Source organism: Mustela putorius, unplaced genomic scaffold (genome assembly GCF_011764305.1).
Source record: "Mustela putorius furo isolate JIRA1106 unplaced genomic scaffold, ASM1176430v1.1 tig00003909_pilon_pilon_pilon, whole genome shotgun sequence".
NCBI lineage: Eukaryota > Metazoa > Chordata > Mammalia > Carnivora > Mustelidae > Mustela > Mustela putorius.
The window spans coordinates 7,247,974-7,386,663 of NW_025422057.1; the positions used below are offsets into that span (position 1 = coordinate 7,247,974).

The 138,690-nt window shown below is 54.1% G+C and overlaps 2 protein-coding genes and 1 pseudogene across 3 annotated transcripts; 1 reads left to right on the forward strand and 2 right to left on the reverse strand.

Moving 5' to 3' along the window:
- Nucleotides 1-912: 912 nt before the first annotated feature.
- On the reverse strand, nt 913-115,584 carry LOC101694300 (phospholysine phosphohistidine inorganic pyrophosphate phosphatase). 2 transcript variants are annotated; one of them, XM_045068448.1, is made up of 8 exons: nt 115,384-115,497; nt 112,073-112,207; nt 98,579-98,766; nt 94,170-94,323; nt 87,445-87,508; nt 86,502-86,594; nt 68,247-68,338; nt 913-1,664 (listed from the first exon to the last, which is right to left on the reverse strand). In XM_045068448.1, exons 2-8 carry the CDS (start codon nt 112,141-112,143, stop codon nt 1,568-1,570), a joined length of 759 nt encoding a protein of 252 aa, XP_044924383.1. In that variant the 5' UTR covers nt 112,144-112,207; nt 115,384-115,497; the 3' UTR covers nt 913-1,567. The 2 variants fall into 2 exon arrangements, with proteins under 2 accessions (XP_044924383.1, XP_004751810.2); XM_004751753.3 differs by lacking the exon at nt 112,073-112,207 and having other exon boundaries at nt 115,384-115,584.
- On the reverse strand, nt 104,789-104,884 carry LOC123388778 (annotated as a pseudogene).
- Nucleotides 115,585-129,343: 13,759 nt separating the features above from the next.
- Nucleotides 129,344-134,263, forward strand: NKX1-2 (NK1 homeobox 2). Its single transcript, XM_045068791.1, has 2 exons — nt 129,344-129,660; nt 131,280-134,263. Exons 1-2 carry the CDS (start codon nt 129,447-129,449, stop codon nt 132,014-132,016), a joined length of 951 nt encoding a protein of 316 aa, XP_044924726.1. The 5' UTR covers nt 129,344-129,446; the 3' UTR covers nt 132,017-134,263.
- The last annotated feature ends 4,427 nt before the right edge of the window (nt 134,264-138,690 follow it).

Sequence of the window (138,690 nt, forward strand, 5' to 3'; positions counted from 1 at the left end):
CGCCTCCTGGGCAGCAGCCGGTCCATGGACCAAGAACAGCAGCGTCCTGCCTCCAGAGGGGACACTGCCCTGGCCACAAGCCCCAGCCAGGACAGCAGGCAAGGGCACCCCATGAAAGAAAACCAAGACAAACTGGCCGGAACATGGCAAGTCCGTCTCCTTGACGCTGCCCTCTAAGCCCTGGTGCGCTTTGCCCACCGCGGGCCCGCCGGTCCCCAACAAGCTAGAATTAGCGGACTCGTCCAGGAGCAGGCGATTTGCATACTTCCCAGCTAATGGGCCCCACGGCCCTCCTCCCTCACCACCATGGACACCAGCCCCGCCGGTGGCCTCCCTTCTTGATGAAAAGACTTGGCCACTGGTTCCTCTTAATCCTGATTTAATGGTGGCCAGCCCGCCTGGGGACAGCACAGCCCCCTGCGGGCCTGAGGCTCCCTTGCCAGGGCGACTCAGAGCTTGGGGTCCAGCCTTTCATCTCGTGCTCCGCAGAGTGGAAACCCCGTTACGGACCCACGACCTCTTTCACGCGCAGTCGTTGCCCAAGACTCATCAGGGACTTCTGGATTGATTTGAGGAGAAACAGCCATCAAGTGATCTGTTCAGCTGACTGATTCTGAAACCTGAAACCCGGCTCTGAGTGAATTCTGGAAGCCTGTGGCTCACCACCCCCCTCCGCAGGACGGCCCGTGAGAGCTGGCCAACATGCGCCCTGCTCTGCTTGTCCCCCGTGGGGCCGCCTGCTGTCCCTTCTGGGCCTCCGTCCTCCTGAAGGGGACGGGGTGGCACGGGTGTCTGGGGCCCTGGGCCTCTGGCTGCTCGAGCTCAAGCATGTGGCAGCACCAGGCCAGGGCCGGGCACCCCCCACCACCCCTCCTCGGGCCCTCTGGGTGTCAAACTGAGTCAGAGACCCAGTCGGGTCAGGACAGTTGATTTATTTAACCAGTAGCTGCCCCGGCAGACGCTGGGCAAGACACATTCACGTCTACCGAGTTAGGGCCCTGGACCACCCTCTGGGCCCACAGCCTTGACCCACAGGTTAGTTCTTGATTATAGGACGGCAGTCTTCAGGGTCCCCGGGGAGCTGCCCCAGCCTTGGGCTCCAAGGTGCCTCTTGGGGTAGGAGGGGGAAGGGGTGCCAAGGGGCCACTGGGACTCAGGGTGGGGGCAAGGAAGCCGGCGGGGGACGCTGGGCCGTCCCAGGGAGGCTGCTTCAGCCGCAGGCTGCATGGACGGTGCAGGAAGCCCCCGCCTTCTCCAGGCCCCTCCGTCAAATGCACAGAACGTGTGACAGAGGGCCGGGGAGTCAAGGTCCCTCAGGCCAGTCAGCTGGGACACTCCTACGACTGGGTGCGGCTAGAGAGCGTTCCTAGAGACAAGGGTTCTCCTCGTCTGGAGACACCCAGACGGGTCTGTCCCACTGTCTGACTTCACCGGGTTGGGGGTGGCTGGGGCAGCAGGCCATCCCCGGAGGAACAGCTCCACGGGAGGCTGGGGGAAGCAAGCCTGGCCTGCACCCTGGGGCCCAGGGGAGGGGTGGCGCCAGGCGGGGGTCGCCCTACGAGGCTCGTCACTTGTCCGCGTGCTGCAGAAGCAGGTCCACGGCCTCGGCCAGGTTGTCCACGTATCCATCAGCCTTCACGTCCGGATGCCGCTCATCACTGGGCCTGGGGAGCAGAGCCGCAGGTTAGACCATCCGTGACCCCTTCGGAGCCTCTTTCTCCCTGCGTCTAGCACGGGCCCTCAGGAGGCCTCCAGGTCCTTCTGTACTGGGTTACCGATGCCCCTCCTCCCACTCCCTGTCTCAGCCACCCATCAGGGTGCACACACCCCCTCCTGTTCTCGCCACAGGTCACCTCTCCGAACCCCTTCTAGCCGAAGCCTGCTCAGAGTGGCCGCTGGCTCTGCTCCATCCCCACCACCAGCAGAAATGTCCGACTCCTAACAGCAGGGCCGTGATTTTGACCCTGCTCTGAGTGCCTCCCCGTCCAAACCCTAGAGGTGCACTTGCCAACCAGTCCCTGTCCTCTGAGGTCACTCCCACACCACAGAGGGGGGTGCTCCTGGCAAAGCAGCTCTCTGGCTGGGTGGGATTTGGCGGGGTAGAACTGTCCAAAGCCCCAGATACGTCCTGAGATCTGCCTGGAGGATAAGCACAAGAGAAGAGAGACCACGCCATGGATGCAAATGCCTATGGGCCCAGGTGGCACCCCAGGACGCCAATGTGGGGGCTCCTGGAGGAGAGGCTGTGGACGGAGTCCTGAGGTAGAGCAGGGGTCCCAGTGGGCATGTGGGTGGGGAACTGTAAGAGGGCTGGAGCCCTGGCCACAGGAGCGACCTGGGGTGGGCTCCTAGGGACATCCCAAAAGTCTCTAACACTTGGGGGAAGGGCTGGGACCTCGTCCCTTGGGCTGCGTGCAGCCTGGTGCTGTGAGCTAAGACTCAAGTCCTGGTGACCAGACGACCCTCCTGCACTGCTCATGAGCTGGAGTTTGTGGGGCGGGGTACCCCCGTGCAACTTCATACCACTGAGGACCTGCTACTCAGATCACCCCATGGCCTGACCCCAGCTCCCTGAGAAAGCAGGAAATCATGGCTTCCCAGCAGCCAGGCCACCACCTCGGAAGCCCCCACCCTGGTTTGGAAGGAAGTGGTTGACACTGGCTCTGATAACATCCTAAAAGCCAAGTTGTCCCTTTTGAAGGGTTTGTTTTTCACAAAGCTCTTTACCCTACAGTGGCTGTCCTTTCAGGGCAAGGGAACCACCTTTTGTTTTAAAGAGTCAGCCTGGTGGCCTGGAGGCCACCTCCCCAGGGGCAGCCGTGGGAGTGGAGAGGGCAGCGCACACAACCCTGATGACTGAGGCCCCAAACCAGGAGCCCTGGAGACAACACAGGTGCTGAGCGCATGGGGACCCTCACCGCCACCACTGGGTCTGCAACTGGAGCAAGAACAACCCTCACATCTGTGCAGGGTTCTACGGGCTCGTTTCACTCTTGCCATCACAGACACAGCTGGCGATGGCGGGAACTTAAGATCCATCATCCCCAGCAGCGCTGAAATACATACTTGTCGCTGTCAAAAGGTTGTATGTGGCGTGGCCTTTAGTTCACCAAATTGTGTGCCGGCACCTGCTTCGGACCCATCCATTTCACTCCCAGGTACGCACATGACAAAAATGCGTCGATATGTTCACCAAAACACGTGTACTAGAACATTCCACGCAGCTTTATGGTAAGAGCACAAAGGAGGAAACTGCACAAGTGTCCGTCAGCAGGGGCCAGAGAAACACGGTGGCAAGCGCAGGCGGTTGAATGCGGCGATGGTCCTACTCCCAGGAAATGACCCTCTGCGCTGCTGCATGGGGGTCCCACCAACCTTATGACAGGCCGCAGGAGCCAGGCTCAAGGAACCCCAGCTAGAGGACCCATTTACGCCAAGTTCAGGAGCGACACAACCAGTCCCTATGGTGCAGGGGCCAGAAGACGGTTACTTTTCGGGGGAACAGGATTGGGGGTGCTGGCAATGTTCTAGATCTTCACCTGGGTGGCAGTTACGGGGTGGGGCACACAGGGGAAAACGCATCACGCTGTTTGTTTTTAGAGTGCTCTCTATGCATCTGCAGATACAGGCATGTGACGACGTCACACATGATTGACAAGCACAAGGTATCTATGTGCTGTCACCTTGGCCAGTCTCTGTGGCCCCCCAGGCCAAATCCTCCCTGCAACCGGCTTTGTACAACCCTCAAGCTGCTGGAAAAAGAATATGCAACGTTTGGCTCACAAAGCCTTGGCCAGCTACACCCCGCGCCTCTACCACACAGCCTTGCAGACCTCTGGTTCCGGCCCCTGCCACCCACCGGCCTCTCCATTTTCGTCCACCCGGACGGCGCTCACGCCTGCCGACTGCCCAGGGCTTCTGCGGGCAGCCCCTCCTGCAGGACGTCCTTCGTCCCTGGAAAGCCTGCGCTCCCCACTCGGGCCCTCCTGGTGGGCAGGAGCCTCCCGTGGGCGCTGCTGGCCCTGCCTGGCTCGGGAGTGTGCGGCTGCCCCACCCCCGTAGGGCCGCCCCGCCCCCATCACTCGGCCCCGCCCCGGATGGGGGGGGTGATTCTCAGCAAGGTGGGCGGGAGGGGCCCTCTAAGAGAGACAGAGACGGAGTACCGGAACAGGCAGTAAACCTAATCCAGGAGAACCGTCTGCCTCAGTTTCTCCACCTGTGCCTTGAGGCTAAGCGTGGTTCCCTACTCATCACGTGACCTGACACCTCAGTGCCTTGGTGTCCCTGACTCTCAACAAAGGTAGTAAGAGGATGCATGCGCAGGCTCTGGCAAGGGGCAGGTGCGGGGGTGGGGGGGCAGTTCCTTTCTCTCAATCACTGAGAACCTGGATGCCGCAGGGGAGCGCAGGGGAGCGCGCTATGTGCCGGGATGGCAGGGAGAGGGAGTGGCGGCCTGGCCTTGGGCCCTGCCTCGGCACACAGGCTGGTGGGAGGACAGACCTCAGTATATGGGATCCAGGGAAGTCAAAGAAGGGGCCTGTGTGTGAAACCACGGGCACTGGATGGTAGGGTGGGCAGGCTGGGACCAGGACCCCGGGGGACGGCCCGATGGCCCCGAGTCCCAGCAGTCCCTGCACCTGAGACCACAGCTCCAGGTGCCCGCAGGGAGGGGCCGGTGGGAGGACAGGCACCTGCCCAGGCATCACTGCTCCCCGGCTGCCAGCCCCCTGGTCTCCCCTCTTGCTCGGCCTGTGCACGGGGGCTTGAGTCTTGCGCCATCCTGGAGGTGCTCTTCGGGGCTCCCTCGGCTATCCCTGGGGCAGGAGCGGCTCCAAAGCCCCACTTGCCAGCGAGGTGGGAGCGCCCCGCCCTTTGCCTAGGAGGGGGCTGTTGAGCCAGGGGGGACAGCCAGGCAGGCTTCAGGTGACGCCTGGGCAGGTGTGGAGCCCCCCGGCCCCTGCTCCGGGGCCCACCCCCAGCTCCCCCGGCATTCCCAGCTTTCGCCCCAAACAGGTCAGCATGATGGCTCAAAGGAACCAAACTTCTCCTAGCAAACCCCACCCGGCTCATCGTCCAAGTCCCCCGGGTGGCTGGCCCGGGGCTCCCCTCCTCAGACCCCTGCCCCGGGCCCCTGGGCCAGGCGCCGTTCAGTGCCGGGAGCTCAGCCCCGGGAGGGAGCAAGAGAGCTGCCTGTGGAGGAAGCCGCTCTGCAGCGAGCTGCTCGTAAGCCTCACTCGGCGCTCGGCACCTAGCCAACGGCGGACCCAGCTGATCACGTCTAATTACATATCATTTAAATCCAAGAATCCATTAAAAGAAAGGACTGCATTAGCAGCAGGCCGGTGTTTGCCAACACACAGAGGAAATCACGGATTTTTATGTCTTAATTACGGGATGCTGCCATGAGCTATGGCTCGGGAGCCGGGGTACCAGGAGGGGATGGTCCGGGGCCCAGCCCGAAGCCCCGAAGCAGCCACACTCGGTCCAATGGCAGACCAGCGGGCAGTGCCCCTGTCCATGCCGGCTGGTGACCCAAGCCCTGCAGGGCCTCAGAGACACGGCACCACGGAGGCCAAATCATGAGACCCAGCAAGGATGTGCCCGTGGCAGTGGGAACAGAGCAGAGCGTGATGGAGAAAGGGACCAAGAGACCCCTGGGCCTTGAGCAGGATGTGGAGGGACAGACGGGGCAAGAGCACAGCCAGGCAGGGACGGCAGCAGGGGGCTGCGCGAGAGACGGACAGAGGGACCCAGACAGATGCACACACACAAAGCGAGAGAGAGGAGGGAGAAGAAACTGAGTCAGAGACAGACAGAGACAGAGGGAGGAAAGAGCAAAACAAAGGTGTGTGTGTGGGGGGGTGGACAGCAACTCGGGAGAGGGCGACAGAGAGGGATGGAGGGAAAGAGGCCAGAGAGATGGGCAGACGGGGCAGGGGAAGCGCGAGCTGCACAGAGAGATGGGCAGGGCAGACGGGGCAGGGGAAGCGCGAGCTGCACAAAGCTGGGGCAGGGTCAGGAAGGCAGACACACACCAGAGTCTCCCGGGCCAGAGTGGGCAGCCTCGGTGCCTTGCTCTAGGACACATGTGTCCTGGTCACCCACTTGTCCCTCTGTGACTTTGGGAGGCCCCCTTTCCCTGTACCTCATGGGGTCTGTAGGAGTCGCAGCACTGCCCCTCCCCAGGGCCCACTGGTCTGCCCAGCGTGAGTGTCTCTTTACCTCCTGACCCTCAGCTTGCTCATCTGTATGGTGGGCGCACGGCCGACTCTCAAGGCTGCTCTGAGAACGGAGCATGGCTACAACAGAACCACCTGACGCCCACCCCTCATCCTGCCCTCTGCCCTCCAGGCTCAGGAAGAGAGCTCTGAGGGCATTTAGAGGGAGCTGTGGGGCCAGGGATGCTTCCAGAAAAAGGGACATGAAGTCCGGACGCCCATCCCCCCAACATCACCCTCACCACCCTCCAGAGGTTGGCGTGAAAACACGGGTCCCTGTGGACGTCCCCCGAACTAGGCAGGAGCACCAGGCCTCCGATCTTGGCCTGAAGATGGAGGCGGAGGCAGACGCCCCGGGGGCTGCCCTGCAGAGGGCCAACGCATCCCTCTCTGCTCTCCTGGGCTCCGGGGGTGGCGTTCGGGTGTCTCTGGCTGCGCCCAGATCCGGTGGGCGGGTCAGAGCAGCTTCCCAGACACCCATCTGCTCCCGCCTCTGTGTGGGTCAATGCTGGCGGTGACCCCGCTGGCCCATGCCACTGGCTCGTGGGCAGAGGAGATAGTCCATCCCCACAGGGCCTCCATCCCCGGGGCCAGCCGGCATCCAGGGCCCGCCGCTCTTCAGGCCTTCCCCGCCCTCCCACACCTCTGTCTGCACCGTGTCCAGGGGCGCGCTTCAAACCTCCGACTGCAAACTCCTATTCATCCTTCAAGACCTCACTCACTCGTTCCCACCTCTAGCTCGACCCCACGGGGCCCACTACTCTTTTCTGAGCATGTGGCACGTCCTCCAACACTCCCCGCCCCCGCAAGCCCCCAAGCCATTCTGGCAGGTGCTCTGCTGACCTGGGCTGCCCAGAGGGAGGAGCCCGGATTCCTGCCGGTGCCGGCCGCCCCCGCAGGCCGAGCCCAGAGCAGGCACCCAGGAAGTGTCCGCCATCAAGTGAATGAACAAAGGCCCCCACTCGGGCAGGGCGCCGCCTGTCATTAGCTAGTCCTCCCCCTCGTGCCTCGTGAGCAGAGGGAAGAAGGAAAGACAGAGGCCGAGAACAAGGCCAGTGTGTGCGCCGGCCAGAGCGGCCTCACAGTGATGCTCTTTGTACCAGTTGAGGAGAAATGGCGGCCAGACCCCCCACCTCCATGCCCGCCCGCTTCCCCGGGGCTGCCCGAGGGGCCAGCACCTCTTCCCTGGCTCTAGCGACCGTGGGGACATGGGCAGCCTCCCCTCGGGGAACGCTGGAGGGTCAGCGCCACCGTGGCAGGCCCGCCTCCCCACCCTGGTCGGCCCCGGGGCACGACAGAGGCTCCCCAGCCTGGAGGCCACTGCTCACGTGAGGAGGGGCATATGTCCTTGTCCCCGATTGTTCTGGAAGAGCCAGGCACTCGGGGCAGGCCAGCCAAGTGAATTCAGGGAACTGGGCACTGGCCTCCAAGAGTGATGCCAAGCAGGCTGTGCTGACAACCGTCAGAGGAAAGGACAGAGGGTGTCGGCTCACGGGGCCAGAGGTGACACGCCTGGGCCAAGGGCAATCTTTCCATCTGAGCCCCAGCAGTCCAAGACCCAGGACCAGAGAGCTTGGCCTCCTGCAAATGCTTCCCACCGCCCCCCGGCTGGCCCAGGATGGCGCCTGGCAAAACGGCAGCTGGCTGGGAACCCGAGGGGCCACAGTGTCCCCCTGACCTGGGCTGGCTGCTGGCAGGTGCCACAGGATCAGTGACCTGGCAGTGGGGTGACCCGGAGGAAAGTCAGCCACAGATCTCAGATGGGTGCTTCTACCCCACGGTCCCCGGGGCCAGCCCAGGACCTGGGCTCCAGAGGTGGGGTGGATGGGCCTTAGGACCCCTCTGGGAAAACGCTGGGACTTGTGCTAAGACTTCACGAGGGGCTCTGACCTGGTCCTTGCTGACAAGGAGATCACCATGGACACAAGAGCCAGGGCCGCGACAGTCAGGGGCTACAGCCTTAGGTCTCTGTCCTCACCCAGCTTGTCCTGGGACAAGACAGCCTGAAGTCCCCGGGCCCTGCCCTGTCGAGCCAGCTCACACGGACAGGGGTTTCCTAACTTCCTTGAAAATCACGTGGGGGAAACACACTGAGAGAAAAACCCAGGCCTGAGAGAGGACTTGCCCCAGGCCCTTCTGAGGCCCACGACAACCGGGCCAGGAAAGGAAATGGCGACACCTCTCTGCTGGCTGGGACCTCTGTGGGGGGAGGTGGCCGCACCCCCTAGCTCCCATCCCCAGTGGGCACCTGGGCCTCCCCTCGTCTGCTCGTAATGGGGAGGGCTGGGGGAGGGGCAACAGGTAACCCTCCCTCGCGGTGGCCCCCGTGATGAGCACAGACGTGTGCCCGGGGGTGACACGCAGGTCTGAGCCCCTTCAGGCTGTCTTCCTCCCACCCACTGCCTGGTGCCCTGGGACCAGGCCCCGCAGGAAACTGACAGTGGAGCCAGGGGCCTGACACCAATGGGGGATGGGGCAGGGGACCGCAGGCTGGCCGCCTCCCCCACCCCCACCTCTGCTTGTCAAGGTAGGGCTGGGTCCCTACTCATGCCCACCCACTGGGAGACATACCCTTCCTGCATAGGCACTGTAGACTGTGGTGGGCTGGGAGTGCCCCCCAGAGAGGAGGGAGGTCACACCAGGTCAGGCCCTGTGGTCTCCCGGGGGTCCAACTCTCGTCCTGATATGGAAGCGAGCTGGGCCAAGGGTGGGCTGGGCTAACTCAACACCCCTCTTGTTCGGGCCGGGGGCAGCCCAGGGCCCAGAACTCCAGACTGCGTGACCCAACCTGCAGCTGGGAAGGGCCAGGAGTCTCTCCACGCTGAAGGAGGCACCTGCTGGGCCAATCTCAGGGGTTCTGAGCCCTGGAGGGTAAACTGAGGCAGGGTAAGGCACTTGCCACAGACCAGAGCTCCCACAGGCCGGCAGGCAGGCCCCGGAACGCTAAGCAAAGCTAGGGCCCCCGGCTGGGGCGATGGGTGAGCTGCAGATGTCACTCCCCAAGGATGAGGGCACAAACGTGCGCCAACCCCGCCTCTGTTGTAGGTGACTTTGAGGACAGTCTCCCATGTCCCCAGCACAAGGATGTGGGCACCATGACTCAGCGTTCTAGAGATGACAACGTGGGTATATGAGCCAACGACACGCACCCAGCGCCACAAGCAGGAAAGGCAGAGCTGGGCCTCCCACCTCATGTGTCTGGCTTTCTGGAAAACCTGGGCTCATTTTTGAGATTCTTCCCTTACCACGCAGGATATATCCCGCATCTGGGGGTTACTGATGTACCGTTGACCTCCGGCCAGACTGCGAGGCGTCTGGGTCAGCTCCCGGTCAGCGGTGGGCCCTGGGAGGCATCCGCCGGCTCCAGCAACCGCAGGGGGGACAGCACAGGGGGACAGATGACGAGGAAACGAAAGAAAAGGCGTAACTCACGCTGTGTGCGGCCTCCCCCACGGCTGAGCACGCTTGCCCCGCAGAGCTGAGAAGCCACTGTAACACCTTCTCCTCTGGGCCTCGCGGTCACCAGCAGGGGGGTTGGGGGGTGTCACCAGTGGGGGTCCAAGCCCCGCTGAGGGAGGGGAGGTCACTGTGGACCCTGACACCCCGCCTCAGGGCCACTCGTCCACACGGAGGAACTGGGCCTCTTTATGGTCTGTCTCGGCTGGTGGCACCTTGCCGAACAGAACCCAACCCTGGCACCAGCTGTTTCCTGGGCGGCTGTCACCGCCCGGCACCAGGAGGCACGGGGGTGGGGGTGAGAGGTGCCCTCACACGGACCAGAGAGGTCCCCAGAACCCCCGGGTGTGGCTGGAGACCCCACACCTGCCTTTGCTCAGTTCCCATCCACAGTGAGGCCAGAGTCACACACCGGTGGCCTTCGGACATGTCAGGCTGGGCCCAGAGTGTTTGTCAGAAACAGAAGCTGGAAGTCGGGCTTCTTTCGAACATCGGGAGGAACCAGTAACAACGCCCCAGCATTCCACAGGCAGAAACGAGCTGATGCAGCCCTTGAATGGGGGGAGCAGCTTGGAGCCTATCGTGCTCCCCACTCTCCAGCATCTCCCGGCTCTCAGGCCAGGCCTTGTTCACTCTGCTGCATTTCCTGCCTGCCTGCATGGGTATCTGAATTTGCCGCCCTACCCTAGAGCATTGGCTATCTGGGACTCATTTCCCAAAGAAAAAGTAACCTCCTCCAGGAAGCCTTCCCTGAAGCCTCCTCCCTAGCCCTCACCTCAGGGGCCTGCTCTTGCTCCAAGGTCCCTGTGTTGACCCCACTGGAGCACCCATCCCTCTACTGCAAGTGCCTGGGTACCTGTGGGTGCCCCTCCAGACTGTGGACTCCCTGAGGTCAGGCGCAACCCCATGGTGGTCTCATACTCCCGGGATAAGGCCTTGGGCACAGGCAGCCGACTGAGCAGACAAGCAGGGGGCCTCCTTCCTCTTGACCATCCAGGGGCTGTGTGTCATGACCAAGGCATCTAGCTCCTTCCGGGTCTGAGCCGTCCTAGAGGTCTAGGCACAAGGGCCAGTCCACCTTGGAACTGAGGGATGAAGAGCAGAAAGGCAGGAGTCTAGGCCCTAGGGCCCGGGGAGCCCTGGCCTGGTCTCCCCTTCCTGGCCCTCCCTAGAGGAAGTCCCCTGCTCACCCCCGCAGGCATCTGAACTCCCCCCAGTCTGGATGGCAGTGCTGGGCCACAGAGAATTTTGTTCTTGGAAACCACTCACCCACAACCCAGACAGTCAGAAGTACGAAAATGCCACCCCACGGCCCCTGTACGGGGCAGGCTGACTCGGCCCCGAGAAGCAGGCTCCCTGTGCCACAGACAAAGCAGGCTCCTGAGCCCGAGGATAGTGTCCCGGGCTGAGCCACAGGTGCAAGTGCTGGCAGCAGGAGCATACGGAAGCCAAGGTCAGCCCCGAAGCGGAGGGATGGGTCCAAGGGGCTCTCCCTACCCCCACCACCACTTAGACGGACGGGATCCACCCTCCCTGACATGGCTCAGGAGATGGCCCCGGCGCCCGCCAAACACCCCCACTTCTCCTCTCGTCTGTAACTCCCCGGTTCCCCGAACTGCCCATGCCACTGCCTAGAACACCCTCTCATGCCTGCTCCCCTGCAAGGCCCAGCTCAAGGGACCCTCCCCTCCCCTTGGTCTCCAGGACCCATCCTGCCCCCTGAAGGGACACCTGTAAGGCCTCTGGGACACAGGCCCAAGGAATCCAGTTGGGACAGACGGAGGCCTGGCACTGTCGTGGTTAGAGTACCCGCGGGCGGGAGCTCTGTCACAGAGCAGCAGGGCACCCCCGGGGCACCCCCGCCGGGCACGAGCAGGAAACCATCCCACAACCCCACGCCTCCCCCAGGTCATCCAAACAGCAAGGCCCGTTTCTCTGGTCTTCCCCCATTTTGCTCCCAGAGAACATGGGAGACCGGACCCCAGAGGCCCCTAATGACGACCGCATGGACTCAGGCGGGGACTGGGCAGGGATGGGGCGAGAGGGCCGGGGCTGCCAGCCGGAGTGTGTGTGGTCCTCCCATTGTTGGACAAACACCTTAACACTCAGAGCCCCTCATCTGCGGGGTAGGGGGGCTAAGGGGACCCGCCGGGGGCTGCGGTGGAGCGTGTGAGACAAGCAGCTGGCACAGGGTGTGGCCGATGCGATGTGTGATCCGGGTGGTTAAGAGCCCTCGAGGGCCCCCTCTGCCCGGGGTGAGGGGTGGGCAGGGTCCACAGCTGTTCCTGGGAAGCTCACCTTGGTCTCCACATCTGGAGAACAGATGCCATCTTTGGAGAAGGCGGTAGGTCCTTTTAGGGCCAAATATCTCAGGGGCCTCGTGACAGAGCCCGACCAAGCTGCCGGGACAAGTGCCATATTCCTGCTTGGCAGGGGTGGAGCATGACTGGTGGTGGCCGATGTCCCTCGGATGTCCTGGGGACAGGTGGCAAGGGGACCCTCTGGACTCCTTTGGCAGGGTGGGCGGGGGGGGGGCAACCACAGCAGAGTTGCTGGCCCAGCCCCTGGGGGCCACTTCTCCAAGCCAACGGGATGTACTATTCATAACAGTGATGGCCACGGGGAGCCCTCTCCCTCCGGGGACCTGGTGAGGGGCCTTGCACACTTTAGTGGCCCAAAGGTCTAGGTGCGACTGCCCCCTTCTTAGGGCGGGCAAAATGGAGGCTCGGAGAGAGTGAGTGGCCTGCCCGGGGTCAGCGGCCCAGTGCCTTTGCCTGTCTGCCTCCCCGGCGTGGCTGGAAGCTTCTGCAGTACGGTCTAGAGCTCCCCAAGAGCCAGGCGGGCTGCACTAGCAAGCAGCAGGCAGGGCCCGACCTAGAAGGCTCGCTCCGGCAGGGGGACAGGCCCTCCGGCTCCCCGTAGAGGAACTCCCGACAGCTGTTCAGAATATTTTGATAAAAACATGTTGAACACCTGGGGTGTGTTTAGTTTAGAAGCAGCCAGCCGGGCCCCTTGCAATATGCTCTCCAACGGTCAAATCCCCCGAGAGGCCTATGTGTGCTCCCACCCAGGCCCTCGGGAGCACCGGGCAGGGCGCTCCTCCCGGCCTCCCCCCGAAAGCCGCTGCACTCCCTCTCTCTTCCTGAGGCCGGACTGCAGGAGGTCAGGGAGATCCCCTGCTAGCCCGGCGAACCTGGGCTTGCACACCTGAGCCCTTGGTTCTCGTGAGGTGGCCCAGGAGAGCGGGAGGGCACACGGTGGTGGTGCTGCCCCATCCTGGGGGCAGAAGGGGTCACGGAATCCCACTCACTGAAGGCCTGGCGTCATTTCCACCACCACGTAAAGACCCAGGTGGCTGGGTCGGGCACCTCACTACTGACAGAGGCTTGCTGGGGGGATGCCCTGCGGGCACTTCCTCAAGCTGGTCTGGGATATGCCCCCGGATACACGAAGAGAGATGCTCAGGATGGGTCTGGAAGTTGCCCAGTGCTCAAGTGGCAGAGCAAGGCTTGCCCCCAAACACTGTCCTGTTCTGTTGGCCTGGGAGCAGAGTCTCCTAAGTCAGGGTGCCCCTCACTGGTGCTGCTCAGGGTCCAACATGTGGGGAAGTCCCACCTGACCTCAGAGATGCGGTTCCATGAACCCCACGGTCTTCCAGGGACACGTGTGGGACCTCCAGCCCACCAGCCTCCACGTACTCCACACATGTTCCTCTCACACAGGGTTAAAATCTGCACTTCACAAGCCAGGTCTACGCTGGCCATGGCGCACGCGGAGCTGGGCTCAGCATCACGAACCAGTTTGAGCAGTCCACGCCACACACACCCCCAAATGGCCAGAGGGAAGGATGCTGAGGCGGGCAGGACATGAGCAACAGGAACTCTCCCCCTGTGGCCGGCGGGAGGGGCCCGCAGCGCAGCCTCTGGAAAAAACCCGCTTGGCAGATATGTCCAAACTAGAAACCTGTGAATACCACGTGACCCGGCGAGCCTATCCTGGGCACCTGCCACAGGGCCATGAGATTCTGTTACCCGAGGGACGGAGACAGGGAGGTCCCACCAGCTCTGTGTACAATGACCCCAAACTGGGAACCAGCCCAGGAAATCTGCAGTGGGCCAGTCGTACAACAAATCCCATGACAGACTCCTGCTACACAGAACGTGGATGAAATAGAGCTGGCTTTTCTTTAAGTGTCTCAGCTCAGAAAGGTTTCTCTAGGACATCAGATGAAGTTGGAGAGATGGTTCAGAAGCTGCAATGAAGAAAGGGGGAAATAACTGCACCACAGGCCTGTGACCTGGAACCAAAAACTGAAGCTTTGAGCTCCCCGGCAGCCAGAGCAAAGAGGGAAGCCCTGTAGGTTAGATGGCAGCAGGCAATGGTTCAGGAGGGACGCCCTTCTTTGCAGCACAGACCAGGAAGGTATTCTCCCGGCCCTATATGGGGGCAGTGAGGCTCCAGCAGACCGTCCCCAGAAACTCAAAGGTCACCCTTCCAAATGAACAGACTCCTGTTACGCAGCTCTAAGGGCGAGAGGAAGGCTTGGGGCTCCGGGCTGGCCTAGCCCGCTCCCCTGACTTCTCAGCACCTGGCAGGTCCCTGAACTGGATTGTTCAGTCTAGGTTTTTCGAAACCAGCTCCCACTTGCTCCGGAGTCCCCCCACCCCAGCTGCCCCTTATTCGGGGAAGTCCCTTCTGCTCTCCGGACTTTGGCGTCTCCGCTCGCAAGACTAGCTGAGCCCCCAGCCCTCTTACCCCTCACCCCCATTTGTGGATGGGCGGCTGATCTCAGGGGCCAACAGGGGACAGGCGGACGCTGGCCTGGGACAGGTGGGATGGGGGCGGCAGGCGTGGGGCAGCAGACAAGCCAGCAGAGGTCCCGGGAACCACGCAGAGTGTCGGAGCCTGTGTTTGAGGAGACCCATGCTGGGATATTATTGTTTAGTTCCAGTCCTGTGCAGAACAGGTCTCTGAAGATGTCCCCGGCTTGGGGGGGGGGGTGCCAGTCACTCCTCTCCCTGGCAGCCTGCCGTGTGCCCATTCTCACGCAGCCTGGCCCAGGCCCTGCCCAGAGGGAATGGGCTGAGTGGACCCACCTCCACTGCCCAGGCCCCAGCGTGCTCAAGAAATCCCTCCAACGGCCACCCCGAGCGCATCACACGGAGAGGACCAGCTCTGTCATAAAGAGGCAGCCAGCTGCATTCAATGCGAGTGTAGATGAAACACTGCGGTGCTGAGCACCAAGCATGGGAACACGCTCCGTCTGTCATGGGTCCTGCGTTCACTGCCTGTGCCCGACTAACCACAGTCAGAAGCCGCCAGCACTACAGTGGGGCGGAGGCAGAAACTGCAGCCCGCTCCCTCACCACCGCTCCCCATGCCGGCCCCTGTCTGGAGCTGGGAAAGGACACGCCGTGCCAGACGGGGAGCAGGGCGCTGTGGGCCTGGCTCCCACCAGCCACCGAGCTCAGAGTGGGAGCTCGTCACGTGAAGAGGGAGGGAACGGTAGCCTCCCAGTCCTCACGAAGGTCGGCGGGGGACCCAGTGGCAGGGCCTGGCTGCAGGCCTGCACACAGGCTCTGGACTTGGGTGCCAGGGCCCACATCCCGCCCAAGCAGGTGACCTCCCCCACTGTGAGGACTGAATACAACAGTGGACAGTGTGCACGAGGCACACAGGGGAGCGTTGGGCTCTGGGACAGCAGCGGTCGGGCTGACTGGGGGTACTTAGGGCGAGCACTGCAGGGGAGAAAGGCCCGAGGCAGCGGTGCTGACAGCCCTCCCAGACGGGAAGCCAGGGAGCAGGGAAAGGACCAGAACATCCCGAGGGGACATTAAGGAACACTCCAGAGGAGCTGTTCGTTCGTTTCAAACTGACACGCTGACTCACGAGGACTGTCCCCTGCGGGGTGGGGCTCACTGGCAGTGCCCCGGCCTCTGGGACGGCCCCCTATCCTGCACGGGATCCTGCCACGGCCCTGGAGCTCTTCCCTCCACCCGCACACACTGCACCCGGGCGCGGACGCATTCTCCTTCGCCGCCCTCCTCCCCACGATGCTAAGCCGAAAGGGCTTCTGCTGGGCTCGTCTCCTGTAGAGAGCGGATCTCTAAAAGGAATTCTGTTCTTTAACCCTATTCCTGGACATCTTTCCTGAAGATTTAATTCTAAAGAGGACTCAAGCGTATGGACAAGTCTTCAATAAAAGTTTGCTGAATCGAGGGAAAAAGCACTTTTAGAAACATCTGTGACAATGCTACTTACAACAGAAAAGGAGCCAACCGTGGGGGAGTACTGAAGCCTCGTCCGCTTTATCTGCTCTGTGAAACACGCCAGAGCCGTGAGCCACGGCAGGAGGACGAGGGAGGCGGAAGACCAGGGGTTTCTGCACGCCTGTGCCCAGGGATGCAGGAGGGAACTGGCTGCAAACCTGAGATATACAGCTGTCTGAGCAGGGAAGGATCAGAGACAGAACCTTTTGTCTTTCAAATTCGCCTGGAGATTGCACTGACGCTATCTCAGCAGTACGTGTTGTAGTAGTAAAGACAGTTTCTCCATCCGTCTCGCCACTGCTTCACCAGAGGTATTAACAAGGCCGGAAAGTGGAGATGATGTTCCAGCCCGGACAGACACTAGGGGCACAGCGACCCATCCTGGGCCCGGGGCTTGCCAGCCAGGGGGCAGCAGTCTAGACTAGCCCTGTCCCTGGGGCCAAGCACCTGGCTGGGCAGGGCCAATGCCGCCTGCTCTGTGAAGCATATCACTTCATTACGGAGCAGGGCTGTCCAGGTGTGCTAAGGTAATCCTGTGGGAACCCCAAATGCCGCCAGCGATCACCCCAGGCTGGTCCTCCCCTGGCCCCTCTGTCCAGCTGCCAGCCATCGGGTGGGTATGCATAGGTCCAAACCCAGCCCAGGACGGACAGCACCTCATTCATATCCCGACTTCCTATCTCACCTCCCAGCAAGAAGGACATGGGAACAAGGGGTTGGCTTCGGCTCACACGGCCAGCACATGGCAGGGCTGGGACATGGATCCCCGTTCTGACTCCAGTACCAGCACCTTCCCTGAACTTGCTGGATGGAACAACCAGAGGGAAAAGCAATGAGCCCCAAACCCCAAAACTGGAGGCACTTTAGGGCACAACCCCTCCTTTCTCTGGGGACGAAATCGAGGCCCAGGAAGGAACAGCTGCTGGCCTGAGATGGCCCGGCCAGACTGCACCGAAGATGAGGAGGGTGACCTTCTAGAGAGTGGAGCCTGGCTCTGGGGATGACGGGGGGACTGGGGCTGGGGTCAGGGCCTCTTCATCCGTTCCTCCATACAGAGGGGGAAACCGAGGCACAGAACAGGAGGGCCTAGAGTGACCCAGCAAGGAGGCCAGTGCTCCTCCCCCATTCACTGAGCACCTTCCATCCTGGCCAGGTTCCCCGAAAAGTTGATGAACGCCACCTCATTCATCATAGTCCAGACGGCACCTCGTAAATGGTCAAAGCCTCCCGGTGAGGGGCCATTCATTCCGGGCCTGGGGGACGCCAGCCGGCCGGGGCGGCAGGCCCCACAGTGGGCTGATTGTGTGTGCAGGGACCCCGTCCAAGCTGCCCTGGCTCCTGGCAGGCCGCCGTGCGCTGGACGATTCCTAGACGGAATCTTGTTTTCGCCAGCTCCGTCTCTAGGCAGGCAGACGAGCTGCTCCTCCTAAACATTTACTCAACACTTTTTCTTCAGACCCTAGTCCTGCCCCGTGATTTACGGGGAAGCCATAAACCAGCCCCAAACAAGCCTGCCCTTTGGCCTCCAGAAAGCTCTGGAAGCAGCTCCAGCAGGGTCCCATCGGCCATCTGGGCTGTGGGTGGGGATGACCGTCACCTTCTGCTGCATTTACTCAGTGACCCTCAGGGGGACACTGTCCTCTCTGCAGATGGGGAAACTGAGGCCCAAAGGGAGGAACTGGGACGTGGGCAGCCATATAGGTCGGGATTCTGGGCCAGAATTTTCCCCAAGTTTTGGGAATTGCCCCTAACAGCCTCGCCGCCTCAGTTCTCCACCAGAGGCTTTCGGGGCTCGAGCCCGAGGTTCAGTGTATGGGAAGGGCCTGGACATGCCAGGACTCCAGAACGGGCAAGGGTCCTGTGGTTGGTGACAGGTGAGAGGAGAGAACCAGGACCGACTTCCTCCGGGTGCTGTGTGGGCTGAAGATCCTGTGGGAAGCAGGGCCCTGCATGCCATCGGTGATGCCATTTCTTCCTGGGCACCAGACGCCAGGGACATGGTCCCTCACCAGTCCCCCGGCCCAGGCGCACGCCAGGACCCTCCTTTCCGCACTGTCCCGGCTTCACATCACTTAACACCAGGTAAGGCCCATCTGGTTCTCTCCCTGCCCCCAGCCCCAAAGGCTTCCTGTTCACTTGTTTTCCATATATACTTGAGAATTAACTTCTCCGGTGTGTGTGACGAGGTAGGGAAGGAGAGAGCAGCACAGGTGGCCCGGCCAGTGTCATGTTGTCCCAAAACAAAAGTTCTTCAGCAGGTCACACCTGGTGTCCTCCTCACAGGCCTGGAGAGGGGACCGGGACGTGCTCTCAGCTCCAGGTCAGGAGGCCCGAGAGCCACAGGAGATGAGGACACTGGTTCTCAAACCCACTGCCCAGTGGGATGACATGGCAGCTCCGAACAACCACCGGGTGTCAAAGCTGGGTGGGGGTGGGGCGCTAGAGCAGGCCCCGGGGGGACACACGTAGCCCTGCAGCAAGGCTCGCATTAATTAGAGAGAAAGTCTCTAGTCCCCCATCGATGCTCCCACCTGAAGAAACTGGAAAGAGAAGAGAGCAAGATAAACCCACGGCAAACGGGGGTGATTCCTAAGAGAGCAGAGCATAGAGCCATGAACTGAAAACAGAAAAACAACAGAGAATATCATGGAAACAAACAGCCAGCTGGTTCTTGGGAAAGAGCGACTAGAAAATACTGACACCCGAACCCTCCTTGGAAGGTTTTTTTCCATTTGGTTGGTCCTGGTGTGGCCTGGGGGCCGGGTGGTCTAACCTCCCCAGATGCTTCTAATGGGCAGCTGGGCGGGACCTTCCCCTCCTCCCAGGGGCAGACCCTCGAGGGCGGGCCCGCAGGCAGAGAGCCGGCAGCCACAGCTCCTGCCCCAGTGTTCCGTCTGCGACACCTGACTGTGCGGTCTGGGCCAAGTCCTTTCCCCTCTCTGGGCCTCAGTTTCCACACCGGACTTTGTCCTAGAGCTGACACTGCCCACCTGTGCTGCTTTGAGCCCTGGCTTCCCGGAAGAGCCTGGGGGGCGGCAGGGGTGGGCAGCGGGCTGCTAGTGCGGGAGCCCTGCCTCCCCATCTCCTCCCCTGGGATGGCCTGGTCTCCCCCCTCTGGGGCGCAGGGTGTTGTCTTTTCTCCCTGTGAGCTCCCTCCCCAAGCAGACACTCAGGACGCACTAGCATGCTAGGATGCCACGAGGACGCCCCCTGATGTCAGGCCTGGGGGCCGTCCCCCCCCCCCCCCGTCCTACCTCCTCTCTAGTGAACAAGCCTGGGCCCCCAAACAGCACCAAAGGTAACACCCAGCTCAGCCTCCCCTCCGCTGCGCCCTGCCAACTCCGCTCCCTCCACAGCTGGAGGCTGCTCTGGACTCCCCGTGCAGGCAGCCGTGGAGACAGGACGCCTCAAGCTTTCTGGCAGAAAGTTCACGAAAGCATGGCGATGGGTGAGATCTTTTCCACCTGGGACAGGAATCCTGCTTACTTCAAAGAGGTGGACAACAGCGTGTGCTACAACCACACTCCCCTCCCTGACGTTATGGGGCACAGCCCATGCTAGGAACCCCTTCTTCCCTCCCGCTGCATCATATTATGATCTAGCCTTTGTTTTATGCATGAGGAAGCAGGCTCAGAAAGGGGGTCATAACCTCCCTTGGCCACAGAGCTCGTAAGTGGCAGCACTGGGCTTCAGACCCCCTCTGTCTCCAGGTCCACCATCTCCCTCCCGTCCCTCATCTGTGTACCACTGGGTGTCTCTGCTGGGACGGGCTGACTCTGCCACTCCAGGCGGATGGGATAACCTCAGAACTGGGAGCCAGGAAAAAAGTTCTTTTGGCTCTGATGGAGCCTTTGGAGCTCAAGACCCCTGACAGTGTGCCCTTCATGCCCTCACACCAGGAAAGACAAGGAGAAGCCAAGTCCAGAGCTGGCACGGCGCTGCCCCTCCCACCTTGGGGAAGAGGTGGGCGAACACATACAGAGACGGGTTATTAATTAAGCCAGGCCTTTGAAACATCACAGCAGAGAGAGGAGTGCCAACAGGGATGTCCAGCTGCAGCAAACCCTGTATGGAAGGTTCCAGCATCTCCCCGTGGGCACCATCATTCTCTGGCAGCCTGTGGCACTTTTCTCTGCACAGACGTCAGCCAGTGCTTACTCTGTACCCCAGCCTCAAAGTGCTGCTGTCCCACACTGTCCCACTGCTGTGCCGCGTGCACTTGGAAGCAGAGAGGGAGAATGTGACGTGAACCGAGGAGCTGCTCATGCCCTTCTCTGCAGAGAACAATGAAAACCCTGCGCAGCCAATCAATTGCACGTCTATTTCTCTAAAGGGGCAGTGGGGGTGGAGAGAGCTTTCCTGAAAGGACTTGGCCTTGAAACATTAAGCCAAACAACTGGATTTGGCAGCGGCCAGCTTCCAAGCACCGCCAGCCGGAAGAACCCAGAGGCCAGGCATGCCGAGACTGCGTCGGGAAGAATGAACTCATTCAAAGCCAAGCCCGGTGCTGGAGAGTCCGCACACCGCAGACCCGCACATCAAGGGGCTTCAGCCCCAGGGGTCCTGGGGTGGGGGAACCGAGAGCCCGACCTCAGCTCTGCTGCGGGGGCCAGGTCTGCCCACGGGGATGCATGGCGGAACGGCCAGCGGGTCTGTCGGGGGCGGACAGGGAAAGGCCTCGCTCCATGTTGTCAGCGCAGCATCAAAGTGCCCGCACCTGGGAATCGCGGGGGGCCAGTCCCCAGTAGGCATCAATGTTGCTTGGGGGTGAGCCCTGCGCCATCGTGGCCTCCAGAGCGGGGTTCTCACATCAGCGGGTGCCTGGCTCCCCCCTGCTCATCAGGCCCTGGAGGGAGCGGTCGTGCTGAGCCGGCGGGCGCTGCCCCCACCTTCTCTGGTTTGCAGTCCTGCCGCAGCCACGCGGGTTGTGAACCAGGCCAAGCCCGTGCCACCTTTTGAAAGTCAAGTTTTTATCTTTGCCAAATGGCCTTCGACTTTGGGGGCAGCTTTGAAGCCAGAGTGGTGGGCACAGCTCAACCCAGCAGCAGGAGCTTTTGTGAAGGAAACAGATAAGCAGGGCCCAGGATGCCCGCCGGATGCCCATGGGCCCCGGGATGTTCCTCTCCCAGCCCTGAGAGGCTTAGGCAGGAAAAGGCACCCACCACACACCACCCAGTCTCTGTTCTGCCCTCCGGGCTGCTTTGAGTAGCCCCTGGTAACCCCGACAGACACCCCTCCTGCACACAATGCCCCAGAGGCTGGTCATAAAGCCTGCAGCCCAGGGTCTACACACGCTCGGTGGAAGCCACAGCTCTTGTAGACTACGGGCCGTTTTCTCCCAGATGGTTTAGAGAAGGGACATCAAGCGAAAACTTCAGAGTCATCGTCAGCTGCACTGCTGTGGGGGCACCGTGACTTACGGACCCTCCACCATGGTTGTGAATAACACCATTTTGCCAGCAACACAGCCAGTCGAGAAAATGAGCATCTGGTTTTCCCGAGCCTTGGCTCTTCCTTCCTTGGCTCCTACAGCACAATGCAACATGCGGGCCAGTCCCTGTGCTCCCCAGTGCCCCCTGAGGGGACAAGGTAGGCTCTGGGAATGTTCTGATCCTCCCACCTCGGAGAGCAGACCTGCCCCTCGCAAGCTGTGACAGCAGGTCCCGAAGAGCCAGAACCCACAAATATGAATATTTTTTTGCAAACATTTGCAAAAAAAATTTTTTTTAATTAAAAAGCATACCTTTCTGCTTTAGAGAGCAATGCTTCAGGTGGGGCGGACCCCACGTTCACCGTGAAGGCAAGGCCCAGGCTGACACGGCCATGCCCACAGCTCCGCATGGACTGAGAAGGCGCGGAGTCCCACACCTCAACAAATGGCCATTCCATGGGTCGTGTCCTCTCAGACGTTTCCTCTCTGAACACAGAGCACCTGAGAGCCTGGTTTGCTGGGAAAGGAGCAGTAGGCAGCAAGACCTACTCCTGTGGCTGGCAGGCCAGAGCGGTGGCATTGCCGGTGTGGCCTGCGGTCTGGGATGCCCCTGGTGACGGAGGCCTGGAGCCAGCCCTGCCTGGCCAGCCCTCAGCCAGGGCATCTGTGCCCTTGAGGTGCAGACGGTTGTGAGGTCATGGCCAGCCCCCAATATCCCAGCAAATGGTTCTTGGCTTTTCTTATTTTCAATTCAGGGTGTGTTCCAGCCACCCTGCAGAAGAAAGAGGTAGGGCAAAGGGCATGGAGCCCAGTGGAGGGACCGCAGTGACCAGGAGAAGTCAGGGCATAGTAGGGCTCGGGGGTCGGGACACGCCTGATCACGTCACTGTCAAGGGCCTCCTGGCCTCAGAGTGGATGGGGGCAGATGGGGAAAGGAATAAGCCGGATGGGGAAAGAAGCATTCAGAGAATGGAGACCAGATGGTGAGGTCACAGGAGTGGAGGGGAGAAGGAAGGCGACCTTGACCCAAATGACAGGACAGGGCTGCTTGCTGAGCCCCTGCCCTGGCATACTGAGTTGGGGGCCAGCCTCATTTTTCTGTGGGGACCCCTCCCCTGCACCCAGGGCCCCCCACCCGGCCAGGCTCCCACCACACTCTGGACCCACCTCCCCACCCTGAGTCCCAAGTGGCCAGCACAACGGGAGGGCTGTGGCGAGGGTGGTCTGGGAGCCCTGGCTTAGCCCTTGCTAAGTCTCCAATGTGCTGGTGGGGGCACTCCCAGGCCCTCTGTGCCCAGAGCAAGGAACGACGGCTGGAACAGGCATGCGACACGGGGCTCAATTGCATGACCCTGAGACCATGACCTGAGCTGAAATCCAGCTGGAGGCTTAAACGACTGCACCACCTGCCCCCCGAACCCCCAAATCTGGAGATTTCTGACCTCCTTGGGCTGTTCTCCAGATACCTGGCTTCCCCCCAGGGGACCTGGATGTCCCCTCTAAGTGGATATGACATGGGCAGTGCAGGGGTCAGAGGCTGGAGAGTGCTCCTGCCGGTGGCATGTCCGATGGGATTGGGACTTCTTTGCTCTTTGCGTCTTCTTGGCCCTTCCCTACATCCCACCTGGAAACCACTTCGCTTCTCAGTTCCCTGCGTCGATCAGACTCCCAAGCCTCTTCTTCCCTCCCAGGGCCGGGCAGGACAACCACAGACAAGCACGGGGGACGAAAGCAGCTGACAGAGACCAGTTTTGCCCCAGAAAAAGCTGTGGGACCACAGTTTCTTTTTCGTATCAAAAACGCAGTGGGGTGTACACGGCGGTGTGCGGGAGCCAGTGTGTGCGGACTGCGCATCTTCCCCCAGCTCCACACTCTGAGAGCTCGCTCTGGTGGCTCGAAACCAGCCATGCTGGGAATATTCATGCCACGGAAAGTGGCACGCACTTCCCATCAGGGCTTCCCCGGCCTCGCAAATAACTAGTTGTTACAGTTAAAGCAGACCACTTGAACTTGATAATCCTCCAAGTTCCTCTTATGTGAAAACAATTCCCTGAGACAGTGATTTATGTGCTCACATATAAATAAGCCCATGTTCAGAGATGCATGCAGGGCAATTTCCAAGATAATGACAATAAAACCTAATTACTGTTAATCCAGTGACGGTCTGCTGAAATGAGCAAACCTTTAATTTATAAAATTTTTTGAGTCATTAAAATCAGTATTAGCAAGGTGGAGGTCCACAGGAGGGCTGTGGCTCTTTCCTGCCTACGCTGTGACAATGGCACAGCCACATGCAAAAGAATAAAACTGGACCCTTACATCACACCATGGTCAGACATATACACAAAACGACCCAAAGACCTGGCCAACAGACACATGAAAAAGTGCTCCACATCACTCGGCATCAGGGAAATACAAATCAAAACCACAGTGAGATACCACCTCACGCCAGTCAGAATGGCTAAAATTAACAAGTCAGGAAATGACAGGAAACAAACTGAGGGCTGCTGGAGGGGAGGGGGAGAGGAAGGGGGTGACTGGGTGATGGACACTGGGGAGGGTGTGTGTTGTAAGGAGCGCTGGATATTATATGAAACTGATGAATCAGGACCTGTACCCCTGAAACAAATAATACATTATATGTTAATGTTTTAAAAAGAAAGAAACTTAAGAGCACCAAGGGCTTTTGGCACCAGAAAGACCTGAATTTGAAACTGAACTTTTCCACCTGTGATGTTCTGTGATCATGGTTAGTTAAGTTCGATATGTCTAAACCTTGGTTTCCCATTTGTAAAAATGTACTGCCATGGAAATGACTTTTTAGGACCATGTTAAGCAACAAATAAAGTCATCTGTACATGCTTAACAGCCAGTGGAACAAAATATATGCTCAATAAAATACACTTATCAGTTTTAAAAATGGCCCAAAGATCTGAATGGAAGAGCTAAAAACATCAAATTCTTAGAAAAAAACACAGAGGTAAGTCTTCATGGTCTCAGGTTTGTCAAAGGGAGGGGAACTGCAAACCCAAACCATGACGATATCACTTCCTCACCCACCGAGAGAGCTGGAATCAAGAAGTCCGATACGCACAAGGGCAGGTGAAGATATGGAGAAATCAGGACCTTCATACACTGCTGGTGGGAATGTAAAATGATGTGGCTGCTTTGGAAAATGGTCTGGCAGGTCCTCCAATGATTAAAATTAATTACCATATGACCCACCAGTCCCACTCCGAGGTATATACCCAAGTGAAAGAAGCCAGTAAAAAAAGACCACTTTTCACATTGTTCCACTCATACGAAATGTCCACAACAGGTAAACCTACAGGGATGGAGAGTACGTTAGTGGTTGCTTTGGGCAGGGGAGATGGGGAGGGTAGCTACATGGGGAGGATGGTACACACCATTCTTTTAGAGGTGATGCAAATGTTCTAAAATTGGCCAATGGTGATGGTGATTGTACATACTAAAAACTCTGGAATTATACATTTTACATGGGTAAACTATGTGGTTCTAGATTCTACCTCAATAAAGCTTTTTACTTAAAAAAAAAAAAAACACACATTTAAAGGGACTGATAAGAGCAAAGATGGAAAGCTGACACGCAACACAGGCGGCATTCCAAGTCAGTGGGGGGAAAGGGTGGCGACTGAAGCGGGTGTTTGAAGAGCTGCTGGCTACCATATAGACAATACAATCAGGTCCCTACCTCACGCCATGTGTACCAGTCACATTCAAGTAGAGTCAGAACCTGAATGTGCCAAGCAAAACTTTTAAACTCCTGGAGGAGAATGCAGAAGAGTATCTTTCCAATGACGGGGAGGGGAAGATGTGCTGGAGAAGACACAAAATGCATATTTCAATTTAAACCTTTCATTAAGTAAGACACCATAAACTAAAAATACAAACCACAGGGGAGCCTGGGTGGCTCCATTGGTAAAAAGTCTACCTTCAGCTCGGGTTGTGATCTTGGGGTCCTGGGATCAAGCCCCACACTGGGCTCCCTGCTCAGTGGAGAGTCTGCTTCTCTTTCTCTCTTTCTGCCCCTCCCCCAGCTCACACTCATTCTCATTCTCTCTCTCTCTCAAATAAATAAATCTTTCAAAAAATACAAGCCACAGATGGAGAGTAAATATTTACAACACAAATAACTGACAAAAGAGCAGGAGGAGACTGTATTCAGAATTTTAACAAACTACACTTGACTCTTGAACATGGGGATTAGGAGCCCCCCCCAGCAGTCAGAAATCCATGCCTAAGTTCCGACTCCCCCCAAATAGCCCACTGTTGGCTGATAAACTTACCAGTAACATAAACCATAGATTAACGCATTCTGTATGTGTCATACATATATATACTATATCTGTGTGATAAAGTAAGCTAGAGAGTAGAAAATATGAGGAAAATCATCAGAGAAAATACATTTACAGTACCATACTATAAAAAAATTCATGCACCTAAGTGGACCCACGCAGTTCAAACCTGTGTTGTTCAAGGGTCAACTGTACTTTTCTTTCTTTCTTTTTTTTTTTAAAGATTTTTATTTATTCATTTGACAGAGAGAGAGATCACAAGCAGGCAGAGAGGCAGGCAGAGAGAGAGGAGGAAGCAGGCTCCCTGCTGAGCAGAGAGCCCGATGTGAGGCTCCATCCCAGGACCCCAGGATTATGACCTGAGCCGAAGGCAGAGGCTTAACCCACTGAGCCACCCAGGCGCCCCTCAACTGTACTTTTCTTTAAAGATTTATTGACTGATTTGAGAGTGGGGGTGGGGAGAGGGAGAGAGAACCCTGTGCAGACTCCACGTGGAGGTAGACGCCGAGGCAGGGCTCAATCTCACAACCCCAAGATCATGACTTGAGCCGAAACCAAGATTCAGAAGCTTAATTGACTGTGCCACCCAGGGCCCTGAGTCACCTGTAATTTTATTTTATTTTAAAGAAGATTTTATTTATTTATTTGACTGACAGAGATCACAAGTAGGCAGAGAGGCAGGCAGAGGGGGTGGGGTAAGCAGGCTCCCTGCTGAGCAGAGAGCCCGATGCGGCTCCATCCCAGGACCTTGAGATCATGACCTGAGCTGAAGGCAGAAGCTTCACCGACTGAACCACCCAGGCGCCCTGGTCACCTGTAATTTTAAAAGTGACGAGTACTCCACAGTAAAGTGTACGAAGGACATGAGTAGATCATCCACAAAGGGAAACCGGAACAGTCATTAAACGTTTGAACACGAGCTCAACCATGCCGAAAGCACGGGGTGTGCTGCTTATATTAAAGAGATATTACTACACATCCTCCAGATTTGGAAAAGCTTTTGAAAAACTTAACAGTACTGAGAGCTGGCAAGGAAGTGGGAAAATCGGGTTCTCTTCCACTGCTCGAGGGGACAAAAACAGCACATGCCCCGTGGAGCCACCAGCAGTATCTGAGCCCGTTCGCTCCCGGCCAGCCACCCTGCTTCTGAGTCAGGACGCGCTAACCTTCCCCGATAACAGGAGTCACTGAACTTTGCTGAAAGAAATCAAAGATTCCTGGCTCCAAAGTCAGACTTGCCAGGACAGGCCTGGTGAGACATACGTTTAATCAACTCTCCATGGTGATGCTTACTGCCTGGCAAGTGGGGGAAACCATCCCAAGGAAAACCTAGCACATTTGCACAAGAAGCCATGCCAACACCGTTCACTACAGCATGATTTATAATCGTGCAAAAATTGGAAACCATCTACACGTCCATCAGCGGGAGACTGGAGTGCAAACAGTAGGACAGCCGCACATGGAGACTCCGTAACGTAACTCTGGCCGCCTTCCTGGCCAAGCCTGAAAGGCTCTTTCCCTGAGGCTGGCGGGGCCTCTAAATAAATAGGTTCTATGTGCAATTTTCCCCGTTGCTGCCATGCTGCATGAAGGCAGCTGCGGGAAACTGGAAGGCGTTCGTGCTGTTACCAGTAGCTGTTTCCATCCAGGGGCAGCAGTGACTCACACTCACCGGTCCCATGGCGGTGGCAGGGCTGCTCTGAGCAGGAGGTCCTTCTGTGAAAGGGAGGCCAAACCGTGGTGCCATGAGATGCTTCTAGAAAGGGGATTCTGGGGTATGCTCAGTTAGGACACGTGTGTACTCAGGATAAGCACTGGGCAGACCCAGCGACAGCCTTGGGAAGGCCTTTGGGAGGACGTGTTTCAGCATTCCGGGCCGTCCGCGAGCTAGGCGAAAGCAGCCAGCTTTCCCCAAAGCCCTTTTCCATGGAATCTCCTTTCCTAGAAACCTCTCTGGGCCTCGAAGGGGCCCTCCAAGCAGCCTGGCACGGGTGTGGCCCAAGATAAATGATGCAAAAGACTCTTTCTCCAACCGTCCAAACCCACAGTGTGCAAGCCAAGAGTGTGTTGCCACTGGAGGCTGGGCGCCGCAGAAGACTCAAGCAGCCTCTGGAAAGCACAGCAGGGGCAAAAGACGGACGGTCTAACCCACGGAGTCCTGGTGGTATCAGCGTTCCCTCGGCCGGCTTCCCTGGCTGGGCTGGTGTGGGGATGTCGGTGGCCATGACGGTATGGTCTCACCTCAGGGGAGGGAGAGGGGGACACAGACAGGCACGAACCACCACGCAGGAGTCAGAACAGCTACTCACAGCATGAAAGGGGCTTTGAGGGAGGCCGAGCTGTCTGCGGAGGAGGAAGGAAGGAGGTGTGCGCAGGCACACGCAGGTGTGGGTGAGGAGGGGCCTGTCGCCAGGGAGGGAGCGACGCAGCCTCGCTCATGCTGCGGGAGGGGTGGGGGAAGGGCAGTGCCAGGCTGGGCCTCGAAGGCCACCTGGCCTCGTCCGAAGAGGGAGGAATGCGGGGGCAGACGCAGGCAAGCTTGCCCACCACCTACCTCAGGGCCCTGCCTCCCTGGGGGCCCTGGAAGCCGGAGGCAGGCCCTCTGGACAGAGTCAAGAGTGACAGTTTATGAACCTAATTAACGTTTTTCTTTGGATCAATAAAATCGCAGGGGGGGCTCATTCCAGGGCACGTCTTGCCTCAGAGAAGAGGTGACATGGGAGTGAGGCCGCATGGGTGGGCTCAGGATGGGCGTGTCCCCTGTGCCCAGGAGGCTGGCATGGGTCCCGGGGACAGCCCATCTCCGGCTGGCTGGAGCCTGGGGAGCCACCCTAGGTCTGGTCCTCAGCACCCAGAACCTGGCGGCCAGGACCCCCTTGTTCATCTCCTGGTCAAGCACAGATCTGGGCTGGGGGGCGCACCTCCCGGGGCCTTATTCTTCCAGCTCTAAAGTGGGGAAGATAATGGCACCTACTCCTACTAGTGATCACACGAGCTGGCACCAGGCCTAACTCAGTGGGCTTGGTGGGCACTGGTATGAAATTCCCCATCCTCAGAACGCAAGGAATGGCTCTTGCTCGGAATCTGTTAGCGGCGCTGCATGGATGGCGCCACGTACCCGGCAGCTCCAGGACCATCAGCCAAGTCACCCGGACACCGGCCCGTGTTCAGCAGCTCACGCAGCGACGGGCCGGGGCGGTGGGAAGGAGGCAGAGGCTGGGGAAGGAGGGAGCGGGGATGGCAGGTCTCCCCGGGCACATGGACACTGACCACGGGCACCCCGTGGGGGACACCACCCTGGAGCTCTCCCCGGTCCTCCCGCCATCCCTTGTTCAGGGATGTGTGTCCTGACGCAGAAGACCCCTGCACCCTGCGTTTCCGGCAGGCCTGGGGGACGGGCCGTGGAGGGGAACCTTGGGGGCAGGATACGGAGGGGGTCTGGGCCAACCGCCACGGCCCAAGCGTGCCCCCGAGTTCCCTCGCTACCTCACACTTCATACTAGCACTCTATGTTCTTCTGAGTTCTTATTGGGTTTTTTTCTTTAAATATATTTCTGGGAAAGCTATATTTTTACTCCTGTCCTGCCAGGTTTTTGTTTTTGTTTTTTTTCTTTTTTAAATAAGTGTGTACTCCATTAGGCAGTAAAATCTCCACATGAAGTCATTCTCGACAGCTAATAATCAAAACCCTGGGTGTTCAGAGAACAAAGCGATTAAGAAAACCAGGCCCGAGCGCTCCAGACCACAGAGCAGTGACCGGTGTGGCTGAGACCCACGCTTGCCTTCGGCTTGTGTCCCCGTTGTATGAGCTACTGATGGCCAATGTCACTGCAGCACCCAACGGGCGCGAGCCTCTCCGTGGGCCAGCCGGCCACCCAGAGTCCTCGCCGGGCCACACCTCTCCCTGCCCCGGCTATCCTGCTCGGCCACCACTCCCGCTCACGCACCCACCATGCCACACGGTGGAAGCCAGACTCATTCGTCCACACAAACAAGGCCTTCTGCAGCCAGGCTGCAGAGGGACAGGTCATGGCCCCGCGCCCTGGGGCAGGTGACACGGGAGGGGTCAGGGACGCATGGAGGAGGTGGACATAGGAGCTAGCCACCTCCCACCCCCCATTTTCATCATTTACCCACAGAGGTTGAAACCGTGACCTTGGAAGTCCAGCCTCCAGAACAGTGAGAAAAGAAGCGTCTGGTGGGTCAGCCCTGGTCTGTAGTGTTTTGTCTCGGCAGCATCCCCCGCCCCCCAGCCCCGCTGCTGCCTTTCTGCTTTCTGTCTGCACGACTGTGCCCCTCCTGGCTGGCTCACATAGAATACGACGGTGTCTCGTCCTTGGGCATCAGCCTGTTTCGCCCAGCACAAAGCCCTTTGGGAACACCCGTGTCGTAGCCTGTGTCAGAACTTCGTGCCGAATGATCCGTCACCATAAGGACAGACCACACTGTGCCTATCCCATCACCCGCTGATGGACACGTGGGTCATCACCACCTCTCGGCGACTGGGAGGCAGCATGCTGCGAACACACGTGTACGAGGACAGGGTCAAGGCCCTGCCTGTGCTTCCTTCCTCAGCGTGGCGAGTCTGAGAGCTCCCCATGAAGCACGGGGAAGGACACACGGGGCCGAGGTGCCCTTCTCAGCATGTCGTCAGGAGCACGTATGTGCCGCTAACCTTGATCGCCAGGCTACGGTCCAACCCACCAGCTCCTCCACTATAAACTTCCTAGTTTTCCCTTTGTGACCGCTGAGTATCTGGCATGTTAAGGTCATGCAAATACCCTGTTTCTGCTTACACTTCCAGAAAGTTCTGTTTGGAACCTGCCAGGCTGGAGATGTCTAATGATGGGTGAGAACAGAGATCAGGAGGCCACCAGAGGCAGAGGTCGGGAAGCTGGGTTTAAGGCCTGCAGGGTCACCTGGGGGGAGAATGGAAGCGGAGAGCCTCGGTGGGCCTGGCCAAGTCCTGATGCCTGTGGCATCTGGAGACCAGCAACAGAAGGGGACAGGAGGGAGACCAAAGAAGCCCCGTGAGTGACGTCACACATCGAGGCCGTGAGAAGACACATGGCCTCAGCCGGTGAAACATGGGAACCTATTCCTAGTTCTTCAAGATAACAGACACGGTCCCCACCGCCGCAACCCTGCCCTCACCCTTGTCTCTCCTGCCTTCCATGCTCTCCTGCTCCTGTCTCCACACATCCTCCCTCTCAACCTCCGGGGTCCACCTCACATGCTGCACCCCTGTGGCCCTTCCAGGGGCTCAGTGGGACGAGACTGCTCCCCTCCCTTAGCCCAGGCTCTTCAGGACTCTGGTTGTGCCTCTGGGACAGCACCCATGCTCAGGTCAGCCCCTGTGAACTTGGAGCTTCAGGAGCAGCTCCCTGCCTCTGACGTTCCACAGTCCAGATGTCCCCACCCCTCTGCACACAGGACACCCCATGGGTTTAAAGCCGAGCAACCCCTGTCACGTCAGTCCTTGGAGCCAGGCTCTCTGTGTGTGAAGTTCTGGGGACTCACAAAGGTGTGAGGAAGAGTCCGTTGCCAGTCACCTGCACTACACCAGGCACAACCACAGACACAGCTCCCAAGGCACTGGGCACCGGGGTGGCCCAGCCTGAGCCTGGTGGGCTCACGGACAGGTACACGCAGTGGCCACAGGTTAGCTGTGCTGTGCTGCAGGCCTGGGGCCCGTGGGTCTGGAGGCCTTGAGGGTAGCTGTTCATGTCCCAGGCCTCCGACATCAACTCACACCTGTCCCGTCTCGGGGACAAGCAGTCACGATCTGGGAACATGGCATCTTCTGTGCTCCAGGTGTGGTAAGCCGCCTCGCCCCAACCTGTCTCTGTGACTAACTAGTGCAAGCCTGGCAGCGGGGACCTTCTCCCCAGTGGGGACCTTGGGCCACTGGTTGCTCCCCTGGACCTGGCTCTGTCAGTTAGGCGGCTCAGATCATGACCCTGGCATCCTGGGATCCAGTCCTGTACTAGGCTCCCTCCCCCTTCCCCCTGCCCATGCTGTCTCTCTAGTTTGCTCTCTCTCAAATAAATAAAATCTAAAATAAATAAATAAATGTTCTCTCTGACCCAACAATTCCACTTTGGGGTGTTTATCTTAAAGAATTGGGGTGCCCGGGTGGTGCAGTCAGTTAAGTGCGTGTCTGACTTATGGCACCGCATCGGGCCCCACACTCAGCGTGGGGTCTGCTTGAGCGTCTCTCTCCCTCTCCCTCTGCCCCTCCCCACTCATGCACACTTGCTCTCTAAAATAAATACATCTCTGAAAAAAAATTAAAAATAAACAATCAAATGAGTATATAAAAAATAGGTTTGCGGTAAAATGCACATAAGGTTCAGATACAAGATAAACCAGTATGTGCACCAGTGTCGGTTCTGAGCGGTGATGAGTGGACCCCAGAAACGTAAGGTGTGAACCAGAGAAGGAACTGGGGGAAGAGAGCCGTCTTGGTAACTTTTCTGTAGCTATGAAATTATTCCAAAATAAAAAGTTTATTTTTAAAAATACACACACATGTTTGCATAGGAATTTTCACTGCAACACTGTCTAAAATAGGGGGAAGTGCGAAACAGCGACGTCTACCAGCCTGGGAGTCGTTAAGCAGATGACAGTGCGACTGTCCCGCATGTGCGCAGCTGCAGGACAGGGAGGTGGCCCCTTATAGTCAACACGGACACCAGGGCACACACACGGGGGGGTGGCGGTCTACTAAACTTTACACTGAGGGTGTGATTCCATTCAAATAAAAAAGTATGTGCACGTAAAAGAGTCCAGGGGCACCTGGGTGGCTCAGTCAGTTAAGCGTCTGCCTTCAGCTCTGGTCATGATCCCAGGGTCCTGGGATCGAGCCCTGTGCTGGGCTCCCTGCTCTGCGGGGAGTCTGCTTCTCCCTCTCCCGCTCCCCCTGCTTGTGTTCTCTCTTTCACTGTCTCTCTCTCAATCTGCCAAATAAATAAATAAAATCTTTAAAAAAAAAAAAAAAAAGAGCCCAGGAGGACGGACGTCACTGAAGAGAGAGGACTATCTCTCGGAGTGTGACGATGAGGTGACTTCACTTTGCAGGGGCGCATTGCTGCGTTACTAGAACAGTGTTTCCTCCCACCCTTCGCTGCTTTGTGCCAGCGCCCACCAGCTCGCCATGGGATGAGCCCAGAGGCTGCCCACCTGGTCTCCCTGCTTTGCCCTCTCCCCGTCACCTGAGCCAACAAAGCGGCAGAGGGACCCCTTTAAATCCTGGAGTCAGACCACAGCTGAACTCCGCACAAAACCCCTACACGGGCCCCCTCTGCGAATAAAACTGATCCTTCTCCCGCCGGCTGCTGAGGCTTCCGTTCCTCTTTCCTGCCCCAGCTGCCCCGCTCCGGGCCGGTCCTTCCCCAGCAATCTGCACAGCCCCCGCCACCTACTCCAAGGCGTTGTTCAAATCTCACGCGACCCCATGTTTCTGCCCGCACCCCTTCATTGTCAGGAGCCCCTCTCGTCTCCCCGCCCACAATACGACCCACTTCCTTTGCATCCTGATCTCCCGTCCTCCTCCGTGTGGTCCTCGAGCAGGACTGAGGCCGCGCACGTGCCCAGCGTGGCGGGAGCTGGCACCGAGTGGCCGTTCCGTGAGTGCAGGTTAAAGGAGCGAACGGCTCAACATAAAAACACCATAAAACCACTTCCACTTAAGAGTTCTTCGAGCTCATGGAGGAGCTGGCCTCCATCAGACAAGGTCGACATCTTGCACGTTATTTGGCAAGTGTCTTGAATGGAAGTGAATAAATTTAGTCTTTTCCTTACATATTTTTGTAAAGATTTTATTTATTATTATTTGAGAGAAAAGGAGAGAGCTTGCATGAGCGGGGAGGGGCCAAGGAGAGGGGAGAGGGGAAGCATCTGAAGGAGACTCCATACTGAGCGAGGAGCCCAGTGCAGGGCTCGATCCCACGACCCCGAGATCATGACCTGCGCCGAAACCAAGAGTCAGACACTCAACCGACTGAGCCACCCCAGCACCCCTACATAGATACATATTTTACATAAGTACCATACCCAGCATTGAGCCCAATGCGGGGCTCGAACTCATGACCATGAGATCAAGACCTGAACTGAGACCAGGAGTTGGCTACTTAACCAACTGAGCTGCACAGGCGCTCCTTTTTTTACACATTTTTACCCAACCTTCACACATGGCTGCTCACTCCTTAAAAAGTTTAACATGAAGTCACCCTACGACCCAGAAATTCCACAACTAGTCACATACCAAGACAATTAAAAATAAATGTCCACTAGGGGTGCCTGGGTGGCTGAGAGGGTTGAAGCCTCTGCCTTCGGCTCAGGTCATGATCTCAGGGCCCTGGGATCTGGCCCCGCATTGGGCTCTCTGCTCATTGGGGAACCTGCTTCCCCCCACCCCCCCATCTGCCTCTCTGCCTACTTGTGATCTCTGTCAAATAAATAAATAAAATCTTTAAAAAAAAATACACGTCCACCAAAAATGTGTACACGAATGTTCACAGCAGCATTTGCACAAGATCCGAAAATGAAACAAGTGTTCGTCAGCGGATGGACAGCTAAGTCAGAGGTAGTCTCGACACAGGAGGGAACGTCGCTCCGCCAATGAGGAGGGAGGCACTGACGCACGCTACCACATGGACAAACCAGAACACGGGGCGCTAAGTGAGAACAGCCAGTCCCAACAAAGGCCGCATGACTCCACTGAGACGAAACGTCTGCACCAGACAAATCCGCAGACTGATGGAGACCTGAGGGCCCCAGGGCCAGGCTTTGGGGGCCAGAGCAGAAACTGCCAATGGGTATGGGGTTTCCTTGTAGGGTAACTGAAACGTTCTGGAATTAGAAAGCGGCGATAGTGGCACAACTTTGTGAATATTCTAAAAACTTAAACCCCACTGAATTGCACACTTTAAAGGGAATTCCATAGTATGTAAATTATATTTCAATTAAAACATTTTTTTTTAAACCTGGCGGCTCGTAGGGTGAAAGCTCTGACTTGGGACTGATCCCAGTTGGGCTGTCCCCTTCATCCCCACGGGCCCGGGGCCAGCTCGCTGCCCGACTCACAATAAATAGGTGCCTCATGACTGTTAGCTGCGGGGAGGGGCCTCCGATGGAACCCAGTGCACGGGCTGTGTGCCAGGGCCAGGGAGTGGGCCATCCACACAGCAGGTAGACGGCCGGGCCATGGACAGTCGTGATGGCCAGAAGGACTATGAGGGGTTCCTGTGGGGAGCCATGGAGACAGAGGGACACTGTTCCTCCAGTCTGGAGCAGAACTGCGGGGGCAGAGGGTGCCTCCTGGAGGAAGTGACCGCCAACCTGACCTTTGAAGGGTAAGCGTGATCAGCTCAGGGAGAGCTGGGTCTGGAACAGACATCATGTGCAGTACTCCTAGGAGCCCCTAAAGAGATTTAAGCTGGGGGGAATTGGCCAGATTTGCCTGTTAGAAATAAATCACAGGGGCACCTGGGAGGCTGAGTTGGTTAAGCGACCAATTCTCAGTTTTGGGCTCAGGTCACGCTCTCATGGGTGGAACCCCGCATGGTGCCCTGAGCTCAGTGGAAGTCGGGGTGCACCTACTGGCGGGAAATCCGAACAATAGTTACCTGCGGAGGAGAGGGGAGTGCTGACCAAGAAGGGGCGTGAGAGAACCTTCCGGAACATTACACAGATGGATCTGGGTGGTGGCTCATGGGGGTACACGTATATACAAATTCATCGAGCTGTACATTTCAGAATCATGCACTTTACTATTCATTATGAACATTTAAAAGAAATAACAGATAAAATCTACTGTTAACAGTCAGTACCCAACAACACCGTGCGCCCTGGGTCTTTCCGTTCATGGCATCCACCACATCTGAGATGGTTGGAGGGAGGCCCCTGTCTCCCTTCTAGACCCTGGGCTCCCTGAAGGCCATGATACCCCCCGCTGGGCTGCCAGGCGCATCGAGCCATCCAGCAAATACCTCTCAGCGAAGGAGTCACATGTGACAAACTGTTCTCAGGCTGCCGTGCCCTCCACACTCCTGTTGGCTCTTTCGGCCCTGCCTTCAGACGGAGCATGACCAAGCTCAGCGCCAGCCGGACCTGGACAGCTGCAGAGAAGCCGCCTGATGGCCGTCCCGCTGGGGCCACGGTGCTGCGCGGCCAGTGACCGCACTCAAGGGGCCGAGAGGCCGCACACCCACATCCGCATTTCCCCAGACGCCTGACCCAAAGCTGTCGAGAGAAAAGAAGTCAAATCTTTGCAGCTGCCCCAGCCCCACAGTCTTACGTCCAGACGAAACCAAGAGCAGCTCCCTGCGGTGGGAGACAGAAGGCAGGACAGACACACTGCTAGCTGCTGCCGTGCTGACCAGAGCTGGAAAAGGAGCCTCATCCAGGCTGTGTGTGTGGAGGGGGACTCAGAACCCCAAAACAGGCCTGAAGCCCCCCTCACCAGCGGGTTCTGTGCTGGCCCTCCAGGAAGCAGAGGGGACTCCGCTAAGCCCGCGGCCTGGCAGTTGGGGTGCTGGCACTGGAGTAAAGCGTGGTGGTTACCCACACGGCTCCTTACAGATCAGCGGGTGCCAACCCACTGTCCCCGACTACCCAATGTCGCTTCATTTTCCTGTGCCTCAGCTTCCTGAGGTGAAAGGTCACTACCAACAGGACGACTGTGTGAAGTTTAAATGAGACTGGTGTCCCCACCCTCCGCCCCCTACCATAATGGGCCTACGATGAAGAACAAGGTGGATCACCAGACTCCCACTGCCAGGTGCACACGCCAGCCCGCACATAGGAATGTTCCAGTATGCTGTTCCCGATGGCCCCGCGGGCCCCCATCAGCATCCCAGAGACGTGGCAGAACAGCACAGCACAGAGCAAGGCAGGACCTGGCCCACAGGAAGCCTGCAGTCTGCTGTGGGGACAGAGCCAAACACACTTGGCCCCCACAGAGGCCGGGATGAAGGAGGTCTGGAGCGTCCGGAGGACAGGGCTGCTGGTCCACAACCTTGGGGACTCTGAGACCATGGTGGAAGCTGCAGCCCTGAGATTCTGGAGTCCCGGGGAACTCCCCCTTCTCCCCTCCCCTGCACTCCTCATTGTGGGATCCTCCCCCTGCCCCCAGTAGACAGGGAGCTCTGCAGTCGGGATAAGGGTGTGTGGCCTGGAGAGCTGGCGCCCGCAGAAATGGGGTATTGGACCTGGGGAGGTAGCGCGCTGCTTCTGGACAAAGCGGGGTCCCCTGGGGAAATCCAATGGAAACGTTCGGCGGCCGGGATGAAGTCTCCAGGCACAGCTGTCCGCCCTCAGACCCGTAGCCTCTGTTGTCTAGAGAACCGGCTTGGCCGCCCACCCGCCTCTCAGCCTAACAGCCTCACGGAGACCTGGCCAAATTTCTGTTGGGATTTCACTCACTCTGCACAGAAGACCCCAAAAGCTAGAGGTGCACTGGAAAATCAGCTCCCTGAGGGGCTGGGAGCAAACCCTGGGGTGTGCGAGTCTGCCGACCGCCAGGGGGTCAATACTTGAGCCAAGGACCAGAGTGGAGAGGAGATGTGTGAGCTGGCCCCAGCTCGCTCTGTGGACCTGAACTCCGGTTATGCACGTCCCCTGAGCCGGATGGCCTCGTGTCAACGTTGGGAAACCGAGAGGAAAGTGGGCAGACACCCTGCCGAGGTGGCAGCACCCATGGCCTCCCAGCTTCATGCCCCCTGCGGTGAAGTACGCAGGACGCCCCTGGGGGGCCAGGACAACCCCTTTTGAGAGTGAGTATCCCTGGGGACCCAGCGATGCTGAGTAGCCTCCTGGTGCCGTGAGGGTGCCTGAGCCTGGGGAGGGGATTCGATGTCCAATCCAGCCTCCAGGATCTGCACCCACTGGCTTCGGGAAGTAACTGGAGAAGGTGCCGCCTACTGGAGCGGCCGGGCTGGGGAACCACTCTGCCACGTGGCATGACCAACCCCAACAAACACGGCCCAGCAGTGGTGCCCAGCTCTGCAGGCCCTCCAGGGACGAGGCTGCCTGTGGGGAGCCCACCTCCCCGGACACCCTCAAGGACGGCCGGGGCACGCACTCTCGGCTTCGGCACCTTTGCTTTGTTGCCTTTTTGAAGGCATCAAGGCCGGTTTTCTCCCTCACACACAAGCACAGAAAGGCAGCCGTGATCATCCAGCCTGGCTCAGGGCGGTGGGAACACGATGCGCGGCTGGAGCGGGAAGCAGGTGACCACGTGCCAGGCTCTGGGTGCCAGTCTCTTCAGCTGCCTCTCAGTGACCTCGTGCAAGGCCAAACGCCACTCAGGCCTCCCGCTGCACGCCAGGACGATGGCAACTGTGCTCCTACCCCCACCTGATGGAACCAGATGGGCCAAGAACCGATCCCGGGAAACCTGCAACTCTTAAGCGGCCGTGGCCCCCCAGGAAATGGTCTCACCTCGGCAGGCTTCTGAGCATGGGGTCCTCTCCTGGTGACCATACTGAAGGACGCAGGGTTCCACAGAGGCTCTGGGCTGGAGGCAATCAATTTAAAAATACTGCCCTTCCTAAAAATAGGTGCAAAATCCAGAAACGCAGCTCGCTGGGTCCTGCTCCCCACAAACCAAACCGTCACCCTACGTATAAACACACGTCGGCAGAGAGAGGCCAGCGAGATCTTAGGGAAGGTGGCCCGCGCAGCGAGCCAGTAGGCTCCTGTGTTCTTCGTCAGCTTCCAGGAAAGGACGCGCGGGAGGCCAGTCCTGGCTCCTGCAAGGGCTAAAAAACCAGCGAGCCGACAAAGCCGTCCTTCTCAACCGAATAAGATTGCCAAGGGAGGGAAAACGCCATCCTCACACGTGCCCCTCAGCGGGCTGCGGCTGCTATGGGGAGGGGGGTTCACCCAGCGAAGGCCTCTGAGAATCTCAGGTGGGCATCACTGCGGCCCGGTGTGCCCTCGGCAACATCGGGCCAGAGCGTGTGTTAGGATGCATGGAGCTTCCCACACCGCCAGGCGCTTCTCCCACACCAGTGGGTGATGCCCCATGCAACCCAGCCCTGAAGACACCTCAGATCCTGCAGGTCACGAGCTCTATCTCCAGAGACGGCCCCTCACCACTTCCAACACCAATCACAGTCCGGGCTGTCACTGTGCTTCCCGGCTACAACTCAGTGTCCTCCCCTCGGCTTCAGCAGAGCTCAGAGAAACATCTCCTTGTGCTTACCACTTTATTATAAAGAGTGTTATAAAGGATACAGGGCAAGGGTCCAGGGCAGGGGGTGAAGGGCGGTCCCGCCGTCTCCAAGCCGGTCCCTCTCCGGGCCCCGCCACGGCTGCACTGACTGGGAAGCTCCGGGAAGCCCACCCTTCCGGGTTTCTGGCAGTTGTCACCATGTAGGCGTGACTACTGGAATCCTCGGCCTTGGCCATGGTAGTCGATCTCCTTTTTCTCTCCCCCAGGAGGCTGGGGCGTGGGGCAGAAAGAACCAACATGGCTGGTTCGCCAGGTTTGTTATGAATGGGACACATTTACCCTCTCACCACTTAGGGGACTCCAAAGGTTTTAGAAGCTCGGTGCCAGAAACGAAGATGAAGACCAAGTCTGTATTTCTCACTATAAATGACGGTATCACAGAGCCTAACACGGGACACACAGGGGTGAGGCCGTCACTGCTAAATGGAGACACAGGCTCCTGTGACAATCCTGCCTCGGTCCCACCTCCTGGCTTATTGGCGGCCGGGAAAACAGGCTGGAACAGGTGTGTGTGGCGCAGGTGAGGCCACTACCCACATCTGGGCCTGGGACGCCCCCGTGTCCGAGAAACGCAGGGCAAAGCCCCAGCAGCAAAGTAGTCAGAGCGAATGTCCCCCTCTGCTCCGTACCAACCAGAGCGGCTGTCAGATGACGGTCTGACGGCTTAGCGCAGCCTGTGAGCTCCCTCGGAGGCTAGCAGAAGAGCTTAACTTTGCTCATGTGGTTTCCGTTTCTAATAGGTAACTTCTTCCACCGTAAAAATAAAATAAAGTAAAATAAAATAAAATAAAATAAAATAAAATAAAATAAAATAAAAAACAGGAGCGCCCGGGGGCTCCACCCGAAGGCATGACCTGCCTTCGGCTCAGGTCAGGATCCTAGGGTCCTGGGATCCAGCCCCGCATGGGGCTCCCTGCCCCATGGGGAGTCTGCTTCTCCCTCTCGCCACTCCCCCTGCTTATGTTCCCTCTCCCGTCTCTCTCCCTGTAAAATAAATAAATAAATAAAATCTTTAAAAAAAACCTATAACCACGACACATGTTTAGAACTTAGAGACAGAGAAAAAATATTACCCATAATTCCACAGCACAGTACACTGCTCCCCCCTGCCCCCATCACACTGCAGCTGCCCCCTCCTCGTCTGTCTCCCACTGAGGAACCAGACAGACAGACAGACAAATGACAGGTTGATCCAGTCCTCCAACTCCGTCACTGAGTGTCTGGGTAGAGACACTTCCAGGGTGCTTCCCCACAAGCACGCTCATTCCAGAATTCGCCTCACTCTTGAACAGTCTGTCATCAGCCCCGGGCACTTCCGATGATATCACAGGCATGTTTCTGGGTTGCCATACAAAAAGGGATCCCCCTCCTTGTCCCATTGCTTTTTCAGTAAACTGTTTATTTTAAAGTCATCGTAGATTCACAGGCAGCTGTGAGGAATCTACCAAGCCCAGATTTACCCAGTTTCCCTCAATGGGAATATCTTGCAAAACAACAGAACATCAAGCCCCAAATCCTGACATCCTTGTATTCAAAAGAGAGGAGGTTTCAATCCTTAGTACTCGGATCCCTCATGTGCTCTTTGTACCCTCGTCCCCTCCCCCATACGAACTCCCCAATCCCTGCCAACCAAGAGTCTGTTTTCCATCGCTGTAATTGTATCATTTTCAAACTGATTTTGTCATTTTGAAAATGCTATATACTCGGCATCAGACAGTACATAACCTTTGGGGACAGGCGTAGGGAGATTTTATCTAGTGCATCAACTGCTTCTCTTCTCTGCCAAACAAGGTTCCAGGGACCGGACGAATGGTGAAACTCTTTACCCGCCAAAGAACATCTGAATCGCTTCCGGTTTCAGGCTCGGAGAAAAACTGGTATGAACATTCATGTGCAGGTTTTCGTGTCACTTATGAGTTTTCACTCTTCTGTGAGCAGTGCCCGAACGGCCACCACTGGGTCCTATGATAGCCAATGTTTAGATTTTTAAGAAGCTGCCGAACTCCTTTTCCAGTGGCTGTACCGCTTCTCATCCCCACCAGCAACCCCAGCATCGTCTAGATTCTCGGCATCCTCATCAGCCTGTGTTCTTGTGGCTGATATTTTGTTTTTATTTGGGCCCTTCTGATAAGCGTGTAGTGATACCTCATTGTGTGTGGTTTTAATCTGCATCTCCCTAATGACTAACGATGCTGAACATCTTTTTATGTGTTTCTGGTATCTGTGTATCATCTTTGGTGAAACGTCTGTTCATTTTCTTCAGCCCGTTTTTTCCTCCTCTGCAGAACCTCTGTTTCTATCTTTATGTTCACAGACGGTTTCCTCTGTCCCCTCAATTGCAAGTTTTTTATTTTGGCTATCATATTTTCCAGTCGTACAATGGCCATTTGGTTCTTCTTTGGATCTTCTGTTTCTTTGCTGAGACCTTCCACGTTATCATTGCTTCCAGCATTCTTGTAATCCTGGCTTTAAAAATCTCTGTCCTCACATCTGTGTCCTCTCAGTGCTGGAGTCTACCGGTTGTCTTTTCTCATTCAAGTTGAGGTTTTCTCAGTTCTTGGCACGATAATGATTTTGCACTGAAACCCAGACATTTGGGGTACTGTGGTTCGAGACTCTAGCTCTTATTTAAACCCTCCCTTTCAGTTGGCTTTTTTGGGACACATCTCTGGCAGATGAAGGGGTTTAGAGCTGCCGCCTTACTCCCAGGAAGGATAGAAGTCCAGGTTCCCCACTGGTCCTCTGCTGACACTGAGTGGTGGAGGGGCTCTTTGTACTGCCAGTCAAGGGTGGGACTTCCACCCTGGCTGGGAGGAGCAGAAATGCCTCATAATTGCTCCCAGTATGGGAAGGAGGAGGGGCGAGGTGGCCTTATTATCACTGGGTAGGGCACCTCTGGGTGGTCTCCACTGGCAGCCCAGCTGAGGAGGTCCATTACCCCCTGGCTCCTGGCTCTCTCCTTGGCCTCTCTGATACACAGCCTCATGAGGGCGGATGTTGTGGCCCCCGATTCAGCCCTGGCTGGTCGGAGATGGACCACAGCTTGCAGTCGTATCTGGCTGGCAAAGAGGGTTACTGTCTACGAGTCTGGTGTCTTGCTAGGCTGCCTGTTTCCTGGTCCGTAGGCTAGAGAGAGTAGGCTTTCAGGGGCTTTTCTGTCTGTGCCCCCTAATGCTTCCACTGGCTGGCATCTTCTGTTTCAAGTCTGGGATCTATGACACAAAAGGACAACCCAGGGAGTCACTGCTGGGTCATTTCTTCAGTCCCAAGGTCACCAGCCTGTGTGCCTTCTTCTCTCCACCTTCCAGAGTCTTCTGTCTGTTTTATACCCAACATCCAGGGTGTTTAGTGGTACTCAGCTGGAGAAATCGGGAAGGGTCCTTCTGCTCCGTCTTACTGAGAGCAGAATTCTCTCCAAACGCTCTTCACGGTTGAGAGTTTCCCTCCTGCAACCAGAGAGGGTCTTGGGGGAAGAAGTAGCCGGTGTCCAACAGAAGACCCCTCCAGCCCGCCACACAGTGTCCGCTCTGCAGAAGAAGCTGGAGAGCTCCTGAGGTTCCCGAGGAAGGCACTGGGCTCCAGCCTCCTCCACAGCCAGGCCAGGCCATGCTCCATCCAGTGCTCCTTCCCGTCACGGCCCCTTACTCATCTCTGGGCCCGGCAGGGAGCGCGCGACCTGTGCTCTGTGAGCGTCGACACCAAACACCAGCATGAAGGTCCACTCTTCGTCTCGGCTAATTCTGCCTTTATTCTCCTGGGAGCAAAATGTGGAGCCGTGGGGTTCCTCGTGCCAGGCCAGCGAAAGGGATATTTTTAGATTTCCTCCTCCCACAGCTAAGCGTCGACAATCTGGTCTTTCCCCTGTAGCCCGTATCGAAAACGCAGATGAGTCTACTTCAAAAATGACAAGTACATTCTGTAAAACTGTACATAAAACAGAATCTCGATTGTCTTTGAAAAATACTAAAGGGGGAGGAAGGGGGCTGCTGGGAGAAAACACTCCACAATGCTAAAGCAAAGTTACTGGGGGTTTCTTCGGGCTGCTTCAGGATTGCTCACAATCCAAATCTTCCATATGAACAAATCACATTTATAAAATTAAAAATCAAAATCTGAAACCAGAACCAACTTTATCCCCACCAGAAAGAGCAAACCAGGGCTGCCTGAAGCGATCTCAGGCCGCTGATCTCCTCTGGACCTGAGCTCCCTCAACACTCCGAGCTGCGGTCCAGGCAGGACTGTGACGGCGCTGCACGTGCTCCAGCCCAGACGCAGGGCTGGGAAGCGGAACTATGCCTCTCCCCGGGAGCCTGGAGCTGCCGCCGTGCCCCAGCCCCCAGGCCGTCCAGCGCCGGCGGCGCGTCGGGGGTCAGCACCCCTGTAGGGAGTCACTCCACAGATGCCACCAAGGATGGACCCCAGGGAATCTACTCGGGGGGCTCCGGCATCAGGGGTGCGCACACCGCGCAGGAGCTCTCAGGCTCCAGAGTACACAGCACCACCAAAGCACCCAGAGGCAGTAAAACCCAGCACTTCCAAGAATCGGCCCGCAGCCCCATACCACAGCCTCCCCAAGACTTGCCTGAGGAAGCTCCCTGGGACGAAGACAAAGGAACTGCTCACTGTCCAGGTGAGGCAGCTCCATGGCAAGGTGGCCGCAGCCCAGGCAGGCTAGGACCCGCACGGGCACCTTCCCCAGCTGCCACACCCTCGGCCCCGCCACCATACCCCCTCTGTGGCCTTGGTGGGTGGCCTCCATTTCAGCATGCCACATGGGTTAGGGCCTCCCTGGAAGGCTCTCGGCTCCGAGGAAGCCAGATGGCCCCACTGGAAGTGGGGGACCAAAGCCGGGCAAGTGCATGAAACCGAACACGGCTAAGAGCCAGCTGATCTGCCTCAAGGGCAGGTGCCCTCAGACCCACCCAGATTCCTCCAGCGGACAGTGCGGGCAGAGAGCCCAAGGGCAAGGAAGACTCAGCACTTCCAGAATCCTGGACAGACTCAGCGCAACTTCCAAGAGTGGACACCCGTCTTCGGAAGACATCGTCTCGCAGGAAGCCTCGCCCCCATATGTCCCCCAACAGCGTTCTATCTTCGGTGGCCGGGGGTGGAAACCTCGCTCTCTGTCCCACTGCCATCTGGAAACACCCAGGAACTTCCTGTCACAGAGGTGGGGCCACAAGGGGACCCTCGCGCTCAGTGACAGCTGTGGAGAAACCACGGATGGACGGCCGTTTGGAAGACCAGGCCCAGGCCTGGCCATTGGCTGTGTCTTTATTTGAAACTCCTTTTACTTCCAGTGTTGAGGCCCTGCAATTCCAACCGAAAAGGCAGAGAGAAAAATGAATGCCTTGACATTTTTTCCAAACATCCTCTCAAAGAGCGCTTGGCAAGGGAACCTGGTTTTGCTGAGAGCATGAGAATGTCTGTGGCCGCAGAGCCCTCCTCAGATGGGATCTATTTTTGTTTGGTGAGACAGCTGTGTTCTGCTAGGCTCAACACTTGGGACTATAAAGGAAAAACAAAACATGGAAACGGGGACAGAAAGCTATACCAAAATAAGAGTGGGTCCTGAACCGTTCTGTTGGTGGGCGGTGGGGGGCAGTGACAGCCTGGCGGGGCCAGCCAGGACACGGGCTCCGGCTTTCTGCCTGATCTTTTCCTGCAAGCCTTTCCAGGAGGTTCTGGTCTGAACCGAACACAAGTCAAGCACACCTACCCCCGGGTCTCGTCTGGGACTCCCCACAACCAAGAGGGAGACAAACAGAGCAGCTCAGGGCACGGCTTCCAGGGTCACAAGGCCAAGGGGCTGAGCCCCATCTGCCACCCACTGTGGATCCTTCATGCGTGACTTATGCCTCCCGTCTCTCTGTACCTCACCTGGAAAGCGGGATTACTATCTGGGGCTGTGCCGAGCCGGGCAGGTACTTGCCCAGGTGGTGTGTAGCACGAGCTACGCATGAGTGTGCTGGGAGTGTGGGTTGATGGAAGCTCCGTAGGGACAAGGTGGACCATCAGCCATGATAGCACATCCACTAGGTAGGACATGTGAAGCCCTTCCAGCTCCTCCCTGATGCGGGGCTTGGGTTCCAGAAGCGTCACCATGACTTCTGCCCCCTGCAAAGGCCACCGAGTCCATTGCCAGGGAGCCACTGGGCCCATCCCCTGGCGCATGTGTCCCAGCAGGTGCAGGAGAACACGAGGCTATGCAGTTGCTTCCCCTGCACAGCTTTGTGCCTCCTGGACCGTCACCCAGAGTCATTGGGGGGCCTCTCTATGACCCTGAAGCACCAGGAAGACAGGACAGAAAAGACAGGGGAAGGAGGAGGACAGGCTCCACTCGGTCATCCTTAGGATCAGGGCACAACGGGAGGAGGGGGGCCCCCTGCTTGCCTCTGTGATTCCCTCACCCACTCCTCCACGTGCCGTAAGTTCCCCAGGCAGCCTGTGATCCGTGTGTCCTGGCAACATGCCCCAGACCAACTAGTGGGACTCCCACCCCTCTGACCCCTCCAGAGTCCACTCCTGGGCCCTCGCCCCCCGGGGCCAGCCTGGCCTAGCTTCATTGCAGAACAGGAAGGACACCTGGCCCCGTCGATGGCCATGTGGGATGGTGGTGAGCCCACTGGCTGGGCAACGGCGAAGTCTTACAAGGTTCAAGCCCCACCCCAAGACTGGCACCGCAGGTCCTCCTCTAGGAAATGGACTTTCAAAATGGACAGTGACTTACTCTACGAGATCACTTAGCTATGTATTCTTGCTTCTCCAATTCCTGGCGATCTGAGCACAAAGCAAACACAAGTAGCTACGCACTGACTCACTTTCCCAACATGAAGGGGGCTGGGGCGCATGCATTCTGAAGGCACGCCCGTGGGCTTCTGAGGCAGTGCACATGCGGGCCCCACAAGCATCATGGCTCGCGCAGCTGTCATCTGTGGAGCACCAGGCCCTGATCCACCAGTCGTGGCTGGCGGGCCTCTTTCCTTCCTTCAGCAGCTCAAAACCAGGTCTGGAGCGCATGCCAGGACCTCCTCGGCCTGGACACTGGGGATGAGAAAAGGAAGAAGCCCTGGTCTGGGGGTCCAGCTCCTCCTGGGCCACCACAGAGAAGGGTCTGTCACGAGAGCTGTGACCAGGACACGGATGAGGCCAGGATCCTTACGCAGGCCGGCCTCCAGCCTCACCTGCTGCAAAGCAATCTGCCGACATCTTCTGGTATCTTATTAGATTAGAGAACAAAACACAAGCATCTTCTCCAGGGAATAAACGAGACACAGGCCCTGTGGTCCGTCTTTGGCAAAATACAGATTTCTCATTTTAAAAAAAAGCCTTTGTTTTCAAAACATACAATAAAAATGGAAGAGCATATAAATATGCAATTTAGAGAAGGAAAGAGAGTTAGTGACCAAAGAAGATGAAAAAAACCTTTAATCTCATTAGTAATCAGAGGCGCTAGCGTTTTTTCCATTAACAGAGACATTTCTGAGAGGCTGATGACACTGTTCACTGGTATGACCTGTCACTGAGAATGTCGAGGCACAGTGCTTGTGGTCCATGCGGATGGGGCGCCACAGACGTGGGGAAGGACTCTGCAGAAGCACCAAAAGCCTGAGAAGTCCACCCATCTTCTGACCCAGCAATTCCGTGTGCACCCAGAACGGGGGCTCGGGAACGCCCATAGTTTTATTGTCAACAAGAAAAATCATAATTATCACATGAAAGTTTTGAGAGAAGAAGCTAACAGTCACAAGAGAGATGCTCCTGCCTTGAGGCAACCAGAAAATAGGATAATATATGAAATGCCAGTATTCAGGCCCTGGACGACAGGCAGGGCAGGACTGTGGTCCCAGAGGAGGGGAGCAATGAGGCCAGCCCCCAAGCTGCCTCATGCAGAGAAAGGGGTCCATCCACGCTCCTCAGGGCCCTGTACCTCCCAACCTAGGCTGTGGGAAGGTCAGGTGACATGTCTACTGGTGTCCCCATCCTTGAAGGGCCCTCCAGAAGAGGGGGGTGCCTGGCTGACCCCCCCACCACCACCACCCAGTAGGCCCTGGGCAAGGTCTCCGGGTGCACTTCTCATTCCTCCTGGAGAGGGCGCCCTCCCCCAGTGTTCTGTAGGCTCCTCCCTCTGGTCCCACCAGGGGATGCCACCTTGTGAGAGTGAGCGAAGAGGGAGGGAGCAGGAGGGAGCGGGGTGGGGAATGCAGCCCAGCCCAGCCTGATGGGTCCCTTCTCTTCCATGCAGGCCAAGAATCTGCATGACCATCCCCTCTCTCCACCCCACTGGCTGGCCCAGGAGAGAGTGAGCGAGCTGGTAGGAGAGAGAGCACAGTGGTGGTGAAAATGGCAGGGTTCAAATCCTGGCCCAGCCACTTCCGTGCTGGACAAATTCAGACCAATGACTCAACCTCTCTGAGCCCATTTCATCATCCGTGGAAGGTGACTAGAAGGCCAGCTGCATCGAACTGCCGCCAGGATTCAGCAAATGAGTCTGCACAGTGCTTAGCCTGAGTCTCGCACAGTAGGTCCTCAACCTGTACTAACACTTGTTACTATAATCTGTCGCTATCTCCCTAAGGCATGTGCCACCCCTGACCAACCACCTGTTCCCACGGAGACAGACGTACTTGTGGGCCACGCTCCTCCACTGGAGAATCTAGTCCTGTCTGGCAATTTCGGCCAGAGGTGCAAAGTCTCTGGGGTCCAGAGACAGAAAGGTGTGCAGAAATGAAGAAATAAAGAAGGGAGAAGAGCCAGCACTGGACGTACACCAGACCAGAATCAGCGCCGTAGGGATAGTGGAGACCCCACCCTCCACCCCACTCCTGCCCCCAGCTGAGCCTGTCTCATCTGGCCCCTCCCCCACATGCACCCATCTGTCCCGGTGTCCTCCAGAGCTCCCGTCAGCAACAGTGATGACAACAGCAAGAGCAGCATTAGCCGAGCGCCTGCTGTAGATGGGCCTCTATGTCAAGTACTTCATGTACATTATTTTAGCCATCGTAGCCCCGTTACATAAACTGGCCTTGAAGTGGTTAATGAAATTCCACCTGCCCAAGTCAGACCAGCTGAAGTGGCAGCGGCAGGAGCCAGGCCCAGGTAGCTCAGGCCAGTAACAGCCCTGCCACCCTCCCTCCTAACACCAGCCTGAGGGCTCCCGGCGGCAGTGGAACCCCACCCGGAGGAACCAGAAGGTGCCGGCTAAAGGAGCACCGGGCTCCCAGAGGACAGTGCTGCAAGGACAAAAGGAGGTCCCTGTCCCTCCCACAGTGCTGCTGCTTCCCTGGGCAGGAAAAGGACAGATTCCAGACAGATTAGCCTTCCGTAATCCTCTCCCCCGACCCCCCCACCAATCCAGGGGTAACTGCTTGCTGAAGCTGCCACTTATCTCCCACTCCAGATTTGGATTTGGGGGGGGGGTCCTGGCAGACGGGCTTCTGTGCAGCTCACAAAGCTGATATTACCAGGAACTAGACCACATCCAGGAACAGGAGGAATCCTGGCACTAGCATGCAGAGCTACTGGACTTTTCCTGAGGTTGGGGAGGGATGGAGAGAGGAGGGGGTATGATCTGGAACATTCTGTATTAGGTTCCTTTTTCTGGACATACGGATTTAGAGGCCATGCAAAAGCCACAGGCAGTGAAGGGAATCTAGATTTCCTGGCTGGCTCATGGCCTCTGGGCACTGGCTGGGTCCCCCGATCCTTGCATGCAGTCCCCCCACACCCACTAGGCCCAACTCCCCACCCTCAGGCAAAGAGCAGGGCAGTCCCACGGCACCTCTACCCCCAGGGCAGTGAAAAGGGCACGGGGTAGCCTGGCTGCAGGTGCAGGGGTTGGGCCGGAGGAAAGACCGAGGGTAGGACCCCTCCCCCCCGCCCACCAGAAACTTCGGAGGCTGGTTTTTAGTTCCACACATGAATTTCTCATTCTCTTTTTCCAAGAGCTGCTCTGCCCAGCTGAGTCTAGGAGCCAGAGCCCAAGCTGAGCCCTGGGGACAGCCAAGTCAGAGGCTCTGCCTCCCTTGGGGCTGCCGTCATCAGCCAGGTGCCTGCCGCAGAGCCCCAGGGTGGAAATGGCGGGCTCGGACCCCACCCCTGTGAGGCAGAGCACGAGCACTCGAGGCCTGAGAGGCAGAAGCCAAGAGCTTGCGGAGGCCACAGAGCGCAGAGCCAGCCTCATTATCAGCTCGGAAGGCCAGCTTAAAGGATATCCCAGTAATTGTGAGGTTTTTTGTAAATGTTAATTACAGCTGCCTTAATTAGCTCAGAACCCATTGATCTATGGATTATATTAGGTTTATAAGTGTAATTACCTTAACAGGCATATGGATTACAATTATGCTCCAATTAAACCCCAAGTGTATAGCATATAAATCAGCAAGGGGGTCCTCCTAATTCTTCAGGGTCGGGCTGTTAAAATGCTGGGGCTGGTCCTTCGCAGGCTCAGGGGCATTTGGGGGTTTGGAGGGAGGGGGAGAGGAGGCGGGAGGGGGAGGGGGGGTGGTCCGCATGATCCCTGGCATTTTCCAAAGGACGGTGGCCACGCATCCAGTAGGTCTGGGCCTGATTTAGAAATGTCTGCCTTGGCGGTGAGCAGGGGCAGCAGGGCCCCAGCCTGCAAAGCGGTGTCTCCAGGATTAAGAACTGTGCTCAGCTTGGCCGCTGGAGCACCAGCAGCCCCACCACCCCATCCCCAGGCCCCTTTCTTCCCTCAAGGAGATCAGGACCTCATCAGCCTGTTAATATGACGCTCTGCCCCTCCAGGAAGACATGGTTTTCTCTCCTTACCTCTGCAGGGGGCTGATGAATATTATTAACCTGCTTTCCAGGGTGGCAAGTGAGGAGGCCACAGGACCAGAGGGGCACAGAGGGCAGGAGGGCAGGGTCCCCTCTTCTGACAGGGTGACAAGAGTGCCAGGAACCCCTACCCAGCAGCCTGGGAAATGGGGTGACAAGGGGAACCATAAGGAAAGGCTCCACAGGACAGCCCAGCAGAGCAGGGGGAGAGGACAGGAAGTGCCCGCCAGTGGTGGAGGGGATGGGAAGGGTCCTAGGCCTCAGGATGCTGGACCTGCTTGCAGGGTGCTCCTACAACCTACAAGACCTCAGAGCAGGCAGCCAGGGGTGCAGCATCCTTGGACCCAGCACGGGGCTCAGCGGGGGCTAGAGTTGAGAGCCCCCTCCCGCGCCCCCCTTCCCAATCTGGGCCAAGCCACACTGCTCCCTGAGGACGCCTGCCAGGGTCTTCCCTGGGCCCCTCCCATGCCTGTCACAATTGGCTTTTACATCCGTGGCCTTTCTTCCCGTGGAGGCCAGGCCAACCCGGCGGGAACCACTGGCATCAGAAGACTACAGCTCTTCTGTCCCCTGGCAAAGGCAGCTCCTCCGGCCCAGGGCTCCAGGCCCCCTCTACCCACTTTGGCTCCTGTGGTTCTGAATCTCCTTCTCAGGACCGTATCCCATGAGCTGGCCCTCCCTGCCCCGAGATGAGGGAGGGAAGTCTGCCGGCCCCTGGAACATGCAGTGTGAGAGAATGGCCCACGGGGAGGTAGTGGGGGGACTCAGGGGGACCCCACACCTCTGGGGATAGGCCAGCTGGTCATCGGTCAACCTGCCTTCCCCTCCCCTTGGTCTCCGAGGCGGGTGGGCGATGAACTGGGGAGGGGCTGTCTCCTTGGGAACTCCGAGGGACAGATGGGCACGGATGCAGGCATGAGGACGGTGAAAACCAGCATCAGGGGAGGTGACGGTTCCTGTGGTCCCATTTTACAGATGGGTTATGTAGAAATGGAGGCACAGCGAGGTCACACAGAGAACCCAAGACTGCAAGTTACTCAGTGGCAGACCGGAGGTCTTCATGCAGACTGCCAGTCTCTGGAGCTGGGCTCTAGGACCCCACCTGGTCCACGTCCCTCTGTGGGGCACAGGGCTGGTCCCTCGCTGCTGAGGATGGACATGACCCCAGGGCACAGAGGTGGTGGCAGAGCAGGGAGCAAGCAGTTCAGCTCTCTCCGACTTGTGCGTGCAGGCTGGGCCCCTCCTTGCCACCCCAGCTTCCCGCTCCCCAAGCTCCAGAGCCCCTTTCCCAGAGTCTCAGCCTGGAGAGGGGAAGCATGTCTGTCTCCTGCCCGGTCAGTGAATGTGAGGAAAAGTTGTGTGTATGTGTGTGTGTGTGTGTGTGTGTGTGCGCGCGACAGAGAGAGATCACAAGTAGGCAGAGAGGCAGGCAGAGAGAGAGAGGAGGAAACAGGCTCCCTGCTGAGCAGAGAGCCCGATGTGGGACTCGATCCCAGGACCCTGAGATCATGACCTGAGCCGAAGGCAGCGGCTTAACCCACTGAGCCACCCAGGCGCCCTCTTTTTTATTTTTTTAAAGATTTTATTTATTTATTTGTTTTTAAAAGATTTTATTTATTTATTTGACAGACAGAGATTACAAGTAGGCAGAGAGGCAGGCAGAGAGAGAGGAAGGGAAGGAGGCTCCCTGCAGAGCAGAGAGCCCGATGCGGGGCTCAATCCCAGGACCCTGAGATCATGACCTGAGCCAAAGGCGGAAGCTTTAACCCACTGATCCACCCAGGTGCCCCTCAAAGGCCATTTCTAAATTGAGGTAAAATTCACATAACATGGGTGGCCCAGATGGTTAAGTGTCTGCCTTCGGCTCAGGTCATGATTCAGGGTCCTAGGATCAAATCCCACATTGGGCTCCCTGCTCCTTGGGGAGCCTGCTTCTCCCTCTGCCTCTGCCTCTTTCTCTCTCTCTCTTTCATAAATAAAAAAATAAAATCTTTAAAAAAAAATTCACATAACACCAAATCCACCATTCAGTAACTTTTGGGACACTCACTGCATTACGTATCCATCACCATCTACTTCCAGAACATTTCATCACCCTAAAGGAAGCCTTGTACCCATGAAGCAGTCACTCACCAATCCTGGCTCCCCTGCAGCCCCTGGCAACCACGAATCTACCTTCTATCTCCACAGATTTGCCTATTCTGGACATTTCTATAAACGGAACAATGCAACATGTGGCTTTTTTTGCATCTGGCTTCCTTCACTCGCACAACGTCTGCAAAGATCATCCGTGGCACGGCCTGCCCACAGGACCTTGTTCTCTTTTATGGTTGAACAACATTCTGTTGTGTGGGGAGGCCACACTGGCCACATTTTGTCTTCCCTGCATCAGCTGACGGACATCTGGGTTGTTTCCACTTTGGGGATATCATGAATAATGCTGCTCTAAGTACTGGTGTCCATGTTTTTGTTTGAACATATGTTTTCAATTCTTTTGAACCGAATTTTGTATTCATAAAACCCAATGTTGTATTTCTTTTTTTCTTCAAATGCCCCCCTTGTCCAAGCTCCTTAAACTTCAGGCCTTAAAAAACTTGGATTTATGCTGATACAAAGGCTGGTGGACCAGAAAGACAAAGATCGCACCTAAGAGCAGTGCCAACCGTGAGTCTGAGGATGGTTGGCTGCGTTCTTAGGTAAATAACTACCCTGAGGGTTGAGGCCACTGCTGGTGGAGTGTCCTGTCAGCCACGGGCGGCCAAAGGTGTGCCGACAGGAACAGAGGGTTACGAAAGGGATCCAGGCCAGCGATGGTGAAGAGGGGATGGCGTGGCTGGCTTGAAATCTCCAGGCGGGAGAGCCTAAGACTTGGCAGCCACAGGACAGGACAGAAGAGGAATTTAGGATGGCTCCGGACTTCTCCCGGCAACTTCTCGGGCACAAGTACAACAAAATAACTCACTGTCTTATTATTTAGCTAATAATTTGAGCAAATATTTGGCAGGTACATCCCAGTGCCTGGCAGGGGCCTAGCAGAGAACAGACCTTTGATAAATGCGAGTGGCCGGCTGCCAAGAACGGCGCGATGCGCGCAGCCCTCGGCCCGGCTCCAGGCACAGCAGGCACAGAGCGACCCTGTCCCTTAGCGGCCACCCAAGGTCAGGAGAGTGTGGCAGTCCAGTGGTGGCTCCCTTCCTCTGCACACTGCTCCGAGAGACACCCCCTGCAGACGCAGTGCCCCTCACAGAGCCCTATATACCTTGGACCTTTTCCCACCAAATGGAGGGAGGACAGACACCCAGCAACACCCCCAAGCATACCCCCCAAACAGACGCCACTACCGATGCCAGGATAACACCACATGGTCCAGCTGCCCAGCCAGCAGATGCCTCCCTTAAAAGGCTGACCATGAGAAAGAAGAGTACGTGTGCTACGATTCCCTTTATAGGAAGTTCCCGAACAGGCAAACTAATCTCTGCTGTTAGAGGTCATCAGGGTCATGGTTATCTCAGGGGGCAAAGTAACTGAAAGAGACCCAAGGGGGTCTGGGTCGGGGAGGCTGGCCTCGTTCTGCTTACACAGGTGTGTACACTTAATATAAGTGTGTTAAGTTTGTGTACCTAAGTTCTGTTCACTATTCTGTAGGTTACAAGTCAATATCAGTTTTTTTTAAAAAAACAGAAAAAGAATCCTGACCACCATAATGGGACGCTGGCCTAGACGCTAACAGTAGCCAGGGGTGTGTGGAGGCCGCTCACCACCCCCATTAACCATCTTGAGAAAAAGGCCCTGAGCCCAGAAAGACTCTTCATTCCCAGACTCCGAAGTCTCAGCCTTCCTGGGGCATCTCTGCCTTCATTCCATTGGTAGGACTGCTTCTGACTGGGGTACGCAGTCCCGGGTGTGGGTGATGTGGCCTCAGGTGGTCCTGAGGGCGCACCCGGGGCTGGGGGACAGGCAGTGCCCTTCCCAGGTCAGTCATGACCTCAGGTCCCTATGGGGTAGGCACGAGTCAGGCAGACAGCTGGACCCCAGTGGGAAAACGCAGGTGGGCTGTGCCCATAGAAAGACCCATGAAAGTGTGGGGAGGCCAGGCAGGGGTAGGGAGGCCAAGCAGGAGGCTGTCAGGAAAGTAGCATGCGTGGGGTCTGACGCGGGGCTTGATCTCACGACCCTGAGATTATGACCTGAACCAAAATCACACGCCAGATGCTTAACCAGCTGAGCCATCCAGGCACCCCTCATTGCTCCCATTTTAAAGATAAAGAAACTGGGGCCTGAAGGGACTGGGGCAGGATGGGAACGCAGACAGCAGCTCTGATGCTCTGCTGCCTCCCCTCCACCATCCCCAACCTGCACCCTGCAGAGCTCGGGAAGGGGGGTGGCATTTGGGTTTCAAGACAGTCAGTGAGCCACAGGGACCACTTGGGGGCCCTCTGGTATGCCTCGGGGCATGCCGCATTTCCTCAAATCATCCAGCTCCCCTGGAAAAGAGGCCGTGAATAAGCATTCTATACTAGAAGCCTGTGTGCCGAAGCTGCGGCAACCCTCTTCTCCAATTCCGTGAGGCCAGGCTAAAAATAACTCAATCCCTACAATATTTTGAGAAATCAAGTGCCTTAAAATGTCATGGAAGGTAGCACAAACTTCTTAGGAAGTGCTTCCTTCCTTCACCACGCCTCTGTTGCAAGAACTGAGAGGCAGTGAGCACGTGCCCTGGGGAGCATGTTCAGACTGTGGGATCCAGGCAGCTTTCCGATGGCTGTGAGAGCCAGGCACGTTGGAAGCCACACTGAGGCTTACTCTTCTGTAAGATGGGGTAGAAAAGGACTTAGAGAATTCCCAAGGGTCCCCCTACATGTGTGAGTCTCCCAACAAATGGCACACCGGTCCCCAGAGCTGCACCGTCACCGGTCCCTTCCAGATCTGCATCGCAAACCCTTTGTGGGCAGCCGTGTGGCTCAAGGCAGACCTGTGTGGCCCTCAGCCTCCGGGGAGGGGGGTGATAGAGGCCTGTCTGCTGTTTCCTCTTGGGCTAGAAGGGCAGCCTGGTCTCCTGAAGCTGCTGGACATGTGTGTACCAGAGCCCTGCAGCCCCGCACCTCTTTCCCTCACACAGAACATTCTGGTGCAGTGAGAAGACAGGGCGAATGGGAGACCACGTTCTGGGATGGGCAAAGGCGGTGGTGGGGTCCACGGAGGCGAGGCCTGTGGACCGTAGGAAAAGCAAGAGCCAACAGCAGAGTGGGCCTAGACTTCCGCATGGGGGTGGGGGTGTCACCCAGGAAGGGGGAATTGGAATGGGAGCGTCCACAAGAGGATTCAGCTCTGACACCCCCAATGTGTTCCTAGGCCCCCACAATACTCCCAGGCTCCGAGTTCCCAGGACCTCTCTCAGCAGCAGGGGACCAGAAAGGGCAGGTGGGGAAACTGAATCTGGGCACGCTCAGCCTAGATTGCAAATAGAGGATCTGGAGTCAGACACACCAGGTTCAACTCCAAGGCTGTTACTGTCCCTGATGCTCAAGTTTCTATTTAAAAACTATGTTTACCCTACAAGCTGGTTGCACAAAGGAGGAAAAGTGCCACAGCCAGCACCTGGTAAGTGCTGGATTATTCCAGAAAGATGGCTATTCTTGTCATTGTCTGAGAGATCAGAAAGCCCGAGCCAACCCCTGGAGGCCCTCAGCAGAGCCAGGAGGCAAAGTCCCGGCCCCCGGCTGCTCAAGGCCCAGCCCACCCATCTCCCAGCAGCTGAAGGATACCAACAGCTTCCAGCATGGCCCATCAAGAGGCGCTGTCCAAACCAGCCCTTGCTGGATCAGACCCACTCCCCGGCTCGGAGCTGCAATGAAAGATTCGTTCTTAAATATCTCAGATTCCCGACAATCTTCTGCCAAATGGGGGCCTGTCCTGCTCCCTGCCTGCCTTCAGAGGGTCCCTTCCAGAGTGGCCCTGAAACCCTGAGCCTCCCCAGACCCTGGCTCGCAGAACCCTCCAGAGACTTCTGCTTTGGCTCCAGGACATGCCGGCTGAGCTCCCTGGAGTCCCAGGTTCCCTTGGCGTCCCCACACATTCCGCCCTCTGCCCCTAGGTCTGGGAGCAGGGGTGGGGGTGTTCTCAGGCCTGCGGAGAGGATCTGGAACACTAGGAGGCCCTGGTGAGCTTCCTTCCTGCAAGTGGAGAGGCAGGGCAGAAGTCTATTTTAAACTATTCTGCATAGGGGGACACCTGGGTGGCTCAGTCACCTGACTTCAGCTCAGGTCATTATCTCGGGGTCCTGGGATTGAGCCCTATGTTGGGCTCCCTCTGCCCCTCATCCTGCTCATTGCTCGTTCTCCCTCTCCCCGTCTCACTCTTAAGTACATAAATAAAATCTCAAAAAAAAAAAAAAAGCTATTTTGTATGATGCGGTGCCTGGGCCCAGTCAGTTAAGCAGCCAACTCGATTTCAGGTTATGCTGTCACAGTCGTGGGATTGAGCCTGAAGTCCAGTCCACGGTGGGTTTGGAGGCTGCTTAAGATTTTCTCTCTCCTCCTCCCTCTGCCCCCCCCCAATAAAAAAAAATATCCTTAAGCTATTTTATATGAAGACACTGGTGCTTCCCCTTCACTGGCAGGTTCTAAACCGGTTAACCTCTTCTTCCCTGCTGTCTTTGTTCTGGTTTGCCGGAACAAAACCAGGAATGTCTTCCACATGCGACCCGGATCCTGCCAGCCCCCAGACACAGTATCCATGAGACCCATGAAGCCTCTGGGCGGAATGCTGGGGAGGGAGACTAAGGGGCCCCTTGGGAGGCATAGCAGGGCAGGGACAGCAGGGGGACAAGGAGGGACAGCGGGGCCCATTCGGCTCTGAGCCAGGGCTGCACACACGGGCGGGGATGGGAAGGGCACCTCGGGGCCCTGCCAACCCCCCAGTCAGCTCCTGGTCTGTCTCAGTCTCCACACCTGTAAAAGGGCAAGTGGGGTGGGGACAGAATCTGAAGATCCGGGCTCCCTGAAGCTTTTAAATGCTTCAAAGCAGCAGTGGCTAGGACACTAGGAATTCACAAGGAACCCGATACAGACAAGAGCTGCTCCAGCTGAATTAGGGGTCGGGTCGGGAAGCCACCTGGATCCCGCTAATTTCCGGGGACCAGAGCAGAACTGGGACATGAGGCCCCCCCGCCCGAGGATGCTGAGCCCACACTTTTTCTGCCCTACGGCTCAGAGCTCCTCTGGCTGCCGTGACTCAATCCTCCCAGCACCAGGCCCGCCTAGCAGGACTTCACAGCACAGGTCCCTGGTGGCTGACTCGATTTAAAAGTCCACCGGACTAATTTAAAATGGTGCAGAAACAGACAGAGAGACAGCAGTCACAGGTAACACTGCTCATGCCGGACCACGGGTTCAAAGGCCAGCTCTGAGCAGCTGTGCGAACCCAGGCAAGTCACTCAACCTCCCGAAATAATGAGTTAACCGTCCCATACAGTTGCTCTGAGGGTAGATTATCCCATTAGAGATCTTGTCTGGCTCAAGAGGTCCCCATCTGTGTTTTCCCAACAACCTTAGGAAGAAGACATGACTTACCACCTGTGGGGAGGAAGCTAACGCCCAGAGAGGTTAAGTAACCCACCCAAGGGTGAACAGCTGAGCTGTGTCACACCCCCAGGGCAGGTCCCAGAACCTGTGCGCTTACCCACCAGGCTCCAAAGACCAGGGCACATGAGAAAACACTCAGATTCCGTGGAAGTTTTTACTTGGAAGCATAGGCCTCACTGCGATGTGTACAGCCTGATCAATGAGCTCTTCCCAGCCCTGGGTCAGACCAAGCCCGAAGCCATGAGCGATCTCCGGTCAGGCACCAAGAAGGGAGGAGACAGGGCTCACGGCAGCTCACCTGTACCCAAGCATCCTGAAGGGCAGCCGTGTCATCTGTAAAATGCAGACGGAGAACAGAGAGGCAAACGAGCCCACGCAGGGTCACGTGCCTGCCCCGGGCCCCTGCGCCCAGGCTGGGACTGGTCAGGGTGAGAGACACCCATGCGGGCCTCCTGCCATCCTGGTGCCGCTTCTGACAGGCCACCACTGCCCCCTCCCTGCCATCAGCTCTCTTTACAATCCCACATTTCAACGACCAGAGAAAACGCTACAGAGCCGTGTAGAGAAGACCCAGGCCAGCCTGACGCCTGCCTCCAGGTGCTGAACTCCCCAGCACGGGGTGGAGGGGAGGGCAAGACAGCAACACGAATCCCCCAGCAGTGGCCGTCCAGGTAGTCCTATGAGGGGCATCTGCTCCTGAGACAAAGGTGACCCTGCCTCGGGCCTCTTCCTGCCGCCCACCACGTCTCAGTCATGCTTTGGGGCCTTTAAAGAAATCCTGCTGCAGCAAAGGGCTCTGCTCTAGCCAGTCAGCTGTCTCCAGGCTCCACACCCCAGGCCCAATTGGGTCCTCAGCCCCAATCCCTGAACTCCGTCATTCAGAGCCTGCAGTGTGTCCAGCCCTTTGCCCTCTTGGTGTAGGACATGGAGCAAACACAGTCCCTGCTGGCCAGGGGCTCCCCTGTGCTGCCGTCCTCACCCTGGACACCTCATCCCCCTGCCTTCTGCGTCAAACACACATTCCGCGCCCAGCAGCGGACTGGGGACTCTTCTCCCCACACGCCGCTGCGCACTCAGGAGCTGCTCGCAAAGCCGAGCTGCCTTCCGGATGCACTCTGGGCGGCAGGAGCAGGCCGCCGAGCAACAGTGGGTCAACCTCCTGGCATGGGGGTCAGAGAGGCTGGGAGCACCACCTGCTCCTCCCCGCACAGTAAGCTGGGATACAGCCAACTGCATCCTCTTTAAAGAAAAGCCGACTTTTCCCATCAAGCATCCTTCCTTCGGGGTGAGGCTAGCCAAGCCCTGCCTGCCTGAGCAGCCAGAGAGACCATCGTGGCCGTACCTGGACTTTTCCCTCCCCCCACCTCAAGGCCATAAACTTCTGAGCAAGGCCAACCCTGCCCCCACACAAAGGGAAGGCCAGGAGCCAGCCTGTGAGAACATTCTGATTACGTTCTCTAGGGGCAAATTTTCAAAGTGGTGCCGTGACTCATCCCAGCGCACGACCCCCATGATCCTACCCAGAATGAAGGGGGTTGGCTGAGCCTGACCTCAGGGATGCCCTTGGGCCTCTGGAGGGTCAGGCCAGCAGCCACGGGCCCTGCTGGGCTGTGCAGATGAGGAGACGAGGCATTCCACTGACCTCTCTCTGCAGCTGTGTGTTTACTGAGCCCTTCCTGTATCAGAGGTGCTCAGGACACAAAGGAAGCTTCCCTGTCCCAATCCCCACTTTACAGATGAGAAAGCTGAGGCTCAGGGCTCTTCCAGCTGGAAAGCGGCTGGGCCAGGGTGTGAGCCTGGGACTCCTCTCCAGGGAACATGGGCTCCGTCCCTGCAGCACCAACCCCAGGTGAGGGCCCGGGAGCAGCATCGAAGGGTCCCTCCTCCCGTAGGAGCACACACATGACACGGCAGGGCACTCATCCAGGCGCAGGGACAGCGAGGACACGTGCTGGCAACTTCCTGGGAGCTGCCTTCCTAGCCTGGGGTGGGGACCGTGGAGGAGTCCGCTCCGTCCCCCGAAAACAGCACTTTCTCTGCCTACCATGGGGCCGGAAGGGGCCACAACCGTGAAAGTGGCTGGGAAGCCGGAGGGCCTCTCTCCCTCTCAGGTTAACAAACGCAGAGTGCCCCCCACGTGCCGGGCATTGTGGGGAGAGTGAAACTGCAAAGACCCACCCGTTCGCTCAAGAAGCACGGAGGGAGAGAGCAGGGAGGCAGACGAGGCGGCCAGCGTCTGGGGTCTTCCCTCCTTCCTTGTGGGCAGGGAGCCCATGGCACCCAGGCCTGGGAGGGGGGCCGGGGCCCCCGGTCAGGAGGCTCTGGGGCAGCGGGTAGGACAGCATTCAGCGGCCCGGCAAGGTCAGGCTGGCTACATGCAAGGGGGCCGAGCAAACACAGCAGTGGAGGGAGAATAATGGAAACCAGGTTTCTCCCCGTAAGAAAAGGAAGGTACAAATCTGCAAAGGCATCAGCAGGGCTGAATCCCAGGCTGTCGGCCTGGAGTCCGAGGTGGCGGGGAGAACGTGCTGTCTTTGAGAGACACGGATGTGTGAATGCACGAGGTCACGCATGCATACGTGTCCCACGTCCGTCCACGGAGAGGGTCAGAAAGCAGTGACACCCAGAGGCATGGGAAGAGCGCCGAGTGCACTGGAGTTCGATTCTACCTACCACTATCCACTAAAAGGAACCAGGGCTCCTCAAGAAATGGCCAGCTCCAGGGCTGAGGCAAAACACTGTTTTGTGCCAGAAAACTAAGGAGGGGCTCCGAGAATGACGGGATGGGCCAAAAAGCCACGCCACCAGCTGGAAAGACGGCCACCGGCCACATCGGGGATGCTGTGAGCCTCAAAATAAATTCTGATGGTAACAGATTATAACCCATCAAACTAAACAGAATTCCATACATCCACACTGGTTGAAGTGAGTGGAGAGAAGAAAATCTTCTTCTTTACCGTAGATTGCCAACAACAAGCGTAAGAACGCAAAGATGGAATGGCTTCGGCAGGCATCACAGAAGCAGCGACAGACATCAGAGCAGAGAAGCGGAGCGAGGAGAGGGATTTCTCAGCCTCCATGTAGCCCCCACAAAGGGTCATAAGTCCCAAAGGGAAGAAAGCTCGGAAGTTTGCACAACTTTAAGACACTCACCATCGTAACTGACGTTGCCACCACCAACAGCGGGGCAGATGGACACCCCTCGCCTCCTGACAGGACGCCCTGAGCAGCACTTCTGTGACAGTCCGGCCCACAGTGTGCGACCCAGGTCACATCACAAGGAAGCACCAGGTAAAGCGCATGTCCTAGGCTCCTCAAGGGGGTCAGTGTCCTGAGAGCTGAGGGGAGGCCGGCGAAGAGGCCCAGACCAACGAGGCGGTCTCGAGAGAGGCCCATGGAGCTGCCTGTCCTGGACCGACGCTCCTCGCTGCGAAGGACGTCAGGGACCGACGGGGGAAGCCTGGCCAGGTCTGGCCCCAGGGGACAGGTACGTGCAATTGTTTTCTATTCTGGAAACCTCACGAATGGTTTGGAAAATAAGAAGCCAGGGGAAGCCGAGAGAGTGCCTGGTAGTTCTCCTGGAGGTGAGGTGTGTTTGGGCCCTGGCGTGGGCTCTGTCATGGGCTTCTGCTGGCCACAGGTTACTCCTGCCCGTGAGACCGTCCCGCTGCTCCTCCGAGCTCCCCACAGGAAGCCCGGGGGGTGCCCTCACGGCCCTTCCATGTGGAGGACTCTGGGAATTCCTTCATGAGGGAAGGCCTCCAAGTCAGCAGGACTCGGGTGAGGAAGGGGCGGCGGCAGAGGCGGAAGGCACAGCGTGAACGAAGGCCTGGAGATGGGACAGGGCCCTGGGGGCTGGAGGGCCCGGAGGGCCGCCTCCTCAAGGGGGCACCCGGCCTCTTGTGCTCGCAGGTGCGGCTGGGAGGCCCCCTCAAGCTCGGAGACTCGAGGGTCTCAGGCTCCTCTCCCCTGAGAAGGTGCCAGATGGAAAAGGGGAAAAGGCCTGGCGAGCTGATGTGAGGCTGCTCCACCTGCTTTAACTCCGGGGGCCCCAGCGGCCAGGAGGCTCTTGCCACAGCAGCAGCAGCGAAACCCGAAGACCCAGCACCTCCATGTTTCCCAGGCCTTGGTGACCCTGCCTGTGGGGGCAGCAGAGGATGGCGAGGGCCTGGAGGGAAGGCCGGACGCCCAGGCCTGCTGCCCCAGTCCCAGCACAGACACACAGCTGCTGCGAGGAAGAGCGGGCACGCACGCGGGTGTGGCCGGCATGTGGGCTGGGTGGGCGTGAGTGTGAGTGTGCCAGCAGGCCCATGTGTGCCGTCTGAGGGGGCCTGGGTGTGAGTGTGTTTGGGAGGGAGCCTGCGTGTGGATATGTGTGTGCGTGTGTGGTCTGGATATGTACGCGTGAGGGTGTGGGACCTGGGCGTGAGTCTGGTGTGAGTGTGGGACCTGGGCGTGAGTGTGTGGGACAGAGAGGTCACCCGTGAGCTGGTGTGCATCCGGCCCCTCCCCGGACCCGGCGCAGGGCGCCCTCTAGCGGCCGCAGCAGCAGGCAGCGCAGGGGGAAGGGAAAATGAAAGCGGACCCTGCCAGACCTGGGCGGAGGCGCGACGCCCAAGACCCCCGGGAGGGTGTGAGAACAGGAAGGAAGAGCCCAGGGGTGAACCTGGAGGAGAACAGAGAGGAGGCCAGGCTGCACCTTCCCCTGGGGTCCCGCCCAGGGGAGCAGTGAGTTGTCATAGTGACCGTGACTGTCTTAGATGACAGGTTGGCTTGGCCCTTCAGCTGGGAGAGCCCCAAGACGGTCTTCTGACGGCCCCTCTCCAGCTAGGGCTGGCTCAGGGCTCTCCGCCAGCGACACACCCAACCCCCCACCCTGCTCTGGGTTCTACAGTCTGCAATGCCAGAGAAGACAGCCCTGAGCACCCCCTCCGTGCTGGGGAGGCTGGGATGCCCCCCTTGAGTGCCTACCACTCTTCCACAGATCAAAATGTGTGTGTGTGTGAGCTGGTGTGTAGGGTATGTGTGTAAGTGGATATGTGTGTGTGAGCTGGTGTGTAGGATGTATGTGATCTGGTGTGTAGGATATGTGTGTGTAAGCCGGTGTAGGGGGGTATGCATGTGTATTTGTTGTTATGTAGGGTGTGTGTGTGTGTGTGTGTGTGTGTGTGTAAGCCAGTGTGTAGGGGGTATGCCTGTGTGTAAGCTGGTATGTAGGGATATGCGTGTGTGCATGTGTAAGCTGGTGTGTAGGGTGAAATGAGGCCACCCCCTGCTGGCCCCCAGGAGGGAATGCCACGGGGAGGTCGCAGACAGCTGCGCACGTGTGGTGGCCCAGAGAAGGCACTGCTTTCACCGCCAAAGGGATGGGAGCCCCCTGCCCTGACCCCTTCTAGATAAAACACCTCAGGGGGAGCAGAACGCACCTTGGATGTGTTGCATCCTAAGGGGAGGCAGAAGGAACTGGGGGAGCTGTCACTGGGCCAGCCCCAGTCTGGGCGGTGGGAAACTTCCCTACGCAGAGACCTCTGGGCGGTGATTTAGTCTTGTGAGCCAGAAGGGGTCCTCCCTGGGCACCGGGATTCAGGAGACAGCTGCCCGCAGGCTTGAGGATGTTGGGGTACTTGGGTTGGTTTCTGTTTGTGAACTAATGAAGCTATACTTATTTTTTTGAAAGAGAGAGAGAGCGAGCACAAGCGAGTACGAGCAGGAGACGGGGACCAGGGGCAGAGGGAAAGAGGGAAGCAGGCTCCAGGCTCAATGCGGAGCCCGACACAGGCCTCTATCTCACGACCCTGAGATCAGGACCGGAGCCAAAATCAAGAGTTGGACACTTAACCGACCGGGCCGCCCAGGCACCCCTGAAGTTGTACTTTCGGGAGGTTTTCTTTTTTTGGAATCTTCCAAATTCACACACCTGTGGGCAGGGTGCACAAGTGTACTTTAAAAAAAATAACTCTTGTTTGGAATCTCATCCTAAGATACTGAGATGACACTTAACTAAATGCTCTGTGACAATCAGATGTCCTTCCTTCCAGGCTCCTCGCTACTCGGCCGTCTACACACCTGCGTGTAGCTCTGCCTGTGGTTTTCCCGGCCGGGCTCCAGCCCTGGCAGTAACAGCCCCGGACCTGGAGCAGGAGGTCACAGGCTGGGCGGAATCGGAGGCCTGAAGGACAGGGCCTCAGCTTCCGCCTCCACAAGCGGGGACTGTGGCACTAACTGTGTCTGTCAGTGGGGACACAGGACCAGCCCCTGGGCTCGTCCCACGGACCAGAAGCACGGAGACCTGACTCCGCGTCAGCAGCCTCAGGAAGGATTCAAGGCTTCTTGTCGCCCCGGCCTCTGGCTGCTGCTGCCCCTTCTTCAGCCTCCCCAGAAGGAGGTCCGCCAGCCTCTGTGGGTCATCTCTAGTGACAGGCAGCTCATTCTATGTCGAGACGGCTCTGGCAAACCTTTGTGGGCAGTTCCCTCTGAGCTTAAATGAGGTGCTTTCCAACACATTCTAGAGCAGGGAGAAAGCCAGTGGTGCTAAGCTGAAGGCCATTGTGGAGGTCTCTTTCTGCCCTTTGAAAAGGGCAGCATGGGGACCTATCAGCATGTAAAGACAGGGGAACCCTGGGGCAAGCTCCCCAGTGGGCATATCTCAGAAAGAAGCCCACATGGCTGACCAGCCAGGGAGAGCTCGGAGGCTGGAGGGATGGAAGCGGAGGTACCCCCGGACCCCTTGCTCTACTGCTCACAAAACTCCTAATTCAATGGCCCACTTTTTCCAAAAAGGCCAGAGGAGGCGTCGGCTTCAGGCAGTGCTAGATCCAGATGCTCTAATCAGGTCACCACAATCTCTCTCTCCCCATCTCCAGACTCCGCTTTGACCTTCGATCAGGATTCTCTCTGGGGTGCCAGAGATGGCCCCTGGAACTTCCTGGCTTACGCCTCACCGGCCATTTTCCTAAAGGTTCTGGAAAATCCTGGGCTAACTCACCAGCCGACTTAGATCACAACCCCAGCAACTGTGGCCAGGAGCTCTGCATGCTTCAGACTGGCCAAGCCTGAGTCCCATGCCCAGGCCTGTACCTGCCAAGGTGCTGGGGTGGACAAGGGTGACCCCAAAGAAACACAAGGATCACACCCAGCACAGGCAGAAACAAAAGGTGCCCAGCACCCCACCCTGTTTATGTACTACGGCCCTTCAGAATGCCCGCAACCACGGTACGTCTAAGTTTTTTCACCCGTAAGAGGAATTCTAGCCCCCTTGGGAGCAACATCACCCCTACCGGGCATGCATGGGCTAAAGTGAGGAGCCACTGTCCCCCACCACCAGCCAATCAAAGAGCAAGTAAACCAAGCAGGTGTGGAGGAAGGCCAACCCAGGCAAAGCCGGAGGGCAAGGCCAAGAGGGGTGTGTCCGGCCCCCCACCCACCCTGCCTCTCCCACCCTGGCAGCCAGTGACCTCACCACCCATGCCCATCACCACCTCTGCCTCTCCCATGCCTTCTCACCCGAGGCCCCTGTGGGTCCCTCCCCACTTCCCAGGGGCGCCCAGCATCCGGGTGGACTGGAATACTGGGAGCTGACACTCCCCAAGGCCCCTAAGCCTGGAAACTAGGAACACTACAGGCCTCCCCTTCAAAACAGCCCTGGAGAAGAGGCTGGAAGCAAGAGGGGCCCTGCCCATGGCAGGCGGAGCAGAAGTGGTCCCACACGACCACCGTGGGAGTCCGGCATCACCTGCTGGGTCACATGCACTCCCCACAACGCTGCAATTCCAACTTACGCAAACCTCCCCTACGAGGACCATGCCCACGTGCCCAGGAACACGGATCAGACGTTCCTGGCAGCACTTCAAAGAATGGCCACACCAGGACCCACCCAAGTGTCCCCAGCAGGGAAGGGGAGGAATGGGGCATATTCACAACACGGATGCAGGACCACCAGGTTAAACCACTTATGCTCCGTGAAACATGCGGTAACTCCAGACAAAGCTCAGCTCAGGAAGACCCGACTGCATTCTGGAGGGAAGTTGACCCACACGGGAGAGCCAGAGAACACCATGAAGTGGTTCCCAAGCAGGGTGCCATGGAGGCCTCCGTGGCTTCCCAGCCCCATGGGGCCCAGAGCACATGGTTTCTCTAGCTGTCCTTTGGGGCCTGTGTGTCGCGAGTGCCATCTGCAGGGGAAAGGGGGAGGTGCAGTTCCCCCCTCCCCACTCCTTACAGAAATGCACGGAGCAATGGGACCCAGGGAAGCGAACAAGAACTTTCTAGCAGCTACACTGACAAAAATAAGAATAAGCAGGTGAAATTAACGTAAGATGTCAGCCTCTGCACATGTAATCGGGATACAACACGACAAATGAGCTTTTTCACATTTTTTGTCTCCCCTTCAGTCTTTAGATCTGTATTCCGTACTTCGAGCACATCCGACTGAGACCAGCCACAGTTCAAGGCAGCCTGTGGCCCCCGCACTCAGCAGCACAGCTCTAGAGTGGCCAGTGACAGAGAGATCCCCACCCACTCTCCCGCGCAGAGAACCCGGCCCCCATCTTAGCCGGCTGGCTCACTGGCTGCCTTACCTGCACCAGAGCGTCTCTCACTCCGGCCTGCACACCAACAAGGGCAGATTCACATCCTTATGATGAACAACAAGATAGGAAACTGCACCACCTTCCAGAAAAGACAGACTAAGCCCCAGCCTCTGTGCTCAAGGCCAGGTGAGGCTCTGCCTGGAGAGGAGACAGTATCACAGACACCATCAGCTTCACCCACCCCTGCTAAAAGCCTGCCAGGCGTCAGGCACCAAATGGTATCTGCATCTCCTGAGGCGTTTAAAATAAGTTAGTGTGGCCACGGAAAGATGCCACCGAACACCGTCCAAGGAAGTAGCAAGTTGTATAGTAATATAATGCTGTTTTCATAAAAAGATCTTTATATATATATATATATATACACACACACACACATACATATACATATATAAAAGCATGCACATGTATATACACACATATGTTTATGTGTGTGTATATATATGTGTATATGTATATATAAAAACATGCACATGTACACAAACACACACACCCATGTGTGTACCAAATGTTTATCTACACACAGTGAGCAGCCTAGAAGGGTCTGGCCAACTGTTGATGAGGTTGATGTCCCTGGAAGATGGCACTGGGGGGACTCTGAAAAGCGCCAGCCCCAGCCCTGGGAGGCAGGACAGGAGCAGCACCTTGTAGCAGGGGCGGCACCGTGCAACAGAGCGTCCACCAGACAGTGGCCAACCCCCCGGCTCAGCGACAGGCCTGGGCTCTGCACCTTTAAGGATCGGTGGAATTAGGGCCCTTGGAGCTCCAGGCTGCTCTCCTGAAATGCTTCCGAGGTTGGTGGGTGGTGTCTCCCTTACTTCCTTAGGCCAGACATAGCCAAGCGGACCCAGAAAACGCTCCCTTTGAGGGCCGATATTTCAGCTGTGCCAGGAGCTCAAAGAGAGCTGCCAGTGCCCTGGGAGGGTCCAGGCCGTGGCCGGAAGGGACTTTCTGGCCGCAGATTCCACCCGCACCGAGCCTCCCTCACACACCTTGTGTCCACCCCAAACCACAGGTCTCCTGGGTCTCACACACGAGAGAGGGGCTGCACAGTGAGTAGGACCTTCTACTCCATTTCCCTACCGTGGTTTGTTTTTGTTTTTATTTTTTGTTTTTGTCTTTTTAAGATTTATTTTATTTTTTTTTTTAAGATTTTATTTATTTATTTGACAGACAGAGATCACAAGTAGGCAGAGAGGCAGGCAGAGAGAGAGGAGGAAGCAGGCTCCCTGCTGAGCAGAGAGCCCGATGTGGGACTCGATCCCAGGACCCTGAGATCATGACCTGAGCCGAAGGCAGCGGCTTAACCCACTGAGCCACCCAGGCGCCCCTTAAGATTTATTTTAAAGAGAGAACAAATGTGACTGGGGGGAGGGGCAGAGGGAGAGAATCTCGAGCAGATGCCCCACTAAGCAGGGAGCCCAACACAGGGCTCAGTCTCATGACCCAAGATCATGATCAGAGCTAAAACCAAGAGTAGGACACCCAACCGACTGAGCCACCCAGATGTCCCACTTCTCTGACCCCGTTAAGCAGATCACTCAGGACAGATGCCACCCTCCTCTCCCCCGCCCCCCCACTCCCACCACCAATCCAAGTACCCCTGGGTAACCATATTTTAGCCAAGTCTCTCCAGCAGCTACAAAATTATATTGAACAGCCACAATCAAACCCGTCCAGAAAACACAAGCCAATACTCTGATGTCTAAGACACCCTCCACAAGCCAAACCCCGAAACCGCAGGGCACTTCCCCATGCCCACGCCCTGACCTAAGAAGTGTCACTGGGGACCCGCCAGAGACTAGGCTGCACTTCTGACCCAGGAGATTAACACAAGCTCCTCTGGAGACCAAGGTTTGGTTCCAAGGGGTCCCTGACCAAGGAAGGACCTGCTCTCTCGAGGTTCCCTGTCTCCCACAAACAGACAAGGCAGAGCCCCAGACGGAGGGCGACCAGGAGGGGCACCGGCTGGAAGCTCCAGGGGCAGGGCAGGCTCTGACCACTTTGCCCAAATGAGCATGGCCCCAATGCAGCCCAACCTGCTGTGGCCGGAGACAGCTTGGAGCCTTGCTCTTTCTTTCCAAGCTCCACCCTATTCGAACCCCAGTTTTCAGTCTTGGATCCTGTAGCAAAAGCGCTTTACTTGACCACTCCTGAGACGAAAAGGTCAGCAAGGCCTGATCTTAGGGCACACTTACACAGAGGTCAGCAGATGTCCACATACCATTCTTTTTAGAAAGAACAACCCCCTTTATTTGGGGGAAAAAAACAAAACAAAAACACGGGACACCCCCGGAATCCACAGAGGAAGGCAGACAGATGAACCTGACCACGAGCGGGGCACTCACCTGAACTTTCCCGTCCGCACCTGCAGGGCCCTCATTCCGCACCGCTGGGCACCGCCAATATCTCCCACGATATCGTCTCCGATCATGATGGCCTGCCGGGCAGACACATGAGCTCAGAAGTGATGTCAGGACAGTTTATTCTGTGCTCCTTCATCTTTTCTGACATAATCAAGCGCATGATTTGATGCTTAAAACCACCACCATACAAATTAAACAAGGCAGTTTTGTCATGGTATTGATTCAAAGTCAACCTACCTTGAATATATCTCCCACTGCACCCCTCTATTCCCCGCCCAACAGCCAAGGGGCTCTAACAGCGCATACATAGGCAACGTGAAATCAACCCACAGGGGTTGAAACGACACAGTGTCACAGGGATGTGTGGGGAGGCCGACCCTGTCTTGCCTCTCCTCCAACACAGGCTCCATTTTACCTGCAGCCAAATGCTCTACCCAGGAGCCAACCACTAGTTCTGTGAAAACTGACTAAATTTCTGCAAACCTTCGTAGCTCACAGTTTAGGAGGTCTTGCTTTCAATAATGAAGGTATTACTACAAAAGCCAAACTAACGTGCAAACAAACACACACACACACACACAAAGGAAATGCTTGCAGCCTGGCTGTCATTTCAAAAAGCATCTTGTGGGATATACTCTCCCACCCAAAACGGCCAGAAAACCAAAGAGACTAGAAGAAACAACAGTTTTTGAGTCGCTGGACATCAAGCAGTGAAGGACAGTGATTTGAGACACTGGAAACATAAGGGGAGTCCGGCTTCCAGACTGTGGGTGCAGGGCGGGACCACACAAAGGCTGGCAGCCTCCCGGAATTGAGGACAAAGCTAGGCGCTGGGAGACTGAGGCAGCTGAAGTTCCCAGGATGGAGTGTCAGAGAGGAGGAGGCCACCCTGGAGAGAGAGGATGGGCGCAGATATGCAGAGCGTCCCTCTGAATGAGGCAGCATTCGTAGACCGCTGATCAGCACACGTGAGTGAGGAAACCACCCGAGGCCAGGGAAAGAATCACTCTGGAAAATGAAAGAAAACACCACCCAGACCTCACATGGGGGTGGGAATAGTGCCTGTTTCCACCAGCCAGACTGGAAAGTCTCATAATGCGTGGGGCACTGAGTTGCGTTCTCAGAAGCACCTTGCCTCAGAGTGGGGAGTAATTAGCCTTAGACCAAACCCTGCTCTGGGGCTGACTCCCAAATTTTAAAGCAAGCTCTGGAAAGATCCAACTGTTTCCAAGCTGTTTAACTACATCCCAGAACAAAATAACCAGCCCCCCAAAAAAGGTAAAATCCACAGCATCTGGCAACTAATTTAAAAAAGTGATCAGACATGCAAAGAAGACAAATATCACACATAATGAGCAGAAAAAAAAAATCAGCCTCAACTGACCCAGAACTCACACAGATGTGGGAATCACCAGACAAGGACATTATATTAGTCACCGCAACTATCTTCCATACGCTCCAAAAGTTAAGTAGGGACACGGCAGATAAAAGAAAAGATCCCAGTTGAAGTTCTAGAACAGGCAACTAGACCGGATTTTTTTCAGATGGAGAAGAACTGCTTTGATTTTTAATTACTAGTAACAGTGCAACTTACTGATATTTGTAACTGATGGCAAGTGAGTGGTACTAAATAATGCTTACATTTCATTTACATTTTTAGCACTTGAGATACACTATGTCTGGAATGGAAAACCCGCTGGATGAAATTAATACTGGATTATACAATGCAGAAGAAAACATTAATGAACTTGAAGATACAGTAATAGAAACCAACCAAAACAAAAGCAAGAGAAAAAATAATTTAACAAAAATGAACAGAGCGGGCCACCTAAGTGGTACAGTTGGGGTAAGCGTGTGCTTTCCACTTGGGTCATGATCCTGGGATCCAGGATGGAGCCCCCCACATTGGGCTCCCTGTTCAGTAGGGGAGTCTGCTTATCTCTCTCCCTCTGTCCCTCCCTGTCCCTGGTCATGTGCACACACTCTCTCTCTCAAATAAATAAATACAATATTTTAAAAAAGTGAACAGAGAGTCTCATCAAACTATGATGTGACTTCAAAGGACCTGATACACGTGCAACTGGAATTCCTGATGGTGAGATGAGAGGAGGTGACAGAAACAACATTGGACTTCCTCCTAATGGCTGAAAAACTTCAAAACACAAGAAAACTCATAAAGCCACAAATGCAAGATCCCAATCAACATGAAACACAAGAAACATGAAGAAAATTACATTAAGGCACAACATAATCAAATTGCTCAAAGTCAGTGATAAGGCAAAAATCTTAAGACTACTGATGCAAAAAAACAAAAAAGTGGGGGACTACCTAGGTGGCCCAGTTGTTAAGCATCTGGCTCAGGTCATGATCCAGAGTCCTAGGATCGATCCCAGGACTGGGCTTTCTGCTCAGCGGCAAACCTCCTTTTCCCTCTCTCACTTCCCCTGCTTGCGTTCCCTCTCTCGCTGTGTCTTTCTCTGTCAAAAAAATAATAAAATCCTTAAAAAAAAAAAAAAAAGCAAAAAAGCACATCACATGCTTTTTTTAAAAAAAAATATAAGACATGCAATTTCCCACTGAAAACAATGCACGTGAGTAGCCAGTGGGGAAATGCCAACCTAGAATTCTATACCCTACAAAAGTATCTTTCAAAAACAAAGGTGAAATAAAGATCTTTTCAGATGTCTTAAGCTAAAAGAAATCATCACCAATAGATCCACACAAAAGACATGTAAAAGGAAGTCTCTTAGGCAAAAGGAAAGGGTACTAACTAGAAATACAGATCTGCCCAGAGGAACAGGGAGAGGGTAACCCATGACGCATGGCAACCCATCTGTCCGCTTAGCCCCCTTCTTCTACTGGCTAACTCCTAACAGGCTTTCAAGACCACCACCTTTGAAGCTGCCGGGGCTCCAAGGCCCTCGCCAAAGCCCTCAGGTTACCCCCCTGCACTGCACGTCCCCTCCTGCACTGCACTGATTCTCTCTTTCTGTAGCAGGTGAGCTCCCGCAGGCAGGTACGTGATGCTGGAGCTCAGCTAACGAGCTCATTGAGGGAACCAGTATTCGGGATGAAGGCGTGGCTGTCCACGTCTGGGGGCAGGTAGGAGGCAAAGTCGAGCAGACTCTTCACTGGTCACCAAGGTAGAGTCTACTTCGGGACTGCCTGAGCTTTATTCATTCCCATTCAAGCGGGTGTGCTTATGCCCGCGTCGATCTGTATTATTGATATTCTTGTTCAAATTGATTCATACTTTCTTAATAAGAAAATGTGTTTCTAAAGAAAAAACAGCAGCTCCCCTCACTCAGCTACCACAGAACTCTGATTAAAAGCTTGAAAATATTTTAGGAGATGTGGAAACAAAGTCCAATGCCTCAGACATCAAACACGTTCCTAGATCTGTTCTCAAGTTCAGTCAGGAATTTATGTGGTTGGAGGCCCAACAGGCCTGAGAAAACAGATCCCTGTGACAAGGCAGTGTCCTGATGGGGCCGGGACAGAAGCTTCAAAACCAACAGTTACTCCACAAGTCTTCTCTCTGGATCCCAGATGCCAGGTAGGGTGAACCAATGAAGGAACCCACAAGCCAATGTCAAGGAATATAAAAGTGATGACTGTGAAGCATTCGTGCTGGGGGAGTTCCACCCATGGGAGGTGGGGGGAACAGGAGTCCACATGGACCCTGTCTTCCATCTTAGAGTAGGGGTACAAGGTAGTGGAAAACAAGGCAGGCCCTATGTGATGAGCAGAATGGACAGACTAAGTTTGGGATTCAGACAGGGACAGAGCAACCAGGCTCACATCCCAGGTTTGTTATTTGCTAGCTCGGTGGTCTTAGGCAAGCCTCCTCCACTTCTATCTGTAAGATAGGTACAAACAGTGTGGCATTTAAATGAAATCGTGCAAGTTAAGCATCAAGGACAGTGCCTAGATTTGTTTATGGTACATCTTTAAAAGGAAAAAAAAAATGAGGAAATGTTTTGTGGGGAAATTCCTAATCTAGCCCTGTTGGAGACACTCCAAGTCTCTATGATGGCATTCTTGCCTCCAGTGTCCCAGCTCTTTTGTATCAAGCCCTTTTGGGGACAGGCAGTAAGGACACAGGGAGTCAAAGAGACACCATCACTGCCCTCGTGAAGCCTCCAGTGGAACGCAAAAGACAGAGCTTCGTCGGAAAGTTCACAAATACATAGCCAAGAACTCTGCAAAAGTACAGGAGGTTGTGAAGGGGTAGTGGTCAGGGAAGGCTTCCTGGAGGAAGTGATGTTTTGAGCTTTGATCTGAGCAAAAGAGGCCAACCAGGTTAGGAGGTACTAACAACCCATCTGCCACCATTCACCAAGGCAAGCCACACAATGAATTCCACAAAGTACAGGTTAATAAGCTTGAAAACATCTGAACAGGCATTCAAATTAACAGGAGGAATCCTGAGGAGATTGTGGAGAAGGCCAGAGACTGAGCTGGTGCCACTCTGGAGGCCAGAGAGGTCGTTCCGGGTGGAATGAGGCTCTTCTGACAACAGCCCCAGGCTGTCTCGTGGCTACCGAGCCCGTCGCTTGATCACACTCAAGCAGAGGCTGAAGGGGCCTCCACCAATGAAACCACAGGCAGATGCTGGCCCCAGGAGGAAGCTCAGACACGGACACAGTGAACTGTGCCAATTGTGAGCGGCTCCGGCTCCCGTCCTGCCCCCCGCAAGATGCGTGGAGAACTTGAAAAAAATTGCATTTCTTCCAGTGAATATTCTAAACTTTATACGCTTCACAAATGCCCTCTGATCCTGTCTCGAATCCCACGCTTCCCAAAGTCAGTTCTAAATATGGGGGACACACTATTTGATTTTCGGTAAAACAAGGACATGCATTTTATCATAGCTAGTTGGTGTTTATTTTTAGAGGAATCTATTTATGGGAAGTAAGTGATTCTGGTTTTCCATTTATAGCACTGATCAAAGTTCCTTTCAAAATTCATTTATTTAGGGGCACCCGGGTGGCTCGGTTGGTTAAGTGTCCCGCTCTCGGTTTCAATTCAGGTCATGATCTCAGGGTCCTGGGATCAAGCCCCACATCTCAGGGAGCTCTGCTTGACGATTCTCTCCCTCTGCCCCTCCCCTGACTCTGTGCTCCCTCTCTCAAATAAATAAATAAATCTTTAAAAATAAATAAATTTTAAAAATGCATTTATTTAGGGGCACCTGTGTGGCTCAGTTGGTTAAGCGTTCAGTCTTGATTTTGCTCAGATCTTGATCTCAGGGTCATGAGTTCAAGCCCCATGTTAGGCTCCACACTGGGCATGGAGCCTAATTAAAAAAAATTTTTTTTTAAATTATTTAAGTGTTTAAAAATAAATTGACTTAAAGAAAAATGAAGTAAATAAAAGTGCCGGTGGCAAGGATCCGGATATGGTCAAAATTGTTTTTTCTAGAATGACTGATGCTGGGGAGAACACTGCCAAATCCAAATGGGTTTAATTTTTGTGTCTGTCAAGCTCCCGTGCAGCTCTGGGGAAATCATCAATCACCAAAGAAGAGCGAGCCAGTGGCAACGCGTGCATCCTGACCCGACGGGGGCTGCAACAGCAGCTGATGTACACACGGGGGGATCCTGCAAGCGGGGGCCACCCAGGCCCCCACACGCCTCAGCTGGGAGGAGGGCATTCGAGCAGGGGGAGGGCTCGGCCCAGGCGGGGAACCAGCCAGGAGCCCCAGCAGGAGACTCTGCTTTGGCCTCTCAAGGAGTTGTCCTGAGACCCGTAAGTTGGCCTGGAAACAGACACAACACTCCAGCTTAGGCTTCTGTCCGCTGCTAGCCAAGGCTCCAGGGGCCACCTTGCTAGATTCCCTGGGAATGACAAGGTCGTCAACCCTCACGCCTTCCACGCTCCTGGGGAAAATACAGTTTTATGCTCACACACTCCCAAGGTGGCATAAATTCTTCCCCCTCAGAACAGAGCCCCGCGGGCCTTAGCAGGGCAAGCACATTGGTTGCTGTGGCCCCCAAAGATGGAAGCAGAGATCCGGGCCCTCGGAGGAAGACGTCGGGAGCAGCAGCAGCTGGCCTTGCGCCCGATGAGCCGCCGCCGGACCCCAGGCCGCGTGTGAGGCTGGGGGGGGGGGCGCAGGGGTGCGGGGACACGGGCTGTGCAGCTGCCCGGAGCAGCGATGCCTGTCCGGGCCAGCTTGTGGGCTCCGCATACCAAAAGGCGCCGGGGCCCCCGGGGATTTCACAGATTTACTATCAGTGAAGGGCAATAATCACGCCAGGAGGAGCAATTATTGCCAAATCATTTAGGATTTAAAAAATCATTGGCAAGAAGATAGAGGTCAAGAGGTGCGCTGTCGGGGGAAATAAAACCCCTACCTGTCAGGCCGGGGACGCGCCTCCTCGCTGACTGCAGGACGGCAGCGGGACACGCGAGCGCGGACTCGCGCGGGGCGCGGAGATCCGGGGTGGCGGGCGGCCGCAGGCAGGCTTTCCAGCTCGAGCCCTGACGCGGATTCACTCCCCTTTCCGAGATCCTGCCCGCCGCCCTCTCTTTACCATCCCGGGTGCTGTTCTCACCGGGAACGAAGTCCGGGAGCGCAGCCCTTCAGGGCCAAGGAGCCTTCCCAGGCAAGCGCACGTGGCATACACTTCCGGTCATCCCGGGCACACACTTCCGGTCATCCCGGGCACACACTTCCGGCCATCCGGGCATCTGCCCAGGAGCACTCTCCCTCCTGCGGGGCCGCAGCGCTGGCGGGGACGGAGCACTGGGCTCCGTGCGGATCTCCGCCCGAGGGGCGCACACACCCACAGGGAGACGCCTCGGGGGGACATCCAGCTCTCGAGGAGCCTCGGGTCTGTCGCCGGCACCCAGACCCCCTCGAGACCTGCGGACGGCTCGCTGCTAAGTCATTCCCCGCCCGACCCCAGTCGGACACATTCGTGAGGCAGGATGCACACAGCACAACGCAACGGCCACTGTTCTACAGGAAGGAAGAAGCTGGGTGTGGCGAGGCCGTGGGGGGTTACGGCTGGTAAGGAAGGTAACTGAGCCCACCTTTCTGAAACAGAAATCAGCCCTGTGCCTCACGGCCCAACAACTACCCCGCTAGGTGGGATTTCTCCACAAATCAGGTATGTGCCAAAGGACGTGCGTTCAAGGGTGTTCACAGGGTTAGGCACAAGAGGGAAACTGGGAGTCAAGCCCAGCGTCCGACCACAGTGGGTGGGTAAAGAACATGAGGTTACAGGCCACCTGGGTGGCTCAAACCCGAGGCTGCGGGTCTAGGTCTGTCACTGTCTCGAGGCAGAGCTTCACGTTCAAATTGGGGCCGCAGGTGCAGATGAGGCTCTCCTCCTGGCCCCCTCGCTCCTGGAGCTCCACTCACACTGTCCCAACCAGGGGCCCCTGAACTGACAGCCGAGAATGTGCACGCAGCCGGGCGGCAGGGCCGAGCAGGTGGAAGGGACTTGGGATGAGCCCTCCGTGGAAATCCATAACGGGTAGGAGGCCATGAGAGAAATGAGTGGCCCCCAGTGGCCCCACATGGACAGTCACTCCCCAGCCACAGGTCTCACCACTAGAGTTAACTGCCTGGCCCCATAGCCACATCGGTAGAATGCATGATCTGAGAACCAGCGAGCAGAAGGACAGTGTCCACGTTTTATGCCCAGCCCTCTCGGGATAAACCTACAAACCTCGCCCCCATATTCAACAGGCTGCCCTGAGGGCATTTATCCTCCCCACTTAGATCCTGTCTAACTTCACCGTCTATAATATGTAATTCTGCCAACGATATTTAGTCGTTTCCAAAATAGCAAGTGATACTGTAGTACTACATACACCTTTTCAAAGTTCATTCACCAAGCCTAAAAATCCTGCAATGTGGCCGGCCCCCTCCTTGAGAACCAGGGTACAGCAAAGGCCTGGAGGGGACAGGGTCGTGGACACGTGCCTCATCAGAAGAATATCTAGGGCTCAGTACTAGGGTTTCTGTGACTCCTCCCTAATGCTGTGATTCTCACCTGGGGACAATCTGGCCCCTGGGGGGACGTGTGGCAACATCTGGAGACACCTGTGCTTTCACTCTGGGGGCAGGATTGCACAGGACAGCCACCCTCCACCACAAAGAATGATCTGGCCCCAAAATGTCAGAGTGCAGAGGTGGGGAACTGCTGCCCTGACCTTAAAATGGAAATGCGAGGACCTCGGACAAGGACTGGCGTTAAGGACTTGGTGAAATAAGCAGGGACGTGACGGTACCCGGGTGTGCCCAACACACACGGGGCTCCAGGCAGTCAAGATCCTTCCTCTCTGAGCCTCAGGTTCCCTGCCTGTGAAATGGGCACCCCCAGCCCTCAGCTTCTTGGCCCCTGTGCTAATTAAGCCCTCTGGTTTCAACAGTCCCAATTTCCACGAAACCTGTGTAATTTGCAACAGACGCAATTTCGGTATTTACAGAAAACTGCCAAAACCCTCACATCATTTGGGCTGCGGTAGGAAGCTACAAAACTGCACTGCTTCAGAAGCCTTAAGCCATGAGAAATTAGGTATTTCTAGAAGTAACCTTTAAGGTATGTTATCCTTTGCCTTATTACTGACTCCCAGAAAGGGCCCGTTTACCTCTAAGAGGTTTGAATTTCCAATCTATTAGAGTAATACCAGCAATCTGTTCTTTCTAGGCTATTGAGGAAAGGTTAGAATGAAAATTGGATTTGGGTAGTTATGTCCATTCCGAAGGCAGGTGGAGGGCACATCAGTGGAAGCGGGCTGGGGCCTGGAAGGAGCAGTTATCAAGGGAAATGACTGGTGATAACTTTATTGATTAAAGCAGCTTGAAAAATTTAAGATTTGCCACAGCCTGGCACTGCAGGAGCAAGACCGCTCCTCACAGGCATTTTTCATTAAAAATAAAGAAGTAGGAACAGAGAATTTATTACCTTGTACCTAAGACACAGTTCATCTGAAATGGCCTTATTCTGAAATACTGCCTTAAAATGTCTACACGTTCTGAGGCTCAAAACATCATAAATGAACGAACATTTTAGAAAAACAGGGAGTGAGAGTGTTAACAACAGGCAGTTGCCACTCATCTGTCTGTCGAGAGGAGAGACAGAAACGGCACGTGAGGGCGGAAGGGAGAATGATAATATGAGAGGTAAGTAAGATTCAGCTCTGCCGCCTGAGCTGGGGGCTGCTGGAGCAAACCAGCCCTTAGCCATCCGGCCTCCGACACACACAACCACCGCAGGGACCTCAACCTATCCAAGAGATTCCCGGGGAATCCTCAAGCCAAAGCCCACCCCAGAACCCCCAGCCCCAGCACCCACCAGATGAGATGCCCAGACTAACCTGCCCCCCATGCAGGCCTCCGCTGCTCTCTCAGGTGTGGGGAGGGCAGTTCTCAGAATGTAAAAGGTGCCCTCTGCGAAAATAATTGAAAAATGCCAAAAAGCAAAAAGGGGAGGGGGGAACCATGCCAGGTTGAACTATACAACATAACCAACGAAACTGTCAGAATGTAGAATTCTAAATACTGGGGTTGGTTGTTTTGTTTGTTTTTAAAGATTTTATTTATTCATTTGAGAGAGAGAGCACAGAGAGACTCCCCACCAAGCAGGGAGCCCAATATGGGGCTTGATCTCAGGACCCTGAGACCATGACCTGAGCCAAAGGCAGATGCTTTAACCAACCAAGCCCACTGGCGCCCCCTAAATACTGGTTTTTAAAACTCATGTTACATTAGCCTTTCTTAAGATAATTTGTTACAGAGTAGAAGAATTTATTCTTTCTTAAATTTATCCTATGAGAATATAAATATGGACAAGGACACCTGGCTGGCTCAGTTGGTTGAGCGTCCAACTCTTGGTTTCGGCTCAAGTCATGATCTCGGTGTCGTTGGACGGAGCCCCAAACTGGGTTCCATGGTCAGCACAGAGTCTGCTTGAGATTCCCTCTCCCTCTCCCTCTGTGCCACCCCAGCTCATGGGAGCTTGCTCTCTCTATAAAATAAATAAATAAATACATATATAAAACCTGTTAAAAACAAATAAATATATATATACATAACTGTTTATATTTAAGAAATGAAAAGGTAAGCCATAATATTTATAAAAAGGGCTCCAATGAGATGAGTAGAAAGAGAAAGAAAAGGACAGAAGCTCAACTTCCTTGACTATATCTCGTTTTATGGATTTGATTTTGGAGCCAAGTAAATATTTTACATAACTATAAAAAATGTAAATGTTGAAAACCAGTTCCCTAAAAATGGTAAGTAAAGTGAATTCAAAGAGGGTCATGTTGGTGGCATACCATCCGGAGAAGAACTATGCCTGTGGCTCTAAAACCCAGCATTTTGGCCATAAATTTTTAGAAGGAAGTGCTCAATACAAAAAAAGAACTGCCAAAAAAAGAAATTGTAAACAGTAAGGGTCAGGACAGTGACATTGTGATGGCCATCCGGTCCACTGGGATACCAACCACAACAGTGGCTCAGTCTCGGGGCACTGTTAACCCTGTGGTAGCACCAGACTCTTCTTGTTTGGTTTCTTTCCCATAATTTCTGGAACTCAAGACTCTTGTGTGTACAATGGATGAAAACAAACAACTGGTTCTGTTGATATCCTTGAGAGCCAAGCTTTCTGATTGGAAAAAGGAAATAGAGATAGAAGACTGATGAGGTCAAGTAGAAACCCACTGGCCTGACACATCAGAGGTTTCAGTATGAACTCCAGATGTAGTTCATATTTAAAGAAAGATACTTTTTGCAGCACCTTGCTGGCTCAGTGGGTTAAGCCTCTGCTTTCAGCTCAGGTCATGATCTCAGGGTCCTGGGATTGAGACCCCTGTGGGGCTCTTGGCTCAGCAGGGAGGCTGCGTCCCCCCTCTCTTTGCTTGCCTCTCTGCCTATTTGTGATCTTTGTCTGTCAAATAAATAAATAAAATCTTAAAAAAAAAAAAAAAGATAAATACTTTTCTGAGCCTGGTTGACTAAAAAGGCTCAAAAAAGGGGTGCCTGGGTGGTTCAGTTGGTTAAGCATCTGCCTCCAGCTCAAGTCATGATCCCAGGGTCCTGGCATCAACCCCAGCATCAGCCTCCCTGCCTGGCAGAGAGTGTGCTTCTCCCTCTCCCTCTGCCCCTCTCCACACTCGTGCTTCCCCCATCAAATAAATAAATCTTAAATTTTTTAAAAAAGGCTTAGAAATTTAGAAATGATGATCAACCCAATAGCAACAAGAACCCTTCATGTTCCCAGCATGGTATCTAAATACCATTTTCCACCAAAGGTAAGCATGGCTCCTTGGAAGAAAGGAGCCTGAGACAGAAAATATACACGGCAGGTGTGGAAGATCCTCTCATAACAGGGAGTAAAGAACCTCAAAGACTCCTGAGATTGGGTCAGAAGGACTTAGAGGCCAGCTTGAAGGGGGTTCCACTGGTCAAAGATGAAATACTTTTGATATGAATAAGATAATGACTGCAATGGATTGAAACTCATCAATCTATCTGTCTTAAATCTATCTATTCATAGTGATTATGTATAGTTTCAAATCTCCTTCGTCACCTTGGGAGGATGCTAGAGAATCAACTCATTATTGTGAAAACTAATGAACAATGAAAAAGAAATAGGCCTTTATCTGGAGCTCCCTATGTGAACTGTACCTCAGGGTAACAAACAGTTGGTGAGAAGCTTTCTGATATAAAAGTAACCCAGAGGGGAAAACGAAGAAGGGATGGAAGAATTAATACAGCTCCATTCTATGGTCCAGGATGAATTAAAGGAGTTGGCACCAATCACGAACAGCAGCTAATAATACAGAAGGGGACAAGTGGACATTCTCCACCTGCTGACAGAGGACACACCACCACCTGTAAGCAGTCATCCAAAAACTGAACCAGACTCTGAGCAAACTTGTAGATCTTACTGTCAATATTCAGAGAACAAGAACGGAAGAGCAAGTGAGAGTATACCAGTGGTGCAACCAAGAAAATCTAGACCATGCAACAAACCACCCAATTTCCTCTTCACCACGTGGCAAGGAAAATAAAAGGGCGGATTGGGGGCTGGGAGTAGAGGGAACCAGGAGATTAAAGAACACCTGAGATTCTCATTGACCAATAACAATGCAAGAGTTTCATCTGGATCTGATTCAAACAAATTGTAAGCAATGTAGAACAATTTTAAGACCATCAAGGAGGGATGCCTGGGTCGCTCAGGTCATGATCCCAGGGTCCTGGGATCGAGTCCCACATCAGGTTCCCTGCTCAGCATGAAGCCTGCTTCTCCCTCTCCAGCCTCCCCTCCTTGTGTTCCCTCTCTCTTTGTCTCTATGTCAAATAAATAAATAAAATCTTTAAAAAAAAAAAAACCCCATCAAGGAAATGTGAACAATAACTGGATATTTGATGATATCACGGAATTATTGTTGGTATTAGACATGGAGATGGCATTACCTATGGCATTACCTATGGCTTTAAAAAGAATTCCTATCATCTGGGAACAAAGAAACATTGACAGATGAAGGAACAGGATTTCTGGGATATGACTCAAAATAATTTAGGGGAGAAGAATGGGTGGAGTACAGATTAAATAAGTGGCTATTAATCTTGAAGATTACTTAATGGCTAAATATGGGACAATCTGAGCAACAAAATTAATAACAATAGGAATGGACTGTAACTTGGGCAATAAAATAAATATCCTTTGGTCCAAGTTGGAACAAACAAGTCAATGGGAAAAAAAAAGAAAACTCTTTCTTACAGTAAAATTGAGCTAATAAATATAGAAGGAATGACAGAAATAGAAATACAGATTCACCATTTGGCAAACACCCCGTAATAACTGCTTCAGGTAAGAATTATCAGTGGAGGGGTGCCTAGGTCACTCAGTGGGTTAAGCCTCTGCTTCGGCTCAGGTCATGATCCCAGAGTCCTGGGATCAAGCCCCGCATCAGGCTCTCTGCTCGGTGGGGAGCCTGCTTACCCCTCTATCTGCCTGCCTCTCTGCCTACTTGTGATCTCTGTCTGTCGAATAAATGAATGAAATCTTAAGAAAAAATAAAAAGAATTATCAGTGGATGCAAACATTAAGAAAGGAAAAGAGTGATGGGAAAGAGGTTATTTATACAGTCAACATGCTTTCCCATAAGACGCTTACTAGTTACATGGGACAGGGAGTAATCCTGCAGTGTGGAGAACTCTGGTACAGGTCACCTCTGACACTCATCAAAGGGACACTTAGCAACAACAGGACGACATGCCCTCACGTGCCTCCTGCTGGAGTGCACCAAGAGGGCACAGCACTGTTTCTGGGACATTCCTGCCAAAAATGCGTAACCTAAAATTAAATTAAGTCACAAGGAGACATGAGGAAGAAAACCAAATTGAGGCAAAGTCTACAAAAGAGTCAGCTAGAACTCTTCAAAAATGTCACCATGCTTAGAGACAAAAAGGACTGAGGTTCTGGCCCAGAAGGAAGGACCCTGGGGGAAGGCAAGTGCTACAAGCCATGTGTCCCACACAACGATGCTGGCGGCTGGCTGATGACATGTGATTTTATCACTGTTCTATGACTATCGTATAAGACGTTAGCATTTGAGGAAGCCGGCAAAGGGCATGTGGAAAATTCTTTGTGCTAATTTTGCAACTTTTGTAAGTATGAAATCACTTCAAAATGAACAGTTAAAAGTAAGTTTTTTCTAAATGGTTGTAAATTGATCACTAGCGAAGCTCGGTCATGGGTACCTAGGAGTTCATTATACTACTCTCTCTCCTTGCATAGGCACTACAAATGTTCCATGATAAAAAGTTAAAATGAGAAGTTTCGGAGACAAAACAACCACATGCAAGGTACGGATTCTGTTTGGACTTGAGTCAAACAAATCAACATGAAAGAACATTTCTGAGACAGCCAGGGAACTTTAAATCTGATTACCGGTTAATACTAGGCAATCACTGTTGATTTTGTAGGTAGAGTTTTTTCCCACCGTGACAACAAAAACACAAAATTTACCGTCGGCATTTAAAGTGTACAAATCGGTGGCATTAAGTACATTCACCATGTTGTAGGACTGTCACCCCATCCAGCTCCAGACACTTTTATCACCCCAAAGGGAGACTGTCCCCATCAGCAGCCAGTCCCCACTCCCCCGCCCCCAGCCCCGGCAACCACTAACGTGTTTTAGATTTCTGATTTGCCTGTTTGGGACATCTCACAGAAATGCCACGTTACATGTAAAATATGGCCTTTTGTGTCTGGCTTCCTTCATTTACCGTAGTGTTTTCCAGGCTCCACACTGCACCACTGATCAGCATTTCGTTCTTTTTACGGCTGAACTATCCCATTGTGTGAACAGCCCCCATTTCCTTGCTCTGTGCAAATGCCCCTGAACGTTCACATTGTTTCTGCCTTTTGGTTACCGTGAGCGCTGCTCTGAACACTCACGGTAAGGTTTTGTTTGAACACCTGTTTTCCATCGTTCTGGATGCCATCGTCGGAGTGGAATTGCCAGGTCATATGGTGCTTCTGTTTCCCTCATCCAGAAGCGGTTCTCAACAGCGGCCGCTCCATTTCACATCCTGGCCAGTCTCCCCACAGGAGGGTTCCAGCGTCTCCACATCCGCGCCAGCGCTGGTCATCTTCTGTTGTTTTTGTTTTTAAAATTATTATGGATAGGGACGCCTGGGTGGCTCAGTCGATTAACCATCTGCCTTCAGCTCAGGTCATGATCCAGGGTCCTGGGATTGAGCCCCGTGTCTCCCTGCTCAAGGGGGAGTCTGCTTCTCCCTCTGCCCCTCCCCCTGCTCATGCATTTTCTTTCTCTGTCAAATAAATAAATAATCTTTTTAAAAAAATGATTATGGATGACCTTCCATAAGGTGTGAGGTGGGCGCTCACTGTAGTTGTGTTTTTTTTTTTAATTTTATTATTTATTTGACAGACAGAGATCACAAGTAGGCAGAGCAGCAGGCAGGCTCCCTGCTGAGCAGAGAGCCCGACTCGGGGCTTGATCCCAGGACCCTGGGATCATGACCTGAGCCCAAGGCAGAGGCTTAACCCCATTTTGACTTGCATTTACTTCCCAAATGACTGACGACACTGTTTGACGAGCATCTGTTTATGTGTTTGCTGGCCATTGTTAGATGTTTCAACACATTGGAGTTATGTCAAAAATAACCATCTTTTTTGGAAAGACGTACTATAATGCGAAACGACACAATAACAACAAACCTGGGGTTTGAAATGCAACGGGGGGGGGCCTGGGTGGCTTAGTTGTTAAGTGTCTGCCTTTGGCTCAGTCATGATCCCGGGGTCCTGGGATTGAGGCCTGCAGAGGGCTCTCTGCTAAGGAGGAAGCCCAAGTGTCTCTCTCACTCTCCCTGCTTCTGTTCCCTCTCTCACTGTGTCTCTCTCTGTCAAATAAACAAATAAAATCTTAAAAAAAAAAAAAAAAACAGCAAAAAAAGAAAGAAAGAAAGAAAAAGTTTCTAAAAAAAGAAAGGAAAAAGAAGAGAATGTGGCAAAATGTTTTAATTGTTCAATCTGAGCTATGGCTATATGGGGAGAGTCACTCTGTAACATGCCACAATAAAAAAAGAAATTCTGCCCTAGGAAACAAAGTCTTGAAAACCCAGGGTCATTGTGCCCGTGGTCTTCATTCAAAACACAAGCCTCTTCTCTTCTACCAGAGAAGATGTCCTCACAAGACATTTCCTGGGTTCTTCCTAAGAACCCCAGACACCCTGTGCCCTCTGGCATTCACAGATGTCAATAAGGCTGAGGGCAGCGGTTCTGGATATCCGAGGCAGTGGGCCAGCCTCCTCCATGCATCACGAGAGACCAGTGCTCGAGACTCGAACATGTGGGAAGTTCGGGTCTATCAAGAAGGGAACACCACAGTGATCCTGGGGACACCTGCCTCACCACAGGATGCTGTCCCCACTGTCATGTCCAAAACGGACATCGGGGCGGCCTCGGCTGGCTGCCTGCATGTGCCCCTTGTCTTTTCAATGATGTTCTTAGAAAACCACCTGCTGCTGGGGGCCAGCACCACACCACCTGGGAAATGGGAGCACTGTGGACACCAAAATCGTAACTGGTTTTTTTTTTTAAGATACATGTTGGGAAGGCCATCTGTCTCAAACACAGTCATCATGTAAGGGTGGCAAAATACATATTCTTTGAATCTTGTTACATATTGTCTTTTCAATGAACTGTTTTGTTTTTTGTTTTAAATGGAGAAGTGTCCTCTTATTTTATCATTACTAACGTAAGCATTTGATGTCTAAGAGACGAAGGTAATTTTACAAACCCAGAACGCTTGCAAGGACATAAAATTTCCATTTTATCATGGTTTTCTGCCACACTAGCTCAGATGTGCTTGTCCACAAGCACGCCGCATAGCCCCATCAGAATTATTTCAGTCAGCCTCAACATGTGACTCTCCCCAATACACCCGAGTCTAGAATAAACATAGAAAATTGTAATTATTAACTTCTCACTGGATGGGGTAAGAAATAAAGTCATCAGGTGATGGGACAGTCATCAGGTAGGACTGTTAATTTCCAACGAGAAACTTGGTTGAAATGTTTTTTCTGATAACAGTAGTTACAAATTAGAATTTTCGAAAACAAGGGCAGAACAAAAGTACAGTGAAAGAAACTTCTGCAGCTTAGACCTCCCACAGCCCTAAATCTCTGTGAGCAGCAAAGCAGATCAATGTTCCTGCAAATTAAGTGGGTTTCCAGGATTTCCATGTAGTGAGGATTTCAGAGATATAATCTATATACTATCTAATCTTTGGTTGTCTTTATCTTTTCTTTTTTCTTTTTCTTTTTAAATTTTATTTAATTATTTGACAGGGAGAGAGAGGGAGGGAGCACAAGCAGAGGGAGTAGCAGGCAGAGGGAGAGGCAGACTCCCCACTGATCAGGGAGCCCAACACAGGACTCGGGGATCCCAGGACCCTGGAATCATGACCTGAGCCGAAGGCAGACGCTTAACCGATTGAGCCACCCAGGCGCCCCAGCAGCTCTGGTTGTCTTAATTATGTCTGCAGAGTTAGACGGCCATCTGAGTCCAAAAGCAGAGGAGGAACATACACGCAGGTGTGGTCAAGGGCAGGGACAGACTGGAAAAGCCCAGGCTGACTGGGCTGGGCTGGTGCAGCCTCACGTGAGCTTTTCTTCCACGGAGGAGGAACCGAACAGTCCAGCTAAAGAGACGACGGAATAAGTCAACATAGGAAGAGGCAGAAACATTCTCCTTCCCCACGTCTTACCTGCCATTCTGACTCTTTAAAAGGTAAGTGGTATTAAGAAAAATCAGTTGTGGGGCGACTGGGTGGCTCAGTCAGTTAAGCGTCTGACTTCGCCTTGGGTCATGATCCTGGGGTCCTGGGATGGAGCCCCGCATCGGGCTCCCCACTCAGCTGGGAGTCTGCTTCTCCCTCTCCCTCTGCCCTTCCCCTCTGCTTACGCTGCACACTCTCTCACACTGTCTCCCTCTCTCAAATAAATAAGATCCTTTAAAAAAAAACTCCATTGTGGGTGTTGTCGTCTTCCATTTCTTCTTGCTTCTGATGTTGCCATGTCATCCTAGCCGCCTGTGACCATGTGAGGAATCCCGTCATAGGCTCTTCCAGAATCTTCATTCATCAGTTCATTGGTCAGTGCTTCACATCGAAGTGGCTTCTCGGAGGGCAGGCACAGCTGGACTCAAGCAGCGCCCGGTGGACGCGGGGCAGGTCCCCTGAACTCCTGCTCTTGTCCACTGACCACTGTCCCCCGGATGCGGGCAGGCACCCCCGGGGCCTGCACGTACCCAGCGTGTACCCCGCAGCACTGAGGCGAGCACAGTCTGGCAGCCCATGCAACCCTCGGCCAGGCCCCCACGCCTTCCGCTGATCCCCCGGCTGGCCGCCCCTCACCTCTTCTGTGAACTACTGTGAACACAGTAGTAGGGCACATCAATTCTTATCCTTCCAGAGAAGCAGCAGAAGTCACTTAGAAACGGCCACAGGCCTTTGTTTCTGACTCAAGGCTGACACGAATTTCGCCGCCTGAAAGCATTCAGCGGGCCTCCTCTTGGGGCTTTCTCCCCCTTCCCAGTAAAACCAGCTCTCGTGGAGGGCCGGGTCCACACCGGGCTGCCCAGCCGGCCTCCACAGGTGCCTAAGCCCCCCGGCCCGCGCTCCAGGCCGCCCCCGACCGAGCGGCTTCCACACACGGGCTCCCTCAGGAGACCTCCCTACCTCATGGGCTTCCACCCCCATCTCCTTCAGGGCCGACTGGAAATACTCAGGAGAAGGTTTCCCCACCACTTCAGCCTCGATTCCACAGGCGTACTGGGAAGAGAAAAGGACACAGCGTGGGTTGAGGACAAAGCCACAGGTGAGCCCTCCTCCGAAGGCCTCCCTCTGGGGAATCAAGGAAAGAGTGCCCTGAAGGTGCACCCGGGGCCAGGGGCCTCCAAGACACAGGACACTTGGGCTGAGAGACACATGGCCCCCACCTGGCCCCCTGCGATCTGCTCCAAAACCTGAGCACAGCAAGAGGCGGGCCACCCTCCCTCACCTCTCATTTGGTTGGTGCTCTCATTTGCATAATTGCTTCTCTCCTGTCCCCCAACTCAGTCACAGGCCCCCCATGGGAAAAGGTCCAGGGCTCTACCACAGTCTGCACCCGACTGTGGGGTGCCAAGAGCCAGCATAGCAGCAAGGGTGGTAGGTGAGCTGACCTGGGGTGGCTGAGCAGGCACGGGTTGGGGGGTCACCGGGGACCCCATCTGAACCCGGCCCTGAAAAGGAGGAGGGAGTCAGGAGGGAGTCCCATTAGGACACGTCATGCTCAAGGTGTTGCAGATGACCAGTGTCAGGAAGGAGGCAGGTGGCAGACGGATGCCGAGGGTCTGAGAGGACAGCGGCAGCGAGCAGGCCGGCGGTGGGCCTGGTGCGGGGCCTGGGAGTGGGAAGGAGCAGGAGGGACAGGACAGCAGAGTGACGACCCCGGCGGCTGAGGGGCCACACTCTGGAGCGGAGCGGGCGCTCCGCCTGAAGCCCCGAACAGGAGGGTGCCTGCTCTGGCAACAGAAGAGGCGCTTCAGACATGGAGTTCACCCCTCTCTCCCGAAAGACCAGAAGCATCCCAGACAGCCCCGAGATCTGAAAGCGGCTCAGACAAATTCAGGCCAGGTACCTCGAGCGCCTTCATGTAGGCACCAACGTCCAGCATCAGGCCCGAGTTCTCCTTGTAGTAGCGTCTACAAGAGAGGAGGAGGGGACACGGTGAGCGGAGCCCGGGAGCAGTGCCAGGAGAAACCGCCGCACCCCGGTTCTGCCAGCTCGAGAGAGCAGAACCATGGGTGAGGGTCAGTCCGGGCGCCAGGCTGGGAACGACCGACAGAGGTCGGCACGACACAGCCCAGCAGCGGGTCACCATGCCCGGGCGGGAGGGATAGTGGGCCAGCAGCTCTCACTCCCAGTGGCCCCCTGCTGCCAGCCCTCGGGGGACCCCAGGGGCAGATGGTTCCAGTTACTAACAGAGAAAGACAAGGGGCCTGCGTTGTATTCTGGGGAAGGGCAGAAGGTCCACAGAGCACATGGCGGACTCCTAACTGCTAATGATTAACCCTAATTGCTGCCCGAAGAAGAAAACCCCATTAGTTCCATGGCACCCCGCAGCATCTCCTATTAACTGGCAGTCCCGGTGCCAAATGCTTTCACGAGAAGACAACAATCTCTTCCTGTCTCACCCGAGGCTCATGGGAGCCTGCCTTTCTGAGGACAACTTCGTGATTCCTGTGAGCGCTGTGTTGGCCCTGGCCTCCACTATCTGGCCCTCCCGGGGCCACACCTAGACCCCTCGGGACACATGGAGAATGAATCCCAGTTCCGGAGCAAAGCCATTCCACTAGAAAGAGAGCAAAGGTAGTTTAATCTGCACTACTCAAAAGACAGGGTTAACGGGAGCCCAGGACTGTTAAAATGCTTTGAGACCCGTCACAGCAGGTGCCTCTCTTTCCCATGCTCTACAGACTGGAGAGAAGTCAAACAACACGTACACAGAGACCTGAAGAGAAGAAGAGTGAGGCACACTGACTCCAGGGCTCCAATCCAAGCGCTACATCCTTTTGACTATGAGACTTTGGGTTGCTGTAGCCCTCCGGGCTCAGTTTCCTAATCTGGAAAATGGGGGGCAAGGACCCTAGTGCCCACCTCATGAATTATTGTGAAGCTCAAACAAAACAATGTGTGCAAAGTTCTTGACATGACGTCTCGCACGCAGGCACTGCTCAAAAAATATTCGAGAAAATGATTATTCTGGTTACCTGGACTGGGCTACACGCAGGGAGCTACGAGCGGGACCAGAAAGGATGAACACACGTCCTTCCCCTCTGGGAGGGTTGCAACCTGTCCTGTGCCTACTGAAATGTTAGAACTGAGCTTCCCAGGAGCTGCCGCAGGGCTGGCTCCTTTCCTCCAGCTCTGCGCCCCCGGAGTCCTGTCCTGCCCGTTCCTCTGGACCCCACCTGAGGCCCTGAAGGCTGCGGGAGCCTAACTGCCCACCACATGCTCCCCCAGCACTCGGTGTTCTCGGGCTCCACGCAGGCTGGCCTGCAAGGCTTTAGCCAAACCCTTGGCTTTGGGAGGGGCTGGTGCCCAGCCAATCCTTCCTGTCAGGTACACTGGGAGCCTGGAGCCCACGAAATGAAACTGGGGTGGGGACGGGGTGGTTCCTGTTATGGCAGGACCAGTGGGTCTCCAAGTGAACCCCAGGTTTCTTGGTCAGGGGTCACCCCACAAGGGCTAGGTGGGACACTGCACCCCTTCAGGAAGATGCCTGGTAGCCAAGCGGAACAGCTCCTGCTTATAGCATTGGGGCCTAAAAATGCTACCCCATTTAAACGGTGACCCCAAAACCCAAGGTTAGAGGTCCTTAATTGCCTTTGTCTTAAATCAAGAATCCAGACATGTAGTCTGCCTGATAAAGCCTCACTGAAGTGTTTCCTTCTATTTCCCCATTCCTACAATAAACCACTTTCCCTAGCTAGGTCCCAAGTTTTAAAGGAACGGCAAAGTCAAGTCAGGTTTGGCCTACAGGAAGAGGGAGACACTGGGTGCTGGGCCCTGCACTCAGTGACCCTGGAGTTGGGGTCCATAATTCAGTCCCCAAGATCCACGGCCCTCTCTGGGACTCAGAGACCAGCCCAGTCCTAGGCTGTCCCCGAGGGACTCCCAGTCTGGTGGGGAAGCAGCCCAGTCCACAGACAAATATAAAGGGGCAGGGCACAGGCAATGACCAGGGGAACCCCAGACTCTGCGTGCTCTGCTTGAGGAGGGCTAATCATGCTGGGCACAGGGAGACAGCATCCCAGGGACACATCAGAGGTGGAAGCAGAAACTAAAGCGAAGGGAACAGAATTGTCCAGCCATAGGGACCATCTCAGAATCAAGCAGCAGCACTCTGCTGAGGACCCCGTGGGCCGGATGACCCTCCAGGCCCGGTTTCGGCTTTGTCCCCTCATCCTCTGTATGAGGACTGCTGTGGGAAGGAAGAGAGGGGCAGTGGGAGCCCAGAAGGGGCAGGAGGGGGACCAGGGAGGGCCTCCCTGAGGAAGGGACACAGCAAAGTGAGCCAGGGACAAAGGACAGAGGTGAGGAGAGAATGCGGCCAGCACAAGACCCCGAAGCCGAAGGACGAATTAAAAGCAACACCATCTTGTTGCAACAGGCACAGGTCTGTTTGGAGCAAAGGATTCTCTGGGCCTCTGGCCAGGGCTCTGGGCTGGCAGGAGGAGGCAGGAGCTGAGTGTACCTCCCTTTGGAAAACCTCCCGAGGACATGTTCCCAGCACAACTTCTGCCCAGCCGCACTCCCCAGAGTCTTTCTTCCCAAGCGACAGGAACCCGCACTTTCTGAAGTTTAAATTTAGTCCTGATAGAAGGAAAAACCTGAGCATATAGCTTAAAATACACAATCAGAACCTTGCCTTTGTTACCCTCATGTTTAGAGCCTAAAGAAAAAACTGACTTCCATAAATCAAAATTAGAAACCTTACAATTTCTTTTTTAACTGAATCTCGGCTTTGTTTTTCCAGTGTCCAGAATTTTTCTTTATTCCTTACTCATTCAGGAAAACCAAAAGCTACCTCAAAGGCCATCTGTTAGCTGAAAACATTTTTAGAGACATAGGAAATACAAGTATCTAAGTTAATTTTTTCTAAATATAAAGGTCCAGGTTATTCCTGAAACCGAAGAGATCTGATCCACCACCTTTGGTTACTGGCATCAGGAAAGCAGCAGCAGAAGCGGAGTGCTCCGACCACAAAGAAGAAACTGGGGGTGCTGGAGAGACGGGAAAGAGCTGGCCTGAAGCGGTCGGTTAGATTTTATGCTTTACTCTTCTGCCCTTCCGATTATTCAGCACGGCCTCCCTTCAAAATGACCACTTGACCTTTCCCACAAGAGCCATTAACCTTCCATAGTCTGTCGCGTAAACAGCTTAATTTTCTGACGGCAGCATGACAGAAGAAATTACAAAGGCAATTCCCACTCCCGGTCCAAACAGATGCCAAATGTAAATCACTCCATTTCCAGGAGGAGGACATTCTGCCCCAGTGCCCCTGCCATCCTGCCTCCTCCGGGGGCCCCGCGTGGCCCTGCGCCGGCAGAGGACGGCCCCTCGCCATCCACGACCCCCACTCGGACAGGACAGCAGCTCTTCATAGGTCCTTGGGCTGTCCCAAGAAGCTGCTGACCTGGGCCCCAAAGCTCTCAGTTCCTGTCCCTTGCTTCTGAGCGCCCAACCCACAGCCCAGGTCAGGAGCCCGATAAGTCAGAGGCACCCCCGATTGCGTATTTGTAAAACCAACCCTTGCCTACTCTTGAATTTACTACAAAATGAGGAAGCTAAAAAGCAAATGATTCCTTTTCTTTTTTCTTTTTCAACAACATATCTACTTTGACTACTCCCCAGTAGTAATAACGTTTAACAATTAGGGAAAATTTTAAAGAAAAAGTTTTAACGTAAATGAATCATGACAGATCTTCATTATGCTGTTCTCTAGTGAGGGGCTGGTGATCTCAGGGATGACTGAAGGATCAAGCCAGGAGCGTGAGGGAGTTGAGCAGGCCAAGTTCCATGGCTTGTAGCACTCTAATCTGCAGATGCTTGTGAGGTCGGAAAGGGACTAGAATGCTAAACTTATGTGTCAGCCTGACTGGGCCAAGGGGCCAGATATTTGGTCAAACATTATTCTGGATGTTTCTGTGAAGGTCTTCCTTGGGTGAGATTAACATTGAAATCAGTGGTCTCTGAGTAAATAGACTGCCCTCCATTCTGTGTTGGGCCTCATCCAATCAGGGGAAGGCAGGAACAGAACAGTATTATCTCCCTGAGCAAGAAGGAATTTGCCGGCAGACAGCCTTTGGACCCGGACACAGCTCTTTATGGGCACCTGGCCCCTCTTGGTTCTGCTTCTGTGACAAATCCTGACTACTACAGGACATATTTTATTTGCATGATAAACACATTAAATATTTTAAGTTCCTAAAAGAAATATATACTCTCAGGGCACCTGGGTGGCTCAGTGGGTTAAGCCTCTGCCTTCGGCTCAGGTCATGATCTCAGGGTCCTGGGATCGAGCCCACATCGGGCTCTCTGCTCAGCAGGGAGCCTGCTTCCCTCCCTCTCTCTGCCTGTCTCTCTGCCTATTTGTGACCTCTGTCAAATAAAGAAATTAAAAAAAAAAAATAGGAAATATATTCTCTCTTTCCTGAAATCTCTTTTGTTTGCCTATTTTGACAGAGACAAAGCCATTAAGAAATACCATGAGAAAAACAACCAAAATAGTGCACTTAAGTGGCAGCGGACTCTGAGCTTGGTGAAAGGGATGGCGAGAGTGGCGAGGCCTACGGTCAGCTGGAATCAGTGGAGGCGGTGGCCTCCGCTAAGCTTCTGCGTGTGGTGGAATGTGGGGCCCTGAATTATCAGATCTTCTGATTTTTTAAGTATCCAGAAATCTGGGAAGTTTATATAAAATCTCCCAATTCTTTTTTTAAAGATTTTATTTATTTATATGACAAGTAGGCAGAGAGGCAGGCAGAGGGGGAGGGGGAAGCAGGCTCCCTGCTGAGCAGAGAGCCCAATTTGGGGCTCAATCCCAGGACCCTGAGACCATGACCTGAACCAAAGGCGGAGGCTTAACCCACTGAACTACCCAGGCACCCACCCCAAAATCTCCCAATTTTTAAACACGCTGCCCCCAAATTTAGGGTCTTGTGAGGGCCAAACATCTGCTCTTGAAGTAGCCCCAGGGGAAAGGATTTATGGGCCGGGGACCCCAGCTTACTTCAACTCCTTAGGCCTCCATAAGCCCACTTCCAAAACGGCACTGCTGCTGCCTACAGCTCACAGGATTGTGGTGGGAATGAAACAAAATGGAATACATAATGGTGCGTGGCCAAACCAAAGGTCCCCCCCTTGACTCCTCCGATAGCCGGCCCCATTTGGTAGGCGCAGGGCAGGAGTTCCCGACCAGCAGAAGCACCCAAGCTGGAAAAGCCTTCCGCAGGGACGGCCCCCAAATCCCCGCCAGGCACGAAAAGCTGGGGCAGGGCTCCAGAGGGTCCCTGCAAATGTAAGAGCCCATGACTTGAAAGCCTAGTACTGCCTTGTGCTGACAGATTAAGTCTGCACAGCTTTCTGGAAAGCAGCCCGGCGATGTGCGCGGAGAGCCTCGGATCCGCCTATGACTGCTTTACTTTCGTAGAAAATCAGAAACAACCTAACATCCATCATTGGGCATCGGTTTAAGAAAACTACAGGATAGGGGATGCCTGGGGGATTCAGTCAGAGAAGCATGTGCCTTTGGCTCGGGTCATGATCTCAGGGTCCTGCGATTGAGCCCCACATCAGGCTCCCTGCTCAGCTGGGAGCCTGCTTCTCCCTCTGCCTGCAGCTCCCCCTGCTTATGCTCTCTGTCAAGTAAATAAATAAAATCTTTTTTAAAAATTAAAAAATAAAAAAATAAATTTAAATAAACTACAGGATATCCTGTAAAAAAGATTACAGGAAAACTGTGCTACACAGACATTTCTTTATCGAGTGGATAGCTGTTCACAAAGTACTGTCTGGTGAACAACAAAAACCCAGGTCAGGTTTGATACTGATGCTCCAAGGACATCCCTTCGTAATGATTTCTTTGCTCCAAGAACCACATGGAAGGAAACACACCGACGTGTTGACAGCTGTTTTCTTGTGCAGTGGAATGGAAATCTGTTTTCTTCTTTTTGCTCAACTGTACTAATTTTCCTCCAATGAACATGCACTGTCTTGGTGCTAAAAGATGTTGAGAAAAGTAACCAGCATGGTTGGTTTGGTTTTTTTTTAAAGGAAGAGACAATGAGGACTGTGCTAAAGGCTCAGACAAAAATGCCAGTGACAAAATCAGAACTTTACAGAGACTGCTCTGTGGCCAGAGATACAGAGCCCGGCCCAGAGCTTTCCTCCAGGCCCCCGAGCCTTCCCTTTACTACTCAGGTGCCCCCTAGAGACAATCCTTCAGTGCCTGGTGCTGTACCCTGTGCAAACACCCCTAACCTTGGGACAGTGAGCACCTGTGCTCTGAGGCCTCAACAGGGCTTCCATCCGCAGCAGCCCTCCCTGGCCCCAGCCTCTTCCAGCCCAGGGCCCACTCAGAAGCCTGACCAGCCAGCTCCCCCAAAGCCAGAGAGTTCTCATTTCCTCACAAATTATTAAAAGAAAGGAAGCATGAAGGGAAAAAAGCAGAGAAGGAGAAGGAAGGCAGCCTATGCCCGCCCCACACCCACTTTTCTGCACCGCGTGCTGATTCTGCAAGGCCAGAGACCCACAGAGTGTCGTCCAAAGCAGCCGGAAACCCTCTTCCTGAAGCTGACTTACCCTTTTCCCAGAGAGATGAGCACAGGACTTTCCAGCTCCATGAGCACCCGGAAAGCCTTATTCATGTTTTGGTAAGAAAAGCTTTCTCCAGCATCTGCAATGACCACGCAGTTGGGGTTGGAGGTGTCAATCGGATCAAATTCTGAGCGGACTCCTGGAAAGAGAAAGAGGGATAAAGCCCTACGGAGACATGGCTCACGTCTCACCTCCTACCAGGGACACCTTCCGTCTGCCACGTGGGTCTGGACCCTCTCTCAGACGCACTTCCGATCCTCCCAGCTGTACGGGAGGCGGACTTGGAAGGGGTCTGACTCCCACTTTACAGATGAAGGAATTCCACTCCCCACAGTTGGGGTTTGTCAGGAGAAAGATGGACCCAGCCCGGGGAGCCCCGGCCCAACCCCGCCATTACCCCAGGGGTTCCTGTCCAATCCCACAGCAGGGAACCCATAGTTCTGCAAGTGAGAAGCGACATTTGCCAGGAAGACACAGATTCCTGAATGCAGGGTGAAATGAGGCTGCTGGAAACCTTTGTAGGGTCTGCACTGCTGGACCCACACTGTAAGCATTCCAGCCCAACCCCATGGAAGACAGGAGAGCCTCAAGTTACACGTGCTGGAAGGAGTAGCCGCTGACCTCCACTGCCCCTCCGCTCACCGAGCCCCTTAAGCAAAGCCTCTTCCTCCTTTCCTTCTCTGCCCTCCCCTATTTTATCTTTTTTTTTTTTTTAAGATTTTATTTATTTATTTGTCAGAGAGAGAGAACAAGCAGGGGGAAATGGCAGAGAGAGAGGAACAAACAGACTCCCTACGGAACAAGGAGCCCGATACGGGACTTGATCCCAAGACCCTGGGATCATGATCTGAGCCAGAGGAAGACTTTTTTTTTTTTTTTAAGATTTTATTTATTTATTTGACAGAGAGATAGACAGCACAGGCAGGCAGAGGGAGAGGGAGAAGTAGGCTCCCCACTGAGCAGGGAGCCTGAGGCAGGACTCAATCCCAGGACCCTGGGATCATAACCTGAACCAGGGGCAGAAGTTTAATCAACTGAGCCACCCAGGCATCCCCCAAAGGCAGACATTTAACTGACTGAGCCACCCAGGAACCCCTGTCCTCTCCAATTTTATTTTTTTTTATTTTTTAAAAGATTTTATTTATTTATTTGACAGACAGAGATCACAAGTAATAGGCAGAGAGGCAGACAGAGAGAGGAGGAAGCAGGCTCCCTGTGGAACAGAGAGCCCAATGTGGGGCTTGATCCCAGGACCCTGGGATCATGACCTGAGCCAAAGGCAGAGGCTTAACCCACCGAGTCACCCAGGCACCCCTCTCCCCAATTTTAAATTAAAATCCGAGAACATTGCAAGGATAAACTAAGTTGTCAGCCTTATGCCCTCCATTGCTTAGGAAGAACCGCATTCTCACCTATCTTGGTCTTAGATGTTGACCTTGCTAATTAAAAAATGGAAGTAACTGCATGATACCACTTCCTATTTGGCAGAACAGCAAGAATTAAAAAGACAGGCATCGCCCGGCACTGATGGGGAAGCAGAGCAGCTGTAAGAGCCGGCTGGTCAGCACGTGAAATGATACAGCCCTCTGTATCATCTGGGGAGAGGCTAGCGGTTTCCGATAAAACTCAACAGCCACCTACCCTGTGACCCAGCAATTCAGTCCTAGGTATTTATCCAAAAGAACTCCACAGAAACATTCATAGCAGATCGCCTCCCTAATGGCCTAAAGTTGTTAACAGCCAGCTGTCGGTCAACAGGGGACTGGACAAAGCCTGGTATGTTCACTTAATGGAACAGCACTCCACAACAGAGAAGAAAAAACCTACTGATAACCCACAACCGTACAGATAATTCCCAACAACAGTATGTTGAGGCTGCTTGGACCCGGCAAATTCCAAAGAAAGGCGGTCCTCAGGGCACCTTGGTGGCCCAGGCGGCTAAGCATCTGCATTTGGCTCAGATCATGATCTCAGGGTCCTGGGATGGAGCCCCAGGCTGGGCTCTGCACTCAGTGCAGAGTCTGATTCTCCCTCTCCCTCTGCCCCTCCTCATGCACCCTCTCTCTCTCTCAAATACAATCTTAAAAAAGAGAGAGAGAGAGAGTTTTTGTATGCCTGAGGCCCTGGGAGGTCAGAGACTGAGTAGCCAAGGTTGGTCCACGGGCGCTGCGTGCCTCTCCGACCAACTCCTACTCAAAACCCTAGACACCAGGCTCCAGTGGGCTCCCCTGGGTAATGACACATTGCATGTACGGTCACACACCTCGGCTGGGGGAATTAAGTCATCTCAGGGAGTCTTCCCAGTTGAGGACCACTGAAAGGTCATGCCCCATTCTCCTAGAGTTCACCCCCGCCTCTCCTCCCTTTGCTGAGTTCAATCTGTGTTCCTTCACCGCAGTAAACCCTAACTGAGTCCAGCAGCTCTTCTGGGCCCTGCAGATCCTTCCAGCAAATTGTCAAGCCTGAAGGTGGTCCACAGGGCCCCGGCACAACTAGAAGCAGCAGGATTCTATTTATACAAAAATCTAAATGAGGCAAACTTCTCATGATGAAAGAAATGAAAATGCCTCCGAGGGGGTTGGGGATGGGGACTGACGTGCCAGTAAAGCTCTGTATTGGGATCACGACAGGGCTAGGGACACACAGATGGATGCATCTGACAGAACTCAGCAAAAGCACACCTGAGATTCCTGCATTTCATTGTACATAAATTTTGTATCAAAAGAAAAAATTATAAACAGACATTGAACTCCAGTTAAGTGCTAAAGTGTTCTGGGGACATGTACCAGTGTCTGCTATTTACCTTGAAATGCATCAAAAAGATAAGAAAAGCGGGAGCCTGGGTGGCGTAGTTGGTTAAGTATCCAACTCTTGGTCTCAGGGTCCTGGGATCGAGCCCCGCATCAAGCTCCACACTCAGTGCAGCATCTGCTTAGGGTCCCTCTCCCTCTCCCCACTCCTCCCCCCACCAGCACGCAAGCACTCTCTCTCTCCCTCGAATAAATAAATCTTAAGAATAAATAAATCTTAAGAATAAATCTTAAAAAAAGTAAGATGAAAAGATGGACAGAGCAATAGGTAGACATAATAAGGAAGAAACAAAACATCACTAGTAAAGCCAAGGAGACCACATACAAAATTATTCTGAGCACAATTCCTTCAGCTTGGCTGTATGTTTGAAAATGTCATAATAAAATGTTGGGGGTGGAATTCATCAACAGTAAAACTTGGAAAAAGATTCCAAGTCTGGAGACAGGCATATTAATGGAAGAGAGATGCAGGGGTCCGGCTGAGGAGGGCACCCGGCTTCCCCTCCGGCCCGTAGCGATCAAGGCCCCTCCGGGCAAACACTGAATCTCCTTCCCCTTCCCAGCGCACTTCACCCCCATTCCTCCCTCTGCCCCGGGGGTGGGGATTTTCTTTCTTAAGTTCTTCTCCTTCCTTGAGGACCTGTTCTGAAGACACGGGCAGAGATCCTAGATCACAGAGGAAGGGTTTTGAGAAAGAGGCTTTCTAAAGGCTGGGCGTATTGCCCTCAACCGGCACCAGAGCTCTGGATTGGACACTCGAGCCTTTCAGGGCGCACTCTCAAGCTCGGCGGGGGGGGGGGGGGGGGGGCTCCCTCTCCTGCTGGGAGGCAGAAGAATATGCTTGCTTCTGCCATGGTTTGTAAATAAAAATACCCAGCGCAGGGGAAGAAGGAGGGCTCAGCGCAATGACAGGGAAGTGTCCTGAACTCCGAAGCTCTGCTTATGTGTCTTCTTTTTAAATATTCAGAAGGCACCCAATAATACCGCTCCTTCCACTTCCCAGAAAAACTCCCCAAGGAGGGTCAAAATGTCTCTTTCGTTGCATTCAGACGAAGATCAGGATATAAACCTTGTGCCGTTTGCCAGAAAGTAGGGCTGGTTTTCACAAATAGAGATCAAGTTCAGGGTTGGGGGAGGGTGGCGGGGGAGGTGGGGGGAGTGGGGGATGGGGTGTGGCAGACAGAAACCTACAGACTTCAGTGGAGCCCCTCAGCCTCCTTCCCTGTCCATCTCCTGCCCCACAAGCCCTAGAAGCTAGATTTTTGCCGCTGTGGCGATTCCCTGCCCCTCTGGTCCATTCTAGATCAAAGAAATCAGGCTCAGAGGTTTCCTCCTTGGAAACTGTTCCATCTGGAACCCGCCTCTAAAGACCCTCCAGTACTCAGCGAGGGGTGGAAGGGAACTGGTCCCCAGCAGGGAGCCCACGAGGTTTCTACCCCACAGGCCCATGAGCACCAGCGGCAGGAGCCAAGCGTTCGTGTCCTCCCCGGTGGTCTGCCCAGGTCAGAAGGACGCCCTCCCTCGGCCCCCACCTAGAAAGGAGGCACCGTCACCCCGACCAAGCCCAGGGCCGGGCAAGCCTACCGTCCTGGACAAGCAGGTGTGGCCGCAGGCCTCGCTCCTTCAGGATCAGAGAGGCGGCTGGGGCGGGGGCAGTCACCTCGCTCTCGGAGATGTCGAAGCCATGGCGCCGAAGCAGCTCCACCAGGTCTCCCCGGGACTTCTGCGATTCGTTGGTGCAGAACCTCACCTTCAGCTGTGACTGCTTCAGTCTGGAAGTGGGAACATGACAGGCAGAGGGTGCCATCAGCACGTGGAGCACTGGGCCTCCGGGGAGGAAGCTGGAAAGTCACTTCCCAAGGGCAATCAGGACCGCCAACGTGGGCCAGACCACGGTGGCTCCCTGAAGCCAGATTCGGCTGACCCCGGGGTCTGGACAGGAGCTGCTGAGCTGGAGCTGACCCTTTCCAGGGAACCCCGACCCTGCCCACAACGCTCCTTTCCATCTGCACTGAGCCTGTTGCTGGGGACACGTCCCCACTCCCTCGGCCTGGGACACCCCACCTCGGACATATCTCTGTCCCCACTCCCTCGGCCTGAGACACCCCCCACCTCTTCATCTGACACACAACTCCAGCCTTCTCCTGGGACACATCTCCACTCCTGCCTGGGACATGGCACCTCTCTACATGTGCCGATTCTCCCACCTCCCAAGACGCACCGGACATCTCCCCTCCATCACGCCATCCCACTCGGCCTGGCGAGAGATCGCCCATGCATGTCCGTGGCAGTTTCTCCGGACCGCTCCACCGTGATCAGCACTTCCACTGTGCACATGGGCTACGTGTGCCTAATTACCTCCGCATCCATATTTCCCCTAAAGAACAAAGGCTGAGACACCAAGTTTGCGTGTGTCTTCTCATTGCTGTCGCCGAAGAAAAGTTTGCCAGACGGTCATCAGGTACATGAACGATCCCGGGATGGATAGATAGGACCCAGGGAGCCCCTGCAAGCCCAGGATTAACCTAACAGGACCCTGAGACCCAGCTGCACCCACATTTCTTCTCTCCTGAGCTCCCAGGACCCCGGCTGCAGCCTGGCTGCACTTGGCCAGGTTCTCGGAATGCAAACCCACAAGCAGATGCCGAAAGAGGTCCCAAATGCTGTAATATCCAACCCTCCCGCAACACTTACCGAGCATCTACTAAGTGCCTGGCTGGGGGCCAGCGCACAGAATTGTAACCTTGACCACAGGCAGGCTCCAGCTGGAGCCACAGGGAGGTGCTTTGAAGGACTGGAACAGGATAAAGAGACAGATGGGGGCCAGGAGGCAAAGAAACAGCCTCCAACAGAGGGAAGAGTGGACTCAGTCTGCGCAGGAAAAGGGGCTGGCACAGCTGAGCCCATGAGCCAGGGACCCATTCTGATGGCAGATGTCCCCATGGGCCCACAACACACAGCCCTCCCTAGACAAGCCAGAGCAAGACGGCAGTTCTACTTGGGGCGCCTGGGTGGCTCAGTGGGTTAGAGCCTCTAACTTCAGCTCGGGTCGTGATCCCAGGGTTCTGGGATCGAGCCCCGCATCGGGCTCTCCACTCAGCGGGGAGTCTGCTTCCTCCTCTCTCACTCTCTGCCAGCCTCTCTGCCTACTTGTGATCTCGCTCTCTATCAGATAAATAAATAAATAAAATCTTAAAAAAAAAAGACGGCAGTCCTACTCAACATCTGCACAGAGTCGCAGCGTGGCGTCACGGAACAGAAGCCAGGCTACAAGTCAGGAGGTCTGGGAGACGTTAGGAAAACTAACCTGAGGGCACTAACTGCCACCTCGCACTGTTTGCAAACAGGTCTCTGACACAGCCATGCCAGCGGTCTCCAAACGTGCAGAAGACACCTTTACTTTTCAGCCATCCTTTCAACTTTTACATTTTTATAATATAAATAATATATCTGATCCAGTGTTAAGTGCATAATTTATCATTTAGTATTTATCAATAAATACCCTGTATAACAGATATGTGTTCCAATTTTGTGCTCTTGTGCAGAGGCAACACACAGAGTAGACCCAGTTACTCAAAACTATGGACTTGAAATCAACCTCTGCTTGGCCAAATAAGGGAGACCCCCGGTAAAAATGCAACTCTGTCTCAACCCTGGCGGTGACACGCTTTCTATCCTGCTTTATGAGTGAGGACACTGAGTCTCGGAAGGTCAGGAACTTTCTATTCCTCTTCCTGGATCTGAGACACTAGGGACATGGGCTAAGTTCTACTTGACCCCAACACGGATCCTGGAACCGATATGGAGTCAGAAACAAGAAGCACACACGGTAGCTACCCTACGAAGCCAAAGGTGGGAAAGGTCTCCTCCAAGGATGGGGTCTCAGAAAAGGCTTCTCAGAAGAGCCAGATCCAACTCAAAACTGATTAGGTGGCCAGGGTGGGGGGGGGCAGGGCAGAGGGAGAAACAGGTGCAGTGTAGGCCCTGGTCGGGTTCAGAATCTTTGAGCAGCCTTGGGTAAATGGAAGCTGGGCCAGAAAATGAGGCTGAAGAGGAGGGTCACTGAGCGGGTAGGGGTGCCTCAGGCAATCTGCTCCATCCCGGGGTGGAGGGAGCTCCAAATTCAATGCTCCTTAGTGATAACAGAACTGGGAAAAGGTGGCAGGTCTGTCCAGTGTCCCCCTCTCCACCCTGTGTCACACTGTCCTTATCCTAGCTCTGGCTGTATTTCTCTTTTTTTGTAACGTTAGCCAATATCTCCAAGTGTCTGACTTATATCTTTGTTTATTGTTTCTCTCCCAGACCTATGTGCTCCATGAGGTCAGCAGTGACATCTGGTCCATTCTCCTCGGGATTCCTGCTTCACACTGGGCTGGTACACGGCAGGCTCCCATTTGCTGAATGACTGAGTGACAGAAAATCCAAATGACAACCAGTGAGAGGGACTCTTCCTTAGAACCACACCGACTACACCTACTGCCGCCCCCAAGGGTGCCCCTGCAGCCCCCTTCCAAGCCCCGTTGGACACAGGCAAGTGCTCCTTCGTTGTGACGACCCTCCAAGCCCTGGAGCTGACAAGTGCCACCTGAAAAGAAATCTGTAGACTGACCAACAACAGAGTGAACACACACCTTGAGGCTAACCATGTCTTAATCAACAGCCCAGGTGGTTCAGTCCTTTCTTAATATTTGTCTTTCCTAATCAGAGAGTTATGAATGATCAATTACGCTTAGTGGTTAATTGCCCTTCATAAAGACAGCTTTTGTATTTTTAAATTAGGCAGTTAATATATTGTAACTAATAGCATCACCTTGTGCATCACAGACAGATCTTCATTGATTGGCACCGGGAATGTGTGATTCGCACCCAAATTAATGGAGCAGTTGAGCGAAGAAGTGCAGGGGTGTCTGGGGACTAATTATTGCTAATGAATTATGATGTGACCTTCTCAGAACAGTGAACAATCGGTGTGACAGTGAGATGACAGTGCCTCACATCTGCTATTCAGAACACGACTTCAGATGCCGATGACAAATGTGTAAATAACACAACTCACTTCGGGACACTTCAGCCACGGGTCTCCTTTGAAATAACCACCTAAGTTCATAAGACATGTATTTAAAATCAAAGTACTCGTTTTAGGATCAAATCAGCCCTTGAAAAACATCTAGCGCAAAACGTGTGGGGAGTCCCCTCCCTGTGGCTCTGTTCATCCATGCCCCCCCCCACTGACGGCACCCCCTTTCTGACCATTTGGGACGAGTCCCAGGTCCCCTCTGTTTCTCGTAGTCACTGAAAATTATAAAAGCATGGTTTATTAGCGGAGTAAAGCGTGACTACAACATTACATTAAGTCCTGCCTCGGGACTCAGTGTCTGTGACTTGATTTGGTCCAGAACCACATGCTTTCTTCCCTACACATGTCCCCGGGCCGGTGCCCGGCGCACAGTCAGCACAGAGCACGAGCTGCCTGAGTACTGAGCCCAGAGACCAGCACCACTGTCCCCATTCTAGAGATGCCAAAACGGAGGCTCTGAGGGGCAGAGACCGATAAAGTCGCACAGCTGGTAAGCAGCAGAGCCCGCAGGCTGTAAACCGGCCTGGGGGGCGGGGGGGGGGGAGGGCAGCTACACACTGGTGTGTGCAGACCTGCATGTTTCCAGTAAAGGGAGTACTGTGCCCCCGGCAAGACCCAGGTCCAGGTGCGTGCGGGGCACACGTGAGTGTGTACGGGGGAGAGAGTGCGAGGTGAGTGGTCAGCACTGAAGGGAAGGCCCTGAACGGCCACTGCTGTGCACCGAGCTGCATTACACACACACACAACACACACACATACCTGCCTGGCAGATCCCTGTGTTAAAGCCCTGAGGAGGCAAGGAGCGCTAAGTGAGGTCGTCAGGGTGGGGGTGTGAGAGGACAGGGATTACTGTCCTTAGAAGACCACCAGCAGGGGCGCCGGGGTGGTTCAGCCAATTAAGCCTCTGCCTTTGGCTCAGATCACGATCTCAGGGTCCTAGGATCAAGCCCATCCGGCTCCCTGCTCAGCTGCTCCGCGGGAAGCCTGCTTCTCTCCTCTTCTCCCAAGAATGCCTGGCACACGGGTCCTCCCACAGGACCCTGACATCCCACGGTGGGGTGCAGGCCAGATCGTCCCTCTGAGACCCTGGCCACCATTTCAGCCCGCTGCCCCCTTCCCAGGAGTCCCACGAGAGTGGGGTTTGCCCCCACGTCCTGTAGCCGCGCCGGATCTTTGAACTGACCTTTACCTCATCCCGGCAGGACAGGACAAACCCGCCTGGTGCAATTACTGTGCGTCACACGAACTGGTCCCCTGCAAATCACCTCGGACCTCACACAGCTGCTGGCTGTCGGCATCTGCCAGGGGCGCTCACCCGAAAATAATGGAAACCCTCTCATTATGGCTCCGTAGCAGGTAGAGCGCTAAGGCGATTACTGGACATCCTGACCGACCTTGGCACAGCTCCACAGCCTGCTGCCCTCTCCGGCTCGCCAGAGGGGCTGGGAGGGGAGGCCACCAGGGGGCAAGAAGGCTGCCCCAGACAAGGCCCTCCCAACTGGGCCCATCCTCCCTCCTCACTCCATTCCCCATCCCCCCACCCCCCCACCCCCCCACCAGCTCTTGGGAAGCTGTCACCTTCGCATGCCCTACGGAGGGCTCAAGTCACCCAGAGTCTGCTGACCCTCCTCTACAGCCCAATCTTTGTCATCTTTCAAGGACTGGTTCGTGTTTCCCCTCCTCCAGGAAGCCCCCCAGGGCCCCCATCCCCAGTCTGCTCAGGCAGAGCCCATCTTCAGCTCTGCTTTCACAGCCCTGGGAGGGTAGCAATGCTTTCCGATGGGAATTCCCTAACTAATCTGAATTCCAGATCTGATGGGCCCACGCATCATAAAGGAACAACATTGCCCTTGCATCCAGAGAACCTCAGGAATAAACCCCATGCTCCAAGCTAATCCTGCCCGTGGGCAGTATCGCCTCCCTACTGTGTCTAATTCTTCAGTGCAAGGTCTAGAGAATACCAGAGGAGAAAGAGTAAGGGAGCCAAATGCATCCGGACAGGTGAACCCGAGACTGAGCCTACGCATACGGTGCTGGAGTGAGTCACTCCTTCACACAGGCTATGGACCAGACGGAACAGCCATGCCCGGAGACGCTCTACTGCCAGGCTGCAGGCCAGGGGGCCCAGTGGGGAAAAGGAGGCACTTCGAAGTCTGATGACTATGGACTGTGGACGGAGGCACTTCGAAGTCTGATGACTGTGGATGACTGTGGCTCTGCCACCTAACAGCTGTGGGACCTTTAGCGAGCTCTCCCTTCTCTCTGTGCCTCAGTCTCCTCATCTGTAAAATGGGGACGACCACAGCCCCTGCCTGTCTCATACTGCGAGGCTTCAGCGAGACCCGCAATATGCCTGCATGGGCCTGGCACCCTGTGAGGGTTCACTCCATGCCAGCCGAGAACATCGACCAGGACACAGGAGAAACACAGCGGGAGGAGAGGGGAAGTGAGGGGTGAGGAGAGGGAGTCTCCCCATTCCTGTCTCAGCCTGCTCTGCCCCTGGTGCCACAACTCACGATGGTCCCCGGCGGAGCAGGGGTCCCTATGACTACTATAAGGGGAAAAGCAGCAGATCAATGAAAGGACATTCATGACACCTCAGGGGGCTGTCGTGAACCGGAACGCGGGCGGCAGTGCCTGGCCAAGGCCCTCAGCGAGATCAGTGACCCTCAGCCGGGGTATGGCTATCCCAGCCGCTGTCTCTCCTGGAAAGCCGCAGAGGTTGAAAACAACTCTGAGAGAGGACGTAGCAGATATTAAATTAATAAGAACAGATAATACACTTGATCTTAGCCAAAAGGCCAAGAATTAAGAAGTGAATCCTGCAAAGTACTTATTTGCTCTAAGAACCCCATTTAAAAAAAAAAAAATAAAGGGTCAAACAGGATCCCGCGAGCGGAGCAGGAACAGTCTGCAGTGAGTCCCGCGTTTCCTGCACCCTCCCTGGCGCATACCAACAGGCGCCCTGTTGACTCAGGGAGGGACCCAGCCCAGGTCCCCAAGGCCCGGTGACAGGCATCAGCTGGGGTCAGGGAGCCACCCTGTGGCTGGAGCAGCAGCAGAAGGGATTTTGCCCCCATGAGAACAGGGTCTGGCTCCCCAGCTGGGGTCCTGCACTTGCAACTTGCCAAGCATCTAAAGTCTAGATACAAGTCTAAAGGTCAGACTCCTGGGGTCCCGGAGTCCTGGCCATGATAAGGGGTAATCCCAGTGCCTGGTCTTCTGCTCTCTCCAGGACTGGGCATGCCATGAGCCGTCCCGCATGCTGGTGTCACCATCAGACCAGGAACTCCAAGGGGCACCAGTAACAGCTTCTGCCAGTAGGTCGAGCTGTGCCCGCCACACCTCCCCCCTCCCTCCAGATCCAGCAGGGCTTTCTGCTCGGCTGACAGCCAGCCGCTCCCCCACTCAGGGTCCCTCCCCATTCTCCATCTGACATTCTGTGGGCAGCAATGCACATCACTGTGTCATCAGAGCCCAGGCCAGAAACAGAGTCCAAAGTATGGACAGAAAGAAGAGAAGGAACAAGGGACAAGGTGACGCACATGGACGGGCCCTGGCTGGGCCTCTCAGTCGGGCCAGCTGGCCAGTGACCTCAGGGAATAGGGCCGAGGGCAGATAGACACTGGGCAGGCTCCAAAGCCAGGGCCCTTAAGAAACACGAGGCACCTCCTCCAGGTGCCTGTGACTGCCTCACCACCCAGCATGTTCTCTCTTACCTGCCTGAGTCTCAGAGCTCAGAGCAAAGGGGAATGCTGAGTCCACAGACATCAGTGTGCTATTTATTAATAAACACAACTTAAAATCAAGTGCAGGGAATCTAGAAACCAGAGGAGAGGTTCAACAGGATTCCACCAAGGGCTCACTTCACAGCGGGAGACTGGGGTGCAGAGGGATGCAAGGTACCCCAGGGCGTGTGTTGAGGCGCTGTGGGCTCTTCGGACCACTCTCCAACCCTGAAGAGCCAGTCACCAGCCATCACAGGCTGGTCTGGGCCAGGAGCAGCAGGGGACAGAGGCCAGGCACACCCAGAGCGAGGTGACAGGAGGGGGCAGCCTGACTCAGAAAGCGACGAGCCTACCGCACCTCCACCACCTCTGACTGTGTGGCTGAGGCTTCTGACCTGACTCTCCGATCTCAGTTTGCAAATCTGTAAAACGGGACACTAGCAGCAGGACAGTGTGATGTACAAATGTGATCCCCACAAACCGTATCAGAAGCACCTAGCATGCTGCAAAGACTCAGAAAATGCCAGTGCAGACTGACCAGTACCAACCACAAAATTTATGTGTCTGACAAGCCTGGGCTGGGGACATCTGGGCCTTGGAGGCAGGCAGTCTCACAGGAAGCCACATGCCCCAGGAACTGGGGCCAGGAGGTGGGGAGCCCAGATAGCACCACTAAGAAAAGAGGGCAACATTCAATCCAGCGAAGGGAGGCTGGGGCAAACATCCTGGGGCACCCGGGACAAAGGGAACCCCAACAACAGCCACAACAGTTCCCAGGGACTGGCTGCCAGGGCCTCCCCCAGCTGCCCAGGGCACCACCCACAGGCTCCCAGTGACTTCTCAAGACAATCTGGGAGACAGGTCTCTGTCCGCATTTATAGATGAGGATGTAGGCTTCAGAGGGGCTGCGTGCCTCACCCAGGACCAGAGCACAGAAGAGAACCCTCTATTACGAACCGGCCTCATGAAAACGTATAAAAATGTGAGAAATACAACCTGGGCACAGCTGAGTGATTTTGGGTGGAATCAGCACCAAGTTCAACAACAGAAGACTTTTTGTATTTGCAAAAGAACCACTCCTTCCCCATCATCTGACCGTTCAAGCCACAAAAGGCTCCTTTAGCTCCTAGGGGTAGCACAAGTAAAATGGTGGTTTCAGAGAAAATATCCTACTTCACTTACCCCCCGGTGATGCACACGGGAAACTGAGGCACAAAACGGCTATGAAACCTGCCCAAGATTCCATCACAATCACAGGACAGAATTGGGATTCAATACCCAGGCCCTCACCTACAAAAGCCGACACCGGCGTTCTTTTTTAGGTGACAGGTAGGAAGTGGCACCCACTCTCCCTCTCAGTGAGGCATCCTCAAGCCAGGCTCTCTGAGTCTCTGGTTCCTTCTCTACACATCCCGTCGGCCCCACGGTCACGGGAAATTGCCCTTCACACCTCTACAGGCAGGGCTGAGGCTGGGTTTGCCAATATGGCTTCTCTGTACATCCTTGGGGTGCTAGGGGCAACACGGGCAGGGGCGGCGGTGTTCACGACTCCTTTTGTAGGCCTCCTAAGTAACCCAAGCCACAAGGCCCTCCTAATCTGAGGGGCTTCCTACCAGAGGCAGCAATGTTGGGGTAAACCATGAACTCTCTTCCAGAACCACCAGCCCGGCTGCCCTTGATTTCCGTACGGTGACCCTGCCCACCTGTGCTGAGATGGGAACCCAAGAAACAGCCCTTGTCCCGTGCGGCCTCACGCCCCCATCCAGCATGTCTCAGTTTCCCTCCGTGTGGGTCAGGTGCAGGACTCTACTGCTCTCCCTCCGAACTGTGCGGATTGTCGGGCCTCCTTTATCTTTCTGGACAAAAATGCTATTTCCTACACATTATTCTAGAACATGTTTTACTGACCACCTACAACATTGATGTGACATAAATTGGGGCACCTGGGTGGCTCAGTGGGTTAAGCTGCTGCCTTTGGCTCGGGTCATGATCCCAGGGTCCTGGGATCGAGCCCCACATCGGGCTCTCTGCTCAGCAGGGAGCCTGCTTCCCTCTCTCTCTCTCTGCCTGCCTCTCTGCCTACTTGTGATCTCTCTCTATCAAATAAATAAATAAAATCTTTTAAAAAAACATTTATGTGACATAAACTAATGTCAACATCAAACAGCGGCAGAATCATGGTCTGGGTGAACCGCAATCTATTTCCTCCTCTTGTCCTGCTAGACGTGCCCCTTGTTTCCCAGCCACGCCCACAGAGGCATGAACAGAGGAACTGTGGTGCTGTCGGGGCGCCTGGCTGGCTCAGTGGGTTAAGTGTCTGACTTGGGCTCAGGTCACGGTCCCAGGGTCGTGGGTTCGAGCCCCACACCAGGTGTGCTGCTCAGTGGGGAACTTGCTTCTCCCTCTCCTCCCTCTGCTCCTCCCCCTGCTTGTCCTCTCTCTCACACATAAATAAATAAAATCTTTAAAAAATAAACTGGGGCCTCAGTCAATTAAGCCTTGGCCTTCCGCTCAGGTCAGATACCAGGGTTGTGGGATGGAGCCCTGCTCAGCAGGGAGCCTGCTTCCCTCCTCCCGGCCGCTCCCTTCCTTTGCTTGCTCTCGCTCTCCTGCTTGCCTTCTGTGTCAAATAAATAAATAAAATCTTTGAAATAAATAAATAAAATAAAATAAACTGTTGGGCTGTCCACTGGCCCTGACTTGAATATCGTTATTCATCAAAATACTTTGATCATTTTCCCTGACTGGCTTCATCATCAATTATAGATTTGAAGAGAGAAAACATACATTTGTCAAACACTGTTCTCTTATTTATTTATTTTTTTAATGGGGGGGGGGCAGTTCCTACCGCGGATTTCTTTGGGAAATAAATGCTCTGAGGCTACGGAAGATGGGGAAGTTCTCAGCCCCCAGTGACAGCCAGCACCAGGGCAGAGGAGGCAGGGGTGTGGGCCAGGGCACGAGGAGGATGCCATGTCAGGAAAAGGAGGCACCGGGCCTTCCAGTCCTCTGTGATTTGGGGGGAATGGAGAGGAAGGGGTGTGGTTGTTCCCACCCCCTGACCCGGTGGGGAATGCGTGGGTCAGGCCTGGTGACAGAAGGGTCTGGACTCTACTCCGCACCTTCATGCCCTAGTCAGGACTGTTTACAAGGAGATGCCCGCCCCCCCGCCCACCCGAAATGGCAGCAGGTACGCGGCAGGGTGATCTTGTCAAAACACACCTTGTCCCGGGTCGGGGCTGAGTGAGGCAAGCTCCTGCTGGCCTTGACAAGCTCAAACAAGCAGCCTCCTCCCTCCAATATCCCCAACGGGCCTCCTCTGGCAGGTGAGGGGACGAGGCCCCGAAGGTAAGGCCCCCAGTCCCTCGCAGCTCTTAGTATCGCCGCTCCTGGGCCCGGATGCTCAGCCCTGGCGGCCCAGCATCGAGGAGGGGAGGGACGGAGGGGTTGGTCCTGAGGTCTGCAGGCTGGCGACTTCGGACAAGGTGCCCCTGGCCCCATCCGTCGCCATCAAAACCTGCTGGGAGGGGCCTCGGAGTCAAGAGGGTCCCAGGGCTTCCGGGACACCCTGGGGCTTGAGAGGCCCCACCTGGAAGGATGGCTTGTGGGTCTGGCGGCCCTGGGTGGGAATTGCTTTATGAAGCGGCCCTGGGCTCAGGCCTGCTCCCTTCCGCCGGCCACAAAAGGGCTGGGCCGAGCAGCTGTGCTTTAGTGGCCGGAGACAGGATGCAGTAAATGCCCACCTGCCTTTCACATGCAGATGCCTCCGGGGCTCTCCTTTGTGCCGGCCAGCCCCCGGGCCGGCCCCCGCAGCCCCCGCTGGGCCCGGCCCTGCCTCTGAATGGCTCCCCCGGGAGAGCCCAAATGCCCAAGAATGGGCTCCAATAAAGGGCCCGTTGGGGGCACCCCGGGCTGGTTACAGATGTCCCATTACCACGCCCGCCCACAAATCCTAGTGCAGTAAGAGCGCCTGGCAGCACTGCCCCCAGCAGCTCCAGGAAGGAGCCGGCGTGGCCTCCGGGGACACTCCTGGCGCCGATGACATCTACAAACCCCAGCGCAACCGCAAGAGACCCGCGAGGCTACGCTTCCCCCACCCCAGCTCCCCAGCTGCCTGCCGGCTGGGTCTCCCCCCATCAGATATGGGTCTTCCCAAGGCCCTTTACACTGATTCTCCCAACTTTCCCTCTGCCTCCTTCCCAGCCGCGGATCCTGTCAGTTTAGAAATGCTCGGTAAACACTTGCCGGCTGGAAGTGAATGAAGGAGCAAACGCCTGTACCAAGAGGCAGCATGGTGCTGAGCGGGACAGGGAGGCCTTGGAGTCACAGGAACCCAGGGGTTAACCTGGCCCAGCCAGCTTTTCCACTTCGGCCAGTTGCTGAATCTCTGGGCCTCCGTCCCTTTGAAAAGGGGCCCGAAATCCCTACTTGGGGGTGGGCTGGGAAAGCAGCTATGTAGTCAAACACCCAGCTGGGACCCGACAGGCCCCCCTCAATCGCTGGTGACCACTATGACTGTGGTCCACATGGTTCTGGAAAGCAGGGCTTATCCTCTGCATTTGCTCCATGTCCCCAAAACAGTGGGAACCTCTTAGAAAACCTGGGGACAAACATGTCACTGCAAAAAGTCTAGGAAGAAGAGTAGTCAGTCGTCCCCCTTGGGTTCCTCAAATGATGGTGCTGCTGGGAGCCTGTGGTGCTGGGGGCCTGCTGGGGGCTGAGCGGTCCCCCAGAACCTCATATCCTCCCCATCATGCTTGGCCCTCTGCAGCTGCTCTCACCCCAGCGACTTCCATTGGGCTCCTCGGGACATCAAAGTGAGCCTCTCAAAGTGAGCCTTGCATATCAAGGAGGCCACCCAGTGCAGGTTGTAAAGAAACCCCTCTCCATGGCTACACGCACTATAGAAAGCAGCCAAACACACAGGGCACAGCATCCTTCACCTTGACAAGCAGGCCTGTTCCGTAAAAGGTTCCTCGGAGAGTCCACGCTTGGCTCAGGCGCTACAAAACAGGGTCATGCGGCATGTGTGAAACATTCCCATGGAAAACTCCAAAAGCAGGGGGAACCTTCCAGCACCATACTCACTACCACTGAGCGTCTGGACCCTGGGCTTTGTGCCTGCCCACGGCCACCCACAAGGGAGGCTTGGGTGTGATCAGTGGGCTCCTGGAGACCAAGCAGAAGAGCTCAAGAGGGGAGGATGTCCAGAGACCCAGAGCACACTGGGGTGTGCTCGGTGGGCACTTGGCCACAAAGAGGCTCGTGAGTGAAAACCCTACCCAGGAGTCTTTGCAACTGGCAGTAACGGGATTAGGTGGGAAGGCAGGGGACAAGGGGCCACCACGCTCACTTGAAAAGGCCCTAGCACACCAGGAGGAGGCATGGGGACTTGGTCTTGTGGCCTGGGAGCCCTTGAGGTTTCAGAGAGACGAGGCCATTAGCTCTCCAGGACCCTGGGCAGCACGATGATAAAATCTCCCAGGATAAGGAGCGCTATGTCCCCCCACCGAAAATAATCCCACATGCTCTGGAGAAGGCAATCCCCCTCTCAGTCACAAAACTGGTTCTGATGTATTTTAAGATTGACGTCACACAGCTGTTCGACTCCTAGGGTACAGCTGCTACCAGAGACAGCCCAGCTACTTAAATCAGCCTGAATTAAAGTAAATCAGAACAAAACCCTCCTGGGGATGGGTGGGAAGGTGTCAGTGCAGAACCCACGGAGGTCAACAGGCCGGGACCCCTCCTTACTGTCACGCCCTGCGATTGGCACACGCATTTGCTGGACACGGACAGGTCTGTGTCGGCGGGGGCTGCGTTACTCGGGACGGGCTGCCTTCTCAACACCCGTTGCTTCTCAACAAAGCAAAAAAAGGCACCTTGGCACAGTTTCGATTTGCACTTCTCTTATCTAAGTAAGGCCGAACATCTTTCCGATGCTTAGGGCTCATTTGCTTTTTCTTCCTTGTGAACTGTTTATATCTTTTGTGCATTTTTTATTAGGCTGTCGATTTTTTTTTTCTGTTGCTCCTCCCACAAAGGACTCCAAGTATGGCTGGGGCACAGCGGCTGGCAGTCAGGCAGACTTGGGTCCCCATGGTCCTTGGGCCATCCCAGCTGAGACCCTGGCAAGCCCCGAGCGGCAGTGGCTTCCCGTGGTAAAGGGGAGGCACAGCGCCCTCCACCCCAGACTGTCAGGGGGACCACACAAGACAGTGAGAAGCAAGCACGGATACCGAGCACAGAACAGGCAGCCGAGAGCAGCCTCACCTGCCCAGAAATACAGGGAATATCGTCAATAATGTTGTAACAGTGTTGTCTGGTGATGCTGGCGGCTCCATTCATACTGTGCTGAACACCGAGTAATGTACAGAACTGCGGAACCAACAGGCTGTTCCCCTGAAACTAATAGAAGATTGTATGTTAATTCTATCTCAATAAAAAATTCTACAACTTAAAGAAATAAATGTATGTATGTGTGCATATGGTGTGGTCACGGTCTACCCTGCACCCAGCACTGGGCCAAGACCTTGACATGCGCACGTCGTGAACTCTCAGAGCACCTGCCCTGCACCCCTCCTCACACTCTCCATCCTCCCAGGTGCTCTAGTCCGACCCTGGGAGCCATTCTTCCTCTTCTCCAGGCCCCCACAAGACTCCCTCATCCGCAGGCCCTCCCGGTCCTACTTCCAAAACATCTCTACTTCCAAAACTCCCTTCCCGCCACACCCCTGCTCCTTGCCCCGCCATCTCTTCCTGGACCATACAATGGTCTCCTAACTGCCTCCTCTGCTTTCTCTCCTGACGAGAGCATCTGGACATTCCCCACTTTGCAACTAGAACGATCTTAAAATACTTGTAAACTGGGGAGTGGGGGGGTGGAACCCTTTTTTCCGGCTTTACGGACATATAATTGACAGAGTACTTGCCATTCAAAATCTCAAATGGGAGATATATTCACACAGCTCAAAAAAACATTAAAGCAAAGTTAATACACAAAGCCGTACAGTGAAGAAGCAACCACCCAGCGTTCCCCAGCTGTCCGTCCCCAGCTCTCCCAACAGTGAACTCTTCCCCCAGCTGCCTTAAGCAAACACAGCAGCAGCAACACTGGCCTGCATTTCTGCCTTTTCCACCCAAAAGACAGCCACCACGCAGCCGGTTCTGTGCTTTGCTGTCTTCCCTGCCAATGCATCTATGTGACAGGCACACTTCGTGCTACACGGTACTCCCTTGCATAGATGGATGGACCATGATACTCCCCTATCAGTGGGTATGAGTTCTTTCCAGTGTTTTCCTATTTCAAAACTTATTTTCATGAATGACCTTGCACGAGGTCCTTTCTCATGCATGAGGCAAGGCAATTTCCAGAAGTGGAACTGGTGGGAGAGAAAGCCGAACGGATCTTCCACAAGCAATGCAGGACAAGGTCTGTTTCCACAAACACTCACCCAGAGAATGTATGCTCAAAGTTGTGCTTTTTTTTTTTTTAAGATTTTATTTATTTATTTGACAGACAGAGACACAGTGAGAGAGGGAACACGAGCAGGGGTAGTGGGAGAGAGAGACGCAGGCTTCCCGCTGACCAGGGAGCCTGATGCAGGACTTGACCCCAGGATCCTGGGATCATGATCTGAGCAGAAGGCAGATGCTTAATGACTGAGCCACCCAGGCACCCCTCAAAGTTGTGCATTTTTGCCAGTTTTCTCATATTGATGAAAAAAGGCTCCTTGCCCCAGTTTTAATTTGCATTTCTCTTATCTAAGGCTGAACATCTTTCCTATGCTTAGGGCTCATTTGCTTTTTCTTCCTTGTGAACTGTTTATAACTTTTGTGCATTTTTTATTAGGCTGTCGATTTTTTTTTTCTGTTGATTTCTAGATTTGGGGGCATAATTATAAAGGTCCTCTACTCCAAGATTTCAAAGGAAATCTCTGTCTTTGTTTGGTACTTATACAGCTTCACCTTTCACATTTCAAGTTCTTTAAAACATACATCAGATCACACGACACTCCTGCCTGGAATCTTCAGTGACTCCCCACTGCACTCAGAATAAAATCCAGGCACCTCTCCGCGGCAGGTTCCTGCTCTAGCCATGCTCCCTCTCTTTGGTTCCCTGAACATGAATGTGCCAAGCTCTCTTCTGCTGCTAGGCCTTTGCAGCTGCTGTTCCCTCTAGCCGGAATGCACTTCCTCCGTGCCTCGTCCAGACGGCCCTTCATACCCTCTGGTTGGGTCCAATGCCCTCTCTGTCCAACCTCCCCTCTGTCCCTTTTTCAGCCAATCTTACGTTTACTTGTCTGCATCCAAGTTTACTGTCCATTTCCCTCACAGACATGAGCCCCATGAAGACTTGTCTGCCTCATTCATGGCCCTGAAACTGTGGCCTCGTGCTTCCCCACACTAGGTACACATAATCCCAAAATACAGCCAATGCCCTCTGCTGCACTCACATAATGTTCTTGGCTTCATAAGATGCCAATGCATATATGTACTGATAGGATCTAATCCTAGTTGGCAATAAAAATGAATGAACTAACAACAAAAAAAAGATGCCAATGCACAATGTTCTTGCTTATGACAGAGTTCATCTGAAGCCTTAGGGTAAATAGGAACTAAGGCAAAGGGTAGAACTTAAACCTGGACTTCAGGAAATGAGGCTCGGGCGCCTGGGTGGCTCAGTGGGTTAAGGAAATGAGGCTCCCGGGGCCCTCAGGAGTCTCCTAGGACTGGGTGTCCTTCCCATGTTCTCCTTGCGGTTATGCCTCCCTTTTCTGAGTTCCTGGTCTCTCAAACACCTCCAACTTTGCTACACAGGACAGTTTGGCTCCTGTACAGACCAGTGGGGTGGGCTCCCTGAGAAGGACCAAGAGGCTCACTGAATTGCCAGCTACAGGTAGGTAAACTGAATCCTAGTGAGATCAGGCCACTAACCCGGGGTCCTCCCACCAGTGAGTCTAGGAAGCCAAGTCCGGAGCAATTAGCCCTTCCTGGCTGCCCACTGAAATCATGGCAGCACTGGCCTGGCCTGCCAATGGCAATTACAAAGCGGAGAGTCCAATGGTGCCAACCGTGGTCCTTGCGTGGTCTTCTGTGCACGAGATTTGGTGGGCAAGACGCCCTTCTCCTCCCCTCCCCCCCCCAACAAATGATGTCAGCACATCTTAAAGTTTTCTGGTAACTACATTAGCAAAAGTAAAAAACAGGTGGAATCTAATATATCTTATTTAACGAAATCAAATTATCATCACTTCAACATGTTATCCCTATAAAGCAAGGTCTTTCCGTATTTGTCACTAAGTCTTGGAAATCCGTGTGGACGGTGCCCTTACAGCGCATTGCAAGTCTGCCCAGCCCTATCCCAAGCGCTCAGCCGCCACAGGAAGTCAGGGGCTGCCGGGTCAGGCAGGGAAGTTGAGGGTCGGGGCGGCGGGGGTCCAGCCAGGATGGGGGGGGGTGGTCCCAGCGCGAGGGGCGGAGCCAGAGCTGCAGCCCTGCCCCCGGCAGCGGCCAGAAACCGCCGGTGGGACCCGGCTGAGCGCGGAGCCTCGCGCCCACCGCGGCCGGCGGGACGCACTCACCTCGCTACCGCCTCCACGGAGCCAGGGATCGGCATGCCGCCGTCCTCACTGCCATCGTACAGCACGCCCGAGATGTCGAGCAGCACCCCGCGCACGCCCGCCAGCCGCTCGCCCCACGAGGCCATCGCGCTCTGCCGGGCACCTCAGTCTCCGCGCGTCCCAGCCTCCGGCGGGGAACTGCGGCCGGGCTCGCCGCGCAGGGGCGCCTGGGAAGTGTAGTCCTGGGCTGTGCAGCCCGGAGGGGCGGGGCCAGTGGGGCGGGGCCAGTGGGGCGGGCCGGGTGCAAACCCGGCTCCTAGGGGCGCAAACCGGGATTCCCGGGTGCCGCCTCTCCGTTCCTGGGTCACACGCCCCCGAAATGGGAGCCATCTCCCCAGGAGAGCTCAGTGGACAAGAGGCAGGAAAAACAAAACATTAAGCCCCTGGGAAATAGTCTCCCTACAAACCAAAACAAGTCAAATCAAGATAAGGAGGCACCTGTAGAGGTAGCAAGCATTAAAGAGATCAGTACTTCTTGGGGCGCCTGGGTGGCTCAGTTGGTTAAGCAACTGCCTTCGGCTCAGGCCATGGTCGCAGAGTCCTGGGATCAAGTACCACATTGGGCTCCCAGCTCCATGGGGAGTCTGCTTCTCCCGCTGACCTCCCCTCTCATGCTCTCTCTCACTCTGTCTCTCTCTCTCTCTCAAAATAAATAAATAAAAATCTTAAAAAAAATAAAAAAGATATCAGTACTTCATTGGTGTCCTCATCTTTTTGCTGAGTGTGAACGGCCCTAAAAGCAATGGAGATAGTTGGACCAATTGGCCTGATAATCCCACGCCTGGGAAGTGATGCTAGGGAAGTGATTCTAAAGACGGTGAGGGCAGTGTAAGGTACCACGGCAGAACAAGCCGGAAGAAAAGTCACTGTACAAACAAGTGTAACATGGCTGCAGAAAGAAATATTATGCCACCAAAAATGAAAACTAGGTAACAACATGGAAACTGCTTGTGTTACAACATATGAGAAAGCAGACCACAAAACTAGTAAATTTTACATTACCAGGCAGTAATGTAGACTACAGCCCTGCAAAATTAAGGATGGTAGGAATAGGGGTGGGAAGCAAATGGAAACATTGCAGTGTGTTAGGCCAGTGACATTTTGGATGAATTGTTACAATCCATTTAATGTTACCTCATTTTTGCAATAAATAGAAGTTGATAGGAAAAGGGAAGTTTCCTTGACTGCCCCTCTGGCCTTTCCAAGTGTTGAAACTTGAGGGGTGCCTGGGTGGCTCAGTCGGTTAGGCGTCTGCATTTGACTCAGGTCATGGCCCTGGGGTTCTGGGATGGAGCCCCTCCTGAGGCTTCCTGCTCAGTGGGGGCCTGCTTGTGTCTCTCCCTCTGCCCCTCTCCACGCACACTTGTGCTCCTGCTCACTAGCTCTCTCTCTGAAATAATATATAAATAAGAATTTTTAAATTAAAAAAAGAAAGAAAGACATTTGAAAAAAACCAGATTCCTCCAGGCCTGACTTAGCTTGAAGGCATCAAAACAAGACCATTTTAGGGGCGCCTGGGTGGCTCAGTGTGTTAAAGCCTCTGCCTTCCGCTTGGGTTGTGATCCCAGGGTTCTGGGATCGAGCCCCACATCGGGCTCTCTGCTCAGCAGTGAGCCTGCTTCCTCTTCTCTCTATCTCTGCCTGACTCTCTGCCTACTTCTCTGTCAAATAAATAAATAAAATCTTAAAAAAAAAAAAAAAAAAGAATGGTCATTTCAGGGGTGCCTGAGTGCTTCAGCTGTTAAGCGTCTCCCTTCAGCTCAGGTCATGATCCCAGGGTTCTGGGATCAAGCCCCACATCAGGCTCTCTGCTTGGTGGGAATCCTGCTTCTCCCTCTCCCTCTCCCTCTCCCACTCCCCCTGCTTGTGTTCCCTCTCTCGCTGTATCTGTCAAATAAATAAAAAAAAAATTTTTAATGTTCATTTTAGGTTCTTCAGCCACAGACAGAATACAGAATTCGTCAGAATCTTAGAATTTTAACTCAGTTCAATAAATTATGCATACTGTGTTGCTAAGTTTACTGGGGAACTATGTACTCTTGATTTTATAGGAGGGATGTAAAATGTAGTTCCTGCCCTTTGGGAATTTACAATCTGACTGAGGGAGAAAAGAATATTAGACCTAAAAAAAAAATAGCCATGGGTCTTAGCTGCAAAAAACAGAAACCACACCAACTAAAGGGTTATGTTTACCCCAGGCAGTAAGAAGCTTACAGATGTCCAAGGGAACTGAAGAACCAAGCTCAAGTATCATGCAGCTCTGAGAAATGCCCAATAGCATTGTTTCACTGGGGTACTTGGCTCCCAAGTCACCAGGGACCTGACAGTACAGGCCCCCCAAAACCAAATCCACACACCACTGTGCTCCTGACGGATTCTCTCCACCTGTGGCTACCACTTACCTTGCTTTTCACCATGTCCAGCTTGGTGGAACCTAGTCCGACCTGCCAGGGACTCTGGGAAATGCAGTTTTTAGCCGTCCAGATTCTGTGGTACAGGAGCCAAGTGAGTCGATCTGGATAATCTGCCATGAACACTGTGCTCTGTACACACGTATTGAACTGTCCGCTCTGTGGGCTCAGGGGTCCAGGAATGCAAAAAGTCTAGGGTGTGATCTTTGCCTTTGAGTCAAGACTGCAGAAAACAAGGTATACACTTTGAAGATTGCTGACCGAATGTGTGCCAAGTGCCAATGAGTGACATAGACATAGCCAAGAGGATGGGCTCTGTTAACCACAGAGGGCAGCAATGGTTTCTGAGCTGAGGGACAGCCTGCTATGGACCTTGAAGAATGACTGGCCTGCAGCTTCCAGCCAGGGAGGAGAAGCAAGGGTATTTCTGTCAGTGGTGGGGAGCCTACCCATGGTTCTCCCTCTTCTATTGGCCAGGTATGACCTTGGGCAAATCATTTTCTATATCTAAGGTTATGGGAGACAAAACAATGCTCCTAGAAGGTGTCCACATCCTTCTCTCTGGTGCCCATGAATGTACTACCTTACCTGGTACAAGTGACTTTGCAAGTGGAATTAAGCTGAGGATCTTGACATGGGCAATTATCCTAGATGATCCAAATAGTCTCAGTGTGATCACGAGAGTCCTTAGAGGGAAAGAGGGAGACAGGAGAGTCAGGGTCAGAGAAGGGGACATGACAACAGAAGCGGAGCTGAGAGAGAAAGAGGGAGGGAGGAAGAGAAAGAGATTAAAAAATGCTGTACAGCTAGCCTTGAATTTGAAGGGGGCTGTGAGCCAAGAAATGCAGGCAGCCTTTAGAAGCTGGAAAAGGAAAAGAAATGGATTCTCCTCTGAAGCCTCCAGAAGGAATTCAGCCCCCGACCCCTTGATTTTAGGGTTTCTTGCCTCTAGAAGTTGTGTTTCTTGCCTCTAATGAAGTTGTGTTGCTTTAAACTACTACATTTGTGGCAGTTTGTTACAGTAGCAATAGGAAGTGAATCCAGGGACTCGGGTTCCTCATCTGAAGAATGACATTGGTCCAAGGTGAAATGTGGTATTGTGAGCCACTAATGGTCTTGGACTTAGCCCAAAAGTCTGTGACCTTTGCTTGGATATAACAGGTGAAAGACATTACATAAATTAGAGTTGCATTTGGCTGCATGAATCAGAAACGCAACTATAGTTGCTCAACAAAACTGAGATAATTTTCTCATGTATCAGGAGGTCAAGAGGTAGGCAGGCCTGGACAGGTACCATAGCTTCCGGAGATATCAGGAAATAAACTCCTTCCATCTCCAGCCCTTCCATCACTAACGTGAGGCTTTCACACTGATGAGCTCCAGGTGCCTTCTACATCCCTAAAACATTGTGTCTGCATCTCGAGCGAGAGGAAGGGGAAGGAAACGGACAAAGGACGTGTGGCAGCTGAGTCTTGCCCTTGCACCAGGAAAGCAGAAGCTTCCCCCAAATCTTGATCTGGATCCAATAGATTCTTGTTTATATCTTTTGGGCCAGAGCTAGTTCAGTTAACACTCTCGTGTGCAGAGCTTTGGGCCCATTATATTTACGATTATAAGTCTATAAATCATGTCTGAATTTCCACTCCAATGTGAATCCATTCAATCTTCTATTGGTATATAGACGTCGTATAATCCTTCTAGATTTGCTTGTATTAGCTAAGACTTTTTCATCACCGGTAACAGAAGCCCAATCTCACACGGCTTAACTTTCCAGGGAATGTTCTGGCTCCCGTAATAGATAGGCCAGCAATTGATGGCTTCAGGCATGACTGGTTCCAAGGCTTAAATGGTGGTGTTCTAGGCTCTCCGACTCTCCATTTCTTGGCTCTGCCCCATCTGTGGGTTGGCTTCCTTCTCTCTGTGTGTGGTTGGGCTTTCTCCAGGCAGCTGGGAGAGAGAGCTGTGTCAGGCCAACAGAGTCCCAGGTAAACCACATGGGGAGGAACCTATTCCTCAACTTGGTCTGACACTCCCAGAAAGAACTCTGGCCCTCTTGTATCAGAGCCCCCGAATTCCTCATGTCTGTGTTCAGAGGGAAAAGGTACTCTGATGATCCAGCCTGACCCAGGCGCCCTACCAGGGCTGGTGTTCACTCTCTTACCACACATGGAATTTGGGAGGGCCTCCCAGGAAAAAGTAGGGCACTATTACAAGAGCACTAAGGTCTAAAAGTTTGTGTCCTCAAAAATATTCATATGCTGAAAATGGGTAGCTCAGTTGGTTAAGCAACTGCCTTCAGCTCACGTCGTGATCCTGGAGTTGTGGGATTGAGTCCCGCATCAAACTCCCTGCTCAGTGGTGAGTCTGTTTCTCCCTCTGACCTCTCCCCTCTCATGCTCTCTCTCTCTCATTAAAAACAAAAACAAAACAACCCAGGCAGCTTGCTCATCCTTCACTCTGTGACAGCACTGCAAGAAATTGGGCAGTCTGCAACCTGGAAGAAGTTGGGCCACACCCGACTGCCCGGGTCCCCTGATCTTGAACTCCCAGCCTCCAGAATTGGGAGCATTAGGTTTCTGTTGTGGAGAAGCCACCCAGTCTTCTACATTTTGTTTCCATAGTCCAGGTGGATAAGAAAAAGAAGGAAGAGACACTGTGTAGGCAAAATTATGGTCCCCCACGGGAGCGCTCTATTCGTATCAAAGTTTGTGTGCCCTGGAAAGTGAGACCAGACCAAGTGAGGTCTGGGTGGGCCAAGGGGTCTTCTGTGTGAGGTGGGCCATAATAGAAATGACAGTAAGGAGCCATCAGTCCAAAAGTGCTTCTCAAGCTTCCATGCGCATTAAAATCACCTGGAGGGCTTACTCAAACCAAGTTTTGGTTCAGGAGGTCTGGGATGGGCCTGAGAATCTGCATTTCTCACAGGATCCCAAGCAATGCTGCTGGTCTCCAGATCGAGATCACCGTTTCTCAAACTTTACGATACGTGTGAATTTCCCCGGGGGAACGTACTAAAATCTATATTCTGATTCAGGGGGTCGGGGGTGAAAAGAAATGCAGAGATTCTGCATTTCTTTTCCTTTTCCTTTTTTTCAAATTTTATTTTTAAGTAATCTCTACACCCAATGCGGGGCTCAAATTTACAACCCCAAGTTCAAGAGTTGTGTGGTCTTCCAACTGAGCCAGCTGGGTAGCCTGAGACTCTGCATTTCTTTTTCTTTTCTTTTTTTTTTTTTAAAGATTATCTATCTATTTATTTACTTATTTGACACAGAGAGAGACAGAGAGAGAGATGGAAAGCAGGCAGAGAGGCAGGCAGAGAATGGGGGGAAGCAGGCTCCCCGCTGAGCAGAGAGCCCGTTGCTGGGCTCTATCCCAGGACTCTGAAATCATGACCTGAGCAAGAGGCGGAGGCTTAACCCACCCAGGCACCCCAGGATTCTGCATTTCTAACAAGCCCTCAGGGAGGTGGCAATGGCTGCTGCTCCCAGACCACGCTTCAAGTAACAAGAGCCTAGATTCCTAGAATGACCTCGCATGCACAGGGAAGCTCTGGTATTCTGTGATCCTGTGTTTTTTTTTTTTTTTTTTTTTCCTAAAAAGAGATCACTTTGTAGAGGAACACGTTCCAGCTGCTGCGCCGCTGCGTGCATATGGTCGGTAGAGGGACTGACAGGCCAGGCGGCAATGATGCCCTTTGGCCAAGAAGCCGCCTGCTCTTTGGTTACACGAGTGGGGAGTTAGCAGTTTTACATAAGTATGCTGAATTATGAGGACTTGGCATCAGACCATGGGCGCACTCACACGAGGTCCTTCGTTGGAAGAGATTACAGCCAAAGGTGTGAGCAGGAGTAAGGGAAAGCAGCAAAGAACTTGTACTTATCAGTGGGAGCTTTACCCGCTCCCCCCACCCCGCCGACCTGCGGCCGGGGCACCCTATGGCCTCCGCTGGGGGAGGGCAGTCACTGCTCGCCCCAAGCTGGGTGAGAGAGACGAAGTAATCTCCTTCCTCCCCCATCCCTTCTACACGACTGTTTTCTTCTGTGAAAGGTGTGATTGTCCAGGGTACACGGCCTGCTTAAAAGCATCAAAGTCGTTCCACAAATGCATGGGATTTCCCCTAAGGAAGCAAGACCCATTATAAACCCATACGCCTATCTGAACACTTCTGAATCATATTGTTATTTTCAGCTGAGCCCATACCAGCTCTTACAGCATGGGGTTTCCAAACCCTCTTACTCAGGGTTTATGCTATTGGGCCATCATTTATTCCTTTGGAAACTTCAATTGGCCAATGCTAGGGTGTTAATGGGCACAGAGACAAATGCTACGTGGGCCCCCAATCTTTTTTTTTTTTTTTTAAGACTTATTTATTTATTTCAGAGAGTGAGAGTGGGGGCAGGGGCAGAGGGAGAGGGAGAATCTCAAGCAGACTCTCTGTTAAATGCAGGGCCGGACACAGGGCTCGACCCCATGACCCTGAGATCATGACCCGAGCCTAATTCAAGAATCAGACACTCAACCAACGGAGCCACCCAGGCACCCCAGTGTGGGTTCCGACTTTAGGAAAGACCAAGGACCAGACAATCTCTACCCCATACAGTATGACAAAGGCTGCACCAGTGGGCATTCCTCGGCCCCGGCTAACTGAATTCCAAAAGGGGAGGGGACATGACAAGCATTGGGAAGGCTGTAAGATGATTTATAGAATTAAAAAAAAATGTGGTTAGGGCACCTGGGTGGCTCAGTGGGTTAAAGCCTCCGCCTTCGGCTCAGGTCATGATCCCAGGGTCCTGGGATCCAGTCCTGCGTCAGGCTCTCTGCTCAGTGGGGAGCTTCCTCCCCTCTCTCTCTGCCTGCCTCTCTGCCTACTTGTGATCTCTCTCTGTCAAATACGTAAATAAAATCTTTAAAAAAAAATGTTGGATAGCCAGACCTCAGAAAGCACTAGAACCAGCAACTCCGGAGTGAAAATCAGGCACTACTGCTGAGATCAAGCAGCCCCAGCTCAGTGTTGCAGGGGAGAGAGCAGGGCCGGTCCTGCAGGATCCCACTCCCACCCCAGGGCCAGGGCAAGGTGGGGCCCTGCATGGCAGTCCCATACAGGAAAGAAGGTGAGATGGGGTCACCTGAAGACAGAAAAGGGGTGAGGGTGCTGATCAGGCAAAAGCAAGCGATGCTTAGCAAGGCTGGCCAGAAGGCGGGGCGCCCTGTGGGAAGAAGTGCCCAGGTCAGCCTGGGCAGGGCTGGGAGCATGTGAACACAGGAGACTTGAACCTGAAAGTAGGCTCCCTGGCAGGTGTGGGATGGAGAGAACATTGCCAGAGCAACACACACATTCTACAGGTCTTAGGACTGGCCAGCCTTCATAACTGCATGAACCACTTCCTGATTTAAAAAATCTCCATATCTCAATGTATCTCTCTCTCTGTGTCTCTATATCCATTCAGCCTACTGGTGCTGGCTCCCTGGAAAACCCTGACTAATAACCGTAGCTCGCATCAAAATGAGGCAGAAGGGTCGCAAGGATGCCCAGAAGCTCACCGGGAACCCAGAAGCAGCCGCCCAGCTGGTCTCTGGAAGAATGGATCTCGGGCAGCCACTGGTGCTCGCCCATCTGCCTGTGCCTATCATAGCTTCCCCGCTTTGCTCTGCATATCTGTTATGTTCTGCTCCCCAACTCTTGCCGAGTCTCTATTTCCTCATTACTTCTGTGCCCGTGTGGCCCCACAACAGTCACCCCATTTCTATATTTCTTGCCCAGTGAACTCAAGCACCCACCACGGGCAGGAAACAGGCCTGTAGGTCTTGGCTAGACCCCTGGGATCAGAATCCTGTGGTCTGACTCGTCCAGCTCACCTGGCTGAGCTGACTGCTTTGGGGAGCCCAGAGTGGGTCCGCTCAAGGATTGGGAGTTCTCCCCTCCCCCACTAGCCTGCCCACTGCCTACTCACCAGGCCCCAGGGGCAGAGCAGAGTCTCTGAGAAGGCAGCGTGCCTGGGCAGGAGACCCACACACATCTAGCAAGGAACAACTCGGTGCAGGGACCAGGGCTGCCCAGGTAGTGGGGTTGGATGGTAAAGAAACTCACATTCGAATTTAAGGCATTTTGTCTTCCCCCTGTGGATGGATCACAGCAGCTGTGGAAATGCCGCGAGCAGTGATTCAGGTACGGTCGCCTGTCATGAGCTCAGAGAAGGCAGCAGACATGGGACCCACAGACATGTTTTGTTTTTAAGGACTTATTAATTTGAAAGAGAGAGAGAGGGCAGAGGCAGAGTTAGAAAGAGAGTATCCTCAGGCATGAAGCTCAACGTGGGCTCGATCCCAAGATCCTGAGATCACAACCTGAGCCGAAACCAAGAGTCGGATGCTTAACTGACTGAGCCACCCAGGCGCCCCCACAGACATGTTTCTGATGGATTTTTTTCTTTCCTTCAACATTTGGGATCGCTTGCCAGGGTTTAAAACTTAGGACTTACCACATCTGAATCCAGCTTCCCAGCTACTTTTGGGCAGTGTGCAGACCCGGCCGCTCTGATCAGCATTCGTACGAGGTCAGCCCCCAGTATGTGGAGCCCCAGCACGCTCTTGTCCTTGAACACCAGCATTCTGGCTGATGGTGCTCCTCTGGGCCAGGCCTGGCCCCCTGGGGGCTGGAGTTTGCACACCCACGAGCTGAAGAGCCTGAAGGTGGCAAGGCTGGAGGCAGGGAGACCAGGGAAAAGACGCTGAAGGCATGAAATTTAGACACAGGTTGGGGGAACAGAGGGCTTTGACACCTGCCTTACAGGAAACTGCCTACGAATAATGGCTCATACTTACCTGCATTCAAGGAAGCAGGTGCACCATATGCTTGCAAAGTCCCACCTTGCTTCCTTATCTTTATGCTTGATGTGTCTCCCTTGGAAAGGGTGTTAACACGGCATTCCATGCTCACAGTCCACGATAGCCCAGACTGTGCTCTTGTCCCTCCCTGCTCCTGCCAGCCCTGTCCCTCACCAGTTCTCTCCCCATATGTCCTCAGCTTGTCACTTGGCGTTTTCCCTTTCATTCTCCTTCTTCGAATTACATGTTTCTACTTTCCTAGATGCCCGGAGCAATTTGGTTCATGGGCAATTCCCCTGTCTTGGGTTCCTCCCAGGAATATCTTAAAACATTAGAAAACACTGAACATCAGAGCTCCTGGAGCCGGATCCTCAAACAGGCACCACGGTACTCCCTCCACCCCCAAGGCAGTGCTGGGCTCAGTTATTTTCCCGCAGGTCCTCTTATACATCCCAGCTCTCTGTGTAACTTTGAAGGAAAGTCATTCGATAAATGTCTATAATTAGATTTCACCCTGGGGCCAGAATGTGATTCTCTGGGTCAGAACTTTCCCCAAAGCAGGTTCTGAAATCTCACTGCTCCGATTCAAATCTTCACTTCATCACTTCCTAGCTCTGGGGTTGTGGGCAATTTGGGGACAGTCACAGCGCCTGCTCCATGGGGTTATGGGGGAGGAGTGAATGAAATAACCCAAAAGGAGCAAAAAGCTTTGCCAAGCACCTGGCCCAGAGCAAGTTCCTCAAAAAGAACAGCTGGTAGTCATATTAATTGTCATTATCAGAAGGAATTAACATGTAGTCCACTAATCAATATAATCGCTGCTTTACCCCCTTCTTTGATCCTTCTCCACATTTCTGAGACAGAGAAGTTGACTTAAAAATGTTTGATTTTTTTTAACCTGTTGATTTCCAAGAAGAAATACTGATTTCTTAAAGCAAAATGTGTTGAGTACCCACTTCTCTTATGGCTGCAGTGGGGTTTAGTGGGAAGGCTACCTTCTGAGCTTTCACAAATCAAAGCCTCTGAGAGGTGTGTTTTTAAAAGGAATACTTGCTGGGCTTGGCAGCCGAGTTCAAAGCCCTGGTGGGAAACTAGGGCTAGCCTTTAATTGTAAATGAACTCTGTGGGGCAACCAGGGGTGTAGAGTCAAGTAAACATTAACACCTGATTTTGCTAGGATCTCTAGCTTTCTTTTACAAACCAGAGCCTTCCCCCTTCCCATTCTGCAGACCCATTTTTGAGTTGAAATACATCTTGGGGAAAGCTGGCTGAGGCTGCCCACACGACTGTCCCTGTGGTTGACTTCTCTCCCTTTGTCACCAAGCTGTGCCTTATGAAGCTGTCTGTTTGGCATCCCTGTCCTACTCAGGGGGCTGGCCCTGACTGCAGGGTTTTACCTAGAGAATTTGCTTATTTTACTTCAGAAACATAAGATTTTATCTAAGGTGCTTTGACACGGCTCACAATATTGGTCTCCCTCTGCACAAACAGCACATTCTTTCCGTATTCACACTGTTCATGTCTCCGGCAGCAGCTCTTCAAGGCTGTGCTGGAATTATAGGCCACTTTGTTTGTGGAATAGCTTGGGAAGCTTGGCACCATCGATTTGCATCAGTGCCTCCGGAATAGCCTTTGCCTTCTCCTTAAAGATACTATCTAAACTGTGAAATTCATTAAATAGCCCCAGAAATGGATCAGGTTATTTAACACAACATCCCTAATGGCGCAATATCTCAGCTGTCTGCACCGATAGCGAACATTGTCTTGGTTAGTGTTATCAGCCCAGGACACCCGCTATGAATATTGATCCCGAGCTTGTTACAGCCATCGCTTGCCATCAAGACAGGTCAGGGTTGGAACCCACCTAGCATCAAAGCAATTTAAAGACAGCACTCGGGCAGAATTTTAATGCCCACGTTGAAAAAACAAATCAACTCCAGGCACAGAGGGAAGGTGGCTTGCTGGATATGGATGTATTTATTATATAGGAACACCTCGGGTGTAAATACACGTAGGAGGATGTTAGTGAGTGAACATGGGCCAGACTGTACCTATGGGAGGTCTCCTAGCTCCTGGTTATTTACAAAGCAGGTGGCCAGAAAGAGGACTCCCTAAGCCCCCTCCCACCCTACCTCCCCTCACCAAAGAGAGTAATTTTTGCCTAGTTGTTGGGTGGGGGACTTCTAAGTGGGGTGAGTCAGAGGAAGCATTTTCCATCCCTTCAGTGTTGATGGGAGACACTCTGATGTTTCTTCTGCGTTATCTATTTCCAGAAGCCACACACAGTAACCTGGGCTGTGCCGAGCATGCATATCAGAAATGGGGGGGGGGGGATAATGGGCAAGAACAATTAAAAAGAACTAAAGGAAGTTCTTAAAGGTTGAGTCTTAAAAAGCGTGGCCTTTCTGTACTCTGGGTTTTGTCCCCGATTTGTTGCTTCTCCCTTTGCTGCTCCTTTTCTATGTCTAACACCCGTAGACCTCAAAGGAAAGGTGATTCCTATCTTTTAAACAAAAATTGTTCGAGGCAATTTATGCAGTGAAATGAAAATGACCCAGATTGGGGCTGCTCTTGGCAGCCCTCCTTGTCCCTCTGGCTTGGGTACAGGGTGCCTCTGGAAGGCTAGCCCAACTTCCCAGGAAAATGGCTGCAAGGTTGCTAACAGAACAGACAAGACCCATTGGTGGGAGGTCACAAATATCCCTTCTGGAGCAGCCTTAGGGAGATCTATTTCTACCCGGAAGACCTAAATGTGGAAGAAAGATGAATGTGTGTGGGGACAAAAAGTAAAAGGGACCAGGGCTCAGTATGGGGAGGGAAGGAAAAAGAAAAGGAAACTTAAATTAAAAAAAAAAAAAAAAAAAAGGCGATCTGGGTAAGAAAAAGTCCTCAAAACAGAAAGCAAATTATCCTAGGCATCTGTTCTGGAAGGTTCTGTGATTTGCAATCCAAGTTCCTGGGTGCCTCTGTGTATGTAGTTCCAGAGCCACCTCTTTCTTTGGTTTGCACCCGGCGTGTATTCCCTCTGGGGAGGTGGGCCAGGGGGCTCCAGCCGGGCCCCTCCCTTCCTGCTGTCCTGTAAAAGCACAATCCATCATAGCTTTAGACCAGAGCGGGTTTGCATTTCGGCGGGGCTTTAAAGTCCGCAGGGAATCCAGGGGCCGCCTCCAGGAGGGACCACAGGTTTGAATGAGAAAAGCTACAAGGAACGGGCGCTGGGGGTCTTCCCTTCAATAACAGATGGGATTAACAGCGCTCCACCCACCCCGCACTTTAATGAGCGACTTTCTCCTCCTCTTCCTACTGCTACCTTCTTGGACAATATTAATTGCCAAGTCATTGTTTGGAAGCCCCATGGGGCAGGGAAGAAAGAAACAGCAGAGTTAGAAGTGGTTCTGGGCAGAGGGGTTTTTGAAGAAGCCTCAGAATTTGCTCACTGCTCACAGACTGCTCCCCAAGCGACAAAAGGAACAGGGAATGTTAAGATGGGTCTGGCTGGTGGAAGCTTCCCCCAAGGACTGATGTTCATCATTCCAGGGGACCTGGAGGGGCAGATGGGAGCCCGATCCATTATCTCTGTTCCCTGACCTTAAATTCAAACCAGACAAGCATCTTTTAACCTTTTTTTTCTTCTTGGGGCTAGAAGTAGATTGGGGGGTGGTGGTGGTGGTAAAAAGTCCAACTTGGGTCCTAGAGACCCCGTCTGTTGCACATGATTGAATCCTTGGCTGTGAGGAACGACCGAAGGGCACAGGGCTGTGCTTGGGGGTCCTCGAGCGGAGCAGCCACCCTCACCGGGCTCATCTCACTTGGCTCTGAACCCGCAACCCGCCAAGGCTCCCAAAGCGGCGGGACACCCTAGCGGGGGCTCGAACCTCTCCCCCAAACCCCTGCTATTCTCGGGCAGAAGGGAAAGCCTCGGACTCAGGGGCAGAATTTCCCTCGTCCATTTCTGACATGGCAGGATATCCTGGAAGGGGTCCGGGACAAGAAGACCTCTCGGTTCCAATCCGGCCGCTGTCGCCAGTCAACAGTAACCTTGGGCAATGCTCTTCTCATCTTGGAATCTCAATTTCCTTGTCTTTAAATGGGGATAATAGTCTTGCCAGGCCACTCCTTCCACACAGGGATGCTCCGAGAACCAAGTGAGATCGCGCAAGCCAAGGGGCTTTGTCAACTGTAAATCGTGAGGACACTAGAGCTTTTAAGTCTGAGGTGACGAGGTCTGAGACCATCCCTGTGATTCCCTGGCGGGGCAGGACATGTGCACAGCGTTGCCTTCAAGTAATCATTGTTGGCCTCAGTGATATCCCCAATTCAAAGTCACGAGGGAAAAGTCACAAACGCAAGCCCAAGTCAGTGTGTATATGGGAGGGAGGGGATCCCCAGGATGGAAAGGTCGGCGACCCCTCGCTCGCGCACATCGGGAGTCCCTGTGGGAGAGGCGCGCTGAGCCCGCGGCGATGTATGGGCGGGCGGGTGCGCGCACCGGGCTCACGCAGGCGCCCGGATGCCGAGGCGAGCTGCCCCAGCGCGGTGCGGGCAGTCTGCGGGCCGCTGCGAGCGAGCTCTGCACGTGGCGGGGGTCTGGCCGGCGCAAGTGCCAATCCCCGCGCAGCGCCCCCGCGGCTCTCTCCCAGCCCCGCCTCCGCGTGCTCCTCCCCAGATCCACTTGGCGGCTCCGACCCTCCTACTGGCTGGAGAGCTGCGGCCCAGCCACAGCCAAAGGCAAGCTAGAGCGCTGCCATCCCGGACCCCGCGCCGCGGGGCCCGCGGGCGGCGGGCATGCTGGCATGGCAGGACGGCGGGGCCAAGGCGGCCCCCTCCCACCACAAGATCTCCTTCTCTGTCCTGGACATCCTGGATCCGCAGAAATTCACCCGCGCTCCGCTCCCGGCCGTGCGCCCTGCTTCCCCGGAAGCCAAGAAAAGTTTGGCAGAGGCCGAAGCGGGGAAAGACGCCGGCCTAGGGGACTCAGCTCGGCAGCGGGAGACCCCTGGTAAGGATGCGAAGCGACCCTGGGTCCCGGAAAGCCCCAGCCCAGATGATGCGATAGGGAGGTTGGGAGGTGGATGGACAACCAGGGACCGAGTGAGTGGCCGTTAGGAGAGCCTTCACCAAAGGGAGAAGACTCACAGGACGAGGTGTAAAGTGTTGTCTTTTCTCTGTGTTGGGACTAAACTGAGGCAGAAAAGAGGCCCCCAGCATCCTCCGTCAAGGATTTGCCTCCCAAAGCCCGTCCCTGCTCACCGGCCAAGCCATTAAGCATCACAGCTCTGTTTTGCTCGCCCTGGAAGCTAAACGGCTATCCAGGCTCATTCATTTCTCGGGCATATAATGCACCCACCACGTGCCAGGGCCTAGACCAGAGATAAGAGTCATGGAAAACTTCGGAACCCGCGAGGTAGACAACATGATGAATATTGCCCCTATTTTATGGATGAGGAACGTGAGGCTAACTCGTGTGTCCGTGTCTGGAAGGAAGTGCGAGGTCAGGTTTAGGCACCTAGGGCCCACTTCCAACCATCTAGACACCTGCCGAGATTCCGCTAGCCCACGCGCTCTGCTCTCTCTCCCCAGACCCAATCACTGACTGGGGCGGGAGCAGGGGTGAGGCTGGGTGATGGGAGGCCTTTGGTCCTTTCTCCTCAAAAGGTTTTCACTTACTCCTGTCTGGCGGCCACCGAGGCAGCGTCTGGGAGAGTTTGTGTCTGGAAGGACGAACAAAAGACAGCAGGATCCTTGCGGGGTCGAGCGTGGGCACGAGGTTCCCCAGAGGGCCGCAGAGTCAGGGGCGCAAATCCGAGAGAAGCGGGATGCGGCACGGCCCCTCGCTTCTCCTTCCCAAATTTGGCAGTGATTGTCTGGGGGCTCGGGGCGCCTCTGGCGGCTGTGCTTGGGCCAGGTAGTCCGCCTGGTAATTGTTCGGATCGCCCCTCGGCGGGGCCGCCCTCCCCTCCCCCCACAGCGATGATCGATATTCTATTACGGGCGCCTGCATATCTCCTGCCCGCAGCTTGCAGGTACCGACTTCAAACCCCCTTTCCCTGTCTGATCCTAATATTGTTCGATTAAAACTTACCTTTAATAGATGACATCTATCGATCCAGTCCCGCACAAATCTGAAACTCTATTAACACGGCAGGAGAGAGAAGATGGGAAAGAGGGAATTTCACTTTAAAGGGGGGGGGGCTTAATAACTTCTTTTTTAATTGCTAGGAGTTCCAGACCAAAATAGGCTTCTAGGGACTGGGGATACAGAGCCTTAAACGCGCTTGACATCTCGATGTCTCAATGTACGGTGATCCTACCCGCCCAATACTGTCCAATATGGTCATTGTATTTTCTTAATGGGGGTTGTCATTCATTCATTCAAAATTCATTTCTTGGACGTCAACTAGATAGCAAATGAGTAAAGGGCAAGAGGACACCGCACCCCTAATCCCCAAATCCTGGGAAGAGCTTGAGAGATGTGTGATCGCGGGAGGATGGGGGGGTGGGGGCGAGATGCCAGAGAGGGGCAGAGCTAGGGACTCTGGGGCAGAGGAGGAGGGGGTCTGGCGACCCGGAGGGGCTGGGTCGTTCCGGGCTTCTGGTCACCCTCCCCTTCTCCACTAGACGCTGCGGATCGCGGCGCGGGCACTGCGTCCCCCTTGGAGGGCTCGGAGGCCGAGGAGGCGGAGGAGGAGGAGGACGAAGCCGAGGACGCGGGCCAGCGGCGGACGCAGGAGCGGGCAGCGCGCTTGCAGGCGGACCCGGCGCGCTCTCCCGAGTCCCGGGCGGCGGCGTTGGCGGCGGGGGAGCCGGGCACCCGTGGGCTCGCGGGATCCCCGGGATCGCCCGGCTCCCCGAGGCCCCGGCGCCGGCGCTCCGAGCCCCGCTGTGCCAAACCGAGGCGCGCGCGCACCGCCTTCACCTATGAGCAGCTGGTGGCTTTGGAGAACAAGTTCCGGGCCACGCGCTACCTGTCGGTGTGCGAGCGCCTGAACCTCGCGCTGTCGCTCAGCCTCACTGAGACGCAGGTCAAAATCTGGTTCCAGAATCGCAGGACCAAGTGGAAGAAGCAGAACCCCGGCGCCGACGGTGCGGCACAGGCGGGGAGCGGCGCGCCCCAACCCGGGGCTCCCGGGACGGCAGCTGGAGCGGGCGGCGGCGGCGGCGGCGGCGCGGGGGGTAGCCCGGGACCCCCCGGCCCGGGCGCGCTGCCCTTCCAGACTTTCCCCTCCTACGCGGCGGCCAACGTCCTCTTTCCGGCCGCCTCCTCCTTCCCTCCAACGGCCGCAGCCGCTGGGGGCCCCTTTGCGTCCTTCCTCGCGCCCTCCTACCTGACCCCTTTCTACGCTCCGCATCTATGAACCCGGAGCTTCTCGGGGCCCCCTTGGTCGGGATTCACGGGTGATTGGCGTGGTGGTGCGGTTCCCCCTGCCACCGAAGGCGCCGACGCGCAGGGACCGCCCCCTCGTGGTGAGCGGCTGTCTGCGCGCCCCTGGCTTTCCAGCTGTCGGAAGGCGCCACCAGAGGGCAGGGAGAGGTTGCCTGCCCGCTCCAGCCGCGCCCCTCCCCGCCGCGAAGACCCCCTGAACCCCCGCCGTCTACAGGGGGGCCAAGGTTCTGCGGTCTGTAAAAGTGTCCGGAGACGAACGCTGTGCGCAGCCTTCCCGATTCTGGAACTGGCTCTTCACTTTCGGTCAGGCTCAGTTCTGTTCCGGGGCTCCCCCGGAGAGTCTGGGTTAGTCCCGAGCAGGGCCAAGAGCAGGGCTAACTCGGCTGCGGGGATGGGGATGCTGGGAGCCAGGCTTCCTGCCTGCGGGTCGCTCACACTTAGGATGGAGTCTTGGAACCTTTCAGGTCGCTCAGAGGGTAAGCGGCTTCCCCCTTTCGGAGCACATCGTTTCTCTTTTCATACTTGATTATTGGCCCAAACCCAGCGATTCCTCCCGAATACTGAACAAGCGGGGTCCTCGAGCACACACGGCCGCTGGAAATGGACTATTTTTAAATGCACAAAACTGCACATTTTTAGATCTTCATTTAAGATTGGGACTTGAGCACAATTCGTGTTCCAAACAGACTCCCCACAGGCTGTTCCTGAGAGAATAGGTATCCTACTTTTCGGAGAAGACCAGAAGTTTCTGCCAGGAAATGCAACGGCTTTGTGGCTAGACTCACCTGCTGACGCAGGCGCGGTTTGGTTGTCCGGCAGATTTTGGGACCAACTTTAACCAACAGGCAATGGCCTCACATGCTTAGAAATGATAATGAAGGGACCAGTGGTTCAACTAAAATCTTGACGTTTATGCCTGAGGCCTCCTGTTCTGATTTGCAGTATTCGATACTCTCATTGGTCTGTCCTGGCATTTCCCTAGGTTCCCAAAGAAAGAACAGAGTTGGGAGAGGACAGCTCCCCTAGGACACATGACAGTCATAAGTCGGACTGTTTTTTAAGGGCACAAACTCAACATTTTTAGAGCTTCATCTAGAGCCATTCTTGTTCCAGAGAGACTCCAGGATGGCACAACATGCAAAACGTTGTCAAGGGTGTGAGGGAAGTAGTTGCTGGGCTAGAGGAGGGCTCTGGAAGCAAAAACATTCTCGATTTAACCGTGGGAACTTAGTGTATGGCCCCTAGTTCCAGCTACTACTTTGATTATGTCCCTGGAAAAATTAATTATTCTGTAAATTTTTCATGCCAGATTTGTTTGGGATACTGCCTTTAGTTTTCTATGTGCTATGTTTGGGATTTGTATCTCAGAAACCTAGAGGTTCCCAACCAGGTCCTGTCTATTTCATTCTTACTTTTGTTACTTGAGGTCAGCTGATATCTACACAGATAACCATACTGCTTGCTATTTTTTGAAAGCCTGTACCAATAACAGTTAAATTTAATGCCCAAAGTTTGCTGCTGATAAAGCAAACCCAGTTTGGTGTCATGAACACATATACTGTAATTTTGAGATCTCTAGTTCTGTTATTATCAGGAATGATAGAAAATATCTCCCCTTCTGCCAGATTAAATGAAAACTTCATATTCACGGGATGCTCACAAGATTTGAGATTGGGTATCCTTTAACTGCATATGATGTGCTCATTACTCGTTTCCTTCTATGTTAAAGGAGAATGTCCCCGAACAGCGCATTTTAACTTTCTAAAAGACGGTTGATGCCAGATGAGATTAAAAATGCAGTTTCTGTAGTTGAGAATGTTTTATTCACTTTACCTGCTGAGAAACACTCCCTTAATAACTGTTCGTTGGTTTTCGAAAAGCAACATCCCATATGTCATGAACAGGCAGTTCAAGTGCTCAGAGTCAAGATCTGTAACAAGAAGCTGAATTTCTGCAAGGTGTGGGGAACGTTTCATCTCTCAGGTACCAGCATCACAGAAGACTCCAGCGGAAGGCTTATCTGTCTGTGGGCTAGCATGGAATGCTGTCATTCCTGACCTTTCTAGTTTCTACACGTAGTAGCAGAGTAATGCTCCGAGGGTGTGACTTTGAACTTCTGCGGCTTTGAAAGACCCAGTGGCTTTTGGGCTAAACCCTTAGACTCAATCGATTGATGTGTTTGTCTAATAAATCCTTTTTGTAATGATTTCTCATTTAACTATTTCTTGTTCTCTGTTAGCAGTTTTTAACTAATTTTATAATTGTCCGAGTTTGTATAGACCCGTCTCCCTCTCCCCATCAGCTAATCTCCACAAATAAAGGGTATTTCTACCCTGACAGGACTTTCTCATGCCATGCTAGACAGTTTTCCAAACCCACGCTGGATATACACATAGTGGCTGTGCTAGCAGGCTGTATATACAAACACACGGGGCCATTTTCATAGCAAAAGTGAAGTACCTTACAGAATTTTGTTAGTGGCTACAAATTAGATCAACACCTAAGTACCAGATTTTTAGGACATTAACTTCCCAGACTTACGTTATAAATTCTTAATACCCTGTAAAGAACCTAGTAAATAACTTTTTAGGTTTAGGCTGTCCATTGGTCGTAGATTTCCGATGTTGAAAATGACCATTGCAGGGACGCCTGGGTAGCTCGGTCAGTTAAAGCGTCTGCCCTTGGCCCAGGTCATGATCCCAGGATCATGGGATTGATGCCCTCATTAGACTCCCTGTTCAGTGGGGAGTCTGCTTCTCCCTCTGCCCCTCCTCCTCACTCCTACTCCAGTTCTTTCTCTCTCTCTCTCAAAAATAAATAAAATCTAAATAAAAGGGTGCCTGGGTGGCTCAGTGGGTTAAGCCTCTGCCTTCGGCTCAGGTCATGATCTCAGGGTCCTGGGATCAAGTCCCGCATCTGGCTCTCTGCTCAGCAGGGAGCCTGCTTCCTCCTCTCTCTCTGCCTGCCTTTCTGCCTACTTGCAATCTCTCTCTGTCAAATAAATAAAGTCTTTTTTTAAAAATCTAAAAAAAAAAAAAAAAAGACCATTGTAGATCCCACTTGGAACCATGTAGCCAAGGAGCCACATGTGTTTAAGGGAGTGAGTGGAGAGCCTACCATACATTGAGAAATCTGCTTCCATTTTATGGGCACAAATCAATATAGTGTATTGGTCTTTTTAGAAATAACCGATAAGACTTACTTAGCTGGTTTTAAACATTATGAGTAGGCTGAAAGACATTCTTCAATAAACACTAATAAGTATACTTTTAAAAACGTAATTCCGCCTTAAAATAAGTTGAATGGAAGCATCTAAGAGTTAACGAAGTGGGATAGGAAGTGCCCCCAGCTGTGATCTGGAGGCAAATTCCAGAGGAGCCCAGCTGTGGAGACAAAGGGAGAGAAGGCTTTGGAAGAAGGGCTGCTCTTCCGGGTCAGCCACGCTTGCCACACCTAACCCTCCCTGGTTCTCTTGGCCTTGGCCTGAGGGTTTTCTTTCTTTTTTTTTTTTTTAAGAATTTTTTTTTTTTTTTTAATTTGACAGACAGAGATCACAAGTAGGCAGAGAGGCAGGCAGAAAGAGAGGAGGAAGCAGGCTCCCTGCTGAGCAAAGAGCCCAATGTGGAGCTCAAATCCAGGACCCCAGAATCATGACCCAAGCCAAAGACAGAGGCTTTAACCCACTGAGCCAGCCAGGCGCCCCTGGCCTGAGGGTTTTCAAGGACTACAGGTTCCAAGTCACTTGCACCCCTCTGTCCACACGTGAATTTGCAAGTTCCCTATGTCTTTGGGCCTCACTTCCCTCACCACAGAGCCTAGCTCAGATGACTATAGAGCATCTCTGCAGAAAACAGAGATTGGAGCTTGGGGCCTGGCACAATGAAGGTATTGTTATTGCACCTGAAGCTAGAAATGACCACTTCTTTTGGTAACTATATCTTCCTGCTCTCATTGGTAATATATCCAGCAGGGGGGCTCCTGGGTGCCCACAGACCTAGCTTTAGTAGACAGAGCCAAGTAGTTTTCCAGTGTGGTTGTAACAGTTTACATTCTCACTTGCACTGAAGGAGTGTTCTACATAGGAATGACCACCATTGTCATTCGATGATTCTGGGAGGTATGTGGTCAGTCTGCTCTGGTTTGAGATTTCATTTCCTGATGGGTAATGATGTTGACTATCTCTCCATATGCCTTTTGGCCATTGGAGATCTGTTTTGGTGAAGTGCCTAGTCAAATCTGCCCATTGGTGAAATAAACTTAGTCTTAGAGGGGAGGTAACTTTTGCAAGGTTGTCCTGGTTATGTAAGAAACAGGCTCAGTGAGGTTATGTGACTTACCCAAGCTCACACAGAGGGTAAGAGAACAACAGAGCCTAAAAGCTGGGCCTCATAACTCTAGGATGATTAAAAAAAGTTTTTTAACTGGGAATATGCACAGAGTCTCAAATGTCACCCCATAAATTACTTTATTAATTACAAATGGAAATAGGTTTCCCTGCAATGGTAAAATCTGGAGGATATCACCTTGACCAAGTAATCACATTCACATCACCAACATGAGACAAAGTGATATCAGATCCCTCCTAGTGTAATCAGGATGATTTAAATTGTACATCAGGCCACCAATCATAGGAAATAATTGGAGGGTGGGGGGAGACTCCTGCATGGCTCAGTCGGTTAGGTGTCTCCCTTCAGCTCTGGTCATGATTCCAGGGTCCTGGGATCAAGGCTCACATTGGGCTCCCTGCTCACCAAGGAGACTGCTTCTCCTTCTCCCTCTGCCTGCCACTCCCTTTACTTGCTCTCTCTCTCTCTCTGTCAAATAAATGAATAAAATCTTTAAAGAATAAAATAATTGTTAAGGTCTTTATTTATTTTTCTTTTCATTTTTTTTTTTTTAATTTTAATGATCTGACAGCTATTTGGGCATTTTGTAGTTCAAGGTAAGCGTCAAGATTAGAAAGGAAGGGTATCCATTGCTCCTCCTTCCTCTATCCCCTGCCTTTTTCCCTCCTGCCACAGACATGTGTAGAGTCCCCATTCTGTGCCAACTGTTTTGGACGGTGGGAATTCATTGATTTATTGAGTTCCCAGGCACAGGGTAGATTACAGCCTGCGTAATCTAATCTGCAATCTAACATGAGTTTCCCCAAGCTTCCCGAGCCTGAGAGGCACATAATATAGCTCCCAGTAAATGGTAAAGTTCTTCCTGCCAGTGGAGAAATTGGCTTATATAGGTAACGACTGAGCCAGCCAGGCACCCTGGGGAGGGATTACATTAAAAAAACCCAAAAAAACAAAAAACAAAAAATGCTCTTCCAGGTAGCTACTGATGACACAGTGCTCATCCTTTGCGAGATTTAACCTGGCCGAGAACACAGAGGGCGGGAGAGAACAGTAGACAGTCCACACGAAAGAGCTGAGTGGATGATTTTATAAAATTACTTATTTTACAGAATTGATTCCCTTCTTGTGAGCCATTTTCTTTCGTGTATAGTTAATATATTTACCAAATGTTCTCTTTGCTTCTTCTAAATAACCGTCAGATCCTAAGGCAGAAGGGGCCAGGTCTGGGGAAGATCTAGACAGCACTTTCAGAGTACATACTCATGAGGTCCAAAATTACCACAAATGTGCAGGAAGGTTTAAGGATAATCTTAAAAAAATAAAAAAAGAATAATCATTAAAAGGTTAGTTTATCCCGTTTCTGAAAATTCTCTTCTTTCACAAATGCATTTTTTTCTGGAGGGGTTCTAGTTTTGCACAGGGGGTTCTTTCTGGTACATCACCATTGTGGCTGGCTAAGTCACTCTAAATTCTAGAGATTCAGAATACTCAGTTCCTATGAATATCTCTGCAGAAGAAGGAAACAGATCAACTCCTCTTGGAGCCTAAAAAATCCCCACATACCTCTAAACAAGATTCTGATGGAATCTTTTTTTTTTTTTTTTTTAAGATTTTATTTGACAGAGAGAGATGCAGCCAAAGAGGGAACACAAGCAGGAGGAGTGGGAGAGGGAGAAGCAGGATTCTCGCTGAGGAGGGATCCTGATATGGGGCTCCATCCCAGGACCCTCGGGATCATGGCCTGAGCTGAAGGCAGGTGCCCCTCTTTTGTTCCTTCTTTTCTTTTCTTTTCCTTCCTTCTTCTCTTTCTCTCTCTCTTTCTTTTTTTAAGATTTTATTTATTTGAAAGAGAGACAGAGAGAGCATGAGTGGGGGATATGGAGGCAGAGGGAGAAGCAGACTCCCACTCAGCAGAGAGCCCAGTTCAGGGCTCCTCCCCAGGACTCCAGGCTCATGATCTGAGCCAAAGGCAGCTTCTTACTGGACTGAGCCTCCCAGGCATCCCAGTTCTTTATGATGTGTGACTAGCGCTGAAATTGCTGGCTCATGTGGTCATTCTGTGTTTAAGCTGTTGAGGAATCCCAGAGTATTTTGCACAGCTGCTAGACTGCTAGACCATTGTACATTTCCCACCAGCAATGTCTGAGGGTTCTGATTTCTCATCCTGACCAACCCTTTTTATTATTGTTTTAAAATTAAAACCAATCTAGTGGGTGTAAAGTGCATCTCATTGTGATTTTGATTTGTATTTCCCTAATCATGTAGTGATACTAAACATCTTCTCATGTACATGTTGGTC

Coding starts and splice junctions, on each gene's coding strand:
- LOC101694300 (XM_004751753.3), bottom strand. CDS start 115,508: ATGGCCTCGTGGGGCGAGCGGCTGGCGGGCGTGCGCGGGGTGCTGCTC. Junction 86,595..87,444: donor CCTACATGAAGGCGCTCGAG/GTACCTGGCCTG, acceptor TTCTCTTCCCAG/TACGCCTGTGGAATCGAGGC. Junction 68,339..86,501: donor TGGGGGTGGAAGCCCATGAG/GTAGGGAGGTCT, acceptor TCTGCCCGGCAG/GCCATCATGATCGGAGACGA.
- NKX1-2 (XM_045068791.1), top strand. CDS start 129,447: ATGCTGGCATGGCAGGACGGCGGGGCCAAGGCGGCCCCCTCCCACCAC. Junction 129,661..131,279: donor TCGGCAGCGGGAGACCCCTG/GTAAGGATGCGA, acceptor CTTCTCCACTAG/ACGCTGCGGATCGCGGCGCG.